A 121,896-nucleotide genomic window follows, 5' to 3' on the forward strand; every position below is an offset into this window, starting at 1 on the left:
CATTGCAAGGTAGAGTAAGCCAGAGAATTCATACCTACTCCTAAGTACCATGTCACTTTCACTAACAGCCCACTGGCCAAAACTAAAACTATGGTCCCACATAATCATACTGGGGCTGGGAAATGTAGAAATGCACGTTGCATATTTGGTAAACATAACTTTTTCTTCCACAACATGCTGCCCAGAAATTTGAAGGAAATGTTGTCCCATGAAAGCCACATATCATTGTGAGATGCAGCAACTTTCAAAATAAGATGAATTGGTTCTTAATGTGTCATAAGAAGAAACATTTCCCCTACATAAGCACAGATACTTTGTATTAAGAAGAGAAAAATGTGACTTTATCCATATCTCTGGAATAAATAAGGCTGACATGAATTAGCATGATTATAAAGCAACACAGATGAGAACAAAGTGTAATCTGATACTGACTCAACTGAGCCTGAGTTTTTAAAACTTCAATGTCTTTTATCTTATTTTGTGCAGCACATTTAGAAGATGAGGATGTTACAGGAAAAGACTATCACATTCGTGCTCCGTCTTGTCGGAGGATTCCTCATTTAATAAAATAAGATAGGACATCTCAAGATCCCAGAGAAGAAGCCAGACTTGTCTTGTTACTTCTGAAAAGTTCTTAATTCTCTGTGGATAAGATCAAAATTCCCTATACTGTTCTTCAAATAGAGCTCATTTCAGTATCAAAGAAATAATAAACTTCTTTAAGCATCTAACATGCAGCCTAGAAATAATAGAGTTCAATTGGCATTAGAGCTCTTCAAAATCACGTTATATTAAAAAAAAAAAAAACTTCAGATTTGAAATGCTTTGTCAGAACTAGGTAGAAAGAGTTAGGATGAATTCCCACTACATGAGATGTGCAAGAAGAAAAGAAGCAAATGAAATTCCTTATTTGCCTCTATTCTTTCTCTCCAAGCCAGTGATTTCAAACCATCCTCTTGGGATGTTTTTTCTACTTTCTGTTTTGTGAGATATTAACAACACGTTTTTCTAACAGCTCTCAATATTTATACTCAGGGGAAATTGTGTTGCTCTTACACTAGCCACAAGATCCAGGTATATTTGTTTTCGTGTATATGCTTGTTGCTTCTTCATGGGCCCTGCTGCAGCCAGGGAGTATGGCTGGCGAAGTGCCTTGAGGGTATGGACTCCCATTCTGTACGCATGATGATAACCTATTATGTTTACATTGAAGTTTAGTATGTATAGAATTCACTTCCTAATGACTTGCCACCAAAACACTATCAATGAACACTGAATCTCTGTGGTTTAGCCATTGGCCAACCCTGCTGCTCTTGCCTCTTACTACTCTCCCTTTCCCCTACCTCTGCTTTGGCACACCAGTTCTCTTGATTGTCCTTACATGTCAAACATGTTTCTACTTGGGCCAGCGCCGCAGCTCAATAGGCTAATCCTCCACCTGCGGCGCCAGCACACCGGGTTCTAGTCCCGATTGGGGCGCCAGATTCTGTCCCGGTTGCTCCTCTTCCAGGCCAGCTCTCTGCTGTGGCCCAGGAGTGCACTGGAGGACAGCCCAAGTGCTTGGGCCCTGCACCCGCATGGGAGACCAGGAGAAGCACCTGGCTCCAGGCTTCAGATCAGCGCCGTACACTGGCCACAGCGCACCGGCCGTAGCAGCCATTGCGGGGTGAACCAATGGAAAAAGGAAGACCTTTCTCTCTGTCTCTCTCTCTCTCACTGTCCACTCTGCCTGTCACAAAATAATAATAATAATAATAAAATTAAAAAAAAAAAACATGTTTCCACTTCAGGATCTTTGGATTTGCTGTTCCACCAACTATACTTCATACTTCCTCCCAAACATATTCACTTGTTTGAATATCACCAGATATTATCAGCCTTTGTGTGACCACCTTTTTAAAATAACATACACAGCTACCATCACCACTACCATGTGGCACTCCCCATCCCTTTATGGTGGTTATTTTTATCCACAGCAGTTATCATTCCCAGGTATGTTTTCACCATAGTAGGTACTACTACCTGGCTCAGGGAGCTAGAGCCATGTCAGAATGAAGCTTAGAACTCAATCCAGGTATCCCATGTGGGCAGCAGGGACTCAATAACTTGAGTCATCACTGTTGGCTCCCAGGCTGTATGTTAGCAGAAAACTAGAATCAGAAGCAGAGCTGGGACTTGAACCCAGGTGCTCGAATATGGACTGCAGGTATCTTTTTTTTTTTTTTTTTTTTTTGGACAGGCAGAGTGGACAGTGAGAGAGAGAGACAGAGAGAAAGGTCTTCCTTTTGCCGTTGGTTCACCCTCCAATGGCCGCCGCTGCCGGCGCGCTGCGGCCAGCGCACTGTGCTGATCCGATGGCAGGAGCCAGGAGCCAGGTGCTTTTCCTGGTCTCCCATGGGGTGCAGGGCCCAAGCACCTGGGCCATCCTCCACTGCACTCCCTGGCTACAGCAGAGAGCTGGCCTGGAAGAGGGGCAACCGGGACAGAATCCGGCGCCCCAACCGGGACTAGAACCCGGTGTGCCGGCATCGCTAAGCGGAGGATTAGCCTAGTGAGCCGCGGCGCCGGCCAGGTATCTTAATTATTAGGCTAACCACCTGCCCTTGAAGAGAGTGTTTTTTTTTTTTAAAAAAATTGATTGCACGACCGGAGATATCCTACATTGTTGGGCTTGGAAAGGTTATTAGAGGCAGTTTCATTTGCCCAAAGAAATATAATCCACCAAGGATAACTTGGTTAGTGATAGTACTAAAACTAGACCCTTAAAATCCCAGATCTGTTTGACCTTCAACACAGGCTCTTTAATTTACTATACAAGACATCTCTAATTTTTCTTTTTTGCCTTGTCCTTTCATTTCCATCCTGTTCTCTGAGGATCTAGCCATATAACTTCTATTAGTAATATCTCCATCAATAAATTGTGGGTAATACTACTTAGTTGTCTACAAACAGTATGGTGACACCTTTTAGATGGATTCAGGATAAATAAAGACTATAAGATAGAAAGCAATCTTACACTAGCTGTGATTTAAATATAAATCTACCCAAACCCAGCAATTTATGAGTTCACCTGCATGAAAGAATAATAACTTTAGAAATGCCACAAAGGGAAATTTAAGGCTCATCAAGAGCAAACATTTTATATTTCTATTTTAGAATGAGAAATTGATTATTATCTTGGAGCTAAATTCTACTCTGCACTATCTATGCAGGATTTTGGAAAAAGACATAAATTACTTAGTGAAGTGGAAAAGCACTAAGTACTTCATTTTTGGTAGTTTGAGGGAGGTGAATGGTGTGAGAATAAGGAAAAGTTAAAGCAAAAATAAGGAAAGTAAAATCAGGAAAACATGGAATTAACACAGGCACTTTGTATGTATATAGATCAATTTGTGAGTGTATGTGTGTGTATGTGTGTCCACATGCACAATTCCAGATTGCATGAAAAAAAGTTTCTTCAATTTGTGAGATCCACTGCTTCAGGGAGCAAATGAGTGTGTGTGCCACTTTCAATTGTACGTCCTTTCTGGAGTAATCCCACTCACTTTGAAATCATGAGAATGAAATAAATTGGTCCAACCTGGAACACATTGACCAGAAGAGGGCAACAGTGGAAAGACAGATTCCCCAAAGCAAAAATGGAGGTGTATTTACCAAAATAAGAGCAGAGGCATGCTGGAAAGGGAGAGGTAATGGGTGTCTCCTGCTAGCCCCTAGATTTTCCTGTTTGCCATCCCTCCCATGCCATCACAATGTGATGGGCAACAATGAGGTAAAAGGCAAAGGGATCTAGACTTGGGTTTAAAGACTTGGATTTGACCTTCAGCTCTGTATAACCTCAGGTAAGTCATATGTAACTTTTCTGGGATTCATTTTTCTCATCTATACGATGAGAAAAATAAACCATCTATTAGAGTGCTTTCATATATTACTGCAAAGATTTCTTCCTGCTTCAGATAAGAACTTACCACATCAACTTAGGTGCTGTCCATGGTTCTACAATTTTACAGCATCTAACATCCAAAGATGTTAGAGTTTACCCTCGTTAAACAGAAAGATCAGAAGAAAGTTGCAGCAGAAAACTTAGAACAGAAATTAGGAAACGTAGAGCAATGCTCATCTGTGCTTTTGTCTGACTCACATTCACTTACCCTTTTCAGGTAATAGCACTATGATTTTCCTTGGGTCAATCATCCCCCATCAAATCATGTGATTCAGGCAGGATTGACCCATGCTCCAGTTTTCCCCAACCTCTTTTACTCCTTATTTTTGCAGTGAAGGATTGTAGTTACGCACAAGGTTCAAAACTGGGATAACTCGAGCTAATGAGAATCAGCCCTGAGATTTCTGCTGGGATTATCTTTAGACTTGGATTTCAACTGAGGTTGGTAAAGTAGTAGAATTTTTTCCTGGACTTTGAGAAAAAAACTCATAAGAATTAAGGCATTGTAGAGAAAGTCAACTGACGAAATCCTGATAAAGTACATCTAAAGTGGGGGCCAACTCTGGTATCCCTGGGTCATTTATCTTCCCTGAATGTCCACCTGCTCACCTGGAAAAAAACATAAAAGAATAAACTAATAAATTCTGAATTTCCTAAGTTCTTCATTAAATCAACATGATTTTTCAAAAGGTGTTTTTCAGTGAGTTCCATTTTAAGGAATAGGGCCTGGAGGTGTTCCATTTACATAGGCTGGTAGTTACCTTTAGGGATGAAGGTTCAGGTACCAACACTGAGAAAAAATTTGAATCCTAGAATGATTCCAGTCCATCCTATGGCTCAACAATTGAAAAAAGTGAAATTAGGTGTCTATGCAGCTCAATTCACAATAGTTAATATATGGAAACAACCCAGATGTCCATCAACTGATGACTAGATAAAGAAATTATGGCATGTACCAATGCCATCTCACTAGTCCCAGTGATCAATTTCTGTTCACAATTGATCATAATGATAGGACTAAGAACCAAAGGGATCACATAAACAAAAATAGTGTCTGCAAATACTAGCTGATAGAATAAAAAAGGGAGAGAATGATCCAACATGGGAAGTGAGATACACAGCAGACTCATAGAATGGCAGATGTCCTAAACAGCATTCTGCCCTCAGAATCAGCCCTTAAGGCATGTGGATCCGGCTGAAAAGCCCATGAGACTATTTCAGGCATGGAAAGCCAAGACACTATGGGGAAAAAAAAAAAAACCTAAATGAAAGATCTCTGCGAGTGAGATCCCAGTGGAAAGAATGGGTCATCAAAGAAGGAGGTACCTTTCTCTGAAGGGAGGAGAGAACTTCCACCTTTGACTACGACCTTGTCTAAATATGATCAGAGTCAGCGAACTCAAAAGGCTTCCATAGCCTTGGCAACTCATGACAAGAGCCTAGGGTGATTACTGATGCCATAAACAAGAGTGTCATTTTGTTAAGTCAACAACAGGAGTCACTGTGCACTTACTCCTCATGTAGGATCTTTGTCCTTAGTGTGCTGTACATTGAGATTTAATGCTATAACTAGTACTCAAACAGTATTTTTCACTTTATGTTTCTATGTGGGAGCAAACTGTTGAAATCTTTACTTAATGTATGCTAAACTGATCTTCTGTATATAAAGAGAAACGAAAATGAATCTTGATGTGAATAGAAGGGGAGAGGGAGTGGGAAAGGGGAGGGTTGCGGGTGGGAGGGATGTTATGGGTGGGAAGCCATTGTAATCCATAAGCTGTACTTTGGAAATTTATATTCATTAAATAAAAGTTTGAAAGCAAAAAAAATATTTTAAAAAAAAGAAATTATGGAATGTATACACTATGGAGTGTAACTCAGCTGTAAAAAAAAAATAAAATCCTGTCTTTTGCAACAAAATGGAAACAGCTGGGACTCATTATCTTAGAGAAATAAGCCAGTCCCAAAAAGACATATATCATATGTTTTCCCTGATCTGTTTAGCTAATATAGTACCTAAAATGTAATCTATTGGAGTGAAATGGAAATTTTGAGATTTGATGATTGTTTACAGCCCTTGTCTCTTCTGCTCAGGAACAGTGTTTTTTCCTTCATACTATTTGTTGAACTCTTTACTTAGTGTGTGGCTAACTTTATGACCATTAAGTAAACAGAAAGGAGATTTTTGAAAAATTAAGAATGGGAATGGGAGAGGGAGGACAAAGAAGGGTGGGGGCATGGGTGGGAGGGAGGGTAGAGTAGGAAGTATCACTGTGTTCCTAAATCTATATATATAAAATATATGAAACCTGAATAATTTAAATTTTAAAAAGAGATAAAAAATAAATTAGGGATTGTCAGACACGTGTGATCTTCTACTGCCTGCTCAAGTTTTCCTTAATGTACACTGCTATGGATTGTGTCCACCTGGAAATCTATATTCCTTCATTTGGCACAGTGTCCTACTTTTTCTTTGAGAAATTATTTCTTTCCCAATTTGGACAACCTTAGTAGGGCTGTTGGTCAAGATATCCCATTGCCTTAGTCTGTTTTGTTTTGTTATAACAAAATACCCTAGAATGAATAATTTATAAAGAGGTTAATTCCTCATGGTTCTGGAGGCTGGGCCATCCAATATCAAAGTGCTGAGATCTGGCAGAAGGTGAGAGGGTGATAGAAAGCAAGTGCAGGCTGCTGAACTCATCTTTGACTAGGACCCCAGTCCTATGGTAAACAACCCACTCCCACAGTACAGGCCTGACTCCCTTCATGAGTGCAGAGATCTCATGACCTAACCACCACTTAATGGTCCCACTTCCCAACACTGCTGTATACAGGGATTACATTTCCAACACATGAACTTTGTTTTTGGTTTTGTTTTGTTTTGTGGAAGCTAGCTAGCTAGCTTGCTTGCTTGCTTGCTTGCTTTCCATGCATTTCATAAATACAACATAAGGAACATAGTAATTCTTCCCACTGTACACACCCTCCCACATAATCTCCCACCCCTCTGCCTCTTCCCTCTCCTGTTCCCTGCCCTGTTTTTCACTAAGATCTATTTTCATTTAACTTTATATACAGAAGATTAACTCTATTCTAAGTAGAGTTCAATGTTTAGTATGAGAAAGAAAACAACAACAAGAACAAAGAAAAAAACACTGTTCCTCAACAGTCCAGACAAGGGCTGTTCAAAATTGTTGCATCTCAAAGGTGATTTCTCTTTTACCTTTCTTTGCCCTTCTTTCCTTTTAGAAACTTAATTATCTTTATTTTTTAAAGATTTATTTTATTTATTTGAAAGAGTTATAGAGAGAGGTAGAGACAGAGATAGAGAGGTCTTCCATCAGCTGGTTCACTCCCCAGATGGCTCCCACTGGAGCTGCACTGATCCAAAGCCAGGAGCCAGGAGTTTCCTCCAGGTCTTCCATGTGGGTGCAGGGGCCCAAGGACTTGGGCCTTCCTCTACTGCTTTCCCAGGCCATAGCAGAGAGCTGGATAGGAAGAGGAGCAGAAGGGACTAGAACTGGCACCCATATAGTTTGCCAGCGCTTCAGGCCAGGGCTTTAACTGACTGTGCCACAGAGCTAGCCCCCTTAATCATCTTTGAAGATGAACCCAAGAATGCTATATCTTTTGCAAGCTTAGGCATAATTGTAACTTAGGAGACATAAGAACATCTTCCACTTAATACACTAAAAGTAAGTGATTCTTGAGAACAAGTTTTGCTATTAAGTCTCATGATACAGCTCTTTGAGGAGAGAGGTCCTGCATGGGAAGTTAGTGCTCAGTGACTCTTGTTGTCTATTTAATAATTAACACTCTTATGTATGACATCAGTGATCACCAGAGGGTTTTTTGTTTGTTTGTTTGTTTGTTTTTTTTTTTTTGACAGGAAGAGTTAGACAGTGAGAGAGAGAGAGAGAGAGAGACGGAGAGAAAGGTCTTCCTTTTTCCGTTGGTTCACCCCCAAGTGGGTGCTACGGCCGGTGAGTTGCTGTTGGCGCACTACACCGATCCAAAGCCAGGAGCCAGGTGCTTCCTCCTGGTCTCCTGTGTGGGTGCAGGGCCCAAGGACCTGGGCCATCCTCCACTGCACTCCTGGGCCACAGCAGAGAGCTGGGCTGGAAGAGGAGCAACTGGGAGAGAATCCGGTGCCCCAACCGGGACTAGAACCTGGGGTGCTGGCGCCACAGGCAGAGGATTAGCCTAGTGAGCCGCGGCGCTGGCCCAGAGGTTCTTGACATGAGCTTTCTAGGCTATGGAAGCCTATTGGAGCCACTAAGCTCAAGAAGACCATAAGCAAAGTGGACGTTCTCTCCTCCCTTCAGAGAAAAGTACATCCTTCTTTGGTGGCTGCTTCTTTCCACTGGGGTCTCACCCACAGAGATCCTTTATCTAGAACATTTTTTGCCACAGTGTATTGGCTTTCCTTGTCTGAAATGCTCCCCTGGGCTTTTCAGTCTGACCATAATGCCTTAAGGACTGATTCTGAGGTCAGAGTGCTATCTAAAGTGATTGTCAGTCTGAGTCTGCTGTATGGACTACTTCCCATGTTGCAGCATACACTCCTTTTTAATTCCATTATTATTATCACTCATTCCTATTTATATGATCACTTTAACACTTGATCCTAACTATATGATCACTTCACCACTTAATTCTATCCATATGATCTCTATAACACTTTAGTTGCTTTTTTTTTTTTTTTTTTTTGACAGGCAGAGTGGACAGTGAGAGAGAGAGACAGAAAGAAAGGTCTTCCTTTTGCTGTTGGTTCACCCTCCAATGGCCACCGTGGCCGGCACGCTGCAGCCGATGCACCGCACTGATCCAACAGCCGGAGCCAGGTACTTATCCTGGTCTCCCATGGGGCGCAGAGCCTAAGGACTTGGGCCATCCTCCACTGCACTCCCTGGCCACAGCAGAGAGCTGGCCTGGAAGAGGGGCAACTGGGAATGAATCCGGCGCCCCCACCAGGACTAGAACCCAGTGTGCCGGCGCCGCAAGGTGGAGGATTAGCCTAGTGAGCCACGGCGCCGGCTGAAGTTGCTATTTTTAACAGCCAGTTTAAAGGAATTTGGGGTTCCATGGCAAGCTTTTCAACTGTACCCTTAGAAGTAAGTCTGTAGGATTGTATGCATAACTACACTGATTTGCAGCTACAAACTTCATACATTTCACAATTAAACTTTAGAATCCTGGTAATTCTTCCCACCGTGCCTGCCCTCTCACCCACACTCCCACCCTCCTTCCTCTTCCCTTTCTTATTCTTATTCTTATTTTTAACTAACATCTATTTTCAATTAACTTTATACACATGTGGTTAACTATGTTAAGTAAAGGGTTCAACAATTAGTATGAAAGAAAAATGATAAGGAAAATATGATAAAGAAAATAAAGGGAAAAAAGGTGCTCCTCAATAGCCAAGAGAAGGACTGTTCAAAGTCATTGCTTCTCAAAGTGTCAATTTCATTTTTACAGGTTGTCTTTTAGGTGCTCTATTAGTTATCACAGGTCAGGGAGAATATGTAGAATTTGTGCCTTTGAGACTAGATTATTTCACTAAGTATGTTTTCCAGTTTCACCCATTTTGTTGCAAATGACCAGATTTTGTTTTTCTTAACTGCTGTGTAGTATTCCATGATGTACATATGCCATAATTTCTTTTTTTAAAAAAAGAGATTTATTCATTTGAAAGTCAGAGTTACACAGAGAGAGAAGGAGAGGCAGAGAGAGAGGTCTTCCATCCTCTGGTTCACTCCCCAATTGGCTGCAATGGCCGGAGCTGTGCCAATCTGAAGCCAGGAGCCAGGAGCCTCTTCCTGGTCTCCCACACGGGTGCAGGGCCCAAGGAATTGGGTCATCCTCCACTGACTTCCCAGGCTGTAGTAGAGAGCTGGATTGGAAGTGGAGCAGCCAGGTCTCGAGCCAGTGCCCACATGGGATGCTGGCGCTTCAAGCCAGGGCGTTAACCCACTGCACCACAGCGCCAATCCCCCCCCCCCCATAATTTCTTTATCCAGTCTTCAGTGGACGGGTATTTGTGTTGATTCCATCTCTTTGCTATTGTGAATTGAGCTGTGATAAATATGGAGGTACAGGTGGCTTTTTCACATGTTGATTTCATTTCCCTTGAGTAGATTCCCAGAAGTGGAATGTCTGGCTCATATGGTAGGTCAATATTCAGATTTCTGAGTTATCTCCATACTATCTTCCATGGTGGCTTTACCAATTTACATTCCCACCAATAGTGCATTAGGGTACCTTGTCAGCACTTGTTGTCTGTTGATTTCTGTATGAAAGCCATTCTAACTGGGATGAGGTGAAACCTCACTGTGGTTTTGCTTGCATTTCTCTGATGGCTAGTGATCCTAAATATTTTTTCACGTTTCTCTTGGCCATTTGGATTTCCTCTTTTGAAAAATATCTGTTTAAGTCCTTTGCCCATTTCTTATCCAGATTGTCTGTTTTCTTGTTGTGTACTCTCTTGATCTCCTTATATATTCTGGCTATTCATCCTTTATCAGTTGTATAGCTTGCAAATAATTTCTCTCATTCTGTTAGTTGCCTCTCCATTTTGCTGAGTATTTCTTTTGTGGTGCAGAAGCTTCTCAATTTGATATAATCCCACTTGTCAATTTTGACTGTAATTGCCTGTGTCTCTGGGGTTTTCTTTTATATGAACTCTTTATCTATGCTGATGTCTTATAGGGTTTCCCCAATGTTCTCTAATAATTTGATGGTACTGGGTTGTAGATTTAGGTCTTTAGTCCATTTTGAGTGGATTTTAGTGAAAGCTGTAAGGTAGGGATCTTGCTTCATACTTCTGCATGCCAACACATGAACTTTGAAGCATATGTTTACACCACAGCACCCACCAGCCAGATACCCTCTCTCAATGGGCAAGATTCTTTTGGGAATGTGTGTGTTGAGAAACAGTGGGTAGTCAGGACTCTTCTTGAGATAATCCCTTCTTTATTTATAGCATAGTATGAGCAAATTCTTGAAACACTTGATTCTGAAATATTTATAGACTTACAAAAAAATTACTAAAGTAGAACAAAACCTCTCATATGCCCTTCACCAAGATTTTCCAAATGTTAACATTCCTATTTCAATCTCTCACTGACTCTCTGTATCTATTTATTCTGCAATATCTGTCTATATTATCTGTATCTATTCTTTTTCCTGAACAATCTGAAAGTAAGATGTAAACAAAAACTCCTTTGACTCCAAATATGTTAGTATTTACATTTCAAAAACAAGGACATTATCTTCTCACATAACCACAGAAAAATGATCAATATCAGGAAACTAATATCCAACTTTCTTATGTAACCTATAGATTTATTCAAATTTTTCCTATCACGCCAATGATCTCCTTTACACATCTCTGCCTCACTCTGATGTTGGTTCTCTGAAGAGATTATCATCACCTTTTTCTCTGAAGAGAAAGAACAGAGCTACCCTGTTTTAGGCCTTTCTAGGAGATTATGCTTACTTTTGATCCAAAAAAAAACTCAAATAGGCAGTGCAAGGAAATAAATAATTGAGAAAATATTCCAGCTCAAGAAGGCAGAATGTCTTTTGTCTTAGTCACTCTCTCCAACCACTTCCTACTTTTCACAATTTCCCCCCTTTTACTATTTCTCACATAAAATTTCCAAATGTGTTTCATGGTGACACTGAGCACTGATAATGCAGATAGTCACTGGTAAACAATAGTCATTTGTCATGAGGTGTAAGTCAAGGACACTTCCATGAATGAAAATTGAAGGAGAAAATACAAAGATACTTGGAAGAGGAATTATTTGGAACATCCTGCATGTTGCAACTGGAAAAGATCTTGAAAATGATCTTACCCAGGGAGTCCCAAAGCCTCATACATAAGAGGTTTTAGTTGGTGCATTAGCAAAGCACAAAATAAAATGGAACAATATAGTGAAGAAGTGTGTTTTCAATTTATCCAGTTTTTCATTATACTAAGAATAAGAGCTTAGTTTATATAGGCTTACAAACCTCTCTAACTGTTGCTTATTTTAACCAAGAAAGCAGGCTTGGGGCTCAGGGTCTTCAACATGCATTGATCCATTTATGGCATTTAATAACATTGTTTCATTTTCATTGTTTTTACTTTTACATGGTCTTGACAACTGATACTGACTTTTAATTTATGATAATGGGAGTGACTGTTGTGGCACAGCATCCCATATCAGAGTGCTGTTCCTGTCCAGCTTCCTGCTAATGTGTGTCCTGAGAAGCAGCAGACAATGGCTCTAGTTTCAGCCATCCATGTGGGAGACCCAGAAGGAGTTCTGGCTCCTAGCTTCAGCCTCGTCCAGCCCTGGCTGCTATGGGCATTTAGAGGGTAAACCAGCAGATAAAGATTTTCTCTCTCTCTCTCCCCACATAGAACAAATGTCTTTCAGATAAACAATTAAAACATGCTATGATAGTGATACTTTTTAAAAATCCATTCACTTCAGATAAAGAAAATTAGTTCAAAGATGATCTTAGATAAGTAATACAATAGATGTGGAAAAGAAATGTGAAGGTGATATGCAGAATACTGAAGCTGGGAAACACTGATTAACCTGAATGAACTTCACACTCGAGTTCAAACCTGATGTGGGAGACAGGTATGTGGGGGAGAGAAAACCCCAGAAACAGTGCTAAGATAAAACGCAAACCTATCACCTGGAGCTGGTGTGGTTCATGTTTGCATAAGCTGAAAGGGACACTGTCAAAAGGATGAAAGGTGACAAGTGTCAGTGACACATCTCTTAGGAAACCATGTTTATGTCTGCACACTCAACCTACAGCATTACCAGATTAGAGCATTTCCTCATCTCTTCTTCCTATGAGGCAGTCTTCGGGGATTTCCCACCATCTATAGATTTTTCAGCACATTTTTCTCTTCATGACCAAAAGAGAATAAACCTTACAAGAAAGTATGAAATGTCCATAAAATATTGCATATACTTTTAGTCCACAAAATTATAATAAAAACAATTCAGCATGATCTTGATTAATTGAGATGTCAATAACATAAGTATGTATTACATACTTACTCTGGAATCAGCCCATGAGAATTACAACCATTAATATATAATAGATTCAGTTGAGATCAACAAATATTTATTAAACTTCAAAATACATGCCAGGAATTGTGTGAGCTGTTGTGGAAAGACCAAAAAGACACAATCTCAGCCTTCAAGACATGTATAAATTAACTATAAGCCATGCTACATTTATAAAATTTGTTATAGTTAATAAAACAGGTTCACTTTGAATTATTTTATTTAATTCTTATGAAAATGCTGTGATGTAAGGTACTATTATTGGGGCCAGCACTGTAGTGTAGTAGGTAAAGCCACTGCCTGATTGTAGTCCTGGCTGCTCTACTTTCAATCCTACTCTCTGTATGGCCTGGGAAAGGAATAGAAGATGGCCCAAGTTCTTGGGCCCCTGCACCCATGTGGGAGACCCAGAAGAAGTTCCCGATTCCCAGCTAAAGATCAGCTCAGCTCCATCCATTGTGGTCATTTGAGGGGTGATTCCACAGATAGAAGATCTCTCTCTCTATCTCTATCTCTCCCTCTCTTTCTCTCTCTGCTGCTGCCTCTCTGTAACACTGCCTTTCAAATAAAATAAATATGTCTTTAAAAGAAGATTGTGATTATCCCCATTTTACAAACAAGGAAACTAAATCTTAACTAAATTTTATGACTTGCCCAAGGTTGTTCATAGCAGTATTAGAAACCAATGGAGAAAAGTCTTAAATTAGGGATTCCTGGAAGACCAGCAACTAGAAATTATACCTCTATTTCTGGTTCTAATAAGGTATGTAGCAGATTAGGGCTCCTGCTGAGACTAATTTGAAAAGCCAGGAAAAAAAGGAAAATAATAAAATATATTTAAAGGCATTAACTCTATTTTAAATCATCTAAAACTTGGCAGGAATTGAGAGTATAGGATCCAGAAATGAGGGAACTTCAAAAATGTAGCCTAACAAACAAACAAAAATATAGACAATTGGTGAGCCTAAAAGCTGATTCTTTGAGGAAAACAAATTATAAATTCACAAATTCATATCATGATTGGTGAAGAGAACAATAAAGACACAAATTACAAATATCAGGAATAATGGAAAGAACATCACTATAGACCTAAAAGACATTAGCAACAAAGGGTATATTGTGAATGACTACTCCAATAAACTTGACATCATAGTTGAAATGGTTGAATTCATTGAAAAAGACACAAATGACCAAATTGGCCCAAGAAGAAATAGAAGAAGTTGAACACCCCAATATCAACTGAAGAAGTAGAATTTTTGGTTAATAACTCTACAGAGAGAAACTCCAGGCCCAAATGTCTTCACAGGTGAATTCCACCCAATACTTAAAGAAATAGTATCAATGTAAACACCCTTGTTCAGAAAATAGAGGAAGAAACACCAAATTATTTGAGGCCAATATTACTCTGATTCCAAAACCAAATAAGGACATCATAAGAAAGCAGGATTATAAAACATTATCCCTCATGATGTAGATACAAAATGTAACAAAATATTATCAAATTTAGCACAATATATAAAGAGAACAGTGCAATGGAGTCATGATGAGAATACAGATTGATGTATCAGGACCTGATCAATAAAGAGAAATCACAAAGAAATGTAAACAGTGAATGTCTGATATAAATAATTCTAAATTCCAACCAAGGGGTAACTGTAAAGCTACAAAGACAGTACTACAGAATATATTAACACTAAGTATCTAAGGTTGAGGCTCAGATCTGACTGGGTTATAGCCCACTGGAGGGTAAAAAGACAATTTCTGGGTCACTCAGTCAATCACTGGCCTCCACCATTGTCAAGAAAGAAGAAAACACCCTTCTGAAGGTCAGGTGGGCCACAGCTGGTGAGCGGCCAGCAAACTTCGCCACAGGGACAGCACAAGGCCTGGAGCATGCAGTGTCTGCACAGGGAAAGCCGGCTGGGGTGTGTGCACTGGGCCAGAACAGATATTGAGACAACAGCAACTGCCCTCTTCAAAAGTGCAGATGGGACCCAGTACTGTGGCGCAGCAGGTTAAAGCCACAGCCTGCAGCGCCTGCATCCTATATGGGCACCAGTTCGAGTCCTGGCTGTTCTACTTCTAATCTGGCTCTCTGCAATGGATTGGGAAATCAGTAGAAGATGGCCCAAGTGTTTGGACCCCTGAACTCACATGGGAGACCCGGAAGAAGCTTCTGGCTTCTGGCTTCAGACCGGCCCACCTCTGGCCTTTGCAGCCATTTGTGGAGTGAACCAGCAGATGGAAGACCTCTCTCTCTCTCTGACTCTACCTCTCTCTGTAACTCTGTCTTTCAAATAAATAAAATAAATCTAAAAGAAAAAAATGCAGATGAGGAGTTGGCTCCATGGCGTAACCTATAAAGCTGCTTCTTGTGGTGCTGGCATCCCATATGGGTGCCATTCAGACCCCAGCTACTCCACTTCCAATCCAGCTCTCTGCTGTGGCCTGGGAAAGCAGTACTAGATGGCCCAAGTCCTTGGGTCGCTGCACCTGCATGTGAGACCCGGAGGAAGCTCCTGGCTCCTGGCTTCAGAATGGCCCAGCTCTGGCCATTGTGGTCATCTGGGAAGTGAACCAGCAGATGAAAGACTTTCTCTCTCTCTCTCTCTCTCTCTCTCTCTCTCTCTGCCTCTGTCTCTCTCTATAACTCTGTCATTAAAATAGATACATAAATATTTTTTTAAAAGTGCAGATGAGGGGGCTGGTGTTTGTCTAGCGGTTAGGAAGCCAGTTAAGATGCCTACGTTCCCTATCAGAGTGCCTGAGTTCAAGTCCCAGCTCTGCTCCTGACTCTAGGTCCTGCTAATGTAGACTCTGAGAAGCATCAGTAATGGCTCACATAACCAGGTCCCTGCCACCTATGTGGGAGACCTAGACTGAATTCCTGGCTCCTGCCTTTGGCCCCATCAAATTGCACATTTTGGGGGGAATGAAGTACTAGATGGGAGCACCCATTCACTTGTGCGTTCTCTCTCTCTCTGCCTCTTGAATTTAAAAAGGTTATGGAATACAATGTATGGAATCCCATATGTATGGATTTCAAAATTTTTGTGCCAAAACAGATTTATCTTTTCATTTACTTTTTGAAGCGCCCTCAAAAGTGACATTGTGATGCAGTGGAGAAAGGAAAATCCACTAAATACTGCTGGATTGATTGGACATTCATATGGAGAAAAATGAGTCGACCCTTAGCTCATGCATAAAGTAACAGACTTCAGATGGATTTTAGACCAAAATTAAATAATCTAATAAAATGTCTATAATAAAAAATGTCTCCACGCTTTGGGGAGTGAGCAAGTATTTCTTATAAAGTATTATAAGTACTCTAAACTTAAGGGAAACTTTTAATAAATTATATGAAGTTAAAATTTTAAATTTCAAGCAGACAGAAAAATCATTAAGAGAGTAAAGAGAGGGGCTGACACTGTGGTGCAGCAGGTAAAGCCTCTGTCTGCAGTGCTGGTATCTGATATGGGCACTGGTCAAGGTCCTGGCTGTTCTACTTCCAATCCAGCTCTCTGCTATGGCCTAGGAAAGCAGTGGAGGATGGCCCAAGTCTTTGGGCCCCTGCATCCATGTGGGAGACCTGGAAAAACTCCTGGCTCCTGACTTCAGATCGGTCCAGCTCTAGCCATTGCTGCCGTTTGGGGAATAAACCAGTGGATGGAAGACCTCTCTCTCTGCCTCTGCCTCTGCCTCTCTATAACTCTGCCTTTCAAATAAATGAATTAGTTTTAAAAAGACAGAGAGTGAAGAGGCAAGCCACCATGAGAAAGATATCTGAAGCACAGACCTCCAATGAAGCACTCATAGTGAGAAGGAGTAAGATGGACAACTTACAGGAAAAGAGAAGATACCTGGATGCTTGCAAAGTACACGAAAAGGTGCTCAATCTCAGCAGTCTTGAAGGAAAAGGAAACTAAAGCCACAGTGAAAGAACATTATGTACCCACCAGAAAGGCCAAAAAATTTTTAATCTGGCAGTACAGTCCTAGATCAGTTCTCCCAGGAAATGTACTCTGACACTTTTCAAATTTATACAGAGGAGGTTTTAGGGGACTGCTCCTGGGAAAACATCTTAAGCGGATGAGGGAAGGAAGGATGACCACAGGGAAAACCCTTGCAACAGAAGTAGAAGTGTCAGTTACTGGGGCCAGGAGCACTGGAGTCGGGATGGCAGAAATTGCCTCTACTCACCCTAACCACCTCCACCGCCACCATCAACACGCACACCACGGCGGCCACCACAGATCAGTCACTGTAGCTGGCTGTGCCCAGGGAAAGGGGCCTGATCTTGAATTTGAAATCACTCTTTGCTTGAGGGAAATTTCCGGGGGGGGGGGGGGGAAGGGGGCTTCAACCACTGACACCACCAGCAAGGAAACAAACAAGTGCTTAATCCCCAAAGAAGGGTCTGAGTGAAGTATCACAGAATATGCTACAAAGACCAATGATTGATGAATATGGGGAACAATTGAACTCCCACATTCTTGCGGGAGAACAGTTTGGTACGGCCACTTTGGAAAACTGTCTGGAAGCACCTAAGAAAGCTGAACACATGGCCTATGACTCAGAATGTCCCCACCTGAGTGAAGATCCAGTGCATCCACATCTGTCCTAGAAAACAGACATGGGACATTCACGGCAGGACACTGATGTCTGTCTGCAGTACCATGGAAAAATGACAGCACGTTCATACCATGAAATGATTGCTGAACAAAACAACAAGAATGAGCTTCACAAGCATAATGTGGAGTGAAAGAAGCCAAAAGTCAGACCCCAAAGGGGCTGAAGTATAACTTAATTCTTACAAAGTTCAAGAACAAGAGAGATTAGGTGTGTGCCTAAAGAGTTACTCTGAAGACATGTCCAGAACGGAGGAAATTCAACCCCATCATAAGTCAACATCTCCAGCTCTAACTCCTGAAAACTACCCATAATTAGTCCATGGAATTCCCAAGACCAAGATAAAATATTAAATTTCATCTTCCCCAGGTTTCCCCTTATACTTAATCAGAGGAAGGAATGAATGATTGTTGTAAGAGAAGTAGAGAGGGAGGGAAGGACATGTATGCAATATAATCCTTTATTTTTACAGTCTTTCATAGGGATTATTTCTTTACTTCTCCCAACAATACTGTGTAGGTATTGCTAACCTCATTTTCATTTTATAAATATCTTTTAAGCCATAAAGGAAACAAAAAAGAATGTAAAACACAGACCTTGCCCATGTGAATTTATAATTGTGTATAAATGAATTAGGAAATGGAACTCTGATATACATGTGAAACACCAAAATATGGGTATAAGAAAGTATGCTGTCTTGTGTGCAAAGTGATCCCTGGAGCACAAATACTCTAAATCAGAGGAGAGGCTATGGTCAGAGGTAGATTTTCAGAGGGCATGTGCTTGAAAGATTTAGTTAGACAGAGATACAGTCTACTATTCATAGTAAGTTGAAACAGGCTAACAGACTAAAGCCTAATATTGTTTGGGGCAGCCATCTGCAGAGTTGACTTCATTTTCCAGGCACCCATACAGCTAAGCGTGGTCACTATGTGCTGTTTGGTAGGTCATAAGCAGAAGTCTGTACAGAGCCTCCAGGAAATATCCTAAGAGGTAGAACTCACCAGAGCAGTGCAACCGGTTTGTGTTTCCCCAGTTCTTGCTTGCGCACTGGCCGATGGACATGATGCCTGGGGCTGTGTCAGTACTTTGGCCATGAGGCTGCTGACTGAGGAAGAAGGGGCCTGGGACATTGATGGCCCTGGAGTTTCCTTACAGACTTTAGGCTGCCTGCTTCCAAACATCTTTTCCTAAGAGACAAACAGACCCTTATGTCTACCACCATATGTAGATTGTTTCAGTGCCCATTAACTTTGACAATTAGAAGAACTTCCCATTTAGCTATTAAAACAAGGTGGCGATGCAGTGATGTTTTGGCTTGAATCAGCTCAATAGAACCAATTGCTGAATTTTCAAAAATATCAATGAGCTGGTTGTTAAACACTTCCATTTAAAAGCATTAAATTCTTTTTTGTTAATTAATTTATTTTTTAAGGAATACAAATTTCATAAGCACAACTTTAGGAATGTAGTTCTTCTTCCCACTATACTCACCCTCCCCCCACACTCCCACCCCACTTTCTCTTCCCTCTCCCCTTTCCCAGTCCATTCTCCATTAACAATCATTTTCAATTAACTTTGTACACAGAAAACCAACTCTATACTAAGTAAAGATTTCAACAATTTGCACACACATGCACACACACACACACACACACAAACTGTCTGAGAACTAGTTCTACAGTTAATTCTCATAATACAACTCATTGATGACTGAGGTCCTACATGGGGAGTTAATGCACAGTAACTCCTGTTGTTAATTTAACAATTACCACTCTTTTTTTAAGATTATTTATTTATTTATTTGACAGGTAGAGTTATAGATAGTAAGAGGAAGAGACAGAGAGAAAGGTCTTCCTTCCGTTGGCTCACCCCCACAAATGGCCACTATGGCCAGAGCTACGCTGATCCAAAGCCAGGAGCCAGGTGCTTCCTCCTGCTCTCCCACACAGGTGCAGGCACCCAAGCACCTGGGCCATCCTTCACTGCCTTCCCCGGGCCACAGCGGAGAGCTGGACTGGAAGGGGAGCAACTGGGACCAGAACCCAGGGCCCATATGGGATTCCGGTGCAGCAGGCAGAGGATTAGCCAAGTAAGCCACAGCACTGGCCCACAATTAACACTCTTACATGACATTAGTGACCACCTGAGGCTCTTGACAGTAGCTTCCTAGGCTATGGAAGCCATTTGAATCTAAAAATCCCATCAATGTTTAGACAAGGCCATAAGCAAAGTGGAAGTTTTCTCCTCCCTTTAGAGAAAAATACACCCTTCTTTTATAGCCACTTCTTTCCCTTGGGGTCTCATTCACAGAGATCCTTCATGTAGAACATCTTTTTGCCACAGTGTCGTGGCTTTCTATGCCTGAAATAAAAGCATTAAATTATTTTTTTTTAATTTATTTATTTAACAGGCAGAGTTGTAGACAGTGAGAGAGAGACAGAGAGAAAGGTCTTCCTTCTGTTGGCTCACTCCCCAAATGGCCACTACGGCTGGCACTGCGCCAGTCTGAAGCCAGGAGCCAGGTGCTTCTTCCTGGTCTCCTACAAAAGCATTAAATTATAAAAGCACAAAATTAAAGAAGGTATTAAAACAAAATTAAATACTCAATATTAATGAGTTCCTGATTATTGTTACAACTATGTCTATGCCCTTGTAGGTATTTACATCTGTTCTATCTATATGGGAGAAATAGTACATCTCTGTCTCCCTCAATATTCAATGGCTTCACATTGGTAATTTTCAGTTGGCCACAGTAGGAGTACTTTACCATGCAATTGGCAAAGGTTACACATCAGAGTTGTTTTGTTTTTCTGTTTGGCTTTTTTTCAGAGAGCTTTTTGCCAGAGTGAGTCTTTCTACTGAGTGAGTATAACACCTTCTCTCATAGTATTATTTGTAATAGCAAAATTCTGGAAACACACCCTCAATCACCTGGGAGTTTGTTAAAGAGACAATCAGTGTATCCACACAATATAGTATTCCACAGCCTCGCAAAGGCATGAGGAAGACTTCCCAGTAGTAATATCAACACAGAAGAGCAGTAAGTAGAAAGGGAATGAGGAAGACCATCGTGCTACAATACTGAGTAAGCACCAGGATATATGGTTCCTGAAACAAGTGAGGCACTGAGCAGGGCTTGTCAAATGCCACCTTTGTGTAACAAAAGGGAGGGGCATGCTAGTATAAAGATCTGCTTATATTTTCTAAAATGAAGCAACAGAAGAGTAAATCAAATGCTAATAGATACTTGATTGTTACCTAAAGCAAGGGGTGGGGGTAAAAGAAGAGAAGGAGATTAAAGTGGGAATTCTCTGACTGTGCTGCTTTATTATTTTGACTAAACCATGTGAATGTGTTACATAATTATCAAAGTACTACATTTTTTAAAAGAAATTCTTAAATTCAAAAACAAATAATATAATATGATCTTAACTATATGTCAAATTGAGGGAATAATCATCTAGGGAAAAGAATATTTTCTCATGACCTCTAAACTGTAATTTGATTGCTTGTCTCCAGTAGTGTATGCCCTAGAGCAAAAAGAATGAAAAAGGAATATTAAGCTGAATTCATTGGCCCTTTTATTAAAAGTAATATTAGACTTCTAAAAATGATTTTATATAGTATATGATTATATAATAAATACTTGAAATAATGTCTTGTTTTTGAAGTAGAGAAAAGAAGCACAAGAATAAATTTTTCAGGGGTGGGCATTGTAGTGTGGAAGGTTAGGATGCTGCCTGAGACACATACATCCCATTATCAGAGTACTGGGATTGAGTCCCACCCACCCTTCCAACCCAGCTCCTTCCCAGAGTCAGCAGATGATAGGTCAAGTGCCTGGGCCCCTGCCACCCAAGTGGGAGGCCCAGATGCAGTTTCAGGCTCCTGGGTTCAGGCTGGCTCACTCCTGGCTGTTGAGAGCAATTGGGGGAAGTAAACCAGTGGATGGAATGTCTTCTTCTTTCTATGTTTCCTCTCTCTTTCACTCTGCCTTTAAAATAATTAAGGAAACTTTTTAAAAATAAAAATTTTAAAGTTCAGCCAAAAAACCTATAATCTTACATTTGAATTGGTTCATCCCCATTAGAATGGCTGTTACTTGTTTAAATTCTTAAAGTTTAAAACCAGAAAATAAATATTGGCGAGGATATGAAGAAGTTGGAACCCCTGTGCACTTCTAATGGAATTGTAAAATGATGCAGCCACTGTGGGAAAGAGTATAGTGATTCCTCAAAACATTAAACCTAGAATTACCACATGCTGCAATTATACTTTGGGGGTATAAACCCCAAAGAATTTAAAGCAGGACTCAAACATACCTGTTCAAAGCATCATTAAAGTGGAAATCACCCAAAAAGTCCATTGATTAATGAATGGATAACAAAACATGGTCCTTGTGCAGTGGAATATTATTCAGCCTCAAACAGGAAAGGAATTCTGACACATGCTTCAGCAAGGATGAAGCATAGGACCTTGCGCCAAGTGTGTGACAAGACAGTCACACAAGGACAAATATTCACAGATAGAGAAAGTAGCAAACAATGTGAAGGCATCTAATGCCACCAACCTACACACTTAACAATGGCTCAAGTGTTAAAATCCATTAAGTATACTATGCCACAATAAAAGTTGAATTGGAAATAACAGTATAAATTTAGTATTTATTTATCCTTTATTATGAAATACATATTTCTGAACCCTGCCCATTCCAAGGGCCTAGAAACACTGACAATCTAATGGCAGTGGGCCCCCATCACCAAGATTGCACCACAGTTCCTGCTTTATCTGCAGTTTGAGCTACCTGTGGTCAACCACCATCCAAAAATAGTAAGTGAAAAATCCCAGATATAAACAATTCAGAAGTTTTAGATTATGTGTCCATCTGTATAACATGATGAAATCTCATGCTGTCTTCTTCAGTTATGCCTGAAAAGTGAATCAATCCTTTGTCCAGTGTATCCATGCTATATATGCTACCTACCCATTGGTCACTTAAAATCATCTAGGTTATCAAATTGCGGTAGTGTGGCAGTATTGCAGTGTGTTCAAGTAATGCTTATTTGTCTTAAAATGGCCCCAAACCACTATTGTATTATTAGCTGTTGTTAATCTCTTATTGAGCCTAATTCATAAATTGACCATTATTGTAGATATGTATGTATAGAAAAAAACAGAATCTATAATGTTTAATACTATTTGTGGTTCAGGTTTCCAGGGGGTCTTAAAATGTATCACTCATGGATATACTTCTAAATACTATTACCCACAAAAGCACACATGAACCCTGGGGAGAAATGATTGATTCCAGTTCCAGGGCAAGAAATGTCCAAGATGGCCTTGGGACATCTTGCAGAGTCAGAAAACAAAGACACTACAGAAGACAAAGTGTGGCAGAGCCAAGATGGCAGAATAGTGAGGGCACACACCGATAGTCTGGGAAAAGATAGTTTAATAAAAGTGGAGTTATGGTAGCCACAGGAAAAGGATCAGGAAAAAATTGCAGAGGAAACTCTTCCGGATCTAGTGGCTGTGACTCGGAGGACCTACAGGGAGAGCAAGGTCACCCACCATGTGGAAGCCGAGCCGCAGGAGCCGCAGGAGCCGCAGGAGCTGCAGGAGCCGCCGGAGCTGCTGGAGCCGCCGAGTCTGTGCGCCAGCGCTGGAAAGGGAGGAGGAAAATTGAAGAAGCTCAAATTGCCTCAGTAAAACTTGAGCAAACATCAGTCTCTGGAGTTAAGACTTTAGTGGACCTGCGTGGAGAGCGTGGGAGCCCACAGTTTGGGACACCAGCAGCAGACTCAACACACCAGCGCTGGAACACAAGGTGAGCCGAACCTCAATAGCGCGAGACACCGGAAAGCAAGCAGAAAGAGGAGACTAGAGGGAACAACCCCGTGGGTAAAAGTTCACCAGGCTAACTAGAAGAGAGAGAGGAAAAAAAAAGTGACTGATACGGACACGAGTTTCTCTCTCTCCACTCACCTCTCATAGGCGAGCAAGACAAAGAGCAGGCGCCATCTTGGACATATGTAATAAGCAGGGCGACCTCAGGTCTGCACCGGCCCTGAGCCTAGCAGAAAAACCTAACTCTTGGGGGGGGGGGGTGTAAATTAACAGGAGATTAGGACCTAGTGAATGTGTGGTGCTACTGAACTGAGACGGTGAAAAAAGAGATGGTGGGGGAGAGAACTCACAGAATTCACGTGAGTACTTTCCAGAGATGCTACAATTCGGTAACCTTGGCAACCCATTGGGAGACTGCAGGAGAATTTGAGCCCACACTGAGGGCAGGAAAGATTCCCTGTGTGGTCCTTGGGATAGAGCTTCCAAACTCTGGCTCCTGTGGGTATATCATTTGCCTGCTAACTACCTCCAGTTCTGTTCAGCTGTGCGGAATTACTTCCCTTTTGAATCAAAAAAAAAAAAAAAAGAAAGAAAGAGAGATTTACCACGCGTAACCTAGGAGTGTCACCTTTAGCACACCCTTAACCCTGAGGAACCAAACAGAGCTCTCAGGCCACACCCATCTCATGCCTCTAAGGCTCCATCAAAAACAGACAGTCCATTTAATCTAGAATCATAGTTAACAAGAAAAAACACCACAGTGAAGAAACCAAATATCTCCAATATGTCAAGCAACAAACGCAAAAACCGAGGTAATAAGAACAAGGAAGACACTATGACATCCCCAAATGAAAAAGACACCCAAATTCAAGATTATGAAGATGATCAGATAGAAGAAATGCAAGAAGCGATCACAAAAAAATTGATAAGAACATTAAGAAGTTCTCAAAAACAAATTCTTGAACTACAGAAATCCTTAATGGACAAGATAGAAAATCTTTCTCGTGAAAATGAAATATTAAGGAGGAATCAAAATGAAATGAAACAACTAGTAGAACATGAAATGGTGATAGTGATGAGAAATCCTAATGAAATGAAGAATTCAATAGATCAAATGACAAACACATTAGAGAGCCTTAAACACAGGATGGGTGAAGCAGAAGAGAGAATTTTGGACTTAGAAGACAGAGAACAGGAAAGGATACAGTCAAGCCAAAGAAAAGAAGAGGAAATTAGAAATCTAAAACATATTGTCAGGAATCTGCAGGATACTATTAAAAAACCCAACATTCGGGTTCTAGGAGTTCCTGAAGGCATGGAGAGGGAGAAAGGATTAGAATGCCTTTTTAGTGAGATACTAGCAGAAAATTTCCCAGGTTTGGAGAAGGACAGAGGCATCCTAGTACAGGAAGCTCATAGAACCCCTAGTAAACATGACCAAAAGAGATCCTCACCACGACACGTGGTAATTAAACTCCACACAGTGAAACATAAAGAAAAGATCCTAAAATGTGCACAAGAGAAATGTCAGATCGCATTCAGAGGATCTCCAATTAGACTCACAGCAGACTTCTCATCAGAAACGCTACAAGCTAGAAGGGAATGGCGAGACATAGCCCAGGTACTAAGAGAGAAAAACTGCCAGCCCAGAATATTATAACCTGCAAAGCTCTCATTTGTGAATGAAGGTGAAATAAAGACCTTTCATAGCAAACAGAAATTGAAAGATGTCTGTTCTACTTAATATGACTGGTTTAATTCTGTAATTAATACACAGTTATTCTTAAGTGTTAAAAATTAACTGAAATGTGATCCCTGTTAAACATAAGAGTGGGAATAAGAGAGGGAAGAGATGTATAATTTGGGACATGCTCAAGCTGACTTGCCCCAATTGGTAGAGTTAGAAACATACCAGGGGATTCCAATTCAATCCCATCAAGGTGGCATGTACCAATGCCATCTCACTATTCCAAGTGATCAATTTCAGTTCACAATTGATCATAATGAAAGGACTAAGAGTCAAAGGGAGCACATAAACAAGTCTAGTACCTGCTAACACTAACCGATGGAATAAATAAAGGGGAGAGTGATCCAACATGGGAAGTGAGATACTCAGCAGACTCATAGAATGGCAGATGTCCTAAATAGCACTCTGGCCTCAGAATCAGCCCTAAAGGCACTCCGATCTGGCTGAAAAGCCCATGAGAGTATTTCAGGCATGGAAAGCCAAGACACTCTGGCAAAAAGCTCTCTGTGAGTGAGATCCCAGTGGAAAGAACAGGTCTTCAAAGAAGGAGGTACCTTTCTCTGAAGGGAGGAGAGAACCTCCACTTTGACTATGACCTTGTCTAAACAAGATAAGAATCGGAGAACTCAGAGGGCTTCCATAGCCTTGGAAACTCATGACCGGAGCATAGGGAGACTACTGATGCCATAGACAGGAGTGTCAATTGGTAAAGTCAACAACAGGAGTCACTGTGCACTTACTCCTCATGTAGGATCTCTGTCCTTAAGAAAAAAAAAAAAGAAGAAATTGAAAGAATTTGTCGCCACTCATCCAGCCCTGCAAAAGATGCTTAAAGATGTGTTGCACACAGAAACACAGAAACACGGTCATCAATATGAAAGAAGGTAAAGGAAGGAAGCCTCACAGCAAAAGATCACAGGGAATTCAAAGCATATATTAGAAAATATCTTTGGCAAATGGCAGGGCAAAGTTACCACTTATCAATAGTCACATTGAACGTTAATGGCCTGAACTGTCCAGTTAAAAGACACCGATTGGCTGATTGGCTTAAGGGACAAAACCCATCTATTTGCTGCTTATAAGAAACACATCTTTCCAACAAAGATCCATACGAACTGAAAGTGAAAGGCTGGAAAAAGATATACCATGCCAACAGAAATGAAAAAAGTGCAGACGTAGCCATCTTAATATTGGACAACATAAACTTTACCATAAAAACTGTTAAGAGAGACAAAGAGGGGCACTATATAATGATTAAGGGATCAATTCAACAGGAAGATATAACGATTATCAATGTATATGCACCTAATTACAGGACACTGGTTTATTTAAAAGATTTGTTAAGGGAATTAAAGGGAGACTTAGACCCCAATACAATAGTACTGGGGGACTTCAATACTCCACTCTCAAAAATAGACAGATCAACAGAACAGAAGATCAACAAGGATACAATAGATTTAAATGACACTATAGCCCAAATGAATCTAACAGATATCTACAGAAATTTTCATCCTACACATAAAGCATTTACATTCTCCTCAGCAGTACATGGAACCTTCTCTAGGATTGACCACATACTAGGCCATAAAGCAAGTCTCAGCAAATTCAAAAGAATTAGAATCATACCATGCAGCTTCTCAGACCAAAAAGGAATGAAGTTGGAAATTAGTAACTCAGGAATCCCTAGAGCATACGCAAACACATGGAGATTGAACAACTTGCTCCTGAATAAACAATGGGTCATAGAAGAAATTAGAATAGAAATCAAAAATTTTCTGGAAGTCAATGAGGATAACAGCACAACATACCAAAACTTATGGAACGCAGCAAAAGCAGTGTTAAGAGGAAAGTTTTTATCAATAGGTACCTACATCAAGAAATTGGAAAGGCACCAAATAGATGAGCTTTCAATGCATCTCAAGGATCTAGAAAATCTGCAGTGAACCACATCCAAATCTAGTAGGAGAAGAGAAATAATTAAAATCAGAGAAGAAATCAACAGGACTGAATCAAAAAAAAAAAAAAACATTACAAAAAATAGGCCAAACGAGGAGGTGGTTTTTTTAAAAAATAAACAAAATTGACACCCCATTGGCCCAACTAACTAAAAAAAGAAGAGAGAAGACCCAAATCAATAAAATCAGAGATGAAAAAGGAAACATAACAACAGACACCACAGAAATAAAAAGAATCATCAGAAATTACTACAAGGAACTGTATGCCAGCAAACAGGAAAACCTATCAGAAATGGATAGATTCCTGGACACATGCAACCTACCTAAATTGAACCAGGAAGACATAGAAAACCTAAACAGACCCATAACTGAGACAGAAATTGAAACAGTAATAAAGGCCCTCCCAACAAAGAAAAGCCCAGGACAAGATGGATTCACTGCTGAATTCTACCAGACATTTAAAGAAGAACTAACTCCAATTCTTCTCAACTATTCAGAACAATCGAAGAAGAGGGAATCCTCCCAAATTCTTTCTATGAAGCCAGCATCACCTTAATTCCTAAGCCGGAAAAAGATGCAGCATTGAAAGAGAATTACAGACCAATATCCCTGATGAACATAGATGCAAAAATCCTCAATAAAATTCTGGCCAATAGAATGCAACAACACATCAGAAAGATCATCCACCCAGACCAAGTGGGATTGATCCCTGGTATGCAGGGATGGTTCAATGTGCGCAAAACAATCAACGTGATACACCACATTAACAGACTGCAGAAGAAAAACCATATGATTATCTCAATAGATGCAGAGAAAGCATTTGATAAAATACAACACCCGTTCATGATGAAAACTCTAAGCAAACTGGGTATGGAAGGAACATTCCTCAATTCAATCGAAGCAATTTATTAAAAACCCACGGCCAACATCCTATTGAATGGGGAAAAGTTGGAAGCATTTCCACTGAGATCTGGCACCAGACAGGGATGCCCAATCTCACCACTGCTATTCAATATAGTTCTGGAAGTTTTAGCCAGAGCTATTAGACAAGAAAAAGAAATTAAAGGGATACAAATTGGGAAGGAAGCAGTCAAACTATCCCTCTTTGCAGATGATATGATTCTTTATTTAGGGGATCCAAAGAACTCTACTAAGAGACTATTGGAACTCATAGAAGAGTTTGGCAAAGTAGCAGGGTATAAAATCAATGCACAAAAATCAACAGCCTTTGTATACACAGGCAATGCCACGGCTGAGGAAGAACTTCTAAGATCAATCCCATTCACAATAGCTACAAAAACAATCAAATACCTTGGAATAAACTTAACCAAGGACATTAAGGATCTCTATGATGAAAATTACAAAACCTTAAAGAAAGAAATAGAAGAGGATACCAAGAAATGGAAAAATCTTCCATGCTCATGGATTGGAAGAATCAATATCATCAAAATGTCCATTCTCCCAAAAGCAATTTATACATTCAATGCAATTCCAATCAGGATACCAAAGACATTCTTCTCAGACCTGGAAAAAATGATGCAGAAATTCATAATGGAGACACAGGAGACCTCGAATAGCTAAAGCAATCTTGTACAATAAAAACAAAGCTGGAGGCATCACAATACCAGATTTCAGGACATACTACAGGGAAGTTGTAATCAAAACAGCATGGTACTGGTACAGAAACAGATGGATAGACCAATGGAACAGAATAGAATCACCAGAAATCAATCCAAACATCTACAGCCAACTCATATTTGATCAAGGATCCAAAACCAATCCCTGGAGTAAGGATAGTCTATTCAATAAATGGTGCTGGGAAAATTGGATTTCCACATGCAGAACCATGAAGCAAGACCCCTACCTTTCACCTTACACAAAAATTCACTCAACATGGATTAAACACTTAAATCTACAACCCAACACCATCAAATTATTAGAGAGCATTGGAGAAACTCTGCAAGATATAGGTACTGGCAAAGACTTCTTGGAAAATACCCCAGAAGCACAGGCAGTAAAAGCCAAAATTAACATTTGGGATTGCATCAAATTGAGAAGTTTCTGTACTTCAAAAGAAACAGTCAGAAAAGTGAAGAGGCAACCAACAGAATGGGAAAAAATATTTGCAAACTATGCAACAGATAAAGGGTTAATAACCAGAATCTACAAAGAAATCAAGAAACTCCACAAGAACAAAACAAACAACCCACTTAAGAGATGGGCCAAGGACCTCAATAGACATTTTTCAAAAGAGGAAATCCAAATGGCCAACAGACACGTGAAAAAATGTTCAAGGTCACTAGCAATCAGGGAAATGCAAATCAAATCCACAATGAGGTTTCATCTCACCCCGATGAGAATGGCTCACATTGAGAAATCTACCAACAACAGATGCTGGAGAGGAAGTGGGGAAAAAGGGACATTAACCCACTGTTGGTGGGAATGCAAACTGGTTAAGCCACTATGGAAGGCAGTCTGGAGATTCCTCAGAAACCTGAATATAACCCTACCATTCAACCCAGCCATACCACTACTTGGAATTTACCCAAAGGAAATGAAATTGGCAAACAAACAAGCTGTCTGCACCTTAATGTTTATTGCAGCTCAATTCACAATAGCTAAGACCTGGAACCAACCCAAATGCCCATCAACAGTAGACTGGATAAAGAAATGATGGGACATGTACTCTATTGAATACTATACAGCAGTCAAAAACAATGAAATCCGGTCATTTGCAACAAGATGGAGGAATCTGGAAAACATTATGCTGAGTGAATTAAGCCAGTCCCAAAGGGACAAATATCATATGTTCTCCCCGACTGGCAACAACTAACTGAGCAGCAAACAGGAAACCTGTTGAAGTGAAATGGACACTATGAGAAACAGTGACTTGATCAGCTCTTGTCCTGACTGTTGATGTACAATGTAATACTTTATCCATTTTAGTATTTTCTCTTTGTTTTGTTCTAGTACTATTGGTTGAACTCTGTGATTAACACACAATTATTCTTAGTGGTTTAAATTTTAACTGAAAAATGATCCCTGTTAAATATAAGAGTGGGAATAAGAGAGGGAGGAGATGTACAATTTGGGACATGCTCAATCGGACTTGCCCCAAATGGTGGAGTTAGAATCATGCCAGGGGATCCCAATACAATCCCATCAAGGTGGCATGTACCAATGTCATCTCACTAGTCCCAGTGATCAATTTCTGTTCACAATTGATCATAATGATAGGACTAAGAGCCAAAGGGATCACATAAACAAGACTAGTGTCTGAAAATACTAGCTGATAGAATAAAAAAGGGAGAGAAGGATCCAACATGGGAAGTGAGATACACAGTAAACTCATAGAGTGGCAGATGTCCTAAATAGCACTCTGGCCTCAGAATCAGCCCTTAAGGTGTTTGGATATGGCTGAAGAGCCCATGAGAGTATTTTAGGCATGGAAAGCCAAGACACTCTGGGGAAAAAAAAAGGAAGACCTAAATGGAAGATCTCTGTGAGTGAGATCCCAGTGGAAAGAATGGGGCCATCAAAGAAGGAGGTACCTTTCTCTGAAGGGAAGAGAGAACTTCCACTTTGACTATGACCCTGTTGGACTAAGATTGAAGTCTGCGAACTCAAAAGGCTTCCAATAGCCTTGGCAACTCATGACTAGAGCCTAGGGAGATTACTGACGCCATAAACAAGAGTGTCAAATTGTTAAGTCAACAACAGGAGTCACTGTGTACTTACTTCTCATGTGGGATCTGTCCTTAGTGTGTTGTCCAATGTGAAGTAATGCTATAACTAGTACTGAAACAGTACTTTACACTTTGTGTTTCTGTGTGGGTGCAAACTGATGAAATCTTTACTTAATATATACTGAATTGGTCTTCTGTATATAAAGATAATTGAAAATGAACCTTGATGTGAATGGAATGGGAGAGGGAGCGGAAGATAGGAGGGATGTGAGTGGGAGGGAAATTATGGGGGGAAGCCATTGTAATCCATTAACTGTACTTTGAAAATTTATATTTACTAAATAAAAAATTTAAAAAAAAAAGAAGACAAAGTGTGCAGTGAAAAGGACACAGGAGCCAAAATGAAGGGGCTGCCATTGGCTAAAGGTAGAAAAATTTGATAATTGAAAGGAAACATGACTGTAACTGTTTGGAGCATATAAATCTACTTAAAACACATACAAACCCATGCGTTCATAATAACATTTAAAAACAAAGTGAAGACTCATCAGTCATTACTGGACATTGTCCATTCACCAGTTATTGAGAAAACCAATAAAAGGAAAGAATTAATCATTTATGCTGCCTTTTCTGAATAGTCTATTTCAGGATTCAAGAGAGTTGATTCAACAAATGTATTCAGAAGGAATGATACAATTAAAATAAATTAACTAAGATGGTCTTAACTATCACCAACAGATGCTAAAACAATATGTGAAAGGTCAATGGTGAATTTATCACTTGTTAATCAGGCTGATGACTTCAGAAGCAACTATTCTTAGTATTGCAAAAGATCAAACCTTTAAAGAATGAAGTATCCACTTACAAGAAATATTAGGTTTAGAGAAACAAATTAACTGCTTCCATCAAAGAGCAATCAGCCAAATCCAGAATGTGGGGAATTTATGATCCAGTCTGTTTAACTAATGAGACAAGAGAGATCTATTGCAGAATAAGAGAGATTTTTCAAACTTAACTACCAAATGCATGGTGTAAACGTATTTAGATTTTGGTGTCCATTTGGTTGTCCTTCCTCTGTGCAATTTGTTCTATAGAATTCATAGTTGAAATTTGAGACTGTGAAGAAGTATTCTGCTCTGAATGCATTCAGCCCCACCTCAGCCAAAGCTGGTAACAAATTTGCAAATGAGTCTACACTAGCTACCCCCAGACTCTAAAAGAACATCTCCCATTAGGTGAACATCCATTGGCTCTCAGCTCAGCATCCCAGCCACCAGGGCCTGGAAGTTATTGGGGAATGAAATCTCTGAGCTACTCTTGGCCTGAGCACACTGCCCTGCCATATTTGCATTGATATTTCTGCAACCCGGGTAGGGAAGAGAGAACCTGGGAGATAGCCTCTTGTACAGGGACAGGGCAGTCACCCTTTTTGCCTAACATAGCCAACTTCTTGGATGAAGCCTGGAAAGAGAAACAAAAATCCTCTTCTCCTGTCTCCCTTTCTTTTTCTCCTTATTCCCTTCTTCCCTTTTCTTCTCATTCCCCTTTGTCTTAACACCCTGCTGAGACTAAAAACCTGAGACTAAAATGTGGAGGGGTATCTTTCTGACACTTGTGAACTCTATGAGATGGCTCTTCCAGGCTGGGAGTTTGATATTCTAATACAGAGATGATTGAGCCTAGAAGGTTCTTTCTCACAGTAATAGTCTTTCCTGCTACATAATCCTATATACCGCACAGCAGTGGAATGTCACCACATTTTTAAAATTCCTCTGTAACAAATCCTAATCTCTTAAGCATATGAAGAACTTGTCCTAACAGTGCAGACAGCAGGTGCTCAGAAAGACAAACCAAAAGACATTAATAATTTTCCTATTGCTATTCTTACACAAACACACATATTTCATTAGAATTACAGTATGCACATTTTGTTTTATATTTTCAAGTATGCAACTAATAAATGACTACATCCTCATTGCAATAAACAACCTACTCACTGTTTTATAAGTTACTGTTGCCACTGCAAAACAGTTTTGTATTTGTATATATACTCTTTTCCAGGAGAATTCAATTTCCTATGTAATTCCCATGTAATTCAATATTCTGCTAAGTATGTTTTTCATTCCCCCAACAGGGTTCCATTGTCCACTTTTACACTCTTAATCAATCCTTAGTCCACCCACTTTACTACATAGTTGTTTCCAGCTGAACTGGATGAGCAGACTTCATGCATATCTTCAAGTTTTTTGTTTCATACTAATTTCTACAGGTGGAATAGCTGAGGTAAAAAACACCAGAACGTTTGATAAAAGATGCTAGAAATTTCCTAATTGTGCCCAGAAAAGTCAGTGTTTTCTAGATCCATCAGCAAGGTGTGACCCATCCATTTCTCCAAACTTTCTAAGTTTACAATTTATAATGTTACAACTATAAATTTTATAATTGTGCCTTTAAACTTTTATGGTCAAATATATTTTCCCAGTGGTTAAAAAAAGTTTCAATTTGAATCTTCTTGTGTCCTGGTGAGATTAAAGTGTTTTTCATTTGTGTCAAATATGTACTGACCATTTGTACTTATTACTTCGAATGTTCTCTTCAGATGAAGAAACTGAGGCTCCAAAAAGTCAATGACATGCTCAAAGACACACAGCTTATGGATAACAGAGACAGAACTTTTCTTCATATTCTGAAATTGTTCTTCACTTTGTCAGAATGAGCAGTAAAGGCAATGGTTCAAAGCTCTGTAAGAGTCAAGAGTTGAAGGACATCTAATGAATAGGTAAGTCTCTGCTGGCCAAATCATCTTTATAAAATATTGCTTGGACAATTAAAGAATTCCTGCGCTTTCCTTTTTTGACTTACAATTTCAAGGGAAATTAGATTGAATCAAGACTGGAAGATGCAGAATAGATCATTGGAAAGAGTGTCTGAATGTGCAGATAGCATTCTTCTTACCACCATGGGTCATGGAAGGCTACATAGCTGAGACACTGAAGGAGACTCTGGTACATGACCTCTCCCACTGCATCAGTCTAAGGACAAAGCAACCAACCGCATCTGCTTTATGACAGCAGAATACAATCAGCAAACTATTTCTGGAAACATCACAGAAGCTGTCTTACTATTCATTTCTGAATGCCTTTCTCATTTATATCCCAATTAAGGTATAAGGCCAAGCTGTCACCTGCTGGTTTAACCTTATTCAGCAAAGTCAAAGTCTCCTTTAATAACTAATAGGAGAATCCAAGGGTCAATATAAAAAAGGTAACAATAAAAGAAGAGCCAGAGTTACTCAATGTTAAGAGAAGAAGGAAGGGTGGAGGAGGGAGAAGCTGAGGGAGGGGGAGAAGGCAGCACAATGTACTTAGTAAGAATTAACCTAAGGTTTATTGGATGAAAGAATTTGAAAGACTTAGAAAAAAAGGGACATATTAACATTTACTGGAGGGGGAGAAATCCTAACAGTTTGTCCCCCTTGGCTTTCAGATCTTTTTCCAGGAGAGAACTTTTTCTTCCTGTAACAGAGTGGCCAAGGTCTCCTTTGGGAAAACTTACAAGGCAAATGCCTCTTAACTCTTGTCCAGTTTGAGATCATTTGTGCCCATGACTCTCACAGGCCAAGAAAATGAAAGAGAAGTACTCAAGGTCTTCATTCTCAGCTGTCCCCAAAGTCAAGCTGTGAACACCATGGTTGTCTTATATAGAGAATCCAGGGAATTAGGTGTCAGCAGCAGCAACAGGATTCAGGAGTCCATCCACTAGAAGGGAGCACAGCCCCTTAGAACACCAAAGTGTCTCCTGCACGTGAACTGATGGGTTCTGAGAGACCTTGTATAAAGCAAAACACAGAACTCAAAGAGTCTTTCTCTTAATTGTGTATTGGTTCCTCATATGAGAGTCACTGATTGAATGCACAGAATCCAGAGCCAGACCACCTACTTGGATCCTGGATCCCTCTCTTACTAAGAAAGGAAACTTACACGTTAATTAACCACTTCATGCCTCAGTTTCCCTAGTCACAAGATGAGGGTGATGAGACACAACTTCTCATTTGGTGCTTCTGATAGTCCCAGGAGGAAACAACAGTCTCTACCTCAAGGAGTTATTGAGAAGACTAAGTGCATTCATATCTGTGATGTGCTTACAGCACTGCCAAACATGTCAGTGCTTTACAAGTGTTTGATTAGTCTTTCTTTATTAGCAACTGAAGTGGAGTTTCCAAGTAGCAACTGCAAAAACAGTTTTCAATTCACCTGGCCCACCAGCTTCCAACCTCTGAGATTCTTGCCTTTTTTTTTTTTTTTTTTTTTTTTTTTTTTTTTTTTTTTTGAGTCTGGAAGATTTTCACAAGTTTGGACTCTATGTATGGGTGGGGGAGAACACATGCACTGTCATTAATCTTGTGCATTGCAGCATATTACACGCGTGATTTAAAGAAGCATAAAACACGTGCATGCTGTCTGGGCTTCAGGCTCAGTGACATAGGTCTCTTGTACTGCCAGGGGCAATTACTATTGATCAGTATTCCAGGGTTTTTCTGGGTCTGATGTGCTTCTGGTTGGGTTCCCAACAGGCAGACCATGACAGGAGGAATTACAAGATGCTTGTTCAAGTTGACCACAGTTCCAACAAGTGATCATACTGGTAGGCTAGACATTGTTCTATGTCCTTCATACACACAATCATATTCAGTTGTCATCATACTCCCAGGAGGTAAAGATTATCAATGTCCCCACTTCACAGATGAAGAAACTGAGACATAAAATTTAAGCAGCTTGCTCATGGTCACCTAGTTGTTGAGTGGCACTGCTGGGATTTAAGCCTAAATACCTTAACCCCAGAATGCAGGTAGAATGGTCTTACTACAACTCAGAAAATTGTGATGTCTACTAAATTCCTCTTGCGTTCTTCTCTTCAGGGTCTGTGTATTTTTTAGAGCATGGGATGAGCATGGGTATGTGTATGGTGAACACCAAAAATACAGAAAGATACAGAAAGATAGAAGGGAGAAAGATCCAATCATGATGTTATCACCCAAAGATTGTTACAATTCAGGGGTGTTTTCTGCTAGCATTTTTCTAAGCATGTGGTTTTCTTTTACAAGTTTAAGCACATGTGATTGAACGGTATATATAATTTTAACCTTTTTTTCTTCCTTATTTAACATGTGCTATGTTACACTATTAAAAACTTGATAGATTTCTTTTATGTAGGCTGGATGGTGTATACTGCATGGCAGAGTATTATGCATGCATAATGTATTTACTACTCCCTCATTTTGGACACGTGAGTTTTTCCAGCGTTTTCTCTTTGGGACCACTCGGTTCCCTCACTCCTGATCATTTCCCCTCATGACATTTCTTCAGATCTTCCTCAGACACCTACCGACCGACCTTCATATTCCTCTCCCTTCCCTTCTCTCAAAGTTTCCTTTCTGGAAAGGACCTCATAAACTCACTCATGCTAAGGTGTACATGGTTGTTAGAGTTCAGTGGAAGGGACGAAGCTCTCTCTGACTGTGAGATTTTACTCATGAAACCTGGGCCGGGGAGGGTCCCCTCACTCCTAATGAGAGAACAGATTCCACAACAGCAAAATGAATGAGCGCAGGGCTCATTCAGCGTCAGATCGCTCATGAGGGGACTGCTTAGAGTCGCCAAAGCAGTGCCATGACAAAGAGAAGGAAAGAAGCTGAGTCAGTGAGGGTGAGAAAGATGGGTAGAAGAACGGAGGTGAATGAGAAAATCCACAGCGCAGACTTTTCTGTGGCACCACTAAGCCAGTTCCTCCAACACTCCCGCCTTTGCCTACCTCACGTGTTTGGCCTCGGGGCTGGGCCCGCCCACCTCCTCAGAACTGCAGGGCCCGCTTGTCAGTCCTAAGTACTCTACCACCTCAGGCAGCTGTGGGGCCTGGGGCGGCCACCGAGCAAGTCACAAGGAGCGAAAGTGAAAATCCTGAGAGGGAATCGCCCCCCCCACCCCCGCACGCGGGCGACACTGCGGAGCCCTCAGCTCACAGGCAAACCATGTGGGAGCCTCGCCTCCTGCGACTCTAAGAGTTCGCAGTCCCGCAGTAGGGGAGTAGAGACCCCTCAAGGAAGTCACCAAACCCTGGGATCTCTCACGCGCCTTTCCCTCCTCGCAAAGGGAGGCTGCCGGCTTTCGGGTTGCTGGCAAATCCCAGACTTCATAGGACAGCCGGGGGGCACCCAAGGCGGAACCGTTTCTCCCACCTCAAAGGGTGCCGCGTTCTCCCGCACCGACCCTGGGAATGGCTGGCGTGGTACCAGGAGAGGGCAGCATGCATGATTAAGTCTAAATTAAGGGTGCCTGTGGCTGCGCCCCTCTGGAAGGAAAAAATATATATATATATACACAGGGACGGGCAGACTCCAGGCGAAGGCTGCGGGGCAGGACATAAGCCTCCCGGGGAGACCGCCCCGGCCCCAGGTGAGGCGCGGGACGCCCTCCCACGCCTGCTCCGCGCGGACCGCCGGCACCCCGCGCGCGCACGCACCCGCCTCCCCGGGCCGCCGCTCCTCCCTCCTTCCTCGCTGGTTGGCCCAGGCGCCGCAGAGCGCCGCGGCGGCAGGAGGAGCTGGGCGCGCCCGCCACGCAAAGCCACCCGGCTGGCAGGCGGCAGGCGCAGCGCGCGATCCCAGGCGGCAGTGACAGCGGTATTGGCAGGGCCAGCGCGCACTCTCTCCCAGGCGCACCAGCGTCTTGCTTCCTCCGCACCGCCCAGCTGACGGCCATCCCCGGCCGAGGCGCGCACAGCCCAGCCCCGCACACAACAGCGGCGACCGCGGGGCCCGCTCGGAGCCCGGACGGCCGCCATGGGGAAGCCGGCGAGGAAAGGATGCGACAGCAAGCGCTTCCTGAAGAATAACTGGCTGCTGCTCTCCACCGTGGTCGCGGTGGTGCTAGGTGAGCTGCGCGGCCGGTGGGCGAGGTGCGCAGCCTCACGCGCGCCCCGCGTCCAGGCCGCGTGCGGAGAGCGCGGGTGCGAGGGTGTGCATGGCGCTGGCGCACTCGATGTGTGGGTGCCTGAGCGCCCCTCGGCCTTCGCCTCGGACCCTGCGCGGGGGATTTCGCCATGGCGCTTAGATGTCTGCTCCTTGGGGATTCCATCTGGGTTCCCAAGGAGCCGCCCGCTGATTCTTGCTTTGCCCAAAATGATCAGAGGGGCTTGGAAGGTGGAAAGGGAAGCAGGTAGCTCCCGGTCTTGCCCATTTAGATACAAATAGGTTTTTTTTTGTTCATCTTAACTGCGTTTCCTCTTCCCTCCCCTTTTTCCCTTCTGAATCTCGCTGCCTTGACGGAGGCTGGTGTGTATGACAGCTGTCAGACTGGAGGAGACACCTTGGCCTCTGGGATGGCGGGGCCCCTGCGGGGAGCAAACTGGGGACGTAGCGGCCGCTCACCATAGTACCCGGAACGCGGCGCGCGGCTACTGCCCGCAGCTTGGCTTGGAAAAGCTGCCAGCTTCGAGCCTGAATTCGGGCATGTGCAATTGTGGCCCGCGGGTGGTCACTGGGGAAGTCGGAGAGCACCCTCCTGCTGAGCCTCCTCCTGCCTTCCCCTTATTTTTCCATCAAAAATCTTCCAACCGTCTCTGCTTGTTTCTAAGCACGGGGCTATTTAAGTGATTGACTCCTGACCGATCGCTGGACTGGGTGAATGGCTGCACCCTTGCTCAGCTGTATGAGTTACTCGTATTTGCCTTCGGAATTTCCGCCGAGGTTGTCCGTTTCCCAAATTGGGTTCTGGGTTGCACTTCTTGAGGGTTAGAGTCATGTCTAGCCTCCTTGCCTGTGAGCTCGCACCGGTGGGGACACCCAGCAAGTGAGGGCTGAGGAACCTTCGGGGGAATACGTGGAGTCCTTGGCAAGCTTCACCTGCTTGAAGCTGCAGCCCGGTTTGCTAGAAAGGAGGGAGGGGTAGCCTCTGGCCCTCCCCCACCCCCAGCTTCTTGTGCCTTCTTCCTAGTTGCTGATTCTGGACCTCAGAATAGTTGGTGTTGCCTGCTTCCCCTCCAGTGGTGCCCGTTTTCTCCTCCCCCAAAGAAAACACCTTTGGAAGTTAATGAATGGGATCTGGGGTCAGATGGATTCCTCCAGAACTTTGTGCAAGGGAAAGTCTGGTTTCTAGTAAATAAATAACGTCCTGGAATTACTTTAGCGGAGAACTTCTGTGACTGAGGAGAAAAGTAGAGAAGCAAGTGCTGACTTTTTTCCTCTAAGAAGTGCCAAGTGGCTTTGGGCATTTTTAGGGAATGCTTGTCCTGTCCCCATTAATTCTAAATAGCTGACCCTACAAAGAGGTATTAGAATTCCTTTCAGCCACGTGAAAGAGATGGCCTTGTTTATATCGCTGGTGATAGGAGTCCGAATTCATTTTTCAGCTGTTTTTTAAAGACTTTAGGCAGAGGATAGCCTGAGGCTGGCGTGTCCCAATGGCCTTTGGAAATAGAGTAATTCTGCCTTTTGGGCCATGGAGCTTTCCAGACACACTGCCTTGGTAGCCATGTTGTGCACCACTAGTCAGAGACCATTTCACTGGAGGGTTGGAAGGAATTTTGAGCATTTGCTCCTGGCCTTTGGAACCATTTGCATAAATGCATCTTCAGAGTCAAGAGGCATTGCACGCCCATTTTGTAGAGGTGACTTTTGATCTCAGATGGGTGCTTTCCTCCAGTTTTAAATGTGGTCACTCAAGCCCCAGGAGTATAATTCAGGTACTTTTCTCAAAAAGGGAAAACCACCATTTAAAAGGCCAAAGCCTTGGTGGACATTTGGCCCTCTAGAAGGCAACACAGGGCAGCCCTCTATTTCCACTTCTGGTCTGGGAAGTCTCAAGCCTGGACCGCCCGCCTGCAGAGTGCTCATCAGAAGCACTTCCCAGGGTCCCCCTCTTTCCTTCTTTTTTCAGATAGCCCTGGTCCTAAGCGGGACATCATGCTTCTCTCTGTGTACCTGCTGGCTCACTGATTTAACAAGCAGTGGAATTCCTGCAACTTAGAAGAGTGACAGTGAGTTTGGGCTAGATCATCAGAGCAAGAGTTTATTTTGTAACTTCCTTAATTGGTCCAGAAAAATCTCGAGAGCTCTTAGGCAGCCTGCCATCTGGACATTTCAGCATGTGGACCTTAAAGAGGAAAACCCTGTGAAATGCATTAACTACCCCGATGCAGTGTCGTCATCTGATCACAGCTGCTGAAATGCTGGGTCCCTGCTAGAATTCAGCAGTCCTGGCGCTTTAAAGATACTTTTCCTATTGAAATGAGAAGCGGTGGTTTTTGTGAGCCGGCTGAAACCCTCTTGAGTTTTCAAGATACAGCATGTGAAAGGAAATGACACAGTAAAGGTCATCTTTATTAGGTGTGGAAGTTAGTTCCTTTCATGGAGAAGGAGATGCAATGAGCTAAATTTCTCAGGTTCGTCTTCACAAGAGGGTGGGATGGGATAGTTAGGTGACCATATTCATTCCTTTTGTGACACCCTCCAAGGGTCTGAAAAGAATACCTTGGCTTTTCACTTGAGAGGCCTCTCCTGGGATGCTACTGTGAACACTGTCATTGCTTTCACTGCAGCTCTTGCAGGATTTTCCCTGCTGTTGTAGTGGAGTAGACTGAGCACAGTCTGGAGTCAGAGTCCTGGGTTTGAATTCTGGCACTATGGGGCTCTCCCGTTTAAACAAAGTGCTCATTTTCAGGGATCCTCACTTGGAAAATGGGATATTAGTCATTATCTCATGTATTTGTGGGGTTGATTAAGATCATGTGAAAACACCCAGTTGTGGATAACATGCTCTAATCTAATAACAGCCTCAGTAACATTCATTTTTTTAAAAAGGGAAATGGAAACAGTCATTTTGTTTTGTGCACCCACAGCCTAATTCCTAATTCACTGAGTAGCAGATATTCTTAGGGGAGAGTTTTTGTGCTCTGAATGAGGATTCTGTGCGTGAGGCATCTGTCAGTGTTTTGATTCAAGCCACCCAGTAATCACGCTTTAAAGAGTGTAGGTCAGCCACAATAGTATCCTCGCCTTACTCATAATGTAAAACCTCACCTTTCTCTCCAGACCAGTTCTACATTCTTTCAGGAAGTTGAAAACTCTGATTTCAAGCTTAGGGGTTTTCATGAAAGGCAGTGGCTGTTACTTACACCATGGCACTAACAAGCCTCTTCAGTCTCTGCTTCATTTCCTAGGAGCAGTCGGGAAGCAGCCGTTGGTAGATTTTGAGTCTGTCTCACGTCTTAAGCAATTGCTTTACATTCTTACTAATACCCTGGCCCAGCCTTGGGTCTCCTAGCACGGGTTTCATGTAGTATATAGCTTGCCAGTGCTAATTGGAGACCTGCTAGGTTCTTTCTTGTCCTGTCTCTTTTTACACAAGTCTGTGAAGGCTCCTAAAGACAGGGGCCAGCCCCACTACCTGCAAAGAGCCTGGGCTCAGTTGTGGTTAGGAAAATGCCTATAGCAACCAGCACCTATGGAAGTCATTCATTCAGCAGGTACAAGAGGTCTTCAGAAAGCTCACAGAACAGGTGCTGGCCAGAGACTCAGTGGGGAGGAGATGCTAACCCTGCAAAAAGAGAGAGACAGGATGTGACCCTCTGGGCATTTCCTTGAAGACACTTAGGGAGAAAGTAGTAAAGAGAACCAGAGGGGATTTTTTTTCTGTTCTGGGACTTGAGCCTGATTTAACCTGAAGAGAAGCAATGATTGGAACAAGAAATGCAGACAGATGAGGGAAGGGTGAATGACATGGAGGGAGGCCCTGAGGTAGAGAAGATGCTTATCCAAGGGGTGGGGCGCCTCTGAAGGCCTGGCCCTGGGTAAGGACTGGGACTCCCTCTGAGGTTGAGATAGGAGGGGAGGAGTTAGGGATTAATCCCTGGCCACCTCCTGCTCCCCTTCTTCACTGCTGTTTCTCTTCCATGTGCCCGCTCCCTGCCTCAGATAGCGACTTCCTGTGTCTGCTATAACTAATTTCCACACAATGGATGGCTAGACCGATAGTCATTTATTCTCACCCAGTTCTGCATGTCACAAGTCCAAAATTCCAAATCCAGCAAGGCCTGTCTGTCTAGGAGCTGTAGGGGGCCATTCCTCTTGGACTCTCCCAGTGTTTGGTGCTGTTGGCTGCTCTTGTATTCCTGGAATTGTGACTATATCTTCTAAGCTTTGCCTCTGCTTTCAGATCTCTTTTTCCTATGTGTGTGCATGTGGTTTCCTCTAGCACTTTTTTTTAATCAAATAACAATTATCATTTATTTGAGACAACTGCCATTCACTGATTTGCCAAGTGCCTGTAACAGGCAGGGTAGGGCTGGAGCCAGAGCCAGGAGCGCTATCCAGGTCTCCCACATGGGTGGGGTGGCAGGAACCCAGTTACTTGAGCCATCACTGCTGCCTTCCAGGGTCTGTGTTGGTGGGAAGCTGACTGGAGTCAGGAGGCGGATGTGGCTGTCTTAATTGTTGCGCTGAATGCCTTCTCCCAGGTGTGTCTTTTGGGGTGGCATTTAGAATGAAGCTGGCTGATCTTTAAATCCCATATTGCTGTACAGGGTATTCACTCTTTTGCCATAAGGGTGATGCTCATAGGCTTCAGAGATTGGGCACGTGGGTACACCTGTTTGGAGGCCTCATTTACCTCTCTTCAGGGCCTTACAGTGAAGAGCTGAGACTATTGTCCAAGAGCCCTGTGTAAGATGTGAATGGGAGCTCAGCACCCTGGGACTTGGGGCTGCCCGTGACCTTCTGCTATCCTCGGGCGCAGGAGGCCTGACTCTAACATGGTGTCCAAAACCCTTCACCATCTGCCTCTCAGTACCCACTTCCCTCAGGTGGCACAAAACACCCTCTCTGCATGTGTCACATATAATAAGATCTAAGACTTACATATCACTTTGTACCAAGTACTGTTCTAGTTCTGTGCATGCGTTAATCCATTTGATCTCCCTATCAAACATGTTTGCAGAAAATTGAGGCTCAGAAACTTAAGACATTTGCTCAGAGTCACTGACCAAGGGCAGAGCAGGGGCACTAACCCTAGCAATCTGGCTCCAGAGACGCTTCTCATAACCATTATGCTCTCTGGCTATTGTAGAGAGCCAGTATCTACTTGGTATTTGTCACCTGATATGCTGATTTTTTGCCTGTGCCACCAACCAGTGTACCCTGTGGGGAGGGAATCCTGAGCTGCTCTGCTGTGTGCCCACAGTCTCTATCTCATTGCCTGGCAGCTTTAGTACATGTGTTAAATAATTGAGCCATTTATGAACCAGAGAGTTAGTAAGACACTGTCCCCATTTGAGTGAGTAAATAACCAAAGCTTATAAAAAACTCTATTTTTTTTTAAGATGTATGTATTTGAATGGCAGAGTTACAGAGAGGCAGAGGCAGAGAGAAATATAGAGGTCCTACATCCGCTGGTTCACTTCCCAAATAGCCGCAATGGCCAGAGCTGTGCCGATCTGAAGCCAGGAGCCAGAAACTTCTTCTAGGTCTCCTACTTGGGTGCAAGGGCCCAAGAATTTGCGTCATCTTCTACTGCTTTCCCAGGCCATAGCAGAGAGCTAGATCGGAAATGGAGCAGCCACAACTCTGAATCGAACTGGTGCTCATATGGGATGCCTGAACTGCAGGCAGCAACTTTACTCGCTACGCCATAGCGCCAGCCCCTAAAACTCTACTTTCTGATTAGGTATTTGGTACAGCGGTTGACACCTGCATCCGATATTGGAGTGCCTGGCTTCTAATCTTGGCTCTGCTTCTGATTCTAGCTTCCTACTAATGCACACTCCATGAGGCAGCAAATAATGGCTCAAGTGCTTGGGTCCCTGCTACCTATGGGGGAGACCTGAGTTGCGTTCTGAGGTCTTGGCTTCAGCCTGGCTCAGCCCTGGCTGTTGAAAGTGTTTGAGGGGTGAACCAGCAGATGGAAAATCAATCTCTCTCTCCTTTCAAATAAAATTTTTTTAAAACTCCATTTTCTTTATGAATTTTCTGCCCACTTCAGCCCTCTCTGATCCCTGTGAGTAACCTTAATCAGATTATAACCCCTTGAGGGCACTCCTGTCATACCTGGCAGGCCTTAGAGAATGAAATGAGAACTTAGAGTGATACGACTAACTCTTAAATGCTGTCTTCTGAAAAAGTGTACCTGATATTTATACTCTCTGAGCCTGTTTTTATCAGAAAGGAAGGGGTTTGGATTAGCTTGAATAGCAAAGAGGATTCCATCCATAAACCAAATCCCAGTCTAGGCAGTGGACTGCCTGGTACGTTTGTCAACAAAGGAGTGAAAGCAAAAGTTCTAAAGCTGAGGAGTGGTGTCTGCCGAGGGTTTAGGATGAGAAGCAGGGATGTGAATGCTGCATACTTGTTGACTGAGTTTTAAAATCTCTAAGGTTCTTCCAGCTTTAAGCACCTTTAACCGGATGACTGTATTGTAGTTCATTATTGAGAGATAGATTACTAGGAACTCTTCCAGATGGGGCTAAGGGAGGGGTAAAGGGCATTCCCTGAGGATAAAATGACCCTGACATCAAGTCAACTGTTCTGTGTTTGAACTGCTGATTAGTGAATGACTTAGTGATAATGAAGTAAATTGTGTATGGGACTGTTATCAGGGCAATGTCTTATGTCAATATTAGATTATTCACTACAATAAAACTTTGTATAAATATATTTTTTAAAAATATTTCTGAAGCACAGAATACTCCAGAAGCACAAAATAAATGGGGGTTTTTAAAATTCGTTTTTAGGGGTCGGGGTTGTGGCACAGGAAATTAAGCTTCCACTTGGTACACTGGTATCTATTTCAGAGCACTGCTTTGAGTCCCAGAAGATCTCCTTCCATACATATATATATGTATCTATTTCACTCTCTTCCCCTCCCACACACACACACACACACACACACACCTGTTTAATTATCTTAGAGAAGAAATCTTTGCTGACTGGCCCAACACTGAAGAATTAGAAAAAGAAAACTGGCCTTTGAATGCCTATACCAGTGTTTTCACTTTTGAAACAAAACCAAAACCTACCAGATTAAGGGCACCACTGAAAAGATTCTTGGGTTTTGCTTGTTCTCAGCAAAGTATATACCACAAGTCTGTCAAATCAAAACTGCAAACAAAATTACCTAACAAAATTATGAAATAGATCTTTTAAAAAAAAGTTTTGTCAGTTAGACTCTGCCTGTCAGGGTTGTTATCTATGTACATTCTTAGTGCCACCTATTAGAAGGACTTTGAATATAAACTGATAATCGTTGACAGATATGAAGCATCTTGTTAGATATTGCTTAATAAAGATGAGCATTTTATGTAGCATAATATGACTACAGAATCAAAGTTACTCCCCTGGCAAAAACTTGAGCCAAGTCCTAGGAAATAAAGGAAGCTTCGAATGAAAATGTGTTATGTAAAGCTTTTGTGTGCTCATTCAGAATGTGGTGGACCTCATGTTGTAGTCAGATGGGGAAAGCCCTGGGTTAGGTTAGGCAAGCACATGAATGCACTGCTTACGTAGAGAGAAAGCTCTCTACGTTCATTACTTTTGAGCAATTGTGATTACCTTTAACAGAGCCAAGACTGAAAATAGCTATCCTAGGGAGTCAGCAGCACGCTGGCCTGTTGCCAAGGAAGCTGTGTTCGCCTGAGGAACTGTGCAGCTCCTGTGTCGCTGGAGACCTGGGGTCACGTACACTGTTGGGACTCAAGTGCTCTCGAAGAAAATGCACTCATTTCAGATGCCAGTGAGCGGCACATTGACCACCCTGCTACAGCAGGGCCTGTTGCATCATGGGAGTACCTTTAATGGCCTTTGCCACTGTGAAGATTAACCATACAACTCCTGATAGAAGACAATATTGGAAACAGATCTCAGGAAGCCAGTAATTCCCTCGGGAGCTGGGAGGCATTCATTCATTCATTCATTCATTCATGATACTTGCTGGGGGAATAGCCCATATTGTATCTAGCGGGGCTGTGTTGTATTTATCACACCTCCCAGTAACACCTCTGCAAATGGAAAGGAAGTGTTTTGTTGACTCATTCCTTGCCAGGATGTTACTACCTCAACTTGAGAAATACCTGCCTGGTTCATTACCACAGGTGGAATATTTCCTTCCCAGCAAATACTCCTGCGTGTTCCGGGATGGGCCCAGCTGATTCCAACTCAGAGCTGCTTCACACTGTGTATTCTAGATTGTTCCTCTCCCAGGCTCCGCCCCAAATGTGCGAGCTCTGGGCAGCAGCCCCCACTCAGTTAGGTTAGAAACACCAATGCACCTCATTCTGCATCACTAAGACCCAGACCAGATAGATCTGAGGGGCTGAAGCCTTGGTCTCCGAGTGCCTGTGTCCAGAGCCAGGACAGTTGTCACTGCAGCTCTCCATGTGCTTAGGAAGGGTCTTGAGAGCAGTGTCATGGGACTTCGTGCTCTGTGGTAGCCTTTGGAATGGGAATATTAGTTTAGGAACGACCCCACAGAGTGTCCTCACTGTGCTTTTTCTTGTAACAGCTCTGAGACACATGTTTGAGTTCAACACTCAGATGGCCAAAACCACAGTGCTCACCCAACCAAGGGGAATAATCCTTAAGAGGAGAGAGCTTAGGTGCATTTGTACAGATAAATTGTTTTTCTGCCACTGTTCTATTGCTTAAGAGTTATCTTGTGCTTATGATTCAGTAAAGAATTAAGTCAGCCACCAGAAAACAGTGCACTATTACCAGAAAAGCTTAAGTTACAGAAAGTGTCATCTTTTAGTCTCTCCTCATTTGTGGGAAATAAAGTGATTTTGCTCAATTTCTGAGGATGTCACATGTACTTGTTTTCTGACCCACCTGGCTACTTTCTAAGTTTCACATAAGATCCCCCAAACTGTGAGACATTGAGAAAGATAGATGTTTCTCTTTTGAAAAATTCTTTGTCTTATGTCTAACCAAGCCTAATGCTAATATTTACTGGGGGCTTACTATAAGTTTTAAGCACATTTATTTCCCAGTTGACACTCAGCATGATGAGTTAGTTTCCTGCTTTACAGTTGGGGGAGGTGGAACTTACAAGGCCCTCATCATGTTCCTGAGCACATGGAGCTGGGATTTGCACCAGGACTGCCTGATTCCAAAGCTTAGGTTAACCACTGTGCAAGGCTCTTCCTTCCCAGCAAATTTTGATACCCTCCCCTGGCAGCTAAAATCATTCTTGGAGACTTGGTTCTTACAAAGCAGCTAGGGAGGCTATTATCCTTCCTCCTGTCTGCCTCTTGGCTCTTCTTTGTCTTGTTCCTTGTCTTAAGGCATTCCACAGTGGTTAGTCCTTTCCCTGGTTTTCTGCTATGTGCACTTTCTGTTCAAGCTTGTATTCTGGTTGAACTTGTACTTGCTTTCCCAGATGTGTTGTACTTTCCTGAACTAATGCTGTTGCTTGGGTATTCACCCACTATTATCTTTCCTGTCTTGCACTGGCCTGAAGATGGGTCTCATTCCCACTTTCATCATATAGAGTTTTCTGACTGTTCAGTTGGAGATAATCTCCCTTCTCCATGTGATAGCCTTCAATTTATATTCACAGATAATCAGTCTTTACACAACTCCCAATCCTGCTGTGTGGCAGACATCACTAATCAATTACAGGGTTTTTTTGTTTACTACTACTGAACTCTACAATGGCTTCAGAATCCTTGAAACTACACTCCGGGAAACCACTGTTAATCAAATGAAATTGACATATGGGATGAAAAGTATTGTCTGTTGCTCGGAAAAATTCTATTCATTTAGCAATAAATTAGGAATGTGATTTAAATTGAATAAGGATAAACATTACTGGCAAGAAATGCAGAGTAGAAGTCTGTGTTTCATCTTCTCTGCAACAGTTTATGCACAAATGCCACAAACATGAGCCCAAGTGTGGTAAATGCTGCAGGAAAGCTCCAGCTTCCTTTGGGCCTCCAGAGAAGAGAGGTGGAATTGGGAAGGAGTGTCGAGGAGATCATGGTCAGAATGGCCTTGAGCAGGGGCGATAGGATTTGTGGGATTGAAGACCTGATAAACAAGTCCAGCTCGAGGTAATGATAGGAGTACAGAAGCCTGCATCCTCTTACGTCTCATCTTAGTATTGTATGGAGCTTATATTTATGTAGTACATGTGTCTTTGTTTTCTGTTGCTATAACAAAATACCAGAGACTGGGCAACTTGTCAGAAAAGAGGTTTATTTTGGCTCGTGGTTCTGGAGACTGAGAAGTCCAAGAGTGTGGTACCAGTAAGGGCCCGTGCTGCTTCAACTCATGGCAGAAAACAGAAGGGCAAGCAGGCATGCGCAGAGCAGAAAAAAACAGGAGAGCAGCCCTACTGTGTAACTGCTATCACAATACCCATCCACTCCCACGAGAGCTAGAACCCACTCCAGGAGGAAGGCACGACTCCCTCTTCATGGCCTAGTTACTTCTTGGAAGCTCTACCTCCCAGCGTTTCCATGATGGCAGTCGAATTTCATGTGCAGTATGTATGATTGTTTTCACATTTCTCTCTCCCACCTCATTTTCCTATCTTACATGAGCCTGATGCACTCACAGCATCTAGCACTGCACTTGCTTTCTAAGATACTTTTATTTTAAATCTATTTATTCAGTTATTTGAGAAGCAGAGACAGACAGCAAGTGTCAGTTCACTCCCTAGAACCCTCCAATTGCTAGGGCTGAGCTGACCAGTGCTGAAGCTGGGAGCTGGGGATTCAGTCCAGCTCGTTCATGGGATGGCAAGAACCCAACTATTTCAGCTGTCACCTGCAGCCTCACAGCATCTATCCCCTTGGTTCTCTGATGGGCCATTCATTGTATGGACTTCTGAGACATAAGCTTTGGGGAGTTCTTATTCAAGCCTGAGGCATCCAGAACACATTTTAATCCTACTAGCTTGGGATCCTAGAAACAGAACAAGCCTGGTTACTGAAAGTTCTGAAGCCTTTAGTGTGAGCTCAGTCTGGCCCTGGAGCTCCCTGACTGGAGGGCGCCTCTCTGTCCCCCAGAGAAGATCTGATCTTCTCAGGGAACCAGCGTAAGAGTCAGCCTCATCTCCTGAGAAGTCCTTGTACTGATTAGGAAAAATAAATTGAAAGTCTTTCTGGTTTCCAATTGTTGACCTGTGTCTCACAGCTTAATTAGCCCTGGATGGTCCTGACTTTTAAATATAGTGTTTTTCACATCAATTTCTTAATGTCTTTATTTCTAGGTTTTCTCTTTCCAAGTGCCCTCTCACATCCTTGCCAAATTCTTAACCCATTTCTGCCTCTGTCTGGAGATTATTTCTGTGATAAGAAATTAATTTGCTTGTCTGTGCTACTTGTTCCAGTAGGCCTTGAACAACTGCTTGGATACATGCTAAATTTGTCATTAAAGAGTCTGAAGACTTTTTTTTTTTTTTTTTTTTTTACTTAGCAAAAGTTAGTTGTTGACCAAAAGCCAACACAGGCTTGCTTTGTTTCTGCTTCCTCTTAATGGATTCCTTTCTTGTATCTGCAGAATTCCCTGAGGTTTCACTGAATCAAGGGGGTTCTGATCCAGAGTGATGGAGATCCAGATCTTGTTGCCAGTTCAGAAACCCGGAGCCCTGAGAAACAATGCCCAGGTCTCTGTAACTGACCTGACACCTGCGTTGAATACTGATATTTTCCAGTAATCACCAACAAGCTTGTTTATTTTAGGGAAAATATAGAAGCTTATATTTACTTGTTTAAATAGAAATGAGAACAATTGGTCTCTTTTAAACATTTTTTCGAGGCCAACACTGTGGCATAGTAGGCTAAGCCTCCCTCTGCCTGCAGCGCTGGCATCCCATATGGGTGCTGTTTCATGTCCTGGCTACTCTTCCAATCCAGCTCTTTGCTATGGCCTGGGAAAGCAGTGAAAGATGGCCCAAGTACTTAGGCTGCTGAACCCAAGTGGGAGACCTGGAAAAAGCTCCTGGCTTTCCATCAGTCCAGCTCCAGCCATTGTAGCCATTTGGGGAGTGAACCAGCAGATGGAAGACCTTTACCACTGCCCCCCCCCCCACTCTGTAACTCTGTCTTTCAAATAAAAATAAGTAAAATCTTTATTTTATTTTTAAAAGATTTATTTATTCATTTAAAAGTCAGTTACACAGAGAGAGAAGGAGAGGCAGAGAGAAAGAGAGAGAGAGAGGTCGAGAGGTCTTCCATCCGCTGGTTCACTCCCCAAGTGGCTGCAATGGCTGGAGCTGTGCTGATCCAAAGCCAGTAGCCAGGAGCTTCCTCCAGATCTCCCACTTGGGTGCAGGGGCCCAAGGACTTGGGCCATCCTCCACTGCTTTCCCAGGCCACAGCAAAGAGCTGGATTGGAAGTGGAGCAGCCAGGACTCGAAATGGTGTCCATATGTGATGCCGGCACTGCAGGCAGTGGCTTTACCTGCTATACCACAGCGCCAGCCCCAGTAAAATCTTTTAAAAAATCTGTAAAAACGTTTTCCTTTCTGATATTTTAGCTTGCTGTTTCTTCTTTTTCTTTCTTTATTTGAAAGGCTGACAGATCTTTCACTCACTGGTTCACATCCCAAATGTCTGCAATAGTCAGAGATAGGGCCATATGAAACCAGGAACCCAGAACTCAGTCAAGGTCTACACATAGGTGGCAGAGACCCAGGTACTTGAGCCATCACCTGCTGGCTTCCAGGGTGAGCATTAACAGGAAGCTGAAATAAGAAGTAGAGCTGAGGCCAGCACCGCGGCTCACTAGGCTAATCTTCCGCCTAGCGGCGCCGGCACACCGGGTTCTAGTCCCCGTCGGGGCGCCGGATTCTGTCCCGGTTGCCCCTCTTCCAGGCCAGCTCTCTGCTGTGGCCAGGGAGTGCAGTGGAGGATGGCCCAAGTGCTTGGGCCCTGCACCCCATGGGAGACCAGGAAAAAGCACCTGGCTCCTGCCATCGGATCAGCACGGTGCGCCGGCCGCAGCGTGCTGGCCGCGGCGGCCATTGGAGAGTGAACCAACGGCAAAAGGAAGACCTTTCTCTCTGTCTCTCTCTCTCACTGTCCACTCTGCCTGTCAAAAAAAAAAAAAAAGTAGAGCTGAGACTTAGGCGCTCAGATATGGGGTGCAGGTGTCTTACCCACTGTGCCAAATGCCCTCTTCTAACCACAGGAGTCTGAACTAATTGCACCCAGGACCTAGAACTCTAGAGTTCACTGGAACAGCGCTCATCGTGAGCTCCCACAGGCTTCTAGGCTCTTCAGGGCCCTGTGTCTAGGACAGAGCCTTAGTAGGTTGCCATGGGTATACAGCTGTGACTGTTTGCTTGGAGTCTGTCTGTCTCTATTTTTCCCTTCTAATATATCCTCTTGTGCCTCAGGGAACATCTGTTGTGCGTAACAGCACTACTAAGAAAAGGAGCTGAAAATCCTCACAAAGACAAAAGTTGGATTCCAGGAGTCAAGAAAACCCTCAGGTGTTACTATGAAAAGGTTATACTTATCCTGTTTGATTTCCTGGTCTCTGAAGTTCATCTGAGATGTACTTATGGTCATTTCTGCACCTTAAATCCAATTCACTGTTATCAAGGGAGCTCATATGATGATGTGCAGATACTTGATAAAATTGTAAAATTTTATAACATAAAATTATAAATTTTGTTATTGTTTCCCAGAAACAAAGGGGGAAGGGTACAAATAATAAAATTCCCCAGTACAGTTTTATTCATTTAAACAGTGGCATAAGGTATCATCTTTGTGTGTGTTTTGAATGGCTATTTTCATCCTGAGCGAAAGGCACCTGGTCCCCATTGGTGGCTCTGGAACATGTTTAATATGCCTTACCTGAGTGTTCTTTCATGAATGATGACCAAACAAGCTGGCTTCTGATTGCCTTTCTTTCAGTGAGGACTAAGAGAAGCATTGAGGTATTTACACTGGGGACTGCCTTCATTTTAATTTAAGAAATATCACAGAATTCTAAAAATAGGTCTTAACTCACTTGAAGAGGAAAATAAGTCTTCCTGCAACAGGCCTTTGGGTTAGCGGGGAAGGAGGAGTGAATTTCAGCTCCACATGAAGAGATCAGGGCCAGCAGTTGGCAGGCAGGTCTCAGGACTAGGAATCCTGGAGTGCAGAGTTCAAGGTGATACAAGATTCAGGTGTGGAGGAGTCACACTAGTTTGCAGAGCAGAGCAGCAGATTTGTGTTTACATGTAGAAGGAAAGGTCCCAAAGATTGTGTCATGAACCAAGAAGGTATTTTACAGAAGTTGTGAAACTGGGTATTGGGGCCGGCGCTGTGGTGCAGTAGGTTAAAGCCCTGGCCTGGAGTGCTGGCATCCCATATGGGCACTGGTTCTAGTCCCAGCTGCTCCACTTCAGATCCAGCTCTCTGCTGTGGCCTGGGAAAGCAGTAGAAGATGGCCCAAGTCCTTGGGCTCCTGTACCCACATGGGAGACCTGGAGGAGGCTCCTGGGACCTGGCTTTGGATCGGCCCAGCTCCGGCCATTGTGGCCATCTGGGGAGTGAACCAGTGGATGGAAGACCTCTCTCTCTGTCTCTACCTCTCTCTGTAACTCTTTCAAATAAATAAAATAAATCTTAAAAAGAAAGAAACTGGGTATCGTAAAGAGGTGTTGAGCCAGAGCATCTGGTGTTTTAAACTTGCATCTCTTCACAAGATTCTAGGGCCTCACCAAACCTTACCAGTCTGGTTGACCAATCTGATAATTCCACCAGTGACTTGGAGGCTAAATACAAGTATTTGCCCAGGTACCGAGGAGGGGAGGGTATGGAATGGGGTCACAGATATATGAAGATACTTCACAGGAATGCATAATACAAGTCAATAAATAGAATCACCCGTCATATTGTCAGACATGAGCCCTTTAAGAGCAACAAAGTAGAATAAAGAGAGCTGAAGAGAGCTGAAATGGGAACTCTGAGCTCTCACAAGCCAGGTCACAGCTGTGTATCTGAAGAAATAATCTGACTGCCTTTATGAGACTTATGCAGCTGACACCTGTGGGGTCAGAAGGGGACTGATTGTTCCTGGACTGAAAGATTCACTTACTGCCTGGGCCTCAAAGTTCATGGGATGCTTGATCTAGCAGGAGAAGGGAACGTCCGGCCCACAGGCTGTATAATGCCCATGAAATGATTTGGTCTGACCCTGCCAATGGCCAAAGCAATTTCAGGCAGGACTCAAAATTGAATAAATCTGTAGCAGGCTAATCTTTAAGTTGATAATTTTGTATGGGCTGTGAATGATGTTATAAATATCCCAGTGGCCGTTGCCCCCTTTCCCCCCCATAAAAGTTCCCCACCCCTGCTTTAGAGGTTGGGTTCCTGTGGGCTGGTCCTTTTTCTAAGCAACCTCATCCTCACTTGAACCCACAGGTTCAAGTTCAGACTCCAGGAGCTCCAGAAGCCTGGGAGAAGTCCTCAGGTGTAGGAACTTGGCCCTTGACTTCTCATGCATACAGCACCATAGCCACTGTCAAGGAGGGTGAGGCCACAAGGCAGTAGTTACAGGAGAATCTACGATTCTGATGCACTTCAGGGTTTGATGGCACTGGGGCAGTGTGGCAGAATTTGTACCCAGATTCCCATGGCCCAGGTTTCACACTCTACTAATGGCATCCTCCCTGGCTGTTTTTTTCTTTTCAGAATCAGGTTTGATGAGCAAAGGATAGAAAATACAGTGGCTTCCTGGGCGTGTGCATTAATTAGCAGTTATAACATGGCCCTCATTCAGAACAATGCAACGCGTATCAATGAAATACTTACAAAAGTCAGATTTACTGTCAGGTTGGTGACAGGGACTGCAATGAGCAGGCTGTGCTTCTGCCTGAGGAACTCAAGAGGAGGGGAAGAGAAGAGAAACAGAGAACAGTGTTGAGATAAAGCTCAGTGGGGTCCAGGGAGAGACTCATCACACCAGAGAAGAGATCTGGGAAAGACTTTCTGAAGGATATGGCATTTAAACTTGGCTTGAAGAAGTGGATAGAAGTTCATTAGGCAGAGATAGTGGCAAAGGATTTTTCAAGGAAGGGCATGTGTGTGAACAAGGGCATGAAAGCAAGCAATGTGGAGCTTTTTTTTTTAAGATTTATGTATTTATTTATTTATTTGAAAGGTAGAGTTACAGAGAGGCAAAGGCAGAGAGAAAGAGAAAGAGAGGTCTTCATCTACTGGTTCACTCCACAATGGCTGCAATGGCTGGAGCTGGGCCAGTTTGGAGCCAGGAGCTTCTTCCAGGCTTCTTAGGGCTTGGGCCATCTGCTGCTGCTTTCCCAGGCCATAGCAGAGAGCTGGAACTTGAACCAGGGCTCATATGGTATGCCAGCACCGCAGGCAGCAGCTCTACCCATTATGCCACAGCACTGGGCCCTGTCGTATCTCTAAGAAGTAGCAAGGAGTTGTTGTGAGTGGATGTTCTGTGACTTTGGGCTGTAAGGACTTGCAGTCCTGTATCAGTTCAGTTACCTGGCAGTGGCAATGCATCTGCTCCAAGGACTTCACCAGACACTTTAATCAAGGGACTATGTACAGAGTTAGCCAGAATTAAGGGACTCTGCAAAAGTTGGTGAGGCACCCAGTGAGTAATCACTGGGGAACTCCCCTAGGCCTGTATAGGCAAGGGACAGGGCACAGTGTCACCACAGCCCATTGAGGGCTGAGGCCATGACAGTGTGGCCACATGACAATATCTGGATGGCCACAGAGGAATGCTGCCAAGGCAGAGAGGTGTGAGAAAAGAAATACCCCACCCTCTCTCTCTGTCCACCTCTGATTTCGGTGGCTGGTGCCTCTTCTTGGCTAAGCCCAGCCAAAACCAGAGGGCAGGGAACCCTGGGGTCAGCCTGGCAGCACACAGAGCAGGACAGAGGGCAGAGTGTGGATCTGGAGGGCAGGCAGAGAGCAACAGCGCAGAGCCAGAAGGTACCAGGTACCACCCTAGTAGGTTTTCTCAGGCCGCTGTTGTCAAGAAGCGTGGGAAAGACATGCGGCCTGTGAATGAGAGCAGAGAAGTTTGGATGATGTCTGCTGAGATTAGTGGCTGCTACTGTGGGAAACAGGAGGCAATAATGGCTCCTGCAAGCTCTAACTATGGCCCAGCAAGACCACTGTTGGTCCCACCCCATACCCTTGGCCTGTGGAGTGCCCTGCCCCCACATTAACCAGCCTTTTGCTTATGCTAGGAGCACAGGTGCGGTTGATTCCAGAGGTTCCCAGAATACCACTGACACCTTCTCTCTTATCTCCCCGCCTGTAATTTAGGGCCCTTTTAATTGGAACTGCAAAAAAAAAAATCCAGTTCAAACAAGCTTAAGCCAAAAAGGTAGGTAGTGAGGTGCAGGATTTATGGCTCAGATAACTTAAGAGTCCAGAAATAATACCTGGCTTCAGGTACAGCTGGATTCAGGTGTTCAAATAATATCATCGAGACCTATGCTCACCATGGAAGGTCTCTGCACTCCTGTGCTGTTTTCATTCTCACACAAGAAGACTTCTGTGGATGGTGAGGGAGCTGTAACCTGCCTCAAGGTTTCCTTTTCCCAGTTACACACCAGCAGAGAAGAGAAAGGTTCTGACCCCCGTGGGTTCAACCAAGACTCCTAGGCTTTAGCTGAAAGTTAGCGCTAATTGGGTCAGCGTCCCATTCCTCAGTAGAATTTTGGGACAATAAGAATGTGATGATCTGATTGGCCAGACTGAAGTGGCTCCGGGCTCCTACCCTCTTCCTCCAAATTCCTGAGTTAGGTCCAGTCCAGCTCCACCTGAAGCAGGGTTGAGAGGTATGCTGTTCACCATGGGGACAGTGGCTATTAGGTGGCAACATGCGCAAACACCCTGCCTTGTGGCTATTGTGTTCCTGAGCTATTTCCTGAAAGTAATCAGTTCACACCCCCATAGGTTAAATGTTATTGAATATGTGGTGTTAAAAAGCTGTTGATGTTGTTTAGTTATTAGATAAACATCTAGTCCATTTTCTACCACGTCTACCAGAGACTAATTTATAAAAAAGAAAGGTTTATTCAGCTCATGGTCCTGGAAACTGGCGCGTCCAAGGTCAAGGGGCCACATCTGGTGAGGCTGCCTTATGCATGAGAAGTCTCTTCCGATTCCCTAGCGGGAAGCACAGCGTCACGTGGCAGTAAAGTGACCAGAGACAGTCAAACTGGCTTTGATAACAGACCCATTCTTGAGATAGCCTGTTAATCCATGAATGCATTAATCCACTCCCGAGGGCAGAGTCCTGATCTAATCACCTCTTCAAGGTTCCACCTGATCCCACCTGTCAACACCTCTCAGTGGGGATTAAATTCCAACAGGAGTTTTAGTGGGGAGATCATAGCACCACATAGCTTATATTTGATTGAGTTTAGACAGAAACCAGTTAGCACCACCGAGAGTGTGTTTAAGTTCTTTTGGGCTACTAATATGTGACAGACTGCATGGCCTCTACACAACAGAAATGCATTTCTCACAGTTGAGACAAGTCCAAGGTCAAGGTGCAACCAGATTCAGTGTCTGGAGAGAGCCTACCTTGTGGCTCATAGGTGGCATGTGGATCAAGAAGTTCTCTGGGGTGTCTTTGAGAAGGGTACTAATCCCAGTCAGAAGGGTTTGCCACATGGGTGACAGTGGTCCAAGGACTTGGACTATCTGCCAGTGTTTTCCCATGCACATTAGCAGGGAGCTGGATGGGAAGCTGAGCAGCTGGGATTTGAACTGGCACTCCAGTATGGGATGCCAGTGTTGCAGGTGGCAGTTTAACCTGCAGCACCGTGGTGCTGGCCCCACACTATCCTACTTTAATAGAGTAATCAAAATTGTATAATATTGATGAAGGAATAGAGACAGATTAATGGAACAGAATAAGAATATTAGAAGAAAATAGAGGAGAAAAATCTTCATGTCCTGGAGTAGGCAGAGATACTTAGACAACAAAATTGCTAAGTTGGGCTTGACAAAAAATGTTTTTCTATGTGACAGACACTTAAGAGAATAGGCAAAAAACTATGGACCACATATCCAGCATGTCTGAACTTGGATCCAGAATGCATAAACAACTTTTAAAACTCAGTAGTAAGAAAACAAATGATGCACCTTTAAATAAGGGCAAAAGGTTTAACAGACACTTCCGCAAAGAGAATTACTGATGGCAAATAAACACATGAACAGATGATCAGTGTTGTTAGCATTAGGGAAATGCAAATTAAAAACCCACTGTATGATGTTTATACCTATAAAAGCCACATCTCAAAACCACAATGAGGTTTCACCTCACCCCGGTTAGAATGGCTCACATACAGATATCTACCAACAACAGATGCTGGCGAGGATGTGGGGAAAAAGGGACACTAACCCACTGTTGGTGGGAATGCAAACTGGTCAAGCCACTATGGAAGTCAGTCTGGAGATTCCTCAGAAACCTGAATATAACCCTACCGTTTGACCCAGCCATCCCACTCCTTGGAATTTACCCAAAGGAGTTTAAATTGACAAACAAAAAAGCGGTCTGCACCCTAATGTTTATTGCAGCACAATTCACAATAGCCAAGACCTGGAACCAACCTAAATGCCCATCAACGGTAGACTGGATAAAGAAATTATGGGATATGTATTCTTTAGAATACTATACCGCAGTAAGAAACAACGAAATCCAGTCATTTGCAACAAAATGGAGGAATCTGGAACACATCATGCTGAGTGAACTAAGCCATATGTTCTCCCTGATCGGTGACAACTGACTGAACACCAAAAAGGAAACCTCCTGAAGTGAAATGGACACTATGAGAAACGGTGACTTGATCAGCATAGCCCTGACTGTTAATGAACAACTTAATACATTATCCCTCTTAGTATTTTTTTTGTCTGTTCTACTTAATATGACTGGTTTAATTCTGTAATTATCACACAGTTATTCTTAAGTGTTGAAAATTAACTGAAATGTGATCCCTGTTAAACATAAGAGTGGGAATAAGAGAGGGAAGAGATGAATAATTTGGGACATGCTCAAGCTGACTTGTCCCAATTGGTAGAGTTAGAAACATACCAGGGGATTCCAATTCAATCCCATCAAGGTGGCATGTACCAGTGCCATCTCACCATTCCAAGTGATCAATTTCAGTTCACAATTGATCATAATGAAAGGACTAAGAGTCAAAGGGAGCACATAACATGTGTAGTACCTGCTAACACTAACCGATAGAATAAATAAAGGGGAGAGTGATCCAACATGGGAAGTGAGATACTCAGCAGACTCATAGAATGGCAGATGTCCTAAATAGCACTCTGGCCTCAGAATCAGCCCTAAAGGCATTCGGATCTGGCTGAAAAGCCCATGAGAGTATTTCAGGCATGGAAAGTCAAGACACTCTGGCAAAAAGATCTCTGTGAGTGAGATCCCAGTGGAAAGAACAGGTCTTCAAAGAAGGAGGTACCTTTCTCTGAAGGGAGGAGAGAACCTCCACTTTGACTATGACCTTGTCTAAACAAGAGAAGAGTCGGAGAACTCAAGGGGCTTCCATAGCCTTGGAAACTCATGACTGGTGCATAGGGAGATTACTGATGCCATAAACAGGAGTGTCAATTGGTAAAGTCAACAACAGGAGTCACTGTGCACTTACTCCTCATGTAGGATCTCTGTCCTTAATGTGCTGTACATTGAGGCTTAATGCTATAACGAGTACTCAAACAGTATATTTCACTTTGTGTTTCTATGGGGGTGCAAACGGTTGAAATCTTTACTTAATGTATACTAAACTGATCTTCTGTAAAAAAAAAAAAAAAGAAATTATCAATTCCCAACTTGACTCTCTCACTGGGATTAAACATGACAATAGGTCTGATCTGATTTCATCATCATTTAAAAAAAATCATCTATTATTTTTCACTTTATGTTTCTGTGTGGGAGCAAACTGTTGAAATCCTTACTTAATGTATACTAAGCTGATCTTCTGTATATTAAGATAACCGAAAATGAATCTTGATGTGAATGGAAGGGGAGAGGGAGTGGGAAAGGGGAGGGTTGTGGGTGGGAGGGACGGTAGGGGGGGAAAGCCATTGTAATCCATAAGTCGTACTTTGGAAATTTATATTCATTAAATAAAAGATAAAAAAAAATTTTTTTCAAAAAAAAAAAAAAGCCACATCACCAAGTCCTTATGAGGTTGTGGAACAACTGGTGCTCTTAAGCATTGCTGATTGGAATATAAAATGGCACAGCCAGTCTGAACAACTTCTTAAACTTAAATGTACCTTACCATATGACTCAGCCATCCCACTCCTAGGTGTAGACCCTAGAGAAAGAGAAGGTGATGTTCACATGAAAACTTGTACATGAATGTTAGTAGCAGTTGTATTCATGATCATTCAAAATAGGAAATAACCCAGATGTTCTTAAGTAAGTGAATGCCTGAACAGACTGCAATCCATCTATAAGTGTGACCCATTCAGCAAAAAAAAAGGAATATACTATTGATATTCACAAAACCTGGATGAACTTTAAAGGCATTATGTTCAGGTAAAGAAGCCAGTCTCAAAAGGTTATGTAGAATGTGATTCCAACTATGTGACATTCTCAAAAAGACAAAACCATGGTGATAGAGAATAAATCAGGGGTTGCTAGAGGTTTGGAGCAGTGGAGCAGTAGAGGTGAACTACAATGGCATGAAGGAGTTCTTTCAGGTAATGGAACTATTTTACAGCCTAAATTTTATTGGAGTTACAAGAATTCTAACATCAAAAGCCCTAAAATGTAAAAAGTCCATTTTACAGTATAATATACTTACATATGCATATGTTACAAGTCAGATTGATGCATACATATACAGTGTTTGCAAGAGACAGTCTGTGTTCAGTGATGAGAAATTCCTTCTTTCTGGTGTCTTCTCATCCCTGCAAAGAGCAAAGCCTCCAGTGACCTGAGGCCATCCTAATTCCCACCAAGGGCATCTGATCTAATTGCTTTGGGTACCAAAACTGGGTATGGAAGTGGTGGGAACTTCTTAACTCCACATCTACAGGGCCAACAGGGCCTCCCTGGCTGTCTGGCTTGGGCACAGTCATGTCACATGGATCATGGAGGAGGCTGGGAAGTCTTCCCAAACACCTTTGAGCTGAGCTTTGAAGTAGCTGATGTGGTAATCAGATAAATGGGAGAGTGGAGGGCACAATAAGCAAAGGCTTTAAAACATAGATGTGGTAGGAACTAGGGCTGAGGTAGACCAAAGAACTTGCCTGTTGCCCTGTGTTAGGGTACCAGTGAAAGGATTTGTGTCTTGGAAAGATAGCTCTGGCTTTGGTTTGCAAACAAAGATAGCAGAGACAAAATTGGATGTAGGAAGAGCTTAAAGAAGTTCATTGAATACTCTTGGGAAGAAATGAATTAGATATGAACCAAGGCAGTTCAGTGTGGATAGAAAGAGAGAGATGGGGGGTTGCTTGGGCAGTAGAGTCATCTGACACAGGACACAGTTGCCTAGAATGTCTCTATTGTGAGTCTAAACTACTTCGGTATCTCAGGGTCATCACTTATTTACTGTGGGACCTTGGGCAAATTATTTCCCTTCCTTGTGCCTGTGTCTCTCACCTGAAAAGGAAGTTCACTGGTGGAGTTGTTATAAAGATCAGAGTTGGGGCAGGCACTGTGGCATAATGGGTTAAGACACCACCTGCAATGTGGACATCTCATATAGGCGCCAGTTTGAGTCCTGGCTGCTCTACTTCCTATCCAACACCCTGATAATGTGCCTGGGAAAGCAGTGGAAGATGGCCCAACAGCTTGGGCCCCCTGCCTGCATGTCTTTGAACCTGCAAATTTTGTCTCATATATATCTATAATTTGAATTGACTTCAGGGAAGTGGAACAATTAATAGTAGATAATCATTCTAAAATAAGACTAACACACATTGGTTTATATCACACAGTATTTTTATATACATTTTCTCATTTGTTTTTTAAACATTCCTCAGTTACGTTTGTTGAAGTTACTAGATAAAGCAACCAAAAAAGCAAAGAGATTCAGTGACATAGCTAAGTTTGTGGTAGAAATGGGACTAGAATCCAGATTCTTGATCCCTCCTTCCATTATCTGATCCTGCTTGGTTTTTACTTACTCAGGTTATAGGTTAATTCCGAAAGCTCTGTTCTCTCTACTTCTGCTGTTATGATTCAGTCATGGCTATCACTTATTGAACCTTCCTGAGAGCCAGGGGCGGGGCTAAGCCCTCTGGATCCGTTACTTAAGTTCATGCTTCCAACAGTCGTGTGACATAGGTATTCTTCCTATCCTACACCTGATGAGGATATTGAGGGGTAAAGTAGTTACTTAACGTCACAGTGCTAGTAATTGATGGAGCACACTCAGCCCCAGACCTGGATGACTCCTGGAAATTTCTGCTGTGACTTATGAAGTCAAAGATACCTAGACTGCAAGCTCTATGGGGACCAGGACCTCACCCTGTCCACCCCCCAACCTGAGCTTAGCAGAATGGCTGTGTGCAGCATGTAGGCAAGTCATTCATTAATGACAGCTGGTTTTTTCTTGGCTGCTAGTTTAGATTTTTCTTTTCCTCATGGATTTTCAGATTTTACCATCCTCAGAATAATTCTGGTTTTCTGTAGGCTGTTTTGATTTGTCTTTGTACTTTGTGATTGAAAATTAAGCTCTCAGACATCTCCTTTGTGGGCTATGAACAACAATCTGTAATCACAGCTTTTCTTTAGATTGATCTTCTTCTTCTGAACTGTTAATAAACATGTCTGGCTTCGTTTAGGTTTTCAAATTGTTATTTCCAGATGGTGATGTTTTTCAGATCTGATAAGCTCACACACACGTTTGAGCGAAATGCCACATCTTGGGCAATCTTTGTGCTCTTAGTACCATGGTTAGAAGAAAACAGGTTTCTCTGTGTTGTCATTTCTTTCACCCCGTGAAAAAGTTACCAAGTCGTCAACATGAATGGATCTGAATGGTCATGAATTACATTTAATATTGTCTACATTTCTTTTTTCCTCCTCACTTAAAAAATTTAGTTCATTTAAGAGTTTGTTACCTTTTTTTTGATAAAGATTTATTTTTATTTATTTGAAAGGCAGAGTAACAGAGACGGTGAGACAAAGAGAGAAAAATCTTTGAGCTTTTCATTCACTCCCCAAATGGCCACCATAGCAGAGTATGAGCCAAGCTGAAGCCAGGAGTCTGGAATTCCATCCAGGTCTTCCAAGAGGGTGGCACAGGCCCAAGTACGGGCCATCTTCCACTGCTTTCCCAGGCACATTAACAGGGAGCTGGATTGAAAGTGGAGCAGCTGAGACTCCGACAGGTACTCATATGGCGTGCCAGCAACCAATGCCTGCAGCTTAACCCACTGTGCTACGATGCTGGCCCCTGTATGCTGATTTTAAGTTGAGATAGAATTCACATAAGATTTACCATTATAAATTGCACAATTCATTGGCTTTAGTATTTTCACTGTGTTGTATAGCCATCACCATTATCTAGTTTCAGAACATTTCTAACCATGCCTGAAAAGAAAACCCAATCCCTTACCCACAATTGCTAAGTCTACCTTCTGTCTCTATGGGTTTTTCCTGTTGCAGACATTTCTATAGATGAAGTTATACAATACATGGTTTCTTTGACTTAGCCATCTCCACATCTGATCTAGCTCCCTGCTAATGCTCCTGAGAAAGCAGTGGAAGATGGCCGAAGTCCTTGGGCCTCTGCAACCATGTGGGACGTTCCTGGCTCCTGACACAACCCTGGCTGCTGTGGCCATTTGGGAGGTGAACCAGCAGATGAGAAATCTTTCTCTCTGTCTCTCCCTCTCTCTTTGTAACTCTACCTTTCAATGCACGTATTGGCCATTTGTATCTCTTCTTTGTAGAAACATCTATTCAAAAATTTTGCCCATTTTTAAACACTGATTTTTCTTTTCATTGTTGATTTGAGATGGGTCTTTATGTGTTCAGGCCTTCATCAGGTACATGATGTGAATGTCTGCCTTTCCTGAGTCAATCGGAAAACAGCAGTTTTCAAGAAAACTTGTATTTTTCAGGCTGCCACAATTTATGCTCAAAAATAGTAGTTGGCATGTTAAAGCACCTCCTGTCCAGAAAGTTTCGATGTTGAGGTCATGAATTAATCCCCCCTGCCACCTTGAAGAAAGCCAAGGTCACCATCTCTAACAGAGGAAGCCTGTGGACCTACCACATTTTTCCGCATTATGGGATGGAGCCATTGTTTTTGCTTCAGATTTGCTCTTAAAGAAAACAAAACAAAACAGAGCCCAGTGAGCCCTCACCATCATCCGGAGAGTATTTTCAACATGTTTCTTCTTGTCTAGATGACTTTGCCCTTTGGAGGTGGTTTGGTCAGAAGTTTTATAATGAATGGGTGGCTGCGGTCTCATTTTCCCTCACTTAGGTTAGGCGTGACTACATACCCTGTGGAAGGCCTCTAGCCCCACGTGGAGGCAGAAGAGGAGAGGCCAACCAACACTGAAGAAGGTGGTTCAGCGAAGGAGAAACAGGCAACAAGGACCGTTAGTGGACCAGGACGTTTCCAGAGGGAGGCCCCCTGACCTGTTTGTGGGCTGGCTGAGGCACACCTTGCTGTCCTGCTGCAGGAGGCCTGTGACAGTCTTCCATCCGGGAGTGGCTTCTCCCAGCTGCTCTGAGCTTGGTCCTACTGAATCTGAATCTGACTTCTAACAGATCTCGGGTGATTCACATGCACGTTGAAGTTTAAGAAGTATGGATTCAAGTTATAGTCTCCTTGTTCCTGCACAACTCACCTGGTTATTCAGTCGCTATTGGTTGGAATCAGTCTTCCTCTTTGTTTTCATGGCTTTGTTTTCCATGTACTCTTGATGCCACCCCAGTACTGGTTACAGCTTCCATTCCCTCTTGGGTGATGAGAAGCAATCTTGATGAGTGGGAATTCCCTGAGTGTTCTTAGGCTTGTAAACAGTTTCATGGAAATCCCGGGGTGGTTACTTACTTGTGTTTACACTTGAGCCTTCCTCCTCCTGCCCCTTCCTCTCTTCCCATACTCATTACTTCTACTTCTCGTTGTTCACCCTCACCCCATTCTGACTCTGGCCTGTGCTGAGTTGCATCCTCTCTAGAGTGTGAGCTGCTTCAGAGAAGGGGCTTTCGATCATCCATGTTGTATCTTCATTCCCACCCCTGGATCTAATATAGTTCCCTTATTGAGCCACAATGAAAATTATTTTCAAAGACACCAGAAGATTTTAAAATGTCTTTTCTTGTAGTACCAGTCAGATCCTGAGGTTTTTATTTCAGTGATACTAAGTGATGTAAAGATGAGCAAACATTACTTTTAGTCTACCTCTTGGGTCCTTTATGTATCATAATGTTAAGTTGGAAATTGTTTAAATTTGTGCCACAAAAGTAAATAGTTCTTCAACAAGATAAATACAGTAGGCGAAGGGAAGAACTTTGTAAATTTGATCACACTGCCAATGTTTTCCAGTAAGTTCTCCCCTCAATTCCTGGCTGCTGCTTTTGAGCTCTGCACCCATGACTCACCTGTCAGAACCACATCTGTTTTGAGAATTCAATAAGAAAACCTAAAGCAGAAACAAAGAAAGAAAAAGAAAAAAAAAATAAGACAATGTAAAAAGAGTATGACACCTGTAATAATAGCTAACATTTATTAGTTGCATTTACTATGGGAGGGAGCCAAATACTTTTTATCCTAAGCACCTTACGTAGGTGTAGTATCGTCTTTAAGCTTCTTTATGACTCTATGAGGTTGACGTTTTACCATGACTGTTGTTACAGATGAGGAGACAGAGGCACAGGTGGCAGGATGAGTAAAATAAACTTACCTTTAAATTCTTTTCTCTACAGACTTGTTGAAGTTCCCTTCTACTTTGCCCATGAATATACAGCTAGTAACATAGAGAGACCAGAACTTGACCACAGAGAGCCTAACTACAGAAGAGTTGTGCTGAATTCATTTCTTCCCTCAAGATGTCTCACTTGATTTAAAATGCCTACTTCATTGTGTATTAAAGCCTCTCAAGTTTCATTTCTCCATTTGCCATTGTGTTGCAAGAATTTGTTGGTCTGAAATGATTGTTGAATAGTTGATTCTGTGTTTATGTGGGAGTACTTGGAAAAGCCTGACTTTTTAAAAGATTTATTTATTTATTTGAGAGACAGAGATAGAGAAGGAGACACAGAGAGAGATCTTCCATTTGCTGGTTCACTTCCCAAATGGCTGCAATGGCCAGAGCTGGGCCAGGCTGAAGCCAGTAGCCAGAAACTCCATCCAGGTCTCCCACATGGGTGCTGGGGCCCAGGGACTTGGGCCAACCTCCACTACTTTCCCAGGTACATTAGCAGAGAGCTGGATTGGAAGTGGAGCATCCAGGACATGGACCAGCACCACTGTGGAATGCGGGAATTGTAGACGTGGCTTAACCCACTGTGCCACAGTGCTGACCCCAAACCGTGACTTTTGGTGTAGTGAATCCTTAGTGTAGTAAGATATTTGCTTATATTCTGGCACTCTCAATTTTAATCTTCACTGTGTCTGTTATCCCTCTTAAATTAGACAAATTGGGAAGGATAAGGAAGAAATCTGTGGTGGTAGTAAACAGCTAGTAATATGGATGATTCTTCTACTCAAAGACACAGAAATATAACAGCACTCTCTAAATTAATACATACCCAACCGAAAGTCAAAGAAAAAGAAATTTCTCTTGTGCCAGAAATGAAAAGGGAACTCAAAGCCACAGTGCAAACATGAACTGATGATGCTATGGTCTAGACTCAATTATAGGCTTCAGTGATGGGACACACAGGTTTTTTTTTAACTTTTACTTAATGAATATAAATTTCCAAACTACAGCTTATGGATTACAATGGCTCCCCCCCCATAACTTCCCTCCCACCTGCAACCCTCCTCTCTCCCGCTCCCTCCCCCCTTCCATTCACATCAAGATTCATTTTCAATTCTCTTTATATACAGAAGATCAGTTTAGCATATATTAAGTAAAGATTTCAACAGTTTGCACCCACATAGAAACACAAAGTGAAAAATACTGTTTGAGTACTGGTTATAGCATTAAATCACAATGTACAGCACATTAAGGACAGAGATCCTACATGAGGAGTAAGTGCACAGTGACTCCTGTTGTTGACTTAACAAATTGACACTCTTGTTTATGGCATCAGTAATCACCCTAGGCTCTTGTCATGAGTTGCCAAGGCTATGGAAGCCTTTTGAGTTCACCGACTCTGATCATATTTAGACATGGTCGTAGTCAAAGTGGAAGTTCTCTCCTCCCTTCAGAGAAAGGTACCTCCTTCTTTGATGACCTGTTCTTTCCACTGGGATCTCACTCGCAGAAATCTTTCATTCTTTCATTTAGGTGTGTTGTTTTTTTTTTTTTTTTTTTTTTTTTTTTTTTTTTTTTTTGCCAGAGTGTTTTGGCTTTCCATGCCTGAAATACTCTCATGGGCTTTTCAGCCAGATCTGCATGCCTTAAGGGCTGATTCTGAGGCCAGAGTGCTGTTTATGACATCTGCCATTCCAGGGGTCTGCTGTGTATCTCACTTCCCATGTTGGATCCTTCTCTCCCTTTTTTATTCTATCAGCTAGTATTTGCAGACACTATTCTTGTTTATGTGATCCCTTTGGCTCTTAGTCCTATCATTATGATCAATTGTGAACAGAAATTGATCACTGGGACTAGTGAGATGGCATTGGTACATGCCACCTTGATGGGATTAAATTGGAATCCCCTGGTATGTTTCTAACTCTACCGTTTGAGGTAAGTCATCTTGAGCATGTCCAGAATTGCACATCTCCTCCCTCTCTTATTCCCACTCTTATATTTAACAGTGATCACTTTTCAGTTAAGTTTCAACACTTAAGAATAACTGTGTATTGATTACAGTATTCAACCAAAAGTATTAAGTAGAACAAACAAACAAAAAATACTAAGAGGGATAACGTATTAAGTTGTTCATCAACAGTCAGGGCAAGGGCTGATGAAGTCACCATTTCTCATAGTGTTCATTTCACTTTAACAGGTTTCCTTTTTGGTGCTCAGTCAGTTGTCACCGATCAGGAAGAACATATGATACTGGGACACAGAGATTTTAATATCCACATGGAGAAGAGATGATCTTAGCCCACATGAGTCAAGGGACTAGAATTAGACCTCAGTATAAAGCCCAAAACATCAAATTTTGTTTTTGTTCTTGGAAAGAAAAGCAGAAACATTCTACATGGTGACCTCAGGAAAAGCTTAGGAATCCTTGGCATCTGCCCATAGCCAGGGATAAGCAAGAAGGGGTGGGGGCGCTGGCAAGAAAATTATATCTCAGACTTATTCTCTCCTGGTTGCATGAGCTAAGTTTATGCTGCCATGCAAGGCTGACTTCCTAGTCTGAAAAAGTAACCTGAAAATTTTGCTAGATACCTTGAAACTCCTAAGTCCCCAGGAAAGCAAGGAGCTGGTAAGAACACTTTTGTAACTCAAAGAAAAAAAAGCCAATCCCCCCACCAAAAGATAAACCTACAAAAAAAATTTTTAAACAACCAGAAAAGATACAGCAGAATTTATGTCCCCAAGTGTAGAGATGATAGAACAGAGAATATATACAGAACAGAGAAAATATATGCAGGACAGAGAATATATGTTTAAAATGATTTAAAAAATATGGAATAGAAGTTGGAAAACAGAGAAAATTGAGTCAGTTGCATCACAGAGAGATTACGAGATAGGAGTATAAAAAGTCCCCAAATCCCTATGTGTTTGGATACTGAAAAGCATATTTTTCAAGAATCTACAGTTCAAAGAAATCTCAGAAGATACATAATTCATTTAGAACTAAAGAATGACAAAAGTACTGTATAATAATTAATGGGACACCAAGAGAATTCAGAGGGAAGAGTATAGTCTTAAGTTCATATATTGAAAAAACAAACACACTTAATTAGCTAAGCTATGAACTCAAAAAGTTTGGAAAAGAACAGGTCAACCTAAAAAAAAGGAATGAAATCATTAAGTAGGGGCAAGATTTGATACAAAAAAAAAAAAAAAAAAAAAAAACACACACACACACCAGAAACTAGGGAGTGTGGAATGGAATACTGAACATCACTTAGAATGACCTGTGTCTACTTGTATTATGAATTATATGTATAATATGAATAAATCTTAGAACATCATTTTTTTAAATATGGAATGCTTCATGAATTTGGGTGTCATCCTTGCACAGGGGCCATGCTAATCTTCTCTGTATCATTCTAATTTTTTAATACATGCTGCCAAAGCGAGCACTCAAAACATCATTTTAAAAATCCCAGAACTGCAAGCCATAGAATTTAACATTACTGTTTGGCAATGAAGTCAATGCCAGTTTTGCATGAGGTTTTTACTCTATGGCATTCAGTTTTAGGAGATAATATAGAATAGATATGGTGGGCAGAATCATAGAAGGTCCCAAGATTCCTACCCCTTGGTATAGAGGTCTTGTATAATTAGTTACTTTCCCCTGGGGCAGGCATTGTATCATGGCAGGTTAAGCTACCACTTGGGACCCCACATACCACCCACATCAGAGTGCCTGGCAGGCTCCACTTTAGATCCAGCTTCCTGCTGATGAGCACCTTGGAAGGCAGCAGATCTTGGCTCAAATACTTGGGTCCCTGACACCCACATGGGAGACCTGGATGGAGTTCCAGGCTCCTGGCTTTGGCCATTTAGGGAGTGAACCGGTGGATGGGAGATATCTTCTATGTTCTTTCTAATTGGTCTCCCTGCTTCTTGAATTATTATGCTGCATTCTAACTCAAAATTTTAGTGAATCTGTACATCCTTCAGTGGCTTCCCACTGCTTTCACGATCGTCTTCAAATCCTTGGCTTGGTGTAAGAAATTCTTCACAATCTGCCTCTGCTTTCTTCCTCAGTTTCCAGTTCTACCTAATCACAAGCCATATTGAGTTGCTTTAAGTTGTTCAGATATGTTAAGACTTGTGATCTAAGCCTTTACAGTAGTGTCTTCCTGAGATGTCTTTGCTCTTGATCTTAACTCTTACTACTCCTTTCTGTGACAGTCTTCTCTACCAGCTTGAAGAGGCTGTGTTTACCACCATCCTACTGACACTTGCTATTGTGTTAAAGTAATTTGTCTATGTACCTCTCAGAGGTGACTGCTTGAGGGCAATGCCCTACAGCAGTCGTCTTTGTAGTCACACAGTGTATAGAATTGTGTACAACTGTCCCTGTAGGTGCTCAATAAATGTTGCAGGTGTGGTAGTGATTGGAATAACACCTGTGTGTGAGTGAATAAATGAGTGTGCTGAAAAAGATGAGTAGGTGTTGAAGGAATGAAGAGTGAATGAGAGAATTGGTAGTCTGCCATCAGTCAAAATTCAGCTCTCATTTTTAGATCATGTATTTACTTGCTTTACCACGGTACATTTTGCCCACAGCCCATGGGATTGACCCCTTTTAGGGTTCTGAATCATTTGTAAGATAAATACTTTGAATACTTTAATCATGATAAAGTTGAGTTGAACAATGAAGGAAATACTTGTGCGTGTGTTTTCTTATTTCTTTAGACCAAATAGGCTGGGAAAATAACTTTAATATTCAGTATCTTCCTAAAAATGAACCATAAATTATAGAAAGTAAATAATGTGGCTCCTTTATTTTGCTATTGTTTCTGTTTGGGTTGCCTGAAAGAAGGCAGTTTGGGGAGGGGAAGGGTAGAAATGGGAGAGGGCACTTTATAAAGAGAGCGTAGTTCTTCCTCCTGCTCAAATTCCATGATGCAGCCATCTGTGATATTTGACACAGAGGAGCAATGAAATATGGTGTATAATCAAAAGAATGGATGAAATATGGTGCATAATCAAAAGAATGGATTGTTGAACTGTCAGAATTCTCCAGTAGAGAGCACTAATTTTTGAAAGCACAACTAAGTTCACTCAGTGTGGTAATGAAGCAGAATAAAATCTAACCTTTGACTAAGCTGCAGCTTCAAGATCCAGTGGGACTGAGAGGAGAAGCAGTCATCCTTATTGGGCACAGAGATGCTGGCTTAGCACAGAGAGAAGCTGGTTTGTTCCAGAGAGCAACTGTTTTTCCTGTGGGTCCAAATCCCTACCTCTGAGAAACCAATTAGATCTTCCCCAAGGTTAACTTTCTTCCTGAGTGAGAATGAATTAATTTTAGGTGGTAGATAAAAAAATAGGTGACTCAATGTAAACAATCACTGCTCTTGATGAAGCACATTTCCTGTAGATAGTGGACAGAGTCATCCGTGAAGGAAAACAGTCATTATTGCAATAATAACAAAATTGTGTTCTTGTTTTAACTGCTCACCTTCATATCCTCTAGCATTCAAAGCAATGCCTGGTATATAGTTGGATATTAATAAATGTTCATTTGTTACTACTTCTTAATTTAGATATTACAAACAATGTGTTTAATGCACTTAGACCTTTAAACTTGAAAATATGTAATAATATGAAGCCTTTCACTCACTTTATTCATATTTCAGGCTTGTCCATTTTGGTTGTTAGGACATTCAGCAAAATGGTCAAGAACTGAAATGCTTGACAGTTGGTTGATGGTAAGGAAGAAAGTCCATCAAGCATCCAATCCAAAATAGGATTGTTCAGCATCTTAAAAAGATGAAGACATGACATTTTACATGGGAAAAATGCTTATGGTGTTGTGATAAATGAAAAAATATTTTTTTGAAAAACCACTTACTTGATACAACATAGATGAACCTTGAAATCACGCTAAGTGAAAGATGCCAGACCCCCCCAAACCAAAAAACTCCACAGATTGTATGAATTAAACTATATGAAATATTCAGAATAGGCAAATCCAAAAGACAGTAGGTTAGTGGTTGCCAAGGGGCTCTAGCAGTGGGGGAAATGGGAGTGACTGCTAATAGGTATTTGATTTCTTTACAGAGTGGTAGAATTGTTCTGGTCTTGGATAATAATGATGTATTGGATGGGAGTAGTACAAAATTGTGAATATACTAAAAACCACATTTATTATATACTTTATATTTGCAGGGCAGGTGTTTGGCTTAGCCATCAAGACACAAGTTGGGATGCCTGCATCTACGTGCCTAGTTCAAGTTACTTCTGCACTCCCAATTCCAGCTTTCTAGGAGGCATCAAGTGATGATTCAAATAGTCAAGTCTTTGTCCTCCATATGGGACACTGGGTTGAGTTCCTGGCTCATGGCTTAAACCTGGCCCATTCCCAGCAGTTGTGGGCATTTGGGGAGTGAATCAGCACATATGAGACTCTTTCTGTTCATCTGCACTTCTGTGCTACCCTATCTGTCTGTCTCTTTCTTCTCTCTGCCACTCAACTAAATAAAAAAATTTAATTAGAATATAAATGTTATGTTATGTGAATTTTATCTCCATTTTTAAAAATTACCATACCCTATTATAGCCATTAAAATTACAAAGGGGCATAAGAGAGTACTTCAAAAAATTCACAGAAAATATCATCAAAAGATGTTTGTTTTGGTGCAAAAATTTGGAAATTCTTGCACAGCTTTTTCATAGTATGCATTTCCCATGAACTTTTTGAAGATCCTTCATATACAAGAGATAATTAATTTGAAGTATTGGGACAATATCTGACATGTGCTTGATATGATTAACCATTATGTCCTCGTTAACTGCAAGAGTACATGGAACAATAAAAACGTTTTCATTTTGCATGTATTTGGGTTGGCAAAGTTTTGCACTGATTTTTATTTACATTTGCATTCTGACAATATTTTTAAAGTGTTTTATTTATTTAATTGAAAGTTAAGAGAGGTAAAGGCAGAGAAACAGAAGTCTTCCATTTGCTGGTTCACTCTCTAAGTGGCCACAACAGCCAGGGGTAGGCCAGACCAAAACCAGGAGCCAGGAGCTTCATCCGGGTCTCCCACATGGATGCAGGGGCCCAGGAACTTGGGCCATCTTCCATTGCTTTGCAAGGTATATTAGCAGGGAGCTGGATTGTAAGAGGAGCAACCGGGACTCGAACCAGTGGCCATATGGGCTGCCCATGCTGCAGGCAGCACCTTAACCCACTACATCACAGTACTGGCCCCTAAAAAGTGCTTTCTTCAAAGAATTTAAATAAAAACAGAACATAAAATCTGTGCAGACTAAGGCATCTGTTTTTTAAGCCAAAATTCCTGTGAAGAGCTTGTACTGGAGGAGCTACACAGCTCTTTAGACAAGGACAAAAGGTCACAGCCATATGAGGAAGGATGGGTAGAGAAACCTTCCTTTCCTGTACCCAGGGCACGCCCACAGTCATTGTTAGTAAGTGTTCACTGCATGCTTATTTTCCCATCCTGAATGTTCTTAGATTAACTCCAGAATTCTGCAGGGTGAGAAGAAACACAGTTAATTTGCTTACTACATTGCTTTCTTAGCCTGATGGCTTGGCTAGATTACCATCTCAGTGATAATTAAAAATATTTTTCCTTTGCCGATAATTCTTATCTAATGAAACCAAGATTAAATTATGTGCTGGAGAACTCTATTTTATCTCTAAGTTTTTGATATAAAGAGAACAGATTTGATGTAGTTTATACATCTTTCATCCTCTCTTTTTTAAAAAAAAATCTTTGAGACAACATATTTTAATTTAATTATAGTAAAAGGCCCAGTATTCCATTAAATAAAGAGAAGTCTCTTTTCTACTCATACTCTGAAACAGAATTTTTTTTTAAGATTTATTTATTTATTTGAAAGGCAGAGTAACACAAACTGGGAGAGACAGATCTTCCATCTGGTGGTTCACTCCCCAAATGGCTGCAACGGCTGAAACTAGGCCAATCTGAAGCAAGGAGCCTGGAGCTTCTTCTGGGTCTCGCATGTGGGTGTAGGGCCCAAATACTTGGGCCATCTTCCACTGCTTTCCCAGGAGCATTATCAGGGAGATGGATTGGAAGTATGGCAGCTGGGTCTTGAACCTGTGCACATATGGGATACTGGCGTCACAAGCAGAGGTTTAACCTACTGTGCTACAACGCTGGCCCCTAAACTAGCATCTCTGAACTTCAACTTGAAGAAGCCCTAGCAGAGGTCTTGGTACTTTTCTCTCACATTTCCTTCTTGCCCGGCCACCACATTTAGATTTAACATAAAAGTTGGAAAGTACAAACAACTGTCTTGGAGCTGAGATCAGGTGGTCTCATTTGACAGTTGAGGAAACCAAGGCTTGGGGCTCACAGCATCTTGGACATCAGAAGGATCTCTGAAAGAAGCTAATCTGACCCTTTTCCCACTGCTTGACCAGAGGAAAGGTTAAAGTCGTGGCCTAGGCTCCACAGCTCCCATGCGATGGAACCAAAACTTGAACCTACTCGTATGACACCAGTGTTCTTTCGAAGTCATCTCTGTACCTGCTCAAGACTGTCTTGCCTGTGTGGGAGAAGGAAGTTCAAGTATCGTGCCGTGGGTCCACGGCTGGGACTGCAGGGGTTCTTACCTTTGGGGACTTGCGCTTGGTCCTGCTGTGGGACTCTGTAGAATTGGACCATTCAAGGAGGTTGCTGATGTTTACCCTCCGTAGTTCAAGGTGTGGCCCTGTAGGTGGGCCTGTGCATCCCCAAGTGGGAAGTGGTTCCTAGCGTCCTTTGGCTTTGGAGACTTCTCCAGGCATCTTAATCCTGTCCAAGGTTCTGACTCTCTCAGTAGGCAGAGAAGGGTTGTTCTTGGGAACTGGAAAATCGTCCCATGATTTCCTTGTCCTGAACCGTGTGTTTCCAAACTTGCTTGAGACCAAGAGATAGCATATCCATTTACAAGGCATCTAACTCCTGGGTGACGACAGTCACTTGAGGGTGCCAGGGTGCCATGTGAATCGCCCCACTTTCCAGCACTTCGTTGATATTTCAGTGCTTCTATTTTCTTTCCAATTAAAAAAAAAAGAAACCCTAGGGTACAGTTTGAGGTACTCAACAACAGCGTATTTTACAAACTTTTAATTGCCTAGTACAGTAACCTGTTTACTGTGTGTGTCACCCCACATTGCTTTCAGCCTGCTCTGCATGGCAACTCTTATTTTTTCTGCAAAAAGTCTTATCTGGCTGAATGTTAAACAACAGCAATAGCAAGTACATTTATTTCTAAAAGCCCTGCATTCATTTGGAGTGGAGATGACTAGAGGAAGAGTTAATCATTGTAATCTAAACCCTGAGATGGGGGCACATGGGGTTATTCTGCCACTCAACAGAGTGTCCTGGGGCTGTTTGGGAATAGAGACACATTTTTATTTTCACTTACTGAGTTTTCTTCGACATACAAGCCAGTTTACTGGAAGCAACCTAAATAGTATAAGAAAAAATGAGTGTTTGATTTTTTTTTAAGATTTACTTTATTTGAAAGAGTTACAAAGAAAGAGCCAGAGAGCCAGAGAGCCAGGGAGCCAGAGAGAGAGAGAGAGAGAGAAAGAGAGAGAGAGAGAGAGAGAGAGAAGTCTTCCATCTGCTGGTTCACTCCCCAAATGACCGAAATGGCCAGAGCTGAGCTGATCTGAAGCCAGGAGCTTCCTCTGGGTCTCCCACATAGGTTCAGGGACCCAAGGACTTGGGCCATCTTCTACTGCTTTCCCAGACCATAGCAGAGAGCTGGATTGGAAGTGGAGCAGCTGGGACTCGAACCGGCGCCCATATGGGATGCTGGTGCTGCAGGCTGGGGCTTTAACCTGCTGAGCCACAGTGCCAGCCCCGAGTGTTTGATTTTTGAAACCCTGAGCATTACAGAGCATCCTGATGGCATAATTTAGGTATGTTTGTACGGAACAGCTGAACACAGGCAATTGGTAAAGCAGGAAGTGAGTGCATCGTGCCTCTCAGTTAAACTATATTTATGTCCTTGATGTTCTTAACCATTCAGGAGTCTCTAATCCTAGGTTTTAAAAATACAAACCAAGTAGGATTGATAATAGAGTCGTTTTGCCTTTGTCTTTGCTGCAATTTGGGAAATGTTTGCATGCCTATGGTTGTTTCAACAGTGATTTAAAATTGTGCATTCACAGTGCAGAAATTCACTGAGTAGTGTGTACATGAAATTCAGAGATCAACGACAAGGTAGAATATGTAGGAAAATAAAGTTAAGCTAAGGGTAAGGTTATTATTCAGTGCATCTTAACCAAGTTCATCTTTTTGGTCCACTAGTGAGCATAGGAAATATATCTGAGATGAAATTTCTAGACAAACAATGAAGTATGAATTCTAGTATTTATTATACTTCAAGTGTCTTTCCATTGCCCTAGTGGTTTTTAACTTTGCTAAAACAACTCTGAATTTTCAGACTATAGGCTGCTTGAGTGTGTGAATTCCTGTATCTGATGATATCCTTGTTGAATCTCCCCACAATTTAGCCATTTCTCTTCCAGTTCCCATGTTACCCACTAGAGGCTGATGAAGGGGAATTTGTGTGAAAGCCATCCCAGCTCATTTATTTCTTAGTTTTTAAAAAGGGGAGTATGTGTTAGCAGGCGGGAAGGGTGCAGTAGTTAGATGTTATTAGAACTATTTGGAACAGGATGAAGAGGAAATATTAAGAATTTGTGATTTTTAGTTATCAAAGTCATCATTAAATTGTGTTCTCTATATAACTCAAAGATTTTGTATAGGATTCTAGTTAAGGCAGGCTTTTTCAGAGAACATATAACCTTTCTTGATGGTGAACATGTCCCTACTCAAATAATTATAAGCCTCAATGTACAAGATCCTTAGGATCAGACTATAAAAAGTCTCTTGATCACATAAACTTGAACATGTTGTTATTGAGAAATAACTGAAAAGAATACAAAGCATTAGAGAACAAAATTGGCAGATAACATGGAAAATAAATCAGAAAGTATATTTTCCTGTTAAAATGATAAAATTTGTATAACCAGGGAAGAGCATTTATTGTAAGGATGATCATTAAAGGAGTACTTATAATAGAAATATGAGAAAAACTGATATGTAAATTATAGTAAAATATTTCCACAAGTAGAAAAGAATGAAAGTGGTATGTAAAAACAAAATACTTATATTTGATTGACTAAGATAAATATAATTGATAGGGAAGAAATGAAAGCAAAAATTCTCATGTCAAGAATATTTTTTCAGATTTACCAAACAATGTGTACTTTCTACTGGCTACCTCTCAAAATGTGGGTATTTTTTAAACCTAAATTTTATAGACTTGTGGAGTTCTAAACTTTTGCTTTCTTGCTGTTAAAATTTGTGCATTTGGAGTATTTTGCCACTGAAATTTATGCCGGAGAACTCAACAGTGTTTTTTTTTTTCTTCTTCTTCTTTTCAACTCTTATTTTTCCTAGGCATTGTCATAGGAGTCTTGGTTCGAGAATACAGCAATCTCTCAACTCTGGATAAATTCTACTTTGCTTTTCCTGGAGAAATCCTGATGAGGATGCTGAAACTCGTCATTCTGCCATTAATTGTATCCAGCATGATTACAGGTACCTTGAGAAAACTGGTGTTCTCTATGGTTATTTAAAGAGAACTTTCCCAAGTTGTTCTTTTCTAATTTTGGAAAAACGAAATACCTTGGGGGCATGTCTCTCTGTCTTTCTCTTGCACACACACATGTGCGCACGCACACACACTCCTCACTTGGAAAGTGTATATTATGTTTCTGTCATTTGTGTCTGTAGCAGTGTCCACCACTGCTCCAAGCTTCCTTATCAGCATCTGATGTCTTTTGAGGAAGGTGCCACTTTCAAACATGTTATAAATACAATTCTATCTAGGGCACAGAAGGAAGAAAAAAGGCATAGTTGTCACTGAAATTTCAGCTCATGTCTTGAGGAAAAATGTGGCTGTCGATTTTGTTTGTGTTTTCTGAAGTTTTCTCATTCATTTCTCAACTGCGCCTGCACTCCTAAGAACCCCTCAGCCTCTGTCTTCAGTTCTCTCTGCTTATCCTCTCCGCCCACTTCCACCCGTCATGGAACTCAGAGCTTGCTTCTTATTCACCCTGGAAATTTGCCATGGGGACCAAGAGTCAGGTGCTGTAGCAAATGGTTAATTGTGGATTGTGCCAGTATTTTTTTAAAAGATTTATTTTCTTTATTTGAAGGAGTTACAGAGAGAGGTAGAGACAGAGAGAGGTCTTCCATCCACTGGTTCACTCCCCAAATGGCTGCAATAGCCGGAGCTGTGCTGATCTGAAGCCAGGAGCCAGAAGTTTCTTCCGGGTCTCCCACGTGGGTGCAGGGGCCCAAGTACTTAGGCCATCTTCTACTGCTTTCCCAGGCCGTAGCATAGAGCTGGATCGGAAGAGGAGCAGCCGAGACTAGAACCAGTGCCCATATGGGATGCCTACGCTTCAGACAGGGCAATAACCCACTGCGCGACAGTGCTGGCCCCTGTGCTAGTATTTTTAACACCTGAACTTGTGACACAACTGCATTTGGAAATGGACTTTTCTCTTATTGATCATTATATTGCACGGTGCCTGTAAACAGCAAGATTCCTCGTGTAGAAAAAATTAATTTGGTCTACAAAACGGCATTTGTTGCATTTCTTATACTTAGCATAATTCTGGCAGCTGTTAAGATGTGACATGGCCATCACTAGTGTTGTCAGCTTGAAAATCAAGATTCTTTTTTAACTTTTATTTAATGAATATAAATTTCCAAACTACAGCTTATGGATTACATTGGCTTTTTCCCCCCATAACTTCCCTCTCACCCGCAATCCTCCCCTCTCCCACTCCCTCTCCCCTTCCATTCACATCAAGATTCATTTTCAATTCTCTTTATATACAGAAGATCAATTTAGCATATATTAAGTAAAGATTTCAACAGTTTGCACTCACATAGAAACACAAAGTGAAAAATACTGTTTGAGTACTAGTTATAGCATTAAATCACAATGTACAGCACATTAAGGACAGAGATCCTACATGAGGAGTAAGTGCACAGTGACTCCTATTATTGACTTAACAAATTGACACTCTTGTTTATGGCATCAGTAATCACCCTAGGCTCTTGTCATGAGTTGCCAAGGCTATGGAAGCCTTTTGAGTTCACCGACTCTGATCATATTTAGACAAGGTCGTAGTCAAAGTGGAAGTTCTCTCTTCCCTTCAGAGAAAGGTACCTCCTTCTTTGATAACCTGTTTGAAAATCAAGATTTTATGTAATCATACAGTTAGGAGTCTGCATATGTCTTCTTCTAGAACTTGTTTTTCCACTGGCACTGATCTGTTGACTCCTGGACATTGTGGGGGAAGGGGGTAGGGAGGTGTGGTTTCAGGATCTGCTTCATTCTGCAACTGCATTGTTTGGAGAGCTGTCACATTTGACCGTTGAACTTCCCAAATGCCAAACTCTGGTCAGTCCGGAAGCTCTTGGGAGCTTTGTTCTTAAATGATCCTAGTGTTCTTGACTTACTGGAAACCTAAAGAAAACATTTAATTTTGTTATTTATGTATTTAATTATATTTCAGAATGCCTGGTTTATTTTAAGCCTAGTGGCCTGAGAGACCTATTTAATGTCTGTTTATTTGTTAAATTATAATCAGCATTTGAAATTTGTAATATTTCATGTAAATATCCAGATTTCTACTTTCTCTGAAAGAATTAAGATCTGCGAACACTAGGGCCAGGTCTCCATCTGGAGCCAGGAACAGCTATTCCATTTAAGTAGACCAAATGCATTTGGGGATGCCAGAGTTTCTACCATCCCTATTGCTCAATACCTTGTCCACTTTATTCTTTTATATTTTCATCCTGGCCCTGTAGGCATCACAGCTTTAACCCCTTAGAGCTTTTTCCATGTCGAAGATTCTTTATTTTTCCTTTTCTCCTTTGAGAAAATGATGAAAACTCTGGGCTCTCTCCCAAGAAAAATATTCAGAATTGTGCATACACAGCATTTTGCATGCATCTGTACAACAATCATAAGCCTGATGTGTGACAATATTTAATTGTTATATCTATGGGGAAAAGTAAAGAAAGTTAATCCACAATTAGGCAGAAAATCTAAAACTCATGTAGTAATCCAGGTTTTAGAAAAGGTAAAAATGCATGCCTGAATATACTAGTTCTGTAATATAACCAATATTTGAATTCCGGGTGTTTTGCGTGTTGTGCTAGCTCAGCCTTGGAAATAATCTAGGAAAATAATTTACAGGTCTCAGCATTCCAGTGGCATAACCTGGCGCTTCCAGAATAATAGCACAGACCCAGTCACTTCTAGACTCACTTCTTCCCTACCCCCACTCCCCCAGTTCCCCAGCATAGTCTGGAGATAAAGATGCAAAATCACGGCCGGCGCCGTGGCTCAACAGGCTAATCCTCTACCTAGTGGCGCCGGCACACTGGGTTCTAGTCCCGGTCAGGGCACCAGATTCTGTCCCGGTTACCCGTCTTCCAGGACAGCTCTCTGCTATGGCCCGGGAGGGCGGTGGAGGATGGCCCAAGTGCTTGGGCCCTGCACCCCATGGGAGACCAGGAGGAAGCACCTGGTTCCTACCATTGGATCAGCGCAGTGCGCCGGCCGCTGTGCGCCGGTCACGGCAGCCATTGGAGAGTTAATCACCGACAAAAGGAAGACCTTTCTGTCTCTCTCTCTCACTGTCCACTCTGCCTGTCAAAAAAAAAAAAAAAAAAAGTTGAGATCAAAACAAGGTTATCAGTGGTTCAGTCTGGGTGATAAGAAAACAGGACCCATTATGCTTTCCTTATTTGAAGGTGATTGTGCTACTTTGGTTTGTTTCCATGCTATGCATTTTCTTATTCTTATAAGGTGGGATGGATCCTGCTCCGTGTGTCTCAGACTTTGCCTGTGTTAGTTGCCCTGTTCCCCCTCACAGCTCTCCTCCCTGTCCCCTCCAGCTCACTGCCCTTTACACCCCTTCTTACAGGTCCTTCCTCCACCCTGCAGCAGGCTTCAGATTCACCCAGAAGAGGCCCACAGAAAATATACAGGGAGGACAATTTTCCTTTCTTTTTAAAAAAGATTTATTTATTTATTTGAAAGACAAAGTGGCAGAGGGAACTGTAGGGAGAGACAGAACGATCTTCCTTCTTCTAGTTCACTCACACAACAGCTGGACTTGGGTCAGGTCAAAGCCAGGAGGCTAGAACTCTCCTCAGATCTTCCATATGGCTTGGGCCATCCTCAGCTGCTCTCCCAGGTGCATTAGCAGGGAGCTGGATGGGAAGTGGAGCAGCTGGGACTCAAACCGGTGACCATATGGGATGCTGGCATCACAGGTGGTGACTTAACTCACTGTGCCACAACCAAGTCCCAAGAAGGGAAGTTTTCACATTACAAAAGCCTACCTAATTTCACAGATCAGTAGCTTAATTGATAAATGTATTAGATCAAATAAGAATGTATATGGAGGGGGCCAGCGCCATGGCTCACTTGTTAATCATCTGCCTGCAGCGCCAGCATCCCATATGGGCGCCAGGTTTTAGTCCCAGCTGCTCCTCTTCCAGTCCAGCTCTCTACTGTGGCCTGGGAAGGCAGTGGAGGATGGCTCAAGTGCTTGGGCCCTGCACCCACACATGGGAGACCAGGAGGAAGCACCTGGCTCCTGGCTTCGGATCAGCACAGCGCCAGCCATAGCGGCCATTTGGGGGGTGAACCAACGGAAGGAAGAGCTTTATCTCTGTCTCTATCTCTCACTGTATAACTCCACCTGTCAAATAAAAAAAAAATGCATATGGGAAGTTGGGTGGAGAGTGGGAAGTAATATATGAGTTCCCTAGGGATACATACATTGGAAATAGACAGCAAGACACCAACACTAATAATCTGTGCTTCTGCATCAGGGAACCTATCTGGCCACATTAATAGGTAGGGGGAAAAGTTCTGCCATTAAGCCATCTAATGACATAAAAATACTCTACAGCCACTTTGTTTCCTGTTTTTTTTTTTTTTAAACAATAAGAATCCCTCTTTATGTGATAATGAGGTTAATAAGTCATGTTAATCAGGGAAATTTGAATATGTGCTAGCTATTCGATAATATTAAGAAAATGATATTTTGTTAGAGGTGATAATGGCATATAGCTGTGCAAGAAAATAACTTTTTTTAAAAAAAGATTTATTTATTTCTTTGAAAGGCTGCATTTACAGGAAGAGAGAGAGCTTCTATCCACTGGTTCACTCCCCAGAATAGCCATGGCTAGACCTGGAATGGTCCAAAGCCAGGAGCCAGGAGCTTCTTGTGGGTTTCCCACGTTGGTGGAGGGGCCCAAGCACTTGAGCCATCCTCCACTGCTTTCCCAGGTGTGTTAGCAGTAAGCTGGATCAGAAGTGGAGCAGGAGAGATTCGAGCCAGCCCCCATATGGGATACCAGCACTGCAGACAACAGTTAACCCGCTGAGCCATAGCACAGACTTAGAAAATGACCTTTTATAAATGCATGTGGAATTATGTATCAAATAAATGATATAATGTCTCAAATGTCCTTTAAAACAGGAAAAAAGAAAGAGAAACAGCATTGTAGATGCAATCTGCAGGCATTATCAGGCAGACTGTGTGGGTGCTAACAGACAGAACACCACCTACCGTTTATACCCCCATCCACACACTCTGCCGTGCAATCCCAGTCCAGATCTCACCAGTCACTGAGATTAAATTCAGGTCATTTTTTTAAACGATTTATTTATATGAAAGGCCCAGTTATGGGGCAGTGCAGTGGGAGGGTGGAGAGAGATCTATCTGTGGATTGACTCCCAAAATGGCCACAATGTCTAGGGCTGGGCCAGGCTGAATCCAGGAGCCTGGAACTTCATCTGGGTCTCAAACCTGGGTGACAGAGGGCCAAGCACTTAGGCCATCTTCCCCTGATTTTCCAGGCACATTAGCAGGGAGCTGGATCAGAAGTGGAGTGGTGGTACTCAAACCAGCGCTTCTATGGGATGCCAGAGTCGAGTCCCAGACTGCAGCTTAACCCACTACACCACAATGTTGGTCCAAGTCATGTTTTCTTTAATACCCAAATTATGATGAGCAGAGCCTCCTGTGACCGGCGTAGGAACAGAACAGCCCCCTCCATGCACTCCCGTGCTCTCCCAGCATGGTTCTGTGATGCTCTTGGCCATGCTCAGGAAGGATCCTCCTAGCCTCTTGCCTCCAAGCACCACTCCACCCAGACAGGGGCACCTGACACCAGGGCCTAGGAGGCCCAAGCTTTGCTCTCGCACAGGCCTTTCTGTCCTGACCTGGGAGGCAACCTCTTCCTGGGATGCTTGCTGTGGTGGTGGTGTATGGAGAAACCATCTCCCCTGCCATGCAGCCACAAGGGCTGGCCTTGCCCTGTGGGCCCCATCAGAGAACTCAGGTAGACCTGGTGTCCCAGTTCCTGCCAGTTTGTTGTAAACCCACCCTGCTTGCAGGACTTGGTGTCTGTCCAGGTCGGGTTTGGCCAAGTCTTTGCCAGGTCCTGTGCACATTTCTTCCAACAGAGCAAGGAGAAATACATTGCTCACCATCCCTATGACACCTGAGCCCCAGGGTTTCCTACAAATGCCTACTGGCACAAAAGCACACAATCCTCATGCAGCAGCACCAGTTACAAGTGCATTCCAAGTTTATCCTCTCCGCTCCCCCCAAGCCACTGGGAGTGACTTCTAGCACTGGTCCTGCCTCCCAGGCAAGGTAAACACAAAACCCTAGACAGCAGGAGAAAACATTTGCATTCTGTTGATCAGTGACTTCAGTTTCCTCCAGAGAGCACTGGTTGGGTAATTAGATTTACATTTGTAGGCAGATTCTCTGAAGATAAACTTAAGATCCCACCCTTAGGAGTTGTTTTTTTTAATATTATTGAAACTTTTCGGTGATTGTCACTTCTGCATCTGCATCTGGATTTCAAAATTTTTAGGATTTGACCTCAACCATAGCAGCATTTTCTGCTACTTTTTAACAACAACAAAAAAATCCTTATATAAAAGCTTAAATATAAGTAGTGTAGGTTAAACAGCAGCCAGATGTAGAAGACATTTGTGAGTCAGTTAGCTCCCAAGCAGGGGTCAGCAAGATTTTTCTCCAAAGGTCCAGGTAGTAAGGATTTTAGGCTTTGTGGTCCATACAGTTTCTGTCCAGCCTCCCAACTCTGGCTGTCATAGGTACAGCAGATAAATGATTGGAGCATGGCTTTGTGCCAATAAAAACATTTATTTACCAGAACAGGAGGCCAGGCTGAAACTGATCTGCTGTAGATGAAAGAGAAGACTAGATTCTGACTCTCACGATACAGTCTAGTTGAGATGGAATCCCTGTGACAAGATAAATCACCACTCTACACAGTGGGTATAAATGCCCCGAAGGTGGAGCAGAATAGAATCAGCCAAGGTTTTGGGAGACCTTTACTGTTGAATTCGAGCTTTGTAGGAGAGGACATGCTTGGATTTGGGCTGGGGAAGGTGTTGTTTAAAGGCCTTGCATTACTTTTCTCATGGTATCTGGAAGTAATCCCACATCCTCCATGGCAAATGATGTGGGTGAGAGGGCATTAATTTCTTACTCTAGCCTCTTACCGTACACAAAGACCAGAATTCTGAGTACTGACCTATGTAAGGTAAATTTTATTCCAAAGATGAGAAAGCAAACACACACACACACGAGCATGGATTGCCCAATACAAAAAAAAAAAAAAAATACCCATCAGGAGTGGGCAGTGGGCCAGAAGATTGCTGAAAGGAGGAGGTGTGGAGGAAGGAAGACAGAAGGGATCCCTGGCAGCCGCTCCACTCCTGGTTTTCGTCCCTTTTATGAGGTCAGGGTGGTGCGTCTCCAGGAGTGAAGTTCCGTGTGGAGATCAGTATCCATATTTTCGTGGCTTTTCCCCCCAAGTACTGTATGAAGCTCATCCCTCCCCAGAAAGCTGGCATTTTGACTGACAAGTAGGAGGATAGAATTTCACATTGGGGCTTGTGACTCCCAGCTCAATGATCCTAAACTAACTTTCTGCCTGTTTGTCCTACATCAAAAAGAACAAGGTCATGTTCCTCCCTGAAATAGGATCCAGTTGTATTGAACAAATGTTTGTTTGTTAACCACAACTGCATCAAAACAGACTCACAGAAAATAACCCTAAGAGAATAAGGTTCTGTCACCCACTGGGTCATGCACTGGAGGTCTTCTGATAGCCAGTACCAGGAGGCCCCCTATTGGCAAGAGGATGTAGGGTTTGAAGATGCATGATCACTTGGTTATACAACTTGCTGTTAAATATAAGCTGCTACTGGTTAACAGGGGTGGTGAAGAGCATTTAGTGTCAGTTTCAGCTTGGGAAAGCACAATGCTTTTCTTAAAATATCAGTGGTCTGTTATTTACAGTTTCTATGAAAATTATCACTTTGAGCAATTTATTGACTTGAAAATCTCCACTAGGGGAGGCAAGATTGTAGCCCAAGACTACAGTCTGGGAACAAACTTCTTGCCTTTTTGCTACATCCGGAGCCAATGGGCTCTTCCTGCATCTTAAAGTGCTTCCTTTCTATTTCTCTAGCCCTGTCTGGAAACCAGGAAAGCAGAATGGCCTAAGCAGATTTACTGACATGCCTTAAACATTTCCCTAATATCATCAAGAAATTTGTGTTGAGTTAGAGCCCAGCTATTGAAGTTTGATTTCCACAATATCTTTGATCCAAAAACTAGAGGAGCAGCACGCAGTGTATAAGGAATAAAGTTCCCATAATGAATGTGCCACCTGCACAAATAATAAAATACAAAGTACCAGAGATAAACATGCCCGATTTCAGTCTCTCCCAGAGGCAGTGCAGCCTGGAGAGACAGCCGTGAATGAGCACTCCTTCTGCCTCAGCTGGTGCTGGTCTGTTTCACAGCTCTGTTCAGCTGTGAGATAATCTGATTGTGTTTCATGGCAAAAAAAAAAAAAAAAAAAGAAAAAAAAAAAGAAACCATGCAGGGATTCTACTGGACCTCTTACATTGAATGCACAAAGCTGAGAGACCATTTATTCGTTCCTTCCGTCTTCAGTGAACCAGGCTTTGTGTTAGGCACACAAGATACAAAGTTAAATCCTGTCCCAACAAGAGAAAGAGCACACATTACAAGGCTGTGGGGTAGTGCTTTGTGGGAATGAGGACAGTGGATGAGATGGATGAGATGTTGGGATGTGACTTTAAAAGATAGGAATGAAGAGAAAGAGGGAATATTTTACACAGAAGGAAATAGCAGAAGGCATAGTGTCTTGGGAGGACCATGAGACTTCAGCAGGAATGCCTGGACCATGGGGAGGAGAATGGGATGGAGGGGTGAGCATGCCACTTTGTTGGCTCCATGTGCCTTGCTCAAGGGTCTGGACTTGAGTCTGTATGCAGGGAAGCAGGCCGGAGTGGTTAACTCCCACCTGTGCTGTTCTCTACACAGGGACACCCGAACAAGCTTCAGGAGAGGATGTAGTCACAGAGGGGCTGCAGAGTCCGGTGGTTAAGACTCAGGGACCACACTGCCTGAGTTTGAATCTCAGTTCTGCCCTTATTAATTTTGAAACCCTAGATAAGTTAGTTACTTAACTGGTCCTTATTTTTAAAAGATGGAAAGTAGCACCGTGTCATAGTATATTTAGAATGCTAAACAATTTTTTTTTTTTTTAACAAGTGGTAGTCAATTTATTAAAACAGTCGGTTGGCTTAGGCATCTGCAATGGTGACTTCAACTTCCACTCCTGGCTCAATGCTGATGGAAGTGATCTGTTTCACAATCTCAGAAGGGCTGTGCAAGTCAATGAGCCGTTTATGGATTCGCATCTGGAAGCGGTCCCATGTCTTAGAACCTTCACCACAAGGGGTTTTTCTTGTAGTGATTCGCAGTGTCTTGGTAGGCATCCGAACAGGTCCTTTCACTTTCAGATTCTTCTCCTTTGCTCCTCTGATCAAGTCAGCACACACCTTCTCCAGGGACTTGACGTTGCGACTGGTCAGGGTGATCCTAATTCGGTGAATGGCCACCTCTGGTTCCACGGGTGTCTTTCCGGTGTCTTTAAAAGCCATGGCTGCGGCGCGGCTTCCTGACCGACTTGTTCCTCGGCGAGAGCGAACAGCGGTGAGTCAGGAGCAGGAGCGGGCGCAAACACGCTCCGCACCAAATGCTACCGCGTCGTCTTCAGAAAGAATGCTAAACAATTTTACAATTCTTTTTTGGCTTAATATTGCCTGGAGTTTCTAGAAAGTTCCTGAACTGACCAGAAGCTATCAGGACCAAAATTAGAACTGAGCTATACATACACAAGTGCACCAAATACATTGATTCAGGAAATGGAAGACAATATTAAAAGAGACTTGTGCTTTTCATTAAAGTTCACCAACATACAAGAAACTTCTACCTACAAGCCTGAGCTACCAGTTCTATAGGGTGAAGAGAAACAAAGAGGGAACTTAGTAATAACTAGGTTATGCCAGAAACCCAGAAAAGGTTCTCTGAGCTGTAAGCCAGGCACTGGTGTCAAAGCATTCGTCTGGACTTGGGGAGAAAACAGTTGAGTTTCTCAGATCCTCTGGGATGTGTTTAATGCTTTCATTGAACAATAAGCCTCATAAAAAAAATAGTTCATGGGGTCTTTGAAATAATCCATCCCAACTACAAAGACCACCATGCTCCGTGGTATTAAAAAAAAAAAAAGTTACTACGGCTCCCAGGCAACAGAAGAACTGGGAGACCAGCCAGCTCCTTGAGACATGATTTGAACACCAACTGTAGATCAGCTGATGGCTGAAAAATGACCTTTAATTGATTCTGCCGACAACCAATTTATTTTGTTTACTTCACACAATAGTCTTGGGTGGTGATATCACCTATTTTAAGGAAATTCTTTGTATTCATGTCTCTAAGCATAATAGATACCACAGGTGAAGCATGCACAGAAATATATTTTGCTCGCTCCTCTCTGCCTTTTCTCTTCTCTCTTAACGTTCAAGGAGTATTCATGCAGGCTGCAAGGTTTCCCTGTGCCCTAGATGGACAATGTGAGATAACATCCAGCCTTATTTTCTCCAAGGAGTAAAAGAAACATTTCTCAGTTTAAAAATGTGAACTTGTTTATTCAATCCACATGGCAACCTTATAAATTAGTAAAGTAGGTGGGACCATCCTTATCTCCACCTTTAGAGATAAGGAAACAGGAGATTGAAGAGAGGTGAAGTCACTTCCAAGACTAAACAGATCAAAAGGGCAGTACCTGGGACTGACTGAGTTCTGTTCTGGAACATTCTGCCACCCGCGGGTCAGAGCCTGGAAGGAGAGTCCTGGGGCAGGCAACCAAACACTCATTCCATTAACGTGTTTATTAAGCTCCTGTCTGCTGGGCACCAGGTGTGCAATGGTGGACAAGCAGATACCTAGGTCTCCTGCCTTCCTGGAAGCTTGCAGTCTAGTGAGAAAGATCATAAATAATGAGCCCATTGCTAAAAGCTGTGAAAATCAATATCCACAGGATGCCAAGCAATGGTGTGGGTGTTGGGAAAAGTACTCTGAGGACAGGCATTTTTTAGGGGCCAGCACTGCAGTACAGCAGGTTAAAGCCTTGGCCTCCCGCTCTGGCATACTCTATGGGTGCCAGTTCAAGTACCAGCTGCTCCATTTCTGATCCAGCTCTCTGCTATGGCCTGGGAAAGCAGTGGAAGATGGCCCAAGTGCTTGGGGCCCCTGTACCCATGTGGGAGACCCAGAGAAAGCTCCTGGCTTCAGATTGGCTTATCTCCAGTTATCTGGGGAGTGAACCAGTGGATGGAAGGCTCGCGCTCGCTCGCTCGCTCGCTCTCTCTCTCTTTCTTTGCCTCTGCCTCTGCCTCTGCCTCTCTGTAACTCTGCCTTTCAAAGGCAGAGTTATGGGGTGAGGGGAAGTCTTCCATTGCTGGTTCAATCCCCAAATGGCTACAACAACCAGGGCTGGGTCAGGCCAAAGGCAGGAGCCTGGAAACTCCATCTGGGTCTCCTATGTGGGTGTCAAGGGCCCGGGCACCTGGGCCCTCTTCCATTGCTTTCCCAAGTATATTAGCAGGGAGCTGGGTTGAAAGCGAAGCAGCCAGGATGTGAACTAGTGCTCCTATACAGGATGCTGGCATTGCAGCTGTTTAACCCACTGTGCCACTGCACAGGTCCCATGAGGACAAGATTTACCAGCCAAATGAAGAGTAGGGAGAAGACCAGGCAGAGGGAAGAGCCTGTGCAAAGGCCCACAAGTGGTGTGCTGAGAAGAGGGCTGGAGGAGATGCTGGGATGAAAGGAGGTAGCACAATGGAGCTGGAGAAGCAGGTGGGGGTCCCCCTTGTAGAATCTGCCAGAGTAAGGATTTTCTTCAGTGCTACTGGTGGGCTATACCAGAGTATAACAGAGTATAAAATGAAATGAGTGGGCCGGCGCCACAGCTCACTAGGCTAATCCTCCGCCTTGTGGCGCCGGCATACTGAGTTCTAGTCTCAGTTGGGGCGCCGGATTCTGTCCAATTGCCCCTCTTCCAGGCCAGCTCTCTGCTGTGGCCCAGGAAGGCAGTGGAGGATGGCCCAAGTGCTTGGGCCCTGCACCCCATGGGAGACCAGGAGAAGCACCTGGCTCCTGCCTTCGGATAGGCGCAGTGCGCCGGCCGCAGCAGCCATTGGAGGTTGAACCAACGGCAAAGGAAGACCTTTCTGTTTCTCTCTCTCACTGTCCACTCTGCCTGTCAAAAAAAAAAAATCACTCATTTTATTTATTTATTTTGACAGGCAGAGTGGACAGTGAGAGAGAGAGACAGAGAAAGGTCTTCCTTTGCCGTTGGTTCACCCTCCAATGGCCACTGCGGCCGACGCGCCACGCTGATCCGAAGGCAGAAGCCAAGTGCTTCTCCTGGTCTCCCATGGGGTGCAGGGCCCAAGCACTTGGGCCATCCTCCACTGCACTCCCTGGCCACAGCAGAGAGCTGGCCTGGAAGAGGGGCAACTGGGACAGAATCCGGCGCCCCGACCGGGACTAGAACCTGGTGTGCCGGTGCCGCAAGGCGGAGGATTAGCCTGTTGAGCAATGGCGCCGGCCATGAGTGATGTTTTTAAAAGATCTCTTTCTAGGCGGTGCAGTGAAGGAGTGAGAGACTGACAGAACAAATGGATTGAGGTTTGTTGAGTTGCCTTCCATTCACTCAGCAACACACATCCTGTTTATCACTCATTCCATCATAATGAAGACTATTTACAGGGCTGAGGCTGGGGCTGGGGCTGGGGCCATGGAGCAGATTAAGCCTCTGCCTACAGTGCCGGAATCCCATATGGGCTCTGCTTTGAGTCCCAGTTGCTCCATTTATGATCCATCTCCCTGCTAATGTGCCTGCGAAAACAGCAAAATTGACCCAAGTGCTTGGGACCCTGCACCCATTTGGGAGAGCCAGATGAAGTTCCTGGCTTCAGCCTGGCCCAGCCCCAGCTGTTGCAGCCATTTGGGGAGTGAACCAACAGATGGAAGACCTAATTATTTCTAATCTTAGCATCACTGTGCAATAAGAGATTGTTCAATTTACTCCTCACAGTTTCCCTTAAGTAGGGAGTGATGGGGTGGGCATTTAGCACAGTGGTTGTCACTGACTGGGACACCTGCACCATGTGTTGGAGGGTTTGCTTCCTGGCTACTCTGCTTCTGATACAGCTTTCTGCTGATGAGCAACCTGGCAGGCAGCAGATGATGGCTTGATCCCTGCCCACTACGCAGGAGACCCAGGTTAAATTCCTGGCTCCTGGCATTAGCCTGGCCTGACCCTGACTATTGAGTACATGTGGGGAGTGAGTCTGTGGATGGAAGATCTTTCTCCATCTGTCTCTCTTTGTCTTCCTCTCTGCATTTCAAATAAAATAAAATACAATTTTTTAAAAACGTGTTGTTGGGAAGCTGAGTCGGGGAATAGAAGGCTGTGCTTTGAGCCAGCTCTTTCCCATCAGAGGCCACTCCTGTTCCTCTCTGCAGGTGGCTCTCTGTTACTGACACAGAGATTGGAGTCACCCACATGATGGGTTTTAGCTCCTGTGCAACACTGAGCTTCTTGGATGGTGTGTCCATTCACAATTGGGAAGCACCATCATACGGCAGACTAAAAAAAGCTTCCAGTAGCAGAGTTAATTCTGACACTATGACAGCCAAGTGGAGAGAGATTGTCACGACAGCTTTGTTCTCCAGTAGCCTCAGCTTAATCAGCGAACTCTCTGAGGAATCTTTTACCCTCAGATGTTTATTTTTAAAATATGCTATTGTTTAGCTCAGGCAACTGCTTCCTTTGTAGTGTTTTATAAAAAGTTCAAATGATTGCTGCGTTGGCCAGGAGCCAACACCCCAGATAGTCAGAGCCTCCTCCAGAGGTGGAACAGGCAAATGCTTTCTACCTAAAATAAAGAGCTAGCAGGTATCCCTCACTTCCAAGGACAACCTGGGCTTTTATCCCAGTTTCTAGGGCACAGTCCAACCTCAGAACTGTCCCTGGTCTTAAAAGGCAACCCTAGGCTTCCTGGTGACTGGAATCCTGCTCATCTTTTCCTGCCTAATTCAGGTGCTACCTGCTGCATCCAGTCTCTCCTGGTTATCCCCTGCAGTACCTGTTCTATGTACCAAGACTTTACAAAGCAGCTAGTTTTCCAACTAGATGGGGAAAGACCAGTTTATAAAATTTCTGTCAGGGATCAATAACCTTTGTAAACGGTCATAAAAGTGACATGCTAGAGAAATGATAGAAAAAAATTCTAGCCCTAATTCTAATGATTACATTCAAGAGCCCTCAAATTACCGTCCATGTGCTATAAACATTTTTGAGTATTTTTTGACTCTTGTGCAGCTGCTTTGCAATAAATGAGTACCCAGCCCCCTTTGTTTGTCATCCCCCAGAGGGCAGCCATAAGCTCCCAAGAGGAGTGAGCCCTGGGAGTGGACTGTGAAGAGAAGTAGTCCAGTGGACTTCTCAGGGACCAGGGAGGACCAAGCAGCAAGAAAGCTAGGTGGCTGTTGAGAGGGAAGTCCCAAAGCAATAGGGTATTCCAGCTGTTTTGAGGCTAAGGGGGCATGCCCTCTGACCTCCCCCCAGCAGATGACAAGCAGGTGCTGCCCCGCAGGAGCAGCCATCCATCACCCCCAGGGCAGCCAAAGCTGGTTTTTTGAAGGGGAAGAGAAAATTCATTTTATGTCAAATTCTATTTACATCAAAAGCACATGCATTCATTTAGTACACAGCCAGTTAGCTTGCAGCATTAAAATTTCACAGGGACAGTTACTGGGGAGGCAACAGAAGTTTAAGTCTCTGGGGGAGGAGATACCCAATAATAAAAAAAGAAATGTTGACAGACACCAAGATGCTAAATGTGTTCCTGTGTGGAGGTCTTTTATGGGTGACCAGTGTTTTTGTTGGCTGCCCTGAAAACCAAACCATTCCAAACCAGCGCATCTGAGTGCTTTCTAAAGAGGTTATGCTTAATCCCAAATTTGTGCAAGCAGTGAACTTGTAAAATGGGCTCAGTGTAAAGGGGAGCTCATCTGTACTAAGTGCAACTCTTTCTGTTGCACGGATAGCTTCACACACAGCATTCATAGAGCACCTTGTTTAGTGCACTGGGGACCCAGGCAAGAATGATGGCCTGGAATACATGGTCAGCACAGTCAGGGAATCGTGTGCCAGGGGGTTCTCATCATCATCCTCTCCACCACCCCTGTGCTGGCAAGGTAAAGATGTGTTACTGAATTTTTTTTTTTTTTGACAGGCAGAGTTAGACAGTGAGAGAGACAGAGAGAAAGGTCTTCCTTTCCCGTTGGTTCACCCCCCAAATGGCCGCTAAGCTGATCCAAAGCCAGGAGCCAGGTGCTTCCTCCTGGTCTCCCATGTGTGGGTGCAGGGCCCAAGCACTTGGGCCATCCTCCACTGCTTTCCTGGGCCACAGCAGAGAGCTGGACTGGAAGAGGAGCAACTGGGACAGAATCCGGTGCCCCAACCAGGACTAGAACCCTGGGTACCGGCACCGCAGGCGGAGGATTAGCCAAGTGAGCCGCGGTGCCGTCTGTGTTACTGAGTTTTTAAGATGTATTTATTTTGAAGGCAGAGTGACAGAAAGAGATGGAGAGATCTTCCACAGGCTGGTTCACTCTCCAAATGCCTGCAATAGCTGGGTCTGGGCCAAACTGAAGCCAGGAGCCAGGAGCTCCATCTGGGTCTATCTTATGGGAAGCAGGGACCTAAGTACTAGAGCCATCTTCTGTTGCCTCCAAAGCTCATTTGTTGGAAGTGGAATATCCAGGACTCAAACTTGAACCAGCACTCTGATGTGAATGCAGGAGTCCCATCCAGTAGCTTAACCCTTCCCCTACTGAACTGTTTAATTAAGTTTGAATTCATTCACTCAACATAGTTGAGCACCCACTGAATGCTAACTACCCTGGTGATCTAAAGATTGCACTGTCCAATGCAATAACTATTAGCCATGTGTGATTTTTAAAAATTAAGGTTAGTTAAAATGAAATAAAGTTTGGTGCCTCGGTCATAGGAGGAACCTTTTGGGGACTCACTAGCCTTGTGTAGCTTGTGACTACTGCACAAATATAGAAATCTCCATCATCATAGGGATTTCTTTTGGAAATTCCTGGCCTAGAATCTTGCAGCACATGGATGATGCCAACAAGGCATGGTGGTTAAAAATACACCTTTGGGGTCAAATCTGGGGTGGGATCACCTTGCCAACGTTATGACTGTATGTTACTAAGTTTTGCATTAGTGCATCAAAATGTATAAGACAACCAACTTTATGAAGAGAAAATGTTTACTTGGCTTGGTTTGAATGGTTCAAGTCCAAGATCAGGAGGTCCCATTGGTTTGGTCTCTGTTAAGGGCAGTGGATGCCAATGGAGGAAGCATCACATAGTAAGCCAAGATGCAGAGAGGAGTTAGACCCAACTCAGGCTTTTATAATCATCTTCTTGCAAGAATTGCCTTCTGAGAGCATGTCCCCAGTGACCTAAGGGCCTCCCTCTAGGCCCACTTCCTAAACTAAGTAACATTAAGTAATAACTTTGAAATTATAAACATCTACATGAGTTCAAGGACCAAATCAGAACTAAACTATTGCATAGTGAGGTATGTTACTTGGCCTTTCTGAGCTTTGATTCCTCTGTAAAATGAGGATGATAATGGTTGCCTCATAGGGTTATAATGACTAAAGAAATGATTCATTAATGGGCAGCTCAATATGGTATCCATTGTCATTATCATTATTATTGACAGGTGGAGTGTTTAGACAATCCAAACAGTTTTTTTAAGATTTTTATTTATTTGTTTGAAAGGCAGAGTTACAGAGAGGCTGAGGCAGAAAGAGAAAGAGGTCTTCCATCCACTGGTTCACTCCCCAGATGGCCACAGTGGCCAGAGCTGCACCAATCCAAAGCCATGTGGCAGGAGCTTCTTCCAGGTCTCCCACGTGGGTGCAGGGGCCCAAGGCCTTGGGTCATCTTCTACTGCTTTCCCAGGCCATAGCAGAGAACTGGATCAGAAGTGGAGCATCCAGGACTCAAACTGGCACTCATATGAGATGCTGTCACTGCAGGTGGTGGCTTTACCTACCTCACCACAGCACCAGCCCCAGACTGATATTTTATAGTCCTTAATATACCCCTACTATAGAGGTTTTCAAAGCTTAAAATGTTGTCCTGTATATTTTCCCTTCCTCTCTGGTGGTCACCACCTTTGTCCTCATAGCATATTACAAATCATCCAAGAATCTGGGTTTCAGGACAAGCTTTGCCCCTGATCATTGATGACTGGAGAGGTAGAGGGATAACTGTAGAATGTAGGGAAGTATGTTGATTTGAAAAAATTTCTGTAATATTCCAGACATTGGTAGAACTGAAGTAGATTAGAGGAATGAGAAATAAAAGTCTTCCTCAAAGTCTGTGAGATAGTTGCTGTGCTCCAACAGAGAGGAGTTGGCTGACTGCCTGGGGATGTATTTGTTTAAGATATTTCCACCAACAATCTCATTATTATGAAGCCTTTTATTACCAGCTTGGTCCTGGAGTACAAGCAGAGGCATCAGCCCATGGCCAAGCCATTAAGACAAATTAAGACATATTAACATATGCTCAAAACAATTACTCACGTAGATTTAATTTGTTTCACTGTTGGAAGAAATCCTGAGAGGGCACCAAACACATGCCCAAGACAGTTTTGTAACAACCCTGTGAATCTGTCCATTGTCTGCACTTGAGGGGCTGGAGGCTGCTTCAAACAGACATCCATCACAGAGAATGGTCAAGGTGCTTCGACAGGTTATTTGGAAATCTGTTAAAGTGCTGATTTTCTTGTCTTTATTAAGCGATTACCTCCTGTAAATGGGTTCATACAACAATTTGTCCTTTTTTAAAGATTTTATTTATTTGAAAAGCGGAGTGGAAGAGAAATCTTCTGTCCCCTGTTTCATTCCCCAAATGGTTGCCATAACCCAGGTGGGGCAGGACAAAGCCAGGATCCAGGAACTCCATCCAGGTCTCCCATGTGGGTGGTAGGGCCCCAAGTACTAGGGCCATCTTCCACTGCCTTCCCAGGGGAAAGCAGAGCAGCACTGCAATATAGGATGTTGGCATTGCATGCAGTGGCTTAACCCACTGCCCCACAATGCCTTGCTCTTTTTCTTTCTTTTTAACCTACCATTATAGTTACAAATTTTAAAATTGTTTATCAAAATAATACACTGAGCTCTTAGGTATATTTTATAATCATATACTTACCAAACTCAGATATTTGCATTATTTTTGCTCTTTTTTTTTGAGAGACCTCAACTAAAAGAGATCATTCATTATTTCTGAGTTATAACCTTTGGTCCCTCTTGATTTTTGTTGTTCTTTGTATGGTTGGTATTTTCAGTTGTCCTACCCTCAAGAAAACAAAGTCTCTTCAACATACCCGATTGCCTTTTTCTCAAAGAAAGAAAACAAGCTATCATCAAGGTTATTCATAAAATGTGCCTGTTGCAATATCCCCATCATTGGGTATTTACACAGTCTTGTCCTGAAGGTTAGTGAATGGGCCTTTAACAACATCCTGGTGTAGCTGCTAAAGAGGCCAGAGCACCTTTTCTCAAAATATTAACTTCCAAGGCAGCAATCAGCAGCGAGGGCAACAGTGTGTTTAGCAAGAGAAATGAGTTGTTCCATCATCATAATGGTGATAGCTTCCTTTCAGATTTTTCCTGTACCTCCAATCCGTATGGTTATATGTGAGAAGCATAATCCCCACTCATTGAACAAGATGAATGGGCCTTTGATAGCGTGAGAAGTGAATATAAACACTGCCTGTGCACCTGAGAGCCACACAGGTTTATTGCCTTTCCCTTCAGGTTGCCTTGTGACAGTTTCCTCCTTTGTCCTGTTATCCTGGCTTTGCCAATGTTTACAGGACAACTTGTTCACACTGAAGACACCAAATCATTTTCTTCCATGATCAGGGTAGAGTTGGAAACCAAGAAAAGGTATGCTTTTGGTTGCTTCATCACTTGCCTCGTCTCCAACCTAGAAGCCCAGGTAGAGAACAGCATCGTTAGATTTCATTCATGCGAGCATCTTTGAGAGAGGGAAGGGTTTCGCACAAGGAGGGATGCATGTCTTCCACCTCTAACGCTGCTTTCCTTGGCATCCAGACAACTCTTTCAGGTCTAGGCAATGCTCATTTTATTGATAGCCAAAGATCATGCAAAAATAGAGTTCACCAAATGGCCAGAGGTCTCATAATCTGCCTGTGCTCTCAGAAATTATTCACTTATATCCTTTCTCTTTGAAGCAGGAATATTAAAGTGTCTCACAACAGAAGCCATCCACAATAGGGTTGTTCCTGTGGAACCAATTGGAAAATCATGAAAAGAGAAAGGAAATGGACTAGCTAGGGTGGATAATGAAATTGCTGTGGTTTATTATTGGATTTGGCCCTGAGACGATCTAAAGACTCAGCAGTAAGGGGATGATTCAATATATTTATGTATGTATAGTTTCAGCCACATGACAGATGATGATGTGGCCATAAAATTCTCCTCAGAACAAGTTTGTAATGATGAGGATAATAAAGTATTAAGGAGGAAGAAAGTTAAAATTATAAAATTATCTGTTTGTTTACATGAAAAATTATTGGTAGAAAAGTCATTGGAGGTAGCCGGCGCTGCGGCTCACTAGGCTAATCCTCTGCCTTGCAGTGCTGGCACACCAGGTTCTAGTCCCGGTTGGGGTGCCGGATTCTGTCCCGGTTGCCCCTCTTCCAGGCCAGCTCTCTGCTATGGCCCGGGAGTGCAGTGAAGGAAGGCCCAAGTGCTTGGGCCCTGCACCCCATGGGAGACCAGGATAAGCACCTGGCTCCTGCCATCGGATCAGTGCAGTGCGCCGGCTGCAGTGCGCCAGCCGCGGTTGCCATTGGAGGGTGAACCAACGGCAAAGGAAGACCTTTCTCTCTGTCTCTCTCTCTCACTGTCCACGCTGCCTGTCAAAAAAAAAAAAAAAAAAGAAAAAAGAAAAAAGAAAAGAAAAGTCATTGGAGGGGCCAGCCTTGTAGCATAATAGGTAAAGCCACTCGCTGCCTGCAACACCAGCATCCCATATGGGTTCCTGTCCCAGCTGCTCCATTTCCAATCTAACTCCCTGCTATTGGCCGGGGAAAACAACAGAAGTGGGCCCAAGTGCATGGGCTCCTGCTACCCAAGTGGGAGACCTGAAAGAAGTTTCTGGCTCCTGGCTTCAGCTTGGCCCAGCCTTGACCGTTGTGGTCATCTAGAGAGTAAACCAGCAGATGGAAGATCTCTTTCAGTCTCTCTTTCTGTGAAGCTCTTGCTTTCAAATAAATAAATAAATCTTTTTTAAAAAAGTCACTGAAATAGTAACTGTAGTTGAAGAGCTAAAGTGGTTTTTGTTTTTGTCTTTGTATTCTTTTTCCATGGAATTATAATGAATATAAGTTACTTTTATAATCATATGTAAAAGTTAACCTTTTTTGGTTGACTGAGCTTCCTGACAGAAAAGGCAAAAAGGAAAACAATCATGAGTTGCACATTTTTCTTATGTGATGAGGAAGCTATCTCAATTCTTCAAGATAAAATTTTCCTTGACACGGAATTCCAAGAGGTTTATCATAAAGGATATTAAGTTGTATAGTATCCAGATCTTGATAAAGGTCTCTGAGCAAATGCAGATGGAAGTTGCCTTGTGACAGTGTTTCATGACCACCCCAAAAAGAGCAGAGGTCAAGGCTATGGGAATTGGCCTGCAGGGGAATTTGCACCTCACTGGGCTTCCCTCTTGTAATTCTGTATTTGGAATATTTTTTTAAAGATTGAACTCTTTCTTGCCTAAATCAATATGCATATGTTTTGGATCTTTATTTATTTAAAATTTTTATTCTTCTTATCTTGAAGGCAAGGAGAGATCTTGTCTACTGGTTTACTCTCCAGACGCCCATCCAATTCATGTGGTAGGCCAGGCCAAAGCCAAAAGCCAAGAAATCAGTGTGGGTCCCTCACACTGGGGGCAAAGACGCACCCACCTGGCTCACCACTGCTGACTCTCAGGGTCAGCGTTGGCAGGAAGCTGGAACTGGAGGTGGAGCCTGGGACTCAAACCCAGGTGCTCTGATAAGGGACACGGGCATCTGAAGTGGTGTCTGAACCACTCTGGAATTAATTTGGAAGTGTTTCTTTTGCCTGTTGCATCCCAGCTGGTGAGATGGGCCTTGTAGACACAGAGAACATTGCTCAGCTGTTTATGCCACACATCAAGGATGAGATCATCAGCCCCAGGATTGTCTTTTAAAAATTAATATAATTTCACTTCTGTTCTCTTCCCCCTCAGGTGTTGCTGCACTGGATTCCAATGTTTCTGGGAAAATTGGTCTGCGTGCTGTCTTGTATTATTTCTGCACCACTATCATTGCTGTAATTCTAGGTAACATTTGTTTCTGAAACTTTATTCCTCCGTGTTATTGTGACTTCAAAAAGTAGTTGATCCTTCTGTTGTTTTTTTCTTAAATCAGAAATTAGTATTGTCAAATTACCATGAACCTTTTTGCCTTGAAGTCTAAATTGTACCTTTTATGTGAAGAAAATGTGATTCTTACTGAATTTTAGCCGTGGCAGTACTTATTAAAATCTCAAGTGAGAAACGTTAAGAGGGTGCCAGTTCTATGCCTTGCAGAATCACCGAGTAGAAGGAATCAAGCCAAGAGCTTACATAATCCTTAAACTGGATAATTAGTTGGTAACAGTGGAGTTGAGTCTAATTATAAAATATTTCCAGAAAGATGGCATTTTGGCTGGATCTCAGGGTCTTCCCAGGCACACTCTTGCCAGGTGCTACCCTGCCCGCTGGTTCTAGGAAGCTTGCACTGACAGCCAAGGGGCCTGGACTTTTCTCAATGCTATGCGGGTGGTGTGCTTGGCCACAGGTATTGTGTTGGTGGTGAGCATCAAGCCTGGGGTCACCCAGAAAGTGGATGAAATCGACAGGACAGGCAGCACCCCTGAAGTCAGCACAGTGGATGCCATGTTAGACCTGATCAGGTGAGTGCTTCGCCACGCGTGGCTCAGGGGTGTGTGATCTGTGTAGGTGCACAAGGCCCCATGTGTGTCATCATACCCTGCTGATGCTGTCTTGAAATTTTTCTTAAATTTCATTATTATGCATCTTCTTTCTGTCCTGGATCTCGCAAATTTTGTAGCCAGTCTTGCTTGCTAAGTCATGGTTCTAAGAGGTTTTGCAAGAAGCAGGCTCCTCCATTAGGATGTCAGCTTGCTGGAGATGCAGGAGGTATACCTGTCACGTTCAGATGCTGGCCTGGATTGGACAGGCACTTCTGAAGCACACGTGAAGAAACACATGTTTTAATTGCACAGGAGGAATCTTCTTAACCTGAATCTTGCCTGGAACAGTCAGGGTCAGAAATAGGCCAGCTAACTAAAAGTAGTCATTCAAGGAGAGGCTCAGAAAAATTGGATATGCATTACATGTTTTGTTCCCATCTAAAACTTAAATGAATTTTCCACCAACTTTTGATGTAGGGCCAAGGTCTTTTCTTTGAGTATGTTAATTTATTGTAATTTCCTATCATTTCTGTTACATACCCAGCCCTTATATGTGCATCGCCTGCACTTCCTGATCCCGTTTCCATGGAATGGAGCAACAAAACCCTGAGCAATTGCAAAGAAAACTGAGCACCACATGCTCTCAGTTTTGTGTGTGTGTGTGTGTTTTACTTCAATTGTTATCCATACCGAATTTAACCACAGACATTTTAGTTATTTGGCTGTACTGAGTTTCCAAGCATTCGGCTTAGTTTTTAATAGAAACCACACCTCTTTTTCACACTCATTTCCCTGGTTTACATAAGATTTAATTCCCCTATTATGATCATATTTGCAGTTGGCATAAAGAATTTGGAAACAAACCCAGTGGACTGTTGATAAGCATCCATCCTCATGGATGGAAGCAGAAATGCACAGGAAATTAAAGAATTCTTAGTCCCTTGACTGTCCATCTGCCAGTGCAGCATTGCACTGTGGACAGCAAGTGTGTCACTTACAGAATCGCTCATGTGACGATTGCTCACAACTGTCCATACGTGGTTGAAGCTCAGCAGGAAATAAGTAAATTGTAATGCATGGAAATATTTTACAGAGAAGAGGCCGGATGAGAAACCCAAGTACTTGTTCTATATTAGACTCATTGCTACCAGTGTACTGAGTATGACCAGAACACCCTCTTTGGCCCTAATATAACACTGATTTTCATGTCTCTGCCAGGAATATGTTCCCTGAGAACCTCGTGCAGGCCTGTTTTCAGCAGGTAATATTAATAGCCTTTGCACTCAGTTCGTTCCCCTCTTCCTGTTACCAATTAAGGTTATTTTTTTCTGTTATAATTCAATAGGACTACCCAATAAATAGGCAACAGGAAATGCACCTGTGAGTGGTGGGGCACAGAATCATCCTTCCAGCCCACAGTGAGGTGCATGTAAGAACAGCTGCTCCTCCAAAAGAACTCAAAGGAAGCAAGTTAACAGTCTGTCAACAAATGAGTGTTTTTAAATGTTGGCTTCAGGGTCCAGCGTTGTAGTGTTAAGCTGCTGCCACCTGCAATGCCAGCATTCTGTATGGACACTGGTTCAAGTCCCAGCTGCTCCACTTCTGATCCAGTTCCCTGCTAATGCACCTGGGAAAGAAGTAGAGGATGACCCAAGTCCTTGGGCCCCTGCACCCATATGGAAGACCCAGATGAGGCTCCTTGGCTTCAGCCTGGCTCAGCCTTGACTGTTGTGGCCATTTAGAGAGTGAAACAGCATGGAAAGTTGATTTTTTTCTCCCTCTCCTCCTCCCCCTCCCACTTCCCCTCCCCCTCTGCTTTTTCCTCTCCCCCTCTCCTTTTTCCCCTCCCCTTTCCTCCTTCCCTCTCCCTCCCTCTCTCCCTCCCTCTCCTTCTCCCTCTCCCTGTAACTCTGCCTTTTAAATAAATAAATCTTTAAAAAAAAAAATGAGCTGTAGTACTAGTTTTTGGAGAAGCAGCACATTGTGTTTGTGAGGAAACAGCCCACAAACACAGTGCCCTCCCCTGCTCTTTCCCTGCCCTCTCTGCCTGGTTGTGCCCAACTAACCCACATGGTGTGGCTAGTGTTCCTGGGAATCAGTGTTTTTCTTAACCACTGTATGCCCATTGCTGGAACTTGACAGAGCAATGCAACACAGCCGCGATTTTCTTCTTGCCGTCTCTTCATCCATTGACTTCAAGCCCTTTTCTCCTATAGATCTCTCTTCTTTAAAACATCTGAATACCCCCATTCCGCTGCTTTCATTTACATAAATTACATGAACAGAGACCTCTGTGTATACCAACAAAAATGGCAATTCTGTTGCTACTTGCCCACTCCAGGAGGCACAGAAGCACCTCTATTCCAGGGTGCCTTCGCAGATCAGCCACAGTGGTCACTTGTCTGGTGCTTGGTGTTGGTAGAGCTGTGGAGGAGCGACAGTTATGCCTGCTGTAATACTACTGTAGCTCTTTCTCCAGCCTCTGTGTTCAAGCTCCATGGAACCAGACAGGGATGAAGGAAGAGAATTCAACAGAAATCTCACTTGCCAAATAGTCCTCCAGGGTCTACCGATTTGGGAACAACTATACAGTTAAATCCTTCTGCTGTTTATTAAAGTCAAGGTGATGAGGTACTTTCCCCAGATTGAAAATCCTTAGGGGCTGGCACTGTGGCATAGTAGGTAAAGCCACTGCCTGCTGTGCTGGCATCCTATATAGGCGCCGGTTCAAGTCCCAGCTGCTCCACTTCTGATCCAGCTCTCTGCTGTGGCCTGGGAAAGCAGTACAAGATAGTCCAAGTCTTTGGGCCCCTGCACCCACATGGCAGATCCAGAGGAAACTCCTGGAACCTGGCTTCGGATCGGCACAGCTCCAGCCATTGCAGCCATTTGGGGAGTGAACTAGGGGATGGAAGATCTCTCTCTCTCTCTGCCTCTGCCTCTCTGTAACTCTGCCTTTAAATTAAATAAATCTTTAAAGAAAAAAAAGAAAATCCTTAATAGAGACACATGATTGACAGGAATCCCTTTAGTCTGTGAACGCCCCTACAAATAAAACATTTTCTTTCACATTACTGTCCCATTGATATAAAAGCGAATTAGCATTCTTTTTGTTTTTTCAACTTTATTTGAAAAGCAGAGAGATAAACAAGAGGTCTTCTATCCAGTACTTTACCTTAAGATGCCTGCAGCAGCCAGGGCTGGGCCAGCTCAGAGCCAGGAGCCCAGAATTCAATCCATGTCTCCCACATAGGTGACAGAGACCCAATTACTTGAGCCATCACCTGCTGCCTGCCAGGGTGTGCGTTAACAGGAAGCTGAATCAGAAGTGGAGGAGCCATGAGCCAGGACTTGAAACAAGCATCCTCATATGGGATGTAGGCATATGAAGCAGTGACATAACTGCTGTGCCATACACTCGCCCCAAGAGAGAACATTCCGACCTATTGAATGGTACTTGTGGAAATGAAGGGTTTGTATTTCTCAAGTGTACTTTTAATTCCTAAACTTCCAGGCAGAATGTTCAAGAACTAGACGCAGCAGAGGCACTGGAGGTTGAACCCTTCAAAGGCACGTTTGTTGACCAATAAAGTGTTCCTGTTGTTTAGCCTTGGGAGCTTAAATAACTCTTTTGGTGGTTGTTTACTTGTCTCTGTTTTTCTCTAATATGCAGTACAAAACCACTCGTGAAGAAGTGACAGCTTCCGATGATACAGGGAAGAATGGGACTGAAGAGTCTGTCACAGCCGTCATGACAACAGCCGTGTCTGAGGTCCGTCCCGTGGCAGCTCCCCTCTTGCAGTAGGCAGGCACCAGTCATGCGTGAGCAGAGGGAAAAATTCAATTCTTGTTCTTTTCAGACTCTGCATTGGTGAATTCACCTACCTGCTAAAATGTATTTGTAACCCCCAAATCAGTACTCACAGCACATTCATAGTCATTGGCAGGCCTGCACAGAGCAGCAGAGTATGTGTGTCACCCACCGTGCGTGTGGCCAGCCAAGACTGAGCAAGGCTGTGCCCTGCCTTCCTGTCTTGTGTGAACCTGTGTCCATTTTGCAAGGTGGTTAACGTCACCCTTTCTGCACTTCTCTGCTTTTTGTCATGATTCCACTGTTTAAAATGGACTGAAACATAGTATAAAAGTGTTGTCTAGTGTTCCTAAGACCAAGGAGAAAACATGTGTCAGATAAGCTGCTTTCCATCATGACTTACAGTGTTGTTGACCATGACTTCAGTGTTACCAACTCAGCCTTATATTAAACATGGTATTTTTAAACAAAAACATACATAAAATAATGTTAGGCACTCATTATTGAAAATGATGTAACCAGTGTTCCCAGTTCCCTAACCCTGTATTCCCTCTAGGAGGACTGGCTTAGTATTGGCTGCTTCAGTTGGTGTACATGGGGACCTCATGGAACATAACTACCAGGATCAAAGAGGATCAGTGGTTCCACATGGGGAAGCAATGGGCGCTGTGGCTCCTACAGGATATCTCAGCCACTTCTTACAGCAGTGTCGGGGAGCTGCTTTACATTGCAGGGCTCTTTTAACCCAGAATGCAGGACCATGGCTCCTTGGCTGGATCTCCTCGCCCAGCTGTGATTCAGGTCCGGAATTTGCAGGAGGGCTGGGTTGCGTATGCCCATGCACTGTAGGTTATGCAGTATCCATGGAGGGGATTGACAGCAGCCCTCCAGAAAGCACCTCAGTATTTCTGCAGCTAACTCATGAATTTTCTGTCAAGTGAGAGACACAGACTATCAGTAGCCCCCTTGGTTCAGCGTAAGTTTTACCACCAAAAGGCTTGGCTGTAAATTTATCAACAAAGTCAAAGGGCCTCAAGAGCTTTTGGGATTTGCAAGTTGGAGATTAGAACATGTGGGTTTTGTAGGCCTAGAGTAGATTGCTCCTGAACCTTCTCTCCCTTCACAAAGGAAGGTAAGCTTTAAGAAAAAAAGAAAAGATTGAGTAAACACAGGAATTTAGATAAATTGACTGCAGTTGGCTCCTGCCTTCCATTGCGGGAAGCTTTAACTTCTCTGGCTCCTCTCGCGTTTTCCCAGTCACTTCCCAGTGAGCCCTCTCTCTTCCTTACAGATATGCCCCTCAGTTCCTTGTGGTTCCAAAAATACATTTGTGAGCGCTGTCCATGTGCCAGGCCCTGCCGGGCACTGGGATTATAATAATGAAAAACAGGTGGCATTTGCCCTTGTGCAAAAAGTGGTAGAGATTACAACTGGAAAGAGCAGGGTGCTTTGAGGGCATTCCACAGAGGGCTTTAAATTAGTGTGGGGGCCATAATGCATGAGTAAGAGTTATTGAGCCTGGCACCATGGCTCACTAGGCTAATCCTCCACCTGCGGTGCCTGCACACCGGGTTCTAGTCCCAGTCGGGGCACCGGATTCTGTCCCGGTCGCTTCTCTTCCTGTCCAGCTCTCTGCTGTGGCCCGGGAGTGCAGTGGAGGATGGCCCAAGTGCTTGGGCCCTGCACCTGCATGGGAGACCAGGAGAAGCACCTGGCTCCTGGCTTTGGATCAGTGCGGTGTGCCGGCTGCAGCGGCCATTGGGGAGTGAACCAACAGAAAAAGGAAGACCTTTCTCTCTGTCTCTCTCTCTCTCACTGCCCACTCTGCCTGTCAAAAAATAAAATAAAATAAATAAATAATAAAGAAAGAAAGAAAAGAGTTATTTGAGCAGATTGAAAAGGCCCAGTGCCTGATGGCTTTTGCTTTTCTTACCATTTTCCTGGAATGTGCCTGGTCTCCTGGCTGCCTGCTTTCCCTAACTTCCAAGTCCTCATTCGTGTCCCCACCTCCTTATGACGCTTGTGGCATCGCCAGGCTGTGTTCATTACATACAGTCTTGCTGGCATGAGCTGGTGTTTCTCACAGCTCATCGTCTCTCTCCAGCTGAGTCAGGAGCTAATGCTGTAGCCAGTGCCATTAGAGAACCCTGGCTGATCCATAAAGAGCTGGTAGGCCATTTAAGTCAGAAATGACTGGCACCCTGGTGGCTCATCCACATAATTTTTTATAAACCTGGCTTGTCTCACCCAGATTATGGTGTCCTTTGGTAAATCATATACTCTTGCAGCCAGGACAAAGTAAAAGTCCCTTGTAATAGGGATCTGGTTAATTTTTTTTATTTCTAAAAACTTGTTGGTCACCCAAGACCAGAGGCCATAAAAAGTGTACGTTTACTTCATTAACAGGGTAAAATAGATGGTAAAAATCTCCTGAGAATGTTTGCACTGGTAAATATTTTGTGCTTCCTGCACTAATTTCTGTCTTTTTAAGCAGACTGTAAATGTAGCTCATGATTAAAATAGCCCTGAAAAAATGCCTTGATTCTAAAATTCATAATAAAAATGCAAAGCAATCCAGAGTAAAAAAGTCTTAAAAAGAAATACTAAAATAGGAACTTGTTGAGAAAGGAAAAAAACTTTAAAGTTCAATTGGGAAAGGATTTATTCTTATTATTACTATTTCCTGAAGTACTGTTCACTCTGCCTGGTACGTTCAGCTTTCATTTCTCATTTCATTTTCTCATTTCAGGTTCCCATGCATTCTAACAAGGTTATAATCACATATCAATATATTTCCTTGGTTTTGATCCACAGAACAGAACAAAGGAGTACAGAGTCGTGGGCCTGTATTCAGATGGCATCAATGTCCTGGGCTTGATTGTCTTCTGCCTCGTGTTCGGACTCGTCATCGGGAAAATGGGAGAAAAGGGACAGATTCTGGTGGATTTCTTCAATGCTTTGAGTGACGCAACCATGAAAATCGTTCAGATCATTATGTGGTGAGCAGATGCTGCTAATGCCATCTTTGCTTCCCCTGACAACCCTGTCTCCTCAGAATTAAGAAGAAGAGGCTTGTTTCTCCACTGAACTCATTCTAGGGGAGGTGAACATTTGCTATGAAACCATGAGACTGCTAACGAACTCCACACACCATGCGGGAGGTAGTTCACTGACACAAGCCTGGCTTTCAGCCACTCTTCTCCCTGTAGCCCTGTGAGGTCATCTGTCACCAAGCCAGCATCTGTGTAAGAAGTGACTCTTAAAGGAAAGATTTCAAGGAGTTTCTTGCACATCAGAACACAGAAGGCATTCCATGTTAGGCCCCATACAGAAGTGAAATTCGAAACATTGAGCTGGTACAGCAGGGGCCCCAACACATCTGAGCACGAGCTGCCATCTGAGCCCACCAGGCACAGCCCCTGAGGCTCTGCCTCATCCCAGACGCTGCCCGAGGTCCACTTTCTCAGGAGACCTCTGCCTCCACTATCTCATATTAAATTGGTAGAACATTATTTTGGGGGGTTCTTACATTCTTTTCTTATACTCTTTGTTTTTTTTTAAACTTTTACTTAATAAATATAAATTTTGAAAGTACAACTTTTGAATTATAGCGGTTCCCCCCCATAACTACCCTCCCACCCACAAACCATCCCATCTCCTACTCCCTCTCCCATCCCATTCTTCATTAAGATTCATTTTTAATTATCTTTATGTACAGAAGATCAACTTAGTATATACTAAGTAAAGATTTCAACAGTTTGCACCCACACAGACACACAAAGTATAAAGTACTGTTTGAAGACAATTTTACCATTAATTCGCATAGTACAACACATTAAGGAGAGAGATCCTACATGGGGAGTAAGTGCACAGTGACTCCCATTGTTGATTTAACAATTGACACTCTTATTTATGATGTCAGTAATCACCCGAGGCTCTTGTCATGAGCTGCCAAGGCTATGGAAGTCTCCTCAGTTCACAAACTCTGACCTTATTTAGACAAGGCCATAATCAAAGCAGAAGTTCTCTCCTCCCTTCAGAGAAAGGTATCTCCTTCTTTGATGGCCGGGGTAGAACATTATTTAATTCAAATTATAGACCCTGACAGCAACATACAAAGCTCCAAAAAAAAAAAAAAAAAAAAGCCAGGTGAATTACTTAATCCTGCAGAAACCTCAGCTTCATCTTCTACAAACAAAGTTAATAAAAACTACCCCCAGGACTGGCAGATGTACATTAAGGGAAATGGTGCATATAAAATGCTTTCCCCAACACAGGATGTAATGGGGGCTCCATAAATGGAGCTATTGTGACCACCGATACTGCTTTTCTATTGTGGGTTCCTGGGAAATCAGAAGACCATGGCTAGAATGAACCAAGTGTCTATATTTGTCAGGGTCAAACCCAAATGAGATAAGCAGATAAGGCAATCAGTGGGATATATGTGTACTGGGCACATGGCCCAGGCTATGCACCGTTCTCACCACGTGTTCTTGCCAAGTTTGCAAACTACTCTCATGACTGTTTGGATGGCTAGAATTTAAGGTGCATGCAGGTACTAAAAATGAATCCACGCAGTCTGCCTAGGACTTGACACAGAACCCTTGGTTTCATGACATATCTACGCTCCTCCCAGCTGAGGGCATGCACTGAGGGTCTACACACTGCCTTGCCTCCTCCCACGGAGAAAACCCTGCTGACGGAATCATGCCTTTGTCATGCTTGCTTTCTAGTTACATGCCGCTTGGTATTTTGTTCCTGATTGCCGGGAAGATCATAGAAGTTGAAGACTGGGAAATTTTCCGCAAGCTGGGCTTGTACATGGTCACCGTCCTGAGTGGGTATGTCAGGCTCAAGAACAGCAGCAGGAACTTCGCATTGGACCCCATGGGATGGCTGCAGAGAGGCTGAGGTTCAGTTGGTCAAATCAGTTTCTTTGCCACGTGCAGGAAAGATGGGGTTCAGAGATAAGAGAGCGGGGGAGCAGGGCTGCCCTTTCACAGCTGTAGAGTAGGCGGATCATGCTGTGCTAATTGCCAGCTCTTGGCAGAACAGCCTGGACCAGGCTTGGTCATCGCCTTTTTACTGGTTGTGTTCAAATCAGTTTTTAAATCAAGAGAGAAACCCACTCATAGCCGCCTCTGGCTCTTTCCTGGCCTTTGCTTCCTCAAAAGTGCAAACTAGCCAAGCAGGTAAGAAGGGCCCCCATGTACCTTGAGCCTGAAAGCAGTTCAGAGGAGCCTACGTGGAATCAGGCTCCAGGGCTGCTTGCTTCAAATTCTGATGCTGGGCTGTAACACTGCCATGCTCAGAGAGTGTGCTTGGGAATGCTTTGGGTTAGCAGGAACTGGGTGGGGCTTTTCAGAAGCCATAAACCAGGAAGGCAGCAGGAATGGGTCATTGCATACTTAATACAGCCTAGTTAGTGGTTTCCCAAGAAGAGATGTGATGGGACAGGTTATGTATGGTGCTCCTGAATACGTCCCATATGCTAAGACATGTGGACCAAGGGAATGCATAAATAACACTGATTTGACTCCCACAAATCAATCCCTCGAACATTCCACTTGAGCCATCAACTTAGCTATTGAAACTTGATCACACTGGAGCATTTCCATTGCACATTTAATCTGTGCCAAAACACAGCCCCAGCAGCCAACACAGGAGCAGCTTGGATTCCACAAGGGCCATGGTGGTAAGGGAGATGGACCAGTGCCACTCCAGAGGCCAGCCCTGCTGTGACTGCTCAAACAGGCAGGACCAGGCGCTGCGGGTGGGCAGTGATTATGCTAAGATTCATGGTGCTGATCCATTTCTGAAGCAGTTCTGCTGGCTGCTTTTCTGTTACCCTATCTAGGTTTTCAGTGGAAAACCAGTAGTTCATAGCTACAGACTGTCAGGACCATTTCATTTACTATGTCAACCTCACGGGACTGACCTGTAAACTCTAAGTTGTCACTTACATATTCATGACATCTGATAAGCAGGCCTCATTTTTTTAAGGCCCCTCTTCTGTGTGACCTGCAGATTTCCATGTGAGACAAGGGACAGTTTGCGCAGGCAGGAAGGAATAATAAAGAAAAGAGGAGCAGTCCTAAAGCGTGACTGTGGAGGAACAGGGATTCCTCTCTGACTGCAGTTCTGACTTCCCTCTTAGTGGGTGCCATCCAGCAAGACAGCGGTGGCCCCAGGGATGCAGGGAATGAGGGCTCGTGAGGAGGCACAACGTGGGGGACGTAAGGAGAGCCAAGATGGGAAGGATCAGCTCTTCCTGGGAAAGTGAACAAAGGTTTCCTGGAGGAAAGGGATGTTTTGCTTAGTCTTAGAGGAGGAGTAAAAATTCAGCAGCATGGGATGGGCATTGTGGTGCAGTGCATTAGACCTCCACTTGGGATGCCCACCTCCTATATCAGAATTCTGGGATCAAGTTCCAGCCCTTCTACTTCCAATCCAACTTCCTGCTAGTGCATACCCTGGGAGGCAGCAGTGGATGGCTCAAGTGCTTGGGCACCTGCCACCCATGTGGGAAACCCAGATGGAGTTGCAGGCTCCTGGCTTCAGCCTGGCCCAGCTCTTGTTCTTGCTGTTGCAGGCATTTGGGAAGTGAACCAACAGATGGAAGATTTATTTGTGTGTGTGTGTGTGTGTGTGTGCGACTCTGCCTTTCAAATAAACATTAATAATAAAGTAATTCAGAAGCAGCAAGGAGGGAAGAGTGTTCAGCACATACAGCAGGAATGTCTCAGGGAGCATGGTGGCAGGTCATTAACCATGTTAAATGAGTGTTGGCATTAGCATTCAGCTGCTGGCTTTGACAAGAAGCTTCACTGAATGAGAGAGCCTCTGTGTCCTCATGCACATAGGGACCTACTCCCACATGCCTGCCTGACTTCCCTCTTTCTCATTGCCTCACGATGAAAGTTAAACAACATCATGAATAAAGAAGGTGTTTGGCAACAGGACTAAGTGCCAGCAGGTGGTGTTACCTTTGAAACTGTCTCTTGTTTGCAGGCTTGCAATCCACTCCATTGTCATTCTCCCACTGATATATTTCATTGTGGTGCGAAAGAACCCTTTCCGATTTGCCATGGGAATGACCCAGGCTCTCCTGACAGCACTCATGATCTCTTCCAGGTAAGCAGAAGAGCGGTTTTGGGATGAAGGCTCCAGACCACACTCTATCACATGAAACAGACTCCCACTTGTGTTCCTAGCTGCCTTCCATTTGAAAAATGCCTCCATAATCTCTGGCTACGTCCTAGACCCTGTCCCTTCACCCTCTTGAGTCCTTGCCGCCTTGGCATGGCCTGCAGCCCAGGGAGGGTTCCCGTGGAGCTTGAAGCAGTAGTGGGCACTGCGCCTTCTGATTCCTCGATCTGCCAAAAGTGCCAGTATGCTTTGGGTTCTTGATCTACTATTTAGAAGAGAGGTGTCTTTAAAGGTAGGGATTGAGAAGTACCCTTCCTAGACCCAACGTTCTTTTCTGTTTTGATCACACAGTTCAGCAACACTGCCTGTCACCTTCCGCTGTGCAGAAGAAAAGAACCGTGTGGACAAGAGGATCACTCGATTTGTGTTGCCCGTTGGTGCCACAATCAACATGGATGGGACCGCACTCTATGAGGCAGTGGCAGCAGTGTTTATTGCACAGTTGAATGATATGGACTTGAGCATTGGGCAGATCATCACTATCAGGTGGGGGATGGCATCGCACTCATTTGTGTACTGTCACTGGGTTGCCTCAAGTAAACTCGATCTAAGAAGGGAGGCCAAGAAGGGCCCTGCGATAGATCATTTTCCTTGGTCTCTGCAGGAAACTATATTATAAGTGGTGGGTTTATGGTATGCAAGATTTAGGCTTCAGGGTCTGGCTAATCAAGGGCAAAACTCTGTGCTCAGTAGGTGCTGGGAAGAGAGTAGGCACCAGAGACTCAAGGATGAATAAGGGTCAGCCCATGATTTTAAGGGGTCCTGGCTGGGTGAGGATATAGACAGCTCAGTGAAAGCTGAGGGCTGTGATAAGGGCTAGAATGAGATTTTGCATGGTGGTTGCCAGGGAAAACAGGCTGGCTTGACCTGGAAAGGGGAGGGGCGGGGGAAGCTCACTGAGGTGGGTGTTTAGCGGAATCTTCGAAGAGGAATAAAACTTCAGCAGGCAATGGAGAGTGTTTAGGGCACTTTGGATTAAGACCATGTACAGGGACTTGTAATGTAGCCATGGCCTGGTTATAGAATGCAGATTATTTGGGATGGCTGGCATACCTAGTACAGTATAGAAGACACACAAGAATGAGGAAGCAGGGGTCATATCATGAAACTTCTATATGGGGAGCTCATGGAAGGATCTTAGAAGATTTATCATATTAAGGACAGGGACACATTTTCTTTCTTTCTTTTTTGAAGGTTTTTATTTAATGAATACAAATTTTCATGTGTACAGCTTTTAGGGATATAGTGTTTCTTCCCCTCATACCTGCCCACCCACCCCACCTCCCACTCCCTCTCCCGTTCCATTTTCCATTAAGATTCATTTTTAATTGACTTTATATACAGAAGACCAACTCTTTATTCAGGAGAGATTTCAACTGTTTGCACTCACACAGACACACAAAGTATAAAGTACAGTTTGAAGACAAGTTTTACCATTAATTCTCATAGTACAACTCATTAAGGACAGGTCGAGCATGGGGAGCAAGTGCACAGTGACTCCTGTTGTTGATTTAACAATTGACAGTCTTATTTATGATGTCAGTGGTCACCTGAGGCTCTTGACATGAGCTACCAAGGCTATGGAAGCCTTTTGAGTTCACAAACTCTGTCGGTTTTTAGACAGGGCCATAAGCAAGGTGGAAGTTCTCTCCTCCCTTCAGAGAAAAGTCAGGTACACATTTTCTAAAGGTAATTGTCAGTGTGGTGAATGATTTGGATGGACACAGGGACCACAGACCAGAAGACCAGTTAGAAGACTATTAGCAGAAGTCCAGGTTAGGAATGAAATGGCCTCTGTCAAGCCACTGACACTGGGAATAAGGAAGAGCTAATGAATGGAAGAGTCATAACTTGGATGAGGGATGAGGGATGAGGAAGGCTAGGATAACTCCCAGGATTGGTAGGTGATCCTAGATTGCTGGATGGGCTTATAGAATAGGGACTAGCAATCAAGATAGGTGGAAGGATAGAGTTTATACTTGTGGTCCACTGAATTACAATGCCTTTAATAGATCCAGCTGGAGATATGCAGTGAGAAACACATGCCTGGATCAGCAGATACAGAAGTCAGGTCACGAGCTTAATGACCATCACACATGTGGGTCGGGGGTCAGTTGTCTTGAGTTTGAATCAGTGACACCATTATTAGCTGTGACCTTGCGCAAGTGGGGTGGATTCTCTAATCTTCTGTTTTCTCACCTGCAATGTGAGAGTAATAATAGTACCTATAATTTACTCAAGTAGTGGTGATTAAATAAGATTATGCATATAAAATGCTTGGAGCAGTGCCTACATAGTGAGCACTCAGTCATGCTGGCAATGTATGTCATTATACAGGGAAAGTGTGTAGAGGAGAGAAGGGAGGCAAAGGACTGAGCCTTGGAAGATCCTAACAGAGAAAAGGGGGCCTAAAAGGAAGAGGGAGAAGGAACAGAGAGGCAGGTGGGAGCCATGGGCTGTGGTATCCTAGAAACCCAGAGAATAGAGATTTTCAAGGATGCAGTGGTCCACAGAGCAGAGACTTCAGAGAATTTGAGTCCAATGAAGACTTAAAAAGATGCTCAAAGAAATGGTAGAAATGTCAATATTGAGTCTTGCCAGAGTTGTTTCTCTAGGAAAGCACTGTTGAAGGTGATAGCCACCAGCATGGGTGGCTGATGGCTAACTGAATCAGAGGGCGCAGATACTGAACACTTCTGCCATTGCAGAAAGGTCTGTTGGAGTGATAGGCTGGGATGAGAGTTAACTTAGTGACTCTCTAGTTCAGCATAGATGTAAGTTTAAGATTAAGCTGTGTCCCAAGGCCAACTCAAGGTTGGATTTGAACCTTTTAGAGTTAATTTGCTTCTGTTACCCCAGCCTAGATATCGAGTAAGAATGTTGTTTACCAACAGTGTTTTAATACAGTACAATTTTAAAGATCTCCCTAACTCTAAATCATAAAGTATGTATTCCTGTTTGTTTGGAATTGACTGAAGTCAAGTGCAAATACACCATGTGGCATATCAGCTGGGGGGCTACACCAGTGCTGCAGAATCTATAAAAATGTGTTACTGGCTAAAGAAGCCCTTGCCAAAAGAGCTTGTGTAGAGTCCTGTAGTTACAAGTGCAGAGAGTGTGTTAAAACTGAGCCCTGGAATCGTGCCTGGCAAAGTTCCTGCTCCATAAACACTCGTGCAGCTCCAGCAGTTGTTACTTTTACATGTCCATGAGTTTTCCCTCTTCTCCCACCCCAGCCTGGGGGACCCTGTCAGCGCTAGACTGGTTTCCAAGGAGTGGTTGTAAGAGGTGCCAGTTCTCTCTTGTGTTTGCCATTTGATGATGAACTACCTCCCTCTCCCATTTTGATAAGTTTTCTAGATCTTTCTACCCATGCTTGTGACCTGTTAAAGGAATCAACTTTGGTCCTAGAGGCTATATAGTCCTTTTTCATCCAAACCGCTCCCCCGATTCTCTTGTCTCTTCTTAAATCCGACTTGTGGGTAATTACAGGCCCCAAACCAATCACAACTGTGATGCCCAAAGCCATCATTGACTTAACATAAAAAATCCTCTCTGGCTCAACCTGGGAAATAATAAAAGTTAGTTTTAACTTTACAGGCTATAGTTATAGCCCATATGGCTAATGGTGAAAGATATTTCTAGACCCCTAATATGTTTCTTTCTGTGGAATGTGCACCAAAGAAACATCCACTCAAAACAAACCCTTTTGTGGTTTTATGATATTTGCTTACAACTGATTGAACATGGGATAAATTGTGTTATGGTGAAAGATGATTACAGGATTTGGTGCCTAAAAAGAGCTGGGGGAGTGGGGAGTAGCAGTAGTTATTGTTTTACTAGTATAGGTTGAGAATCTCTTACTGAAATACTTGGGGCTTTTTCAGATTTTGAAATAATTTAGTGTGCCAGTGTTTTGAGTATGAGCTGTAACATGAAGTCAAGATGGAATTCTCCAAACTTTTGGTGTCATGTTGACATTCAAAAAGTTTCCAATTTTAAGACAGAGAAAGGAGGGGGAGAGATGGCATTGTGGCATAATGGGTTAAGCTGTTACCTGCAGAGTTGGCTTTGGCCTGGCCCAGCTCCAGCTGTTGTGGCCATTTGAGGGGTGAACCACTGGATGGAAGATCTCCCTCTCCATCTCTCCTTCCCTCCCTCCCTCCCTCCCTCCTTCCCTCCCTCTGTCTGTGTGTGTGTATATGTCTGTGTAACTCAACCTTTCAAAATCTTTTTTTCTATTTGACAGGTAGAGTTATAGACAGTGAGAGAGAGAGAGACAGAGAGAGAAAGGTTTTCCTTTCCCGTTGGCTCACTCCCCAAATGGCCACCACGGCCGGCGCGCTGCGCGGATCTGAAGCCAGGTGCCTCTTCCTGTTCTCCCATGTGGGCGCAAGGGCCCAAGCACTTGGGCCATCCTCCACTGCCCTCCCAGTCCACAGCAGAGAGCTGGACTGGAAGAGGAGCAGCTGGGACAAGAACCCGGCACCCATATGGGATGTTGGCGCCACAGGCAGAGGATTAACCAAGTGAGCCATGGCGCTGGCCCCATAAATAAATCTTTAAAAAAAAAAAAAAGAATCTTTAAAAAAAAAAGTGAGGAGGAAGGAAGAGAGGAAAATATAATATTATTAGAATTCTATCTGTGAACTACACTGAATCTATTCTTTGTATATTTTTTAAAGATTATTTACTTAGGCTGGCGCCATGGCTCAGTAGGCTAATCTTCCACCTGCGTCGCCGGCACACCGGGTTCTAGTCCCGGTCAGGGCGCCAGATTCTGTCCCAGTTGCCCCTCTTCCAGGCCAGCTCTCTGCTGTGGCCCAGGAGTGCAGTGGAGGGTGGCCCAAACCTTGGGCCCTGCACCCGCATGGGAGACCAGGAGACCTGGCTCCTGGCTTTGGATCAGCGCGGTGCTCCAGCTGTGGCACCCATTGGAGGGTGAACCAACAACAAAAGGAAGACCTTTCTCTCTGTCTCTCTCTCTCTCACTGTCCACTCTGTCACAAAAAAAAAAAAAAAAAAAAATTATTTACTTATTTGAAAGGCAGAGTTAGGTAGATGCAGAGAGAGAGAGAGAGATCTTCCATCCTCTGGTTGTCTCCCCAGATGGCTGCAATGGCCAGAGCTGTGCCAATTTGAAGCCAGGAGCCTGGAGCTTCTTCTGGGTCCCCAATATGGGTGCAGGGGCCCAAGGACTTGGGCCATCTTCTACTGCTTTCCCAGGCCATAGCAAAGAGCTGAATCGGAAGTGGAGCAGCCAGGACTTGAACTGGTGCCTATATAGGATGCCAGTACTGCAGGCAACAGTTTTACCCACTACACCACAGTACTGGCCCCTGTTCTCTGTATTAATATCACAATAACAAGAGAATTGATGAGAAAATAATAAAACCTTTAATAAAAACAGTTTTAGATTTTGGAACATTTTAGATTTTCAGGTTTGGAATTTTTGCTTGTCATTCTGACTATTGTAGTAATAGTAATAATACCAGGGTATTATATACCAAGAGTAGTAATACCAGGCTACTTCAGAAAGTTCATGGAAAAATAGAGTTAACACAAGTTTATTTTGGTGTAAAATTTTTTTCATAATTATGAATTTTTCATAATATCTTTTTCATAATTATGAATTTCCAATAACTTTCCTGAAGACCTCTTGTACACAGGGATCCAAATTTTTTGAACCAAAATATTTATCTTTTAATCCCATTTTCCATGAACTTCTGGAAGTCCCCCCGCCAGCTCCCAGCCACCCCCATAGTAGCAGCAGCAGCCATGGTAGCAGTAGACGTGGTGGAAGCACCTGCCCCTGCAGCGAAGGTGGTCAGCAGAAATGACATGCTGTTAAGCTTCTACTCCACAGGCACTGGCCCAGATACTTTATATGGATTCCCTCCTGTCATCTTCTCTGCAGCCCTGCAACCTAGATCCATTCCGCCTGGATCCAGGCGAGGAGTTAAGATTCAGAGAAGTAACCTGTCTAAGGAGATGCCATTAGTAAAACCACAGAACCAGACGTGTAACCCAAGGGTGTCTCCCTCCAGCTCACAGCCTGTTCAGAGGGTTGTCCTAAAACTAGACCACAGGGCCGGTGCCGCGGCTCACTAGGCTAATCCTCCGCCTTGCGGCACCGGCACACTGGGTTCTAGTCCCGGTCGGGGCGCCGGATTCTGTCCCGGTTGCCCCTCTTCCAGGCCAGCTCTCTGCTGTGGCCCGGGAGTGCAGTGGAGGATGGCCCAGGTGCTTGGGCCCTGCACCCCATGGGAGACCAGGAAAAGCACCTGGCTCCTGGCTCCTGCCATCGGATCAGCGCGGTGCGCCGGCCGCAGCGCGCTGGCCGCGGCGGCCATTGGAGGGTGAACCAACGGCAAAGGAAGGCCTTTCTCTCTGTCTCTCTCTCTACTGTCCACTCTGCCTGTCAAAAAAAAAAAAAAAAAAAAAAAAAAAAAAAAAACACCACAGGCCCAGGAAAGAACTTTGTACCAATGATTATTATGTTTTCTTCTGTGAAAACCTAAGTCAACCTCAAATACGTTGAAGCAGCAGGAAGAAGTTTTGATACTGTGTTCCCTATCCAGATATGTATGTTGCAGACCAAAGCCACTCAAACTGCCAAGATATAACCAGCAAAGCCCAGGCCCAAGGACAGAGTTTTCCTGGGCTGATGAATTTTGAGCTTCAAGCTCAGCCTCAAGCTACAGGCACATGGTTCCCCATGACAGGTGAAGGTTTTTGAAAGGGATCACTGGGCATGGGCACAAATCACTTCAGATAAAGAAAAACCCCTGATGCATTCACCTACTTTTTTTTCAATCCGCTTATAAATACAGTTGGGTTTTCCAAAGATTGCTTAAGTCAGAACAGACCTAAAAGATGACACAAGCCCAAAACTTTGTGCAAATACCTTCACCTTTCAACCCACTGACATCCCAGCTGCGGTTCAATCTTGCCTGAGGGGGAGGACTTGTCTCCAGAAGTAGCATGGGTGTTCCCTCAGGGTGGGGAGCTCTTGTTCCCTCCAGCATGGAGCAGCTACACATTTTGAAGAGAAAAGTCCTTAGCCACATCTTAGCTGCCCATGAGGTATCTATTTAAATACATGGCAATAAAGTTCATCTGGCTGCTCCACCTAGATTCCAGATCTCTCCTCCTGTTGCACAAAGTGAATCCACTGGCTAAAAGGAGCAGTCAGGAATAAATGTTTGCACCTTGGATGGGAATCCTGGAACTTTCTCAATTCAGTTCCCTAAAAGACAGTTCCCAGAAAGGTCAAGAATCTTGTGATGTTTAAAAAAAAATGGACATAAAACTGCTTAACCTTTTGGCTTCATTTCTTTGACTTTACCTGATAAACCCTTGACCATCCACTGCTACCACTACGCTACACCTCTGCCCTTCCTTCAAGACAACTTTAAATTCTTGACACATACTAGATGCTCAGTAAGTGGTTGGTTAGGGGAGTAGATGGCAGCAGTGAGGGGGAAAGCAGGTGAACAGGTACCTGGCCCTTCTTTAAAAGGGATATACGTATGGATGGGTAAAAAGCTTCTGTAAGCATTCCCAGCTGGTAAACTCTTGCCTTGCTCTTGGATACCTCTCTTGCTCATCTTTTGGCTGCTCCTCTCACAGTTCCTCTATATTTTCCTGCGTTTGATTTGCCACATCTCCCCGAACAAGAACATGGCCTCATATTCTTCACTGCCCTACAGCTTTCATCCGACAGCAAGGCAGAGCTGGTTCTCAGCCGATGGCAGATTCTGACTGCCCAATTCAGGAACAGGGAGGTAGCAGCCACTGGGACTTACTAAATGTTACGAGCCAGGGGCCTTAGAGGGAGAAGTAGGTGTCTAATCCCGTTCCTGCTTGTGTTTTGGCTACAGCGTCACAGCTACAGCTGCCAGCATTGGAGCTGCCGGTGTGCCCCAGGCTGGCCTGGTGACCATGGTGATCGTGCTGAGTGCTGTGGGGCTGCCCGCTGAGGATGTCACCCTGATCATTGCTGTCGACTGGCTCCTGTGAGTTGGAATAAATGCACTGTGCAGCCGGATGGGCGGGCCAGCTTCTCAGCCATGGAGAATCTGCAGTCTGTCATCACTCTGCCCCCAGATTGCCTAATGAGCCATCTGGGGCTGCTTCAGTTTCCCTCTGACCAGGCTATCTGATAACATGCTTAAAAATTAACTCCTCATAACCTTGAGCAAAGGTTTTAAAAAGCCAATGAAGTCCATTAGCTCACTGTACCTGATAATGTTCAAGGTTGGGAGCTGGGTGTGGGACAAGGTAACTGCAGAATAATAACAGGAAGAAGCAGCGGGGCAAGGCCCCAGACATCACAAAGCCCACAGCCATCCTGGCCCATCTGCACTGTGCTTCAGCATCAGAGGCTCAGAACTAGCTGGTTCAGAAACATCTGTCTCCCTAGGCGTCTCCAGCACTGGCAGGGCAGTGGCGTGAGCACAGACGTCTGACTGGCTTTTGACCTTGAACAGATTCATTAGCCTCTTTGAAGGCCACTTGCATTATCTGTAAGATGGAGAACATCCTGCCTGTCTCATTAGGTTATTGTAAAGATTCAGGGAGCTCATGTGCGTGTCAAGAACTGAGTGTGACAGTCAGTATGTGTTAAATAAATGGTGTGCTTTCTTGTTATGAGTAGAAAGAATTGGGCCATTCAGGCAACAATCTCAATCTCTTTTCCTCCCTCTCTCTGTCTCTCTCTCTCACATACATACACACACACACACACACACACACACACAGAGAGAGAGAGAGAGAGAGAGAGAGAGAAAGGAACACAGAACACCTAGGTGAGAACATGCCTTCTAATGTTTGCTTCTGGGCCTTGGCTTGCTGGCATCAAGGTCTGGCTCCATTCCCTAGCCACCTGGGCTAAGGGTAGATCTGTATTGAGCTTTTCATTCAAAACCAGCTCAGGCTTAGTAGGGAATCCATGCTGCATAGTTGGAAGGTAGCAGCTGAGATAGAAGAAAGGGAAACAGTGACATTTCCATGTAGTTTGAAGAGAAGAGTCACATCCCAGAAGGCAAAAGCCCCTGCACCTGGCTTGGAGACCATGCCATGTGGAGCCCTTTAGCAGGTGGCCCAACTGAGATGACGAGTTACCCTACCAGTGTGGCAAGCTTTACTTTTCTGTCTAGTGATGACAGTGCATTTTCCTCTCCCTCCTTTCTCTGGTTCTTCCTGGAACCAGTAACCTTCGTCACCAAAAGTCAAGAGTCCGATCTGAGGCCATGGGGTGAAATGGCACTGGAGCCATTCCAATCCCTGGCCTTGTTCTAAATACCCAGGGCATCCAGAGTGGGTATGTGGGTGCATTATTGGTCTTTTAATCATTCCTGCAGATGTTTTCACAAGAATACTCATGTCTACTGTTATCAAAATGGACAATGCCCTCCATGGAGTGCCTTCTCTCCACATCTTCCTGCTGCTAGCCTCTTCTCTAGACTGTCTGGGAACTAAAACTGGCTGAGGGTGCCTCAAGGAGAAATTAGTTCCTAGGCTGACCTGTTTTCTTACTCTGGACTCTACCATATCCCCATTGGCTTGCTGTTAAGCACAGTGGCCTAGATTGGTAAAGAAACAAGTACACCAGGGATGACCACACAAGTACACACACAGTTTGGCAATACAACACAGGCAGAATAGCCAATTTCTCTCACCTAGCCAAAAGGGAGCCCACAGTGTCAATTACATTGAATTTGGAGAACCCACAAGACAGGGGTTAGGGCAAAAGACTTAACTGAATTCTGAACTCCGTTCAATATCTGTGAAGACTCTTATTTCTTTGTGAGGAGGGGAGAGAATCCAGGGGGACTTAGGGGAGTTGTTACTACTTACTGGGAGTTCAGCCCCAGTAAAGCCTATTTGCTAATTCTGCACCTCTATGAACCACCTCCTGCCCTAGGCCTGTGGGGCGCCTCTGGTCACTTGTCCATGAGGACAACATTCACTTAAATCTAAACACATCATATCCTTTTGTCTACCCAATGGTGGAGAAAAATGAAACCTGAGCCTCCTGACTCCTGCTGTCTCTTCCTCAGGGACCGGTTCAGGACTGTGGTCAACGTCCTTGGTGATGCTTTTGGAACCGGCATTGTGGAAAAGCTCTCCAAGAAGGAGTTGGAGCAGATGGATGTTTCATCTGAAGTCAACATCGTGAACCCTTTTGCCTTGGAATCTGCAACCCTCGACAACGAAGACTCAGACACCAAGAAGTCCTACATCAACGGAGGATTTGCAGTAGACAAGTCTGACACAATCTCTTTCACCCAGACCTCACAGTTCTAGAGGCACTGGCTTCACAGGACTGTCATGAAGGACCTTCCATGAGAGTCATCTCTTAGCAAATGCAAACATTAATTAAGGAAAATGCAAATGGCCACTGTACATTTAATTTGATATACAGACCTCCAGATTATTTTCTATATTCAAATTCTGAGCCTTTGCTCTCTGGGTTTTGGGATTTGGGGCAGGGTGGGGTAACATGAAAGGAAATTCTTGAAAGTTGTATTATCTGAATTTTTTAAAATTCCATAGGCCAAAGTTTAGAAGTATGCAAACTAACTTGGAATTAGATAATGGGTATGGAAGAGAAATTGCTTTCTCATGTACAGACTAGTATTTTTTAAAAAATAATTCTGTCATTGGTTACAAATTTTTACTCAGGCTTTCTATTGGCATGGATTTCCTTTGACCTCACTTTTTTATAGATTATTCTTCATCTAACCTTCCCCACTAATGTGCCAAATTGTCCATACTGAACTCCTTTCTAGCCAATTTCAAAGAAATTGCTTTGAAAGAAAACAAACCAGCACAGTTCCTCAATAACAGTCTTAAGATGGGTATAGGCTTTGGGGAGGGAAGGAGACGAGTTCTTTTACTAATGTACTGTATTGGGATGCTGATAACTGTTAACCCAGTGTTCACTATAGAGCTATATATATATATATATGTATGTATGTGTATGTATATATTTATTATTTTCATATAATTCGCCAGAGATCAGAATTGAACTGTCAATGTGAAATAAAGAGCTGTCCTTGTACTTGAATAGTTATTACAATTCCAACCCAGATCTGCTGTGGGGCTTATCAGAACTCTTTTCCTTTTTATCAGAATTAGAGAAATCATGTTGTCGGATCACTTAAGGTCTGTGTATCAGCCCCAAGCAGAGATGTATTGTGGTGACAGTCCAGGCTGGCCATTCACTTACATCTCCCAGATTGGTGCTGCCTGGAGTGAACCCATATCAGCTGTACATAAGACTGCACACAAAGGTGCCACTCATGAAAGGCTGGACGTGCTTTTATCTAATTAGAAGGCCTCCTTCTCCTGTGTGGACTCATGCCAGGTAGAGAAACATTTTGCTGGCCTTGCACTTTTGTATCCATCAGCACCCAAACAACAGTGGCAGATGACCAGCTACGTTGCATTTGAATATAGAATCCACGGTTTGAACAAGCCACACTGCAGAAAAAGAGCTGTGTCAACCCTGGGTTCTTGCAGAGTAAACCACGGGACCTGAGACGCTGGTGCCAGCAGGTGAGGAGTGAGTCTTCCATTCTGCAACGCTTGTCTCCTCCTCTAACGATGGCTTCACTGTTAATCTTGGCCCTGTTCATTAAAATCCTTTGCTTGTCATCCTCCTGCTAATTTATGAAGATAACTGATAAAAGTCTGTGCTTCAGTTCTCATCTTGTAAATAATGCTTAACATGTACTTACACTGGCATCCAAAACAGTAATGCAGTCTTATGTAGCCAGCTCAAACATGTGCTTTTAAAATTAAGCCAGAAATTGTGCCAAAGAAAGCAGGGAAGTAAATACTCAGTATTGACCATCTGCAGCTGAAACTATGAGACTGATACCGAACCGTCATGTAATCATCATAGTAACCAGTGGTTCAATGTGAATTTTAAAATGGAATTATTGGTATTGTTATAGGAAATAAATAGAGCTGTAAATGAAGTTGAGTCAATCATTTGTGTTGAACTGAGTGGTTCTTCCTCCTTATTGGGTTTCTCCAGGTTGTGGCACTGCAGTTGGCACAGTTCATGAAACATCCCTTGTTTTGGGGTCTTGACACTGCTCTTAACTCATCAGAGAGCAGCACTCCATCTCAGTCTCAATAAACATTTCCCCCATTCTTTCTCCTCCACTTTTTCTTTTTACTTTTTTTAATTATTATTTTCTTGGATGGGTGTGAAAAAGCAGAGATGTGGTCAGTTGGATTGGATTATACACGGACTGTTTTCAAAACTTCATATCCCAAGAATGGAAAAGCAGGGCTTGAGGAAAACTAACTTGATTTTTTATGTTAATCAGTGCAGTGACAGCTGACATGCAGTGCCATTATGAACAG

The 121,896-nt window shown here is 43.3% G+C and overlaps 2 protein-coding genes and 1 non-coding gene across 3 annotated transcripts; 1 reads left to right on the forward strand and 2 right to left on the reverse strand.

Moving 5' to 3' along the window:
• Positions 1-37,552: 37,552 nt before the first annotated feature.
• On the forward strand, positions 37,553-121,500 carry SLC1A1 (solute carrier family 1 member 1). Its single transcript, NM_001082249.1, is given in 12 exon segments — positions 37,553-37,819; positions 76,283-76,423; positions 97,765-97,857; positions 98,357-98,471; positions 99,711-99,753; positions 102,166-102,264; positions 105,118-105,302; positions 107,037-107,144; positions 109,315-109,437; positions 109,804-109,998; positions 117,396-117,530; positions 119,577-121,500. Coding segments are annotated over 12 exon segments (1,575 nt in total). The 5' UTR covers positions 37,553-37,728; the 3' UTR covers positions 119,824-121,500.
• LOC127484984 (U6 spliceosomal RNA) lies at positions 68,131-68,237 on the reverse strand. The gene has a single exon (XR_007912194.1). It is a non-coding gene; the product is annotated as a U6 spliceosomal RNA (small nuclear RNA).
• On the reverse strand, positions 85,538-86,072 carry LOC100348955 (small ribosomal subunit protein uS10). The gene has a single exon (XM_002708113.4). The coding sequence runs from the start codon at positions 85,947-85,949 to the stop codon at positions 85,590-85,592; it is 360 nt and encodes a 119-aa protein (XP_002708159.1). The 5' UTR covers positions 85,950-86,072; the 3' UTR covers positions 85,538-85,589.
• Positions 121,501-121,896: the final 396 nt, after the last annotated feature.

The sequence above is a fragment of the Oryctolagus cuniculus genome, chromosome 1, assembly GCF_051225735.1.
Source record: "Oryctolagus cuniculus isolate XC-2025 breed Fujian yellow rabbit chromosome 1, ASM5122573v1, whole genome shotgun sequence".
NCBI classification, from domain to species: domain Eukaryota; kingdom Metazoa; phylum Chordata; class Mammalia; order Lagomorpha; family Leporidae; genus Oryctolagus; species Oryctolagus cuniculus.

What these genes read in the sequence shown, in the direction of transcription:
- LOC100348955 (XM_002708113.4), bottom strand. Translation starts at nt 85,949, where the DNA reads ATGGCTTTTAAAGACACCGGAAAGACACCCGTGGAACCAGAGGTGGCC.